The 121,896-nt window shown below is 58.7% G+C and overlaps 1 protein-coding gene across 7 annotated transcripts; it reads right to left on the minus strand.

Moving 5' to 3' along the window:
• Positions 1 to 15,459: 15,459 nt before the first annotated feature.
• Positions 15,460 to 116,431, minus strand: NFATC1 (nuclear factor of activated T cells 1). 7 transcript variants are annotated; one of them, XR_014234460.1, is made up of 11 exons: positions 115,906 to 116,431; positions 101,726 to 102,803; positions 86,049 to 86,208; positions 73,535 to 73,737; positions 71,454 to 71,626; positions 69,668 to 69,808; positions 61,759 to 61,814; positions 57,169 to 57,301; positions 44,484 to 45,149; positions 16,754 to 17,281; positions 15,460 to 15,711 (listed from the first exon to the last, which is right to left on the minus strand). XR_014234460.1 is itself a non-coding variant. In XM_082355637.1 (10 exons), the coding sequence occupies exons 1-10, from the start codon at positions 116,030 to 116,032 to the stop codon at positions 17,232 to 17,234; spliced, it is 2,787 nt and encodes a 928-aa protein (XP_082211763.1). In that variant the 5' UTR covers positions 116,033 to 116,431; the 3' UTR covers positions 15,460 to 17,231. The 7 variants fall into 7 exon arrangements, 6 of the variants coding, with proteins under 6 accessions (XP_082211763.1, XP_082211765.1, XP_082211766.1 ...); XM_082355637.1 differs by having other exon boundaries at positions 15,460 to 17,281; XM_082355639.1 differs by having other exon boundaries at positions 15,460 to 17,281; positions 44,575 to 45,149; positions 115,906 to 116,430.
• Positions 116,432 to 121,896: the final 5,465 nt, after the last annotated feature.

Here is a 121,896-nt window from a genome sequence, read left to right on the forward strand (position 1 = left end):
GCATGCTGCTTCCAGAAGCTCTCGCTGAGCCTCGGCACCTGGGGCCCAAACACCAGTGACCACGGCCAGCAAACAAGGGGCACCTGGCCCCGCTCACCCCCGTCAGGGCGGGCAGCCCCTCCCCGTCAGGACCCCCGTGGCCTCAGGCGGGAGGGCCCCTCCTGGGGAGAACGGCCTGCCCCAAGCTAGCCCTAACCCTCACCCTGACCCCTGCAGACCCTCGGAGCCCCTCCCCAAATCGTCCCCCTGACAGACCACACAGCCAGGGCGGCGTCGGCTGGACAGGTGGACCGGGGTCAAGTCGGCGGGGAGGAGATTGAGGAAAGCAGACGGGGACCTGAGCTGGTCTCTCCCCTCCACCACTTTGCCTAGAAAAGCCAAGAAGTCTAAGTTCAAAGCTGGGCTCTCAGGTGGTTATGAAGGCAGAGTTTATACAATTTGCAAGCTTGATTTAACACTTTTCAATATTTAGGCAGCCCTGCACCCAGGCAGCAGGGGACCTGTGGCCTCCAGTGCGGAGGAAAAGCGGGTCTGGTTCTCAGAGTCACCGGCCCCAACGCCCGGCGGTCTCAGCCATCTCCGAGGGTCCCACTCAGCTCCCCTCCAGACGCAGCCTCTGGGCCGTCCTCTTGGCTTCTAGGACCAGCCGACACCCTTTTTGTGGTTAGCTGCTGGCTGTCACCACCATGGGCCCCCAGATCCCCAAGAATGATCCTCCTGGACCACCTCTCCCCAGGGCCTGCAGGGGGCGGCCAGTCTTCCCGCAAGCTGGCCACAGTGTCTCCCGGACACGCGTCTTCCAGCAGGTGCAGCGCTGTCTCGCGGTGAGGGGGCTTCACCCTAGAAACCACGGAGCTGCCCTGGCCTGGGAGACCCCGAGCCAGGCCCTGCTGCTCGGGACGGCCGGCTCTGCCTGCAGACCTGTCTCCGTGACTTCCCGAAACCACTCTGAACCAGGAGTGGAGACTCTCCAAGGAGACGCAGCCCCCTGACCACACTCCGTGACCTACTGGGCGAGTATCTCAAGCCAACTAGGGGCCTTCCCAGCCCTGGGCGGGGCCTGTGCCCCAGCCTCGCCCTCCAGCCATGGGGCCTCCCAAGCCACCATCAAGTGGAAACAATGCAGCTTTTTAGGCTGCAAAAAAAAAAAAAGGAGGGGAGGAGGGAGGGGGGAGGAGAAGAAGTCACTTGCCTCCCGGTGGCAGGGCTCCAGCGTGGAAGCCACTGTGTGACCCCCCCCGACTTGCGGCAACCTCTAAAGGACTGTTGATTCAAGAGCTGGGAATAAATCAAGAAACGTCTCCGTGTTTGCAGGAACACCAAGTGTTCTGAAATGTGCTTTCCATCTACCACTTAGCATTTAGGAAGATAAACAAGGTGTGGTTTAAACAGCAGTTCAAAACTCCTGGGTATCTCACAGAATTTTGCCAAGGATTGAGGGAGAGGCCGTCGGGCAGAAACTTTTCGGTGGGGCGTGGGCGGGGTGTCTTGGTCCAGGGACCGCCGGCCAGCCTTCTGAGGTTCACCCAACACCTACCGAAGGGCCAGGAAGGTGCAACACCCTCCTGACCGGCCAGGGATTCACAGTTACACGTGGCCGTGCGCTGCGTTTGGACCCGGGCTAACTCCTTACTTCGTTTTTCAAGCCAAACTGCACAAACACACGAAACTGATGAACAGCCCCGGGGAAGAGATAGCCTGGCTGTTTTCAATCAGCCTCTGACAATGGCGGGCGGCTCCTAAGCTAGAGGCAGCTGTGCCACACGTTCGAATAAGGAGATGCATTTCCACCTGGAGAGTCATCTGCGTGAATCAGCAGATCAGAGCGATGTTGGAATTTCTAAGGGTCCTCGGTGGCAAGGCGAGCTCTCTCGGATGACGTGGTTCGAGGCGGCCAGGCGGACAGCCCTCCAGCAGAGGCTTGAAACCCCATCAGCTTCCTCAAGCCGTTCGCTTAAGGCGGGAAGGCGGAGGCCTCCTCTCGGTGTCTGAACGCGATTGCTGAGCAGTGGTTGCTGGAGCGCCAGGCTCAGGGCTGTCTGGGCTCAGTGGGAAAGGATGCTGGGATCACCCAGTGATGCCTTCCGTGGGCGCGGAGAACGGGGTGGGAGCACACATGCCGTGGAGACCCGGCGGTTCTTTGAGGTTGTCAGCCGCTGTACCTCGGCGCGGTCTGAGAGGGTTCAGAGCCGGAGGGGGGACAGTGCGTGGAGCCAGGAGGCGCCTGAAGGGACGGGAGGGGACGCGAGGCGGCTCGGGGAAGTGAGCCTGAACTCAGGGCCTTGTGTAGGGCCTAGACCTGCCACTGGGTCCAGGGTGTCACCCTGACGGTGGTGAGTTACGGGAATGAAACTTCACTGCCGGTTAACACGGAGCACGTGGGCACGAGGCACAGGCCCACGGCTCCACGCAGGGGAGCTGCTGCTGGAGCAGGGCCTCTCCCCTGAGCCCCTGTTCCCAGCTCTCCCAGCTCCCAGCGCAGCGTCTCATACACGTGCATTCCCTCGTTGCTTTACTCGTCTACGCGTTCGCTCAGAGATCAGTAGCCTGGGATTGCTGTTTGCCGCGGAAGGCAGCTTCCACGAGCTTCCGTCTCTGCGGGAAGACAGGGTCAGGCCGGGTCCGCCTCGGGAGAAGCCGGTTTCCCGCAGCGGGGCAGGCGTGGGGCTCCGACTCGGTGACTCAGCGGGTGGCGCCCGGCCACATAGTCACGGAGACGCCGTCCCATGCTGAAGGTGTCTCCCTAGGTGTGACCGTCGGAACCGAATGTCGGAGGTAGATTTAGTGCTTCACTAACCTAATTTTAAAGTCACAGGACAGAAGCCTAAGTGGCCTTTGGCAAAATCACCCTGAATTTCCATTTCTCTTGCTTCCTCAGCTTCCCAGGTGCTGCTGTTAATCCTATAAAAGCAGCTCCTCTGCCAGCCCTGGAGAAGCAGGTCCCAGGGCCGGGCCATGTGGGCCCCCAGGGCCTCTGAAGCCTCCCCGCCCTGGGGGAGGTGACAGACGCAGAGCCGTCCGGCCTGGACTCCCACGTGTTCAGAGGCGGTGCCAACTCCAGCTCCTCGCAGCAAATGCCAAAGAATACATTCCTCCCCGGCTGAGTCACGGCCCGCTCCTAGAGCCTCCTGCTCTGTGCCGTGGGGCTCGGGGAGCTCTGGGGGCAGGACAGCCGGCCGCACAGAGGGGGTGACCGTGGAAAGTCCCGGGAGGTCCGCGCGGGGTCCTCGAGGCCTCAGCCGCGGGGCTCTGCAGGCCTCGCCTTCACACGCTCAGTGCCCCGTCAGGGGCGGAGGGCCCCCCAGGAGGCGGGGCGGGCAGGCTCCTGGTCCCCCTGGAGCTGGCACACCCCTGGACGCGGGTGGGCAGATCTGCGAGGGGCCCGGCAGGGTGCGGACCGCGTCTTCAGGGCGCACGCAGCACACGAGAGGATTCAAAGCAAAAGCGACAGGACACTGTCCAGCCGCAGCAGTCGGGAACGGCCGGCTGCCAACCCTGGAGCCAGAGAGCAGGGCCGAGGGACGAGAACTTCGGAGAAGATCCCTGCGCCTCCGGCCCAGAGCCAGCCAGTACGTGAACATGGGGCGTCCAGCCCCGCCGTGGCTCCGCCTGCAGTACCTCTGCCCCTGGCGTGGGCGCGGACGGGCTCAGGCCCCCAGAGTCAGGGTGCGGACCGTGCCTGGGCGGTCCACGGGGGCCAGCTTTCATTTCTGTAATTTTCTAGAGAAATCCTGCCCAGCTGTTCACTTTTCTTAGGTTAAATGAGGGTTTTAAAGAAAGATCACGCAGTAGAATACACTCATGTTATCTTCTGTGTAAACTGGGCTAGTTTCAGTCTGCACTGTGGTGAATTAAGTCCTGTTACCAAGGGAAGTGTAAATACATTTTGTCTCAGTGACCAAAAGGAGAGAAAGGAGGGACAGTCGGTAGGAGAACAGTCCCTGGGGAAGCGGAGGCTGAACCCTGGAGAGACTGGACCGGGCCTGGGCGGAGGCGAGGCGACGGGATGGGGGGGAGGGGGGAGGGAAGGAGCGGCGCAGGAAGCCCCGCTGGGGACCGGACGGCAAGTAGGAGCGAGCCCGGCAGCTGCCTTCGGACCTCCGCCAGGGGCCGAGTGTGTCTCCCCAGATGCACACGCTGGAGTCCGACCCCGGGGCCCCTGAAGGTGCCCCTCTTTGCGCGTGACTGGTTAGGATGAGCTCGGGCTGGAGCAGGGTGGCCCTCGCCCAACATGAGTGGTGTCCTCGTGAAAAGGGGACATTTGGACACACACACACCTAGGGAGAGGCCACATGACCACACAGACAGAGATCGGGAACCCCAGCGATTTCGGGCGGCCACCAGAAGCAGGGGAGAGGCTGGGATGAGAGGCCCCTCACGGCTCGGAAGGCACCAGCCTGCCCACAGCTTGGTCTTGGCGTCCGGCCCCCAGTCCCGTGAGGCGCTTAGGCCGCCGGCTGTGGGACTTGGTGCAGGCAGCCCAGGGAAGTGACAGCCTCCAGTGACTCCCTCCTTGTTTTCCTGCCACGTTCCTGCTTTTTCTCCCGCCCAACCAGGCACCTGGGTGTGAGGCCCTGTGTGCCCACCGGGTTTACAGTCATGCTAATTGGAACCAATTTGCCAGACTCACTGGGCAGGTCCCAACAGGAGGTGCTGAAAGGATTGGCAGGAAATTCAGGTGACAAGGAACAGGCAAGGCAGAACCAAAAGCAGATAAAATAAACAATGCCTTCTTGAAAAAACAAATCCAGGTGGGTGGTTGGCTGGCACCAGGGGGCTCCCGTCAGAAGGCAGGGAGGGCCGGCCAGGCCCAGTTGGAGGGAGGACCAGGCGGAGACAGGCGTCTGACCAGGGCATCTGGGCAAGGGGACCAGGTGGGTCCCCCGGTGCGGGGCCCATGGGTGGTTCCAGGCTCAGGGTGGAGGAACGGGAGGCCCGAGCTGCGGCGTTAGGACCTGAGGGGCCCTGGAGGCCCTGGTCGGATGTGGCCACAGCCGCAGCTCTTGTAGCAGGTCTTGGCCCGGGTCTGAGCTGGACCACGTGCTGTAAGGACCCCCGACCTCTCCTTCCTTTGTTCCCCACCGGCCCTGGGCACCTGTGACCCCGCCCCCGCCCCTTCGCCTCTAAAACGACCTCTGCAGGTGGCTTCCCTGCCGTCATGCCCTCCTCAGGGCCTGACCTTCCCTTTCCCCGGGTTGTCAGGAAAATCCCTTCCTCACACTCGGGCCCCACGGCCAGCAGCCCCGCAGGCCTCAGCCGGCTGCGCAGTTCCCGCTACGGCCGCGCCAGAGTCCCATGGGGGGTCCTGCTGACGGAGGACAGGCCACTGACTGCCCGGGGGAGGGCATGACGGTGTGAGCGGCAGCCCCGGAGCTTTGGCTTTTTCTCTCAAACAAAGAGGAAGACAGGACACGGTGGCCTCGGGCACTTCCTGTCACAGGGTCACCTGCCCGCTGGCCTTTCCGCCCACGGGGCACAAACCACAGCACAGAGCCCAGCAGATGTGGTGTCAGCTCCACTGTCAGCCACGTGAGAGGGGGCCCTGAGACTCTGTCACCCCCCAGGCCACTGTAAGCTTTGCTTCATGGCGACAGAGCATGGTCTGTGTGGCCCTTGAGGCCAGCACCTGTTTTCTCAGATGCAGAGAAGGAGGTGTAGACGTCTAACTGAGTCAGCACGGATCTGCGTCTTATCAAGTTCAGGGGCAGGTGCTAAGCTGCCGCCTCTCGGACACCGGGCCTCGTCTGTCCCCCGTCTCCTCTCCCGTCAGCTGGCCTCGGCTGACGGTGTGCAGAACGCCAGGCTCCCGGCGCCTCGCTCCCGGGCAGCGGACTCTGCGGAGGCCACATGCCCCAGGCTTCACGCCGCAGTGACCCATGACCGAGGACAGGGCCTCGTCACGGAAGCTTCCGGAACAGAGCAGGGCCCCACCACGGAGACACCCACGCCACCCAGCGCAGCCTTTCCCCGCCAGGCGGCCCTGCCAGTTGCTGGCTCTGCGGGGCCAAGTTCCCGCCGCTGTAAAGAGGGTGGACGGGTCCCTTTGCATCTGTGGGGATGGGGCGTCACTGCCCGTCTTGGCCGCGCGCCCTTGCCGGCGAGGGGATGAGCCACACTCATGGCCATCGTGTGCATCTCGTGAGGAGGGGCTGCGGTCGGGGGTTGGGGGGACGACAGCCAGACAGGGTCCAGGAGGGCAGCGTCTTCTTCTTCCAACTCTTTCCGTCCTGTCGCCACGTCCAGGCTCACGGGCCTCCTGGAGGCTTGTGTAGAGCTTACAGTTTAAACAGGGCCTCACAGGACCTCAATGTCCTAAACCCACACTTGAAGCAAAGCTGAGATTTGGCCTCAGAAGCTGGTGACACAGAACACACCTCAGCCGAAGCCCTGCTAAAAGCGACGGCAAATTTGCTTTGCAAACCACCACTTTAGTACCAAAAGTAATGCTCCTCACCCACCAAGACCAAAGACAGGAGACAACGCACCCAGATTTCGGGAGCAAAGGCACTGACGGGTCTGGTCCGGGAGAGGCCGCCACTGCCCGGTCAACACCGGGCCGTCAGCAGTGAGCAGGCACGCGCCGTCGACGTGTTTCCCCGGAGCCCCCAGCCCCCAGGAATCGGCGCGGCGGGGTCCCCCCACACTCGCCTCCCGCGGTTCAGCCCAAAGCACCCTAAGCCCAGGTCCCCCCTTTCTCCCCACGGCTTCTGGTACGTCTGGGTCCCCCCTGCCCGGCTGGGCTCACCACCCGCACGGGTCCAGGGGTGTCCCTGGCACAGGCCTCGTGCACACGGAGAACAAGGTGGGGTCCGGCAGCCAGGAGAGTGTGATTCTGGGGCCACGGGAGGGCGTCGAGTTTGGGTGACAGGGAAACGGCACTTGGACAAACTTGAGGCACCTGGAAGGAGCACGAGCTCAGCTTTAGGCCCTTGGGGGGGCTGAGGCTGGTGTGGCCCCACAGAGTGCCCGGCCAGCGAGGGAAAGGGCTACGGAGAGGGTAGGTCTTCTACGTACGGACAGAAATAAAACCGTTAGGTCGCAGCAACCTGTGAGAACTGCAGTCCCAAATATCCGTGCTTCTTCGCAGCATCGGGGGTGTGGGCCAAGAGAGCAAAAGGGTGCGAGCACGGAGCCCCCATCCCTCGGGCGCGGCTGGTGACCCCCCGCGCATGTGCGCAGGCCCAGCTGTCAGGTTGTGGTCAGGAGCGAGGGTCCACCGTTCCCTCGGGCGCCCGGCTCTCCTCCCCTTCTCGGGGGCTCCTGGAGGCCAGGGCCTGGGTACATTTTCTTTTGTAATAATGCCTTCCCAGCCCGGCCCTCGTTGGGCGCTCGGACACACCCACCCCCGGGATGCAACCTGTCGAGCTGGGACAGCAGGTATGATGACTGTCTGCTGAGCTCAGGCCTTGGGGTCCCTTCCAGTCCCCGTGTGCAGTCGCCAAGGGCCAGCCCCCCAGTTGTGGGCGATGACTTCTTTACTGAGAGCAGGGACAAGACGTCCCACGGGTTGAACAAAACCAGACTACTCTCCCAGAGCCCAGAGGGGTCCTGGCACGAACACAAATGCTTCCAATGAGGACGCGGCCTGCGATGAAACGCCCTGTGACCCGGGAGTGTCCGAGGCCTGTGCTGACTTCTGTCCACAACCCGGGCACCTCCTGCTTTGGGATCCAGACCCCGTCTCGCATCTCGCCCCTCTGCTGAGCGGCTTCCCGTCCTCCACACGTCCGTCTCCACTCACCCTCTGGAGCCAAACGTTCTGCCCCGGGTCCCCCTAATTAGCTCTGTGCTCGAGCATCTTTCTGTATCTCCTCGCTGCCCCGGCTGGGGCCTTGGCTAACCTCCCAGCTGAGCCAGTGAGGCAGGCAGCTCCACCGTTTAGGGGGAGCGGCCCCCAACGCCTCCTCATTAAAGAAACACTGCCTGGGATTTCATCACAAGCCCATCACAACATAATCCAGAAATTTTTGCTTAATGGAATAATCAGGAAGTAAATGATCGGGTTAATGGGCTTCCTGGTTAATGGGGTTTAAAACCTCTTTTGTCGGAGGTTTTCCTCAGATGCATCACTAGACCACCACCTCCAGTGCCTGCTGCCACATGACTCGGTCTTAACCCCTTAACTCCCATGGAACCCTAAGGAGAAAGGCAGGCCTTTCACAGCTCTGCGACCAGACGTGGCCATTTTTGTTCCCCAGAGCAGCCTGACGCTCCCATCTCCGTGGGCTGGAGGACGGCAGCTCAGCTCAGTCCCAGGAGAAGGTTCCGTGGAGGGGGCAGCTGCACCCCCGGCACCCACACAGCCGGCGCGCGCAGGAACCTGGGCTGCGCGGATCCCGGGCCGCAGGACGAAGCGCAGGTCCGGATCCGCTCACCTGCAGAACCCGTGTCGATACAGCAGCTGCTTACCCGCCGCCCCTTGGCTGGCCTGGCCACCCACCCCCACCCCAGCCCTGGGGACGACGGGCCTAGAGCAGAGCTGACCTGGGAGACCTCGGGTAGGGCCGGGGGCTGAGAGGGGGAAGCAACCAGCGCACGGCAGAGCGGATGGCAGAGCGCTGAGCGCGTGCGGACCTGTCCTGGCCGCACCAGGGTCTCTCCAGGACCATCTCCGAACATGCCTCACCGCTGCATATCAGGTTTGGGATGCCTGCAGACAGCTCCCAGGTCATTGTGAATGTCAAGTACGACAACACAGAAAACTTAGAAAGCTGTTAAAGTGCCATCGCTGGTAACTCAGGCTAAAAGCCCCAAAGTGTTACAAATATGGGGCCTTGAGTTACTCAGTCCCCTCCCTTCTCAACCCCCAACACCACAGTCCCCTCAGCCTGGCAGCCACGGCCCCATCACAACAGCACACGGGTCCCACATGTGCAGCTTGATGGATACAAGCACACCCCTCCCCCGAGGCCTCTCCCCTGAAGGCCCCACCTTCCAGATTTCTGGTCACAAGGAAGTTCCAGGCAGGGGTGGCTAGGCCAGCGGGGGCCACAGGCGTTGCCTCCATCTTCCGCTTGGATCTGGCTCCAAGAATAATTAGGAAATCCATGTGAGGGGAATACCAGGCCATCTGTCACCAACATCCAGGATGGAGGAGATGGCCTGGCCAAGGGGGTCTGACGACAGGAGCATGGCTGAAGGACACAGGGGCAGAAGGAAACCTACCTGCTGGGCCAGCTGCCCCAGCCAGGATGCATATCTGTCAGGAAACTGCAACCAACAGACACAAAGAAACCCAAATCTAAGCACAACGGTGGGGGGCAGCAGGAGGGGTCCATGACCCCCAGCAGAGAAGGGTCACCAAACATGGGGGGCGGTGGGGCACAGGGGATGAATGGGTGGATGGATGGATGGGTGGATGGATGGATGGGTGGATGGATAGTGGATGGTTGGATGGATGGATGGATGGATGGGTGGATGGAGGGATGGATGGATGGATGAATGGAAAGGTGGCTGAATGGGTGGATGGATGGAAAGGTGGCTGAATGGGTGGATGGATGGATGGAAAGGTGGATGGATGGAAAGGTGGATGGATGGGTGGATGATGGATGGATGGGTGGATGGATGGATGGGTGGGTGGATGGGTGGATGGATGGATGGGTGGGTGGATGGGTGGATGGATGGTTGGGTGGGTGGATGGATGGGTGGATGGGTGGATGGATGGGTGGATGGATGGATGGGTGGATGGGTGGATAGGTGGATGGATGGATGGGTGGATGGGTAGATGGATGGGTGGGTGGATGGATGGATGGGTAGATGGATGGATGGATGGGTGGGTGGATGGATGGATGGATGGATGGATGGATGGATGGGTGGATGGGTGGATGGATGGGTGGGTGGATGGATGGAAGGATAGGTGGATGGGCAGGTGGATGGATGGCTGGATGGGTGGGTGGATGTGTGGATGGATGTCAGTTCTCTCTCCTCAAAGCACGAGCACAGGGAGAAAGCCCTGTTGCCCCACAAGTTAAGAGACAATTTCCTCCCCCCGAGGCCTCAGTAACTTCACCTGTCGACTGGGGGTTTGATTTGTCTCACCTCCCTCACAGGATGGCTTTGAGTAGCAAATGACGTAGAGCGCATTTGAAAATAACTTTGGAAAGTGTCATTGAATCACATACATGGGCCATGTACCGTTTCTTTTTATTTTTAATTTAAAATTTTAAGTATTTATTTGTTTATTTATTTAGGCTGCGCCATGTGGCTTGTGGGATCTTAATTCCCCGACCTGGGATCGAACCCGTGCCCCCTGAAGTGGAAGCCCAGAGTCCTAACCACTGGACCACCAGGGAATTCACCATGTACTGTTATTATCTAGATTAAGTGGAGTGAGTAGAAATTAGTGAGAGGTTTGGATTAGAGGGTATACTTTTTTAAAAATTTACTTTATTCCTTTCAAGTATATGTAGTTACAGGAACTAATTGCTAATGGTATATTTTCAAGTCAAAGTCCTGCTGGGTCTACTACAATGAATAGGAAAAAAATCATAATTAGCAGCCTTATCTGTATGCAAACAACGAATGTTCCCAAAGACCTTAACACCACTTACATTCTTATTTTAAGTGATTAAATTGCTCGCAAACCTCTTTCTCACTAGAAAGTCTAAAAGTGAACTTGAACCAGCCAAATATCATTAACGCCTAATTGTTCCAAATTCCAAATTAAGGTAGTCTCAGCTAATACGTTTTCCAGGCACAGTACATGAAAACACAAAAGGTAGCTGCGCCCATGAACTTCAGCCCCTCATTTCTGGGTGTGAAGCTAGATTCACCGACAGCCCACTGTGTTAGTCTTGGTCCGTGTCGTCTGGGATGAGCCTGATAGCGGCTTTGACCTGGGAGAGGCCGCGGCTGCGAGCTTCCTGTCTTCCTGTCACAGGGACAGCAGGACACCAGGGCCGTGTGAGAAGGGTCTCACGCCACCTGAACACAGATACGTTTTTTTCTTCTCTGTTGCATTTTGAAAAGCCATGAAACCTCTGTCTCTTCCCCACGATTCTTTTGTTCTTCCTCCAAGTAAAAAGCATATTTGGCAGCAAAGGCCGTTTTTCAGCCTCTGTTTGACGCTTTCCCTTCCGGTTAAAATTATATGAGGCCCCAAGGCATGTCTGGTGATCATGAGCCACTCTCTTGGCTAGACATGTAGTTTTTATGTGAATAGCATTATTGTTATATGATATAAAACGCAGGGAAAATGGAAGATTGACTACTTCTCTGACTAAAATTTGGCCTACCAAAGAAGCTTTGAAAAATCAAGCGTCAGAACTTCTGCTTTCAGCCAAGATGGACTAACAGGGCCCAGATTTACCCTCCCACCCAAAAAAGTGAAAAATGGAAAAAATATATGAAACATGTGTTAGATGTTAGCCGTCAGGCAACAAAGAACAGTGATCCCTGAGAGGGGGACCCAGCGACGGCCCAGCCTGCGGCCTGCAGAGGGTTTTCCAGCCCCCGGTGTGGGGAGATGGACCCCAGCAGAGCTTCCCAGAGTTGAGGAGATGAGAGGGCGGGGTCGGGCTGCCAAGGCTGCTGAAAGCTGAGGGGCGTTGCCGCAGAGGAGCGCGTTGCCCAGAAGGGGGCTTGGAGAGCTGCGGAGGGTTCGTCTTCGGGCTGTGGACGAGTCCTGACCCACACAGGCATGGGGGGGAGTCCCCTCAAGTTCTAGTACAGAGTGGTGGTCCTAAAGGATCAAAGGGAGAGATGCTTGGTCCCCACACAAGCCTGACACACGGTGGAGCATACTTCACAGGGCATCGGGGAATGTCCTCAGAAGGGTTTTGCCCTGAGAGTGGGAAAAATTAGCCTCAGGCTAAGTGTTCTTCTGGTCCCATCAAACAAAGTTTAAAAGCTAAAAAGACCCAAAAGGATCAAAACTTTCCAAGTGACTTAAACTGCATCCCAGAGCAAGCATTCATTAAGAACACAGAACATATCCAGCCCTCAGTGAGGTAAAACTCACAATGTCTGACCTCTGATCATGCAAAGAGGCAGGAAAATACAATCCAAATGAGGCGAAAAATCAGTCAATGAAAATCAACTAAATATCACACCAATCATGGAGTTAGCAAACAAGGATATTAAAACAGGTATTATAATTATCTCCTACATGTTCAAGAAGTCAGAGGAATGAGTTAACATGTTAACAAACCCAGCTTCTCGCATTAAAGGCTGCAGCGTCGGGCCTGAAACACTCTAGAGCCACAGGGGATGGGAGGCTGCGGAAGAGGACGCAGCACGAGAAACTAAGGAAAGTAAAACAGAAGAAGTCTGCGGCACTGAGCACTGGTGGACTGTGGACCGACTTCCCGCAGCCTCGTGTGTGTGACTACAGCTGCGGAAGGAGGGGCAGGAACACTGGACGAGAGAGTGGCTGCCATGTTCCACTTTTGATGAAAACCATAAAGCCACAGATCCTTGAAGCTCAACGAACCCCGAGCACAAACGACACGCACGTGAGGGCAGAGGCGGCTGAGGATGGGGGCCCCCACGCCCCACGTGACTTACCCTTCCCCCCACACACACGTGAGGGCAGAGGCGGCTGAGGATGGGGGCCCCCACGCCCCAGCTCCCACGCCCCACGCGACTTCCCCTCCCCCCCCCACCGACAGATGCCCATTAGTGTTCTCCCTCCTCCTTTTTGCGAAGAGCGAGGAGTGGCTGCCGAGGACAAATGTGCCCTGGTAAATAAGGTCATGACCGCGAGCTGCAGCCCTGCAGCCGGGCGGGGGCCGCGATGCTTGAAGACCTGTGGTCACAGCCTCCAAAAAACAGCAGCTGCTGGAGGATGGAAGATTCTACGGGGTGTGTGTGTGTGTGTGTGTGTGTGTGTGTGTCTGCAGCTCTGTTTGCAGAAGGGCCCTGTGGCAGATCCCACCGTAAGCAGGGAGGTCGCGTGAAACGCCTGCAGCAGCTCCGTTCTTTAAGAAACAGAGTGCGGCGCCGGTGGCCCCCGTGAGGCGCTTTTCTCTGCTCTTGGAATTTGGACGTGTGAAGTAAAAGACACACGTGTAATCTGGGGCCTGGTTGGCACCACCTGAACAACTCAGACTCACAAGCAGAGGCCTCAGTTTCCTGGCAGGAACCAGGGCAGGTTGATTCCACCCAAGAGGCTGTGGTGGGCACGGGTGAGAGCTGCCTTCTGCTTCGGCATCAACAAACACTTAGTCATCTTATAGTTAGCGTAATTTTTTTGGCACAAAGAATTATAAATACAATGTGCTTCACATATGTGATTCCAAATCAGGTTAGTGATCCAGAGTCTGTCTCAGGGACGGATAATCTAAAAATTGAACAAGGGAAAGCAGTTCTTCAAAAAGTAAAACACACAATTACAATATTACCAGGAATTCCACTCCTAGGTGTGTACCCCGGAGAACTAAAAACAGGGGCTGGAACAAAAACTCATACTCGAATGTTCAGAGCAGCGTTACTCACAGTAGCCAAAGGGTGGAAACGGCCCAGATGTTCATCGGCTGATGATGGACACACAAAGCGTGGTCCATCCACCCAGTGGGTAGTATTTGGCCATAAGGAATGAAGTTCTGATAAATGCCGTGATGTGGATGAAACTTGAAATCACTCTGCCCCGTGAAAGAGGCCATGAAGCATCCAGCACGTACAAATCCACGCACAGAATTAACGTGGTTCCCAGGGGCTTGGAGAGGGGGTGGGGAGTGACGGCTCACAGGCACAGGGTTTCCTTCCGGGGGACAGAGGTGGTGGTCACACAACACTGTGAATGTACCAAATGCCCCGAGTTGTGCACTTTAAATCGGCTCATTTCATCTTCTGTGAATTTTACCTTAATTAAAAAAAAAAACAGTGGAGCAAGGACTTCTCCCACATCTGGCCCTTTTCTCTCTGCTTCAGTCACTCCGGTCTTTCTTCTTTCAATTTCTTCTCCCCAAACACATCAGCTCAAATGCAGTTTAGTTATTGCAACGCGGAACATATTTCTGAAGGCAGAGGTAATGAGGGTGGCGCAGAGAGCCCCTCGTCGCAGTGTCGTTGGCCGGGGGGTCACGGGGCCAGCAGAAGCAGCTGGGCCCGCGGGTCCCTCCTTGAAGCCAGGGCGGGACACACGCATCCCGGGTGGTGGGGAGGGAGCGGCCTGTCTGGGTGACAGGGTCAGGGGGCCGCAGGAAGTCTTCCAACCAGCCGGGGACCCGCCTCCTCAGGTCAGGGGCCCCCTTGGACAGAGAGGGGTACTCCCACGGCCAGTTCTGCTCGGGCTGCACTTGGTCTGACGTTTAGCAGATTTTCTTCCCACGGCCCCGTCTTGGGCTGGGGCCGAGCTGGAACCGCAGGCAGCGCGGGACGGGGAGAGGGGGGAGGTCAGCAGGGCAGCCCCTCGAGGCTGCCCCGCTTGTCCCGCGTCAGCGGCTCTGGGGCCGCACCTGCCCGGGTTCCCGCAGGGCCGAGGTCACCCCGGATGTCGCGGGCGGGAGGTGACCCGACGCTCCGGGTCTACACACCTGAGCAAAACACAGTAGCTGCCTGCCGGAAACAAGCTGGTGGATATGCTTTCCTTATTATTCAGGAGCAACATAAAACAAACAAAAACTAAGTAACTGGTATTCGCAGGAGCCCAGCCTCCTCTGCAGAAACCATCATTTTATAAATGTATATTTTTATTTCTGGAATATAAAATGCTGTTGTTGGGAATGGGGGTGGGCTTATAAAACCTCACTTTGAAACTAACAGCCTCCAGCACATTCTTCAGTGAGGCGGACGGGAGTTCTGCCCTCCTTGCGCCCCATAGGCTCCGGGATTCCCTCTGGGGCCCAGCTCTCCAGCCGGATCTGGGGGCTCGAGGGCACCTTGTCCACAATCCCCACCAGGCCCTCTGCGTGTGTGCCCCCGATTCCCCAAGCTCCCGTGGACATTATCATCGGGTTCCCTTCAAGTACGTCGGCACAGAAACGAGCTGGGACAGTCGGTTGCTAGCTGCGCTGATGAGATTCTTCTAGGATTTTACCCTCAATCTGTAAACCTTCTGGCCAGAGAAACAGGAATTCTTGCCTGATGAAAGTCCTGAATGCAAAATATTGTTTCCACAACTCTGGGCACTCATCCCTGGAGAAGCTCCAGGTGTCACCCTGGCTTTATCAACAACTAGATGCTATTCTCCCACCCAAGCCTGAGGCAGGGGGTGGGGGTAGGGGCAGGGAGGGTCCTGCAAGGAGCAGAAGGAGACGGCAAAGCCAGGTGGCCACTTGCGCGTCCTGTACGGCGATGGCAGGTCTCCTGTGAGCGTGGGAGGCCTCGCCAGCCTCCGCCATCTCTGGGCAGAGAGGTTGACGGCCTCCCCGACGTGTAAGGAGGAAAGAGACGCCCCTCACACTGCTCAGCGGGAAGCCCCTCTTACAGACACAGAAGTACACGGACCTACAGCGGAGAACGCGCTTAAGAACAGAGAAGGATTTTCCACGCGCAGAATGAATCACTCTCAAACTAAGATTGTCCAGCAAAAAAATACTGCTTTATTGGATCGATTTTCTAACTACAAAGAGAGCTAACACAGTCTCAAACACTTCCTTTCCATAGGACAGTCTCCCGAGAAATGTCTCATGCAACTCCTAGGAGGCTAAATGCAGGGCAGGGCTTCAGGCGGGAAGGCAGGGTCGTATGTACACGAAGCCATATATCTTCAGCTCTTCACAGTAATGTGCAAATGTTACAAATATGGCTTTCAGATTTTCGGTTCTGTGACTTAAAAAAAAAGTAAGACATGATCGTACAGAAGAATATTTTTAAAATAATTCTTTCTGTGGGAGAGCGCTTTCCCCACCAAAACGCCGAGTCTGGTGACAGGACCTGTCACCTCCCCCGAGGGCGCGATTCGGCTGAGTTCCAGGAGGGGGGCGTGAGTTCCTAAGGCACAGTTATCAGGTTAAACATGTTTTCGTTAAACCATGCTTTTTGGTTACATGAAACGACAGGTCACTGCTAGCAATAACGCGTAATAAGCTGTTAAGGGTACAAAATGCAGTAGTAAAGCTCACACTAACCTATCTGGTAACAGTAACTAGTCTGGAAACACACTACAGTCACCACATATTAAACGCTGTTTTTGGTTATCGTTTCCTTAGATGAAGCAGAGTTATAAGGCTTCTGTGAAATAATAATCTTACAGCTGAACAAATATATTACACTCCTTCTGTAACGTTATTTATAGTTTCTTTCCAATTTTGCCGTTTGGTAACAGACGGTATTGTGGACGCACCTCTCCCGGCTTCTAAAGTGCTTGGTTAACTGCAGGAGATGACAACACACAGACCTCCTGGGGGTTGGGTGACGCCCCCTCGGAAATGGCTGGGAAGCTGGGTTTGGAGCCTCAGGTGAATTTTCCAGAATGGATACTGGTTATTGCTGACATGGACGCCCTTGCTGGGCGAAGAGTGAGTATCACCACCTCCGTTATGTTCATACATAAATATATGGCTATATATGTACACACATGCAAATGCAAGATCTATCCCGAGACAGATAGATTTCTTTTTTTGTCCAGTAACCTACCTTGTGCTATTCAACTTACCTGTGCTATGTTCGAAGCCAGATTAAAAACAAAATCCTAACATGCTATAATGAACAGCCCTAAGGCTTGAGTAACACAGGGGAGGGAAGGCAGTCATGAAAGAGCTGAGATGACACCTTGGAAGAGTTCTGAAATGCACCAAGTAAGGCAACAGAATTGTATATTACAGCCCAGGAAGAGGTGAAGAAAGTAGGAAACGTGTTAGGTTTTCCTCACCATGCCCGGCTCGCCGGTATTCTCTTAATTTATACATAGGATAAAGCCTCATGACGAAATGTCTTTACAGCTTTTGCTCCTACAAATACTCTCCTGGTAGCCAGTTCAATGCTCAATTCCATGATGCCCTGCTGCTGCGGTCTGCTTAAATAAGGCACTTCCAGTATGAAATGCAGGGGTGCCTGAAGGGTATGCGTGGGGTCAGGCTGCCACGTCGGGGTGCGGTCACGGGGGAGCATCACACGGTCTGTCTTCTGTGCTCCCCCTACCCACCCACCTTCGCTTCCTTCTTGAGATGACTTTCCTTCAGAAGATGGAGTGGTCCTTCCTTCCTTCCTTGAGCTACTTCTTTGTACGAATGATCTAAGCCTTCACTAAGGTGGAAGTTCCGAGTGGTACCAGGTGTGAGTTCAGTCTGTTGACTCAGTTGTCACCGTCGAATCAACACCACGCAGCTTCTCAGAGTCCAAATTGCCGACTACGAGTGGATGTTGGTACTGGAGAGGTCGTTTCGTATTATCTCATTTACTGCAAGAGAACAAAAATAGAGAGCATTAGAGAGACAGGACTCTGCACACGAGCTTACATACATCACCAGAAATTCCATCAGTCAGTATGTTCAGCCTGTGAAAAGGTGTCCCCAGAGGATGAGGTGCCCTGAGCCGGCAGGACACAGCTGCCCGGGACCCGGCGCTGTGATTCCAGAGCCGCCGCTCAGGCCCAGAGACCAGTCAGGCCTCGGCCTCGGGTGCTGACGACTGACCCAGGCGCCGGTGCGCAGCCTGTGCTCCCACAGGTTTGCAAAACCAAAAGATAAACTCCGCAGTGGAAGCACCCCGGTGAAGTCCACGCCCCACGGGCCCCTCTCCGTGGCCTCGTGGTCAGGCAGGCCAGGGCAGCTCGGGGAGGAGGGCTGGTCGCCTGGGCCCGGGCCTCCCTTTGTTCGGGGCTCTTCCTTCACGTCTGTCCCGCTGTTCGTGTCCACGATCGGCCTGTGATTTTTGGCAGCCGGAGGGGAAGTGAGAGGAGCTGGCAAAGGCCACGGGAGTGGCCTGCACAACATCTGCCCCCCATCACGGCACCAGATGGGGAAATGCGGCCCAGAGGCTGTCACCACCGCTCGCAGGGCTCAGAGGTGGGGACGTGCTTGCGTCACGGAACCGCCTGGGCTCCCTCTGCTGCCAGATAAACCGTGTGTTTCTGCAGGGGCCCCCGCCCAGCCGAGGGCGGCTTCCTGGAGCAATCAGTGGAGTGCGTTTCCCGAGCCCACTCCCTTCCCTAAACTGCCTTTCAACACCCCCCCAACTATTTTTAAGAATAACAATAATAAGGCCCAGCGGGGGAACCAGGAATTGTGTCACGGGAACTGATAACAGAACGCGCTGGCCCTGGTTCACAGTCAGGAGCCCGCCCTGCGGACCCCAGACCCGGGCTCCTCCCGCGGGGCCGCCAGCACGCGGGCAGGGGGGCGCCGGGCAGCGGCCTGCAGGGGACACGCCTGCACCGACACGGCCGCCCGACGTGCACCACACGCCCTCTGCGGCCGGCCCCGGCCTCGCACGGTAAACACCGGAGAGACTGTGCTCACCCGCCCAGGAGGCTCCCCGTCCACCAAGGAGGCCAGGACGGGGCCCGGGGCGCGGGGCGGCGGGACTCGGGCCACCAGGACAGAGCTCCTCTCCGTTTCCTCCACATCACGGGTCCAGCCTCTGCGTCCCTAAGAGGCACAGGCCCCGTCCACACCTCGCAGAACGCCGCCATGAAAGAGCATTCGGACAAAGAACACTCACACGTCCCAGTCCCTTGGGGGATTGGCCTGGGTCGGGACAGTCCGCACCTGCACGCAGGGTGTCTCTGTCTCAGGCCAAGTGTGTGGAACGTACTAGAAAGATACAGGGCGTGTGTGCGGGGAATCCACACACGAGGTGTGATGGCACGGGCACCACAGAGCCCTTCGCCCTGTATTCATTCACTCAGCAATCGACGGTTTACAAGGTGCTTTCGCGGCCACCATCTCATTTGTCCTAAAGCAGCCTAGGCCGTGGGCCCAGTGGGGCTTCCTAACCTGTTCTGAGAAAAGCGAAAGGTTTGGGGCCACACATGGGCCAGAGTCCCTCCCACCGGGTGGCAGGTGCTGCTGGGAGGGGGAAGGGAGGCGGCGGGGCCACCTCCACCCAGGAAGAGAAATTAGCAGTCAAAACCTCAAAGCAGGGACTTCACGGTGGGAACAGCGGTAAACAAGGTCCCACATGAAGAGCAGGGGTGAAAGTTCAATCATACCACACAGAACTGGGGCTTGTCCTCCCACTCAGGTTTTAGGACAATGAAGTCCCAGAGCAGAAACCTGATTCTAGTGAGACCAGCAAGGGGTGGTAGAAAAATGTCTAATGTTGGGGATTGAGAGGGAAACCTGAGAAGTAATAATGAAGGGGATTGGGAAGGAGGCCTGAGGGGTAATAATGACAGGAATTGGGAGGAAGGCCTGAGGGGTAATAATGACAGGAATTGGGAGAGAGTCCTGAGGGGTAATAATGAAGGGGATTGGGAGGGAGGCCTGAGGGGTAATAATGACAGGAATTGGGAGGAAGGCCTGAGGGGTAATAATGAAGGGGATTGGGAAGGAGGCCTGAGGGGTAATAATGACAGGGATTGGGAGAGAGTCCTGAGGGGTAATAATGAAGGGGATTGGGAGGGAGGCCTGAGGGGTAATAATGACAGGAATTGGGAAGGAGGCCTGAGGGGTAATAATGAAGGGGATTGGGAAGGAGGCCTGAGGGGTAATAATGACAGGGATTGGGAGAGAGTCCTGAGGGGTAATAATGAAGGGGATTGGGAGGGAGGCCTGAGGGGTAATAATGACAGGAATTGGGAGGAAGGCCTGAGGGGTAATAATGAAGGGGATTGGGAAGGAGGCCTGAGGGGTAATAATGACAGGGATTGGGACAGAGTCCTGAGGGGTAATAATGACAGGGATTGGGAGGGAGGCCTGAGGGGTAATAATGAAGGGGATTGGGAGGAAGGCCTGAGGGGTAATAATGACAGGGATTGGGAGGGAGGCCTGAGGGGTAATAATGAAGGGGATTGGGAGGAAGGCCTGAGGGGTAATAATGACAGGCATTGGGAGAGAGTCCTGAGGGGTAATAATGAAGGGGATTGGGAGGGAGGCCTGAGGGGTAATTATGAAGGGGATTGGGAGAGAGTCCTGAGGGGTAATAATGACAGGAATTGGGAGGGAGGCCTGAGGGGTAATAATGAAGAGGGTGGGAGGGAGGCCTGAGGGGTAATAATGAAGGGGATTGGGAGCGTGTCCTGAGGGTAAATTATTATGGGGGTAGAGAGGGAGTCCTGAAAGTAATAATGATGGGGATTGGGAGTGCTCAGGGGTAATAAGGCAGTAGCAGAGTAGCTGAGACTCTTTTAGTTACTCAGGGTTATGCAGACCACAGGAAAATTAACATCTGTTTGACAAGATAAAAGGGGAAGGAGCCTCAGAAGTGGGCTTCCCCCTACTACCCACTGGGGCACCTGAACCTCGGAGGGGGCGCCCGGGGTGGTAGGAGGCGGCGCAATCACTCGGTGTGTCCTGGACAGTCTGGGCCCAGACGAAGGCCGTGGCATGGCTACTCTCTGAGTGAGGCCTGGCCCTGTCGGGAGCCCTCAGGAGAGCGGCACGGGCCGCACCAGGGGAGCCGAAGCTCCTGCCCATCACGGGGGGCCAGTGGTGTCTGACGAGCCTCCCTGAGGACAGCCTGTCAGCTGGACCCACTGCGGTCCACACCTGGCAAGGTCAGGCTGGAGTCACAGCGTTTCGTCCCTTTAAGGAACAGACTCAAGAACCACCCCACACGCACAAACACCCTCCAGCATCTTCCCTGAGCGCCGTGGGGCCTGAGCCGGGCCGCTGCCCAACGTGAAGCTGGACGGCCAGGAACCCCACGGCAGATGATGCTTCACACAAGCGTCCACACGGCTGAGGGTGGACGCCCAGACCTCACTCTCTTCCACAGACACAATCTGGGCAGGAACCCTGTAGGGAAGCCATGACGGTCCCATTTCACAGATGGATAAAAAAAGACCACATCAGGGAAGGGCTGCTGAGGTGGAGGGGCCTTTGACGGCGGGCGAGGGAGCGCAGCACAGGGTCCTGGGGCCCCGCCGCCTCCCAGCCACATCCTATCTTCCCTCCGTGAGGTCATGGGTCCGAGCCCGTATCAGTCCCGGGCGCGGGGCTCTGTGTGGGTTATTTTGGGGGTGGCTTTCTCTCTTTGATATGGTTGTGCCGATGACACCTACGATTTCCCACAATGTCTTCTCTCTACTGATAATTTCCACCTTCTTATTCAGCTTTTCCACCGACACAGAGGTTTGTTCTCTTTACAGAAGTATTTTGAACTGCAGGTAACATGTGACCCTCGCGGATCGTCAGGAACCTGAAAGAGGAACCTTTGCTCTGCTTCACGTCAGATGTCCTTGCAACAGGATGCGGTGAGCTGTAATACCGCAATTTAATAAGAAGGGTTTTTTCCCTTATATTTAATTTTTCTCTAAAATGCTCCTAAGGTGGAAACTCTTGTTTTTTTTCTAAAACTCATGTGGCAGTTTGAATTGTTGTTTTAATCTGGGGTATGTACACAGGGTGTATGTGTATATCTGATACACACACACAAATCCACCTCTATATATAAAGCTGGAATTGAGAGAAAAGGAAGTTAGCATTTTTTAAAATACCAAAACTAACATGTACAAAGTACAGACATAGCTTTTCACCTGTACTTGCATGACATTTGTAAATATCCTTCCTGACACTATAGAAAGATGTCTCTGCTATTCATAAATGAGCATGTAAATGAACTAATACGGTGAAATGTCCTTTTTAAAGTGAAATATTTGTCCTTTCATATCTGAGTTTCTTCTCTTGACCCCCACTTTGAGAACAGCTGACGTCAGAGCTTCGTGTTGTAGTGAAACATGCACGGTCCACCTCTTAGGTTTCACGCACGGGTTTTGTGTGACTATCTTGAGAGCCGTGCAAACCTAAAAGGAGCTGTGAGTCCAAACAGTTTTTATGTATTTCTCCCTCTCAACGCCTAACCTTTAAGCAAAGTGCTCCCACGTTTCTGAATGCTTGGTTTCTGAATGCAACTAAGGATCTCAAGACAAATGTTAAGGAACGAACAAACCATGTATTCACCCAACACCTACGCAGACTTCAGGGTTACTTTCTAAGCCCTCTGCATGTACATCTGCGACAACCCCTCGAGAAAGTCAAGGCAGGCAGTGTGACCATGGAGGCTTGGCCAGTGGGAACGGGGCCACTGCCCTTGAGCGACGGGGGAGCAGCTGAGACCAGGACTTGGGGCCGGCCTCCTCCCCACCTGCACACGCCGCGGGTCTGGGAGCTTCCGGGCTGCTCCCTCCCGGCTCCACGGGCAGATCCACAGGGCCGGCGTGAACTGCTCTTTCTCAGCGCTTACTGCGAAAGTCGGAAAGGCGGACGGGCACAGGGCCTCGATGATCCCGACAGCCCAGCCCTCGGGACCCGTGCCTGCCCGTCCCCTCCTCCCGGCTCTGCCCCCGACCCCCGGGTCCCTTCCGTCCCTGGTCCTCACGTTCTCCGCTGTGAGGCCACTCAGGACACAGACGCGTGGGGCGGCGAGGGCACAGTCGCTGCTTTCCTTTTCTGTGCACGTTTCTCTTTCAACGAAACAAAATACCAACACGCCCACCAACCACCACACACACAGTGTTCTGTTCGAGCTAAAAAGACCTTTTCTTTCAGTCATTTTTCCTGTATAGCTTTTATGTGCTTCAGAAACTTTTTTTGGAAAAGGAGGACACGTTGCAGGTGACCGAGGACGATCTCCCCCGCCCTGGAGGAGCCACACGCCAGCAGCACGGCCCCGGCTCTAAAGCTGACAGCAGGTGAGCTGGTCGGTACCAGCCTGCTGGCACAGGTACCGGCGCCAGGAGGGGGCACGCTGGCCGCTGTCTCAGGAACATCACCGCAACCCCGCAGCAGCGCCTGCTTGTCACATGAGCAGCCTGGGGAGGCTCTGGCGGACCTGGCGAGCTTCTCACTCTTCTATTCCCACTCTTCTACCCGACTTGACTTGTTTCTAAGGTTTGACATCCAATCAGCAGCTGCCCGCCCGCCGTCAAAGCGCTGCCCGGGCTTGTGGGGACCTCTCACCCTCCCAGCCCCGAGGCGGCTCCTCACAGCCAGGGTCACGGCCTTATCAGTCCCAAGACTTTATCACCAACCGTCCCGCTTCCCCTGCTCTAAGGGAAGAAGCGATACATATGCTTCTGTGTTTGACTCTAAATAATCAGGACTTTGAACACAGTGATAATAATATCACTTTGCTCTGCGAGAGGAAAGAATGACTACGATGGAAAACCCAGGGTCCTGACACCCAGCAGGTCCCTGACACCCCAGGAAATATAGGACAGCACGTGGTCAGAGTCAAAATATAAAGCAATCCCTACGGAGTGACAGAAGCCACAGGAGGGCTTCAAGGTGCAGCTGTTTTTAAAGACGGCCTGGCCCGGTTTCCCTGGGCAGCGCCTGGGCCCCGGCTCCTCCGATGCCGGTGGGCAACCTCGAAGCCAAGCATCCTTTACTTTTTCACCTTCTCTCAGACCTAAGTTCTTGCCATGTCCACGCTGTATCATTCAAACCATCACTCAGAGACGTGTGAGCAGCCTGTGACCTTCCTTTAGAAAACCTGATACAAGGCCTTCGCCCTGAACACGCTGTGGGGAAAGTGCTGGACAAAGGCCACCCGGGCCCTGTCCTCATCTGCCTCCGAAGCCCCCGTGAGACTGTCCTGCCCCTGGGGGGCCTGGAGCTGTTCTCTGTGGAAACAGGAGGCTTGACTGAGGCCCCTTTCTGCCCCAGGAATCAGGGAACTCCTCAGTCATGTCAGTGGGAGAAACAGAATCCTCCTGGCTTAGAGCTCTGTGTGCTGCGGAAGGCATGGCCCCCGCATCTGCCCAGCTCTGGGCGGCAGCTACTACGCTGATTCTTATTTTGGATGGGACCAGAGAGGGCAGGAGACGCACCAGTGCTCACACAGCGGGGACGGCAGGGGCCTCCCTGGGGGGCAGCCCGGGTCTGTCTCCATGTGGCAGGATGGCTGCTGAGAAGGCCCCAGCAGCGGGCTCGCCGTCCTGCCTCGGTAAAGGGAAGAGAAGTGCTCCAGCACCTTCTGGTGAGCTTTGTTTACCGACTGTCGGAAAAAGAGAAGACGACGGGGCGTGTGAGTGGCGGCCGCCCTGGTCTGAAGTTAATGCAAAGTCTGGGTTCAACCAGAAGACACAAAGCGGGATGAGGGACAGGGCCACCTCAACTCTTTTAGTTTCCTTATTTCTGACAACGTGTGTGTGGATCCCTTTATTATCAGAACCAGTATCTGCGTAGGTTTTTCAGGTTAATGAGAACATCAGCCGTGTCCCTTCGTTGGTCACAGAGAACCGGCAGTGTCGCTAGTCTCTCATCGGACGCAGCTGTGAGTGACGACCGGGAAAAACAACGGGAAAGCCGCCTGTGCCTGACCCCAGGCTGGGAGCGGGCGGTGGGCTCTGTCCCCTTCCCTTGTCGGGACCCCAGCGGAGACGTGGCCCTGCCTGCCCGGCTTGGGGAAGGAGGGGCCAGGAGAAGCAGGTGCTAGAATGTTCCAGCGGGCCTTCACACAGACATCATCCTAGTTTCTCAGGCCTGGGCTTGGGATTAGAGAATAAGAAATCTAGTTCAGCAGTGTTAACCTAGCCACACTGTTTAATCCTCGCTTTAAAAAAAAGCTGAATTAACTCCGGTAAGGACCATACTTTACAAATAATACCTTTGTGTGAATTCAAAAAAAACCATATTTGTTGATACAGCTTATCACATTAGCCAAACTCCATGATTACATACTTAACTACATACAACACAGTTTAAAGCATCTTTCTCTTTTTCAATAGTTATGTTAGTTCCAATAAGGAAATGAATTGTACTATGAATTTTTAAAAACTAACAGTATTTATCTACTGCTACTTAGTAAACTAGCCAGCCCAGCAGGAATACTGTCATTTTTTCCATCTCTGGCTTTACAACGTTCTGCGATGCTGCATTTTTATGGAGAGAACTATTTCTTTAAAGCATCAATGTCCTTTAAACAAGAGCAATACAGGGAACAAAGAAGGTCTTGGCGATTCCACTGCGGGCCCCGTACAGCTCTGTCCCCATCTCCATTCCAACACACCACCACATGCTGCATGAGGTACCACGATTCTTTCCATCAAAGCTCACCATCAAATTAAACACTGCACATAAATAAACGCATGGCACAAAAGCAACTGTTACTTGCCCACTCCATTTTCCTCCGAGGGACAGAAAAATGCGTATTCTTCCAGAGGACAAGTCATCAAAAACATTTTTATTTTTAAGGGAAAGCCAAAATAGCTTTTTGAAGAGCAAAACAAAACAGGAAGGACATTCTTTCCCCTTCCTATAACTAAAAGATAATTTAAAAAAGTATTTGCTAACTTTCCCAGAAAATATACCTTTGGCTAAAGTTAGTAGTGTAACCTAAGAGGATGATAATTTAGGTAGACAGAAGTAAAGCTGTCTCAGGCCAAATCTCTTCTTAAAGAACTAACTTCTAGGAAGTCTCCAGATCCCATTTGCTGTGCTAAGCCTGCAAATCTAACGATTCTTGGATAAGGAAGCCCGTTGATGGTGGCTGAGAATCCTAATGGATGTAATGATTGTCACTGCTGTGACTTTGTCACCGCTGGGACACATGTGCCCCCAGGTGATGGACACACACCGTCCCCGTTTGCACTGGACACGTGCATTTACACTCAGTTCTCACTTAGGGCAGCAAAGTGGACGTGAGCTAAGCCGAGATTCAACAGGATTAAAGCCGCAATTCAGAGATCAGGGCACAGCCAGGGAAGCATGTGCTCCGGTGCCACTGGCGCGGGGGGGGGGCGTCAGCTCAGGTGCAGGAAACATGAGGCGGTGGTTCCCGTGTGGGTGTTTAGTTTCTTGAGACGGGGCGGCCTCCTGGCAAGTCCGCCTCCCCACAGGTGGGCCCGGGTCAGTTGTCTCCCAGGTCCGGTGGCCTCTGTGTCCACGGCGTGGCCGCATCTGCTCCACCAGCAGCCCCTGCCCACCCCCCTCGGGAGGCGCCGCCTCCATGAGACTCTGGGCTGAAAACGGTGATTTTGCCACGAGCGCATCACAACTGCTGTAATTCTGAAAATGCAGAGTTGCAACATCACTAAAATCCTTTTCTGCTTTTTTTTTTTTTTTTTTTTCCAGAGATGCTCTGTGAAGCAGTGGAAAATAAAACAGTTTCTCAAGTTTCATTAAAAAGTAAGTTCTCGTGTTACCTCGGGTGTCCTGGACCTATTTCAGCCTTCACTTATTTTTATCTTTTTAATCATAATAAGCCACCGCCACGGGGCCTGCTATTTTTGGAAGGAGAGAATGGGACAGCGGAGGGACGATGACAACAAGTCACGGTTTTAATAAAATATGACCCTCCCAGCTGGATGCGGGCTTGGCTCGGATGGACACCATTGTTATGTGGAGCTGCCAGCCATTAAAACAGAATAATTGTCCTACCTCCGTGGCTGCTCCCTTATTTAGCCTGAATACGCCAAATAATGCAAACGCCCTGCGTGGAAACTCCAGGGCCGGTGGGGAGGGGGCGGCCACCTGACGGGGAGGGTCCCCTGGCTCGTCCCCGGGCCTCCCACTGGTGTGTGCCAGTGAATGCTTTCCATGTGACCGGGGCCATTATTTTATCTGTGCCAAACTCACTCTGCTTTACTCGCTGGGGTCATTAAATCACCAACAAGCATTTTTCCAGGGCCTGCTATATGCCGCTAGAAAACACACTGCCCCAGTGATGAAATTCCTATTCCAACAATTAACAGAGTTGGATAAATAAAAAATTTAAAAGCCCTCTTTAATTAGAAAATAAAATAGAATAAACGGACGCGAACAAGGAGCCACTGTGGGTTGGCAGGTTTGCCCCCTGTCACCCGGCTATGGGAACACAGGTCCTGCTCTGGCGGCGGGCATATGACGTTAGGGCACCCTAAGGCCCAAGACACACACCGTGTGGCTGGTCTTACTTTGTGGGGCGTCAGAAGGGACAGTGAGGTCAAACACGCCCACTCCGAGGCTGGGGCACTTGGGCCCACCTGGGACCCGACCCCCAACCTGGCGCCAGTTTTGGTCAGAAGATGCTGCTCGTGAAGGAAGCACAGGAAGACCCTGGGTTTGCAGGAAGAGAAACCACACCTCAAAGATAAATGTGACCTTGAACTAAACCCTCACCTCACCCGAGCATCTTCAGTAGTTCTGTTAGGTGTGACTGTGTAAAAAAATGGCCGTTTAAAAGGACGCCTGTAGGACTTCCCTGGTGGCGCAGTGGTTAGGAATCCGCCTGCCAATGCAGCGGACACGGGTTCGAGCCCTGGTCTGGGAAGATCCCACATGCCGCGGAGCAACTAAGCCCGTGCAACACAACTACTGAGCCTGTACGCCACAACTACTGAGCCCGCGTGCCACAACTACTGAAGCCCTCACGCCTAGAGCCCGTGCTCTGCAACAAGAGAAGCCACCGCAATGAGAAGCCCGTGCACTGCAACGAAAAGTAGCCCCCGCTCGCCACAACTAGAGAAAGCCCGTGTGCAGCAACGAAGACCCAATGCAGCCAAAACAAATGAAAAAAAAAAAAGGATGCCTGTGTCTGAGGGACACAGGGTGAAAGATGTGAGTCCGGGACTGAGTTTTAAACATCTGGGCACGAGGTGGCAGATGCAGTGACAGTGCCATACTACCCCCCCGCCCCTGGCCTTGAATTGGGGTGAGGGGCTGGGGGACCCTTTATGCTATCTATTCTGCCCCAGTGGACATTTGGAATTTTCATAATTCAGCAACAGCACCACGATCAGAGAGAAGCTCGGCATGGGCTGGCCCAGCACCCACGGTCCCGCGGCGACGGGGGACCCGAGGGCCCAGCGCTCAGCCTGGCCATCCCCCCCCCCCGCCCCCCCGCCAGGCCCCGCTGCCCAGGCCGGGTCCTCGTGCCGCCCGGGTCCTCGTGCCGCCTGAGCTGGGAGGATGCGAACGCTTAGGCCCACCCAGACCCACTGAACATTCTAACTAGATCCTCAGCGACTGGATTCGAGCCCACAAGAGTCTGGGGGGCCCTGGGCTAGTTGGGGGATGGACAGGGGGCAGAAAGGAACCCTTCGGCACCACAGAAGAAATTTCCCTTAAAGAGAATTCTCCAGAGCTGCTGCCCTAAAGGCCACGCCTACACCCCTGCGGACAGGGAAGCACACTTTTCTCACCTTCAGAATATTCTAAACTATCGTTCCAATCGTTGAGAAGAGATGCTGCACCACAGGCCCTGCGCAGCCCAGGGAGGGCGCAGCCACGCTCGGCCACTGCGAGCAGCCCGGCTCCTCCGGGGCGTTGAGAAAGGAATGAAAGTAACACGCAGAGATTTTCACTTTTATCGGTATAGTTTGCAAGCGACACTGCTTTTAAAGTAGTATTTTAAATTATTATCGGTGCAACTCCCCGTTTCCTAGACTGCATTCCTGCGAGACCACCTCCACGTAGGGTGCACAGGCCGCGGGGGGAGGGGAGAGGGCCGCGATCCGACGACCGCGCCGCACTGTTTCCTGCGGGGTCGCGCGAGCGCACCGCCCTCCGCCGTCCTCCCCGCGTGCGCGGGGCCTCAGGCCCTCCAGGGCCGCGCGTCCGGCACGGCTCCGGCTCTGCGAGCGCTGGGACCGCAAGGCCTCGGCTGTGGGGAGCAGACGCCGCTCTGGCCCCCGTCCCCCGTCCCTGCCCAGGGCAGCGCTCGCCCTCCGGGGCTGCAGAGGACAGTCCGGGCGTGGGTGCCGTCCGGGCCCGGCATCGTCGGGGCGGCACCGGAAGGACAACTAAGAACTTCGGGACCCGGTGGCTCGGGGCGAGGCCGGCAGCGGGGGCGCGGCGTGGACACCGCGGCTGTTCACAGGGCGGCGCCTCCAGTTCAACTTCAGCAAAAGGTCCAAGCCATGGCCTCGGGAGCCCCGCGCCGTCGGGGGGTGCGGGTGCACGCTCCCGGCTCCCACGCCGTCCCCGCGGACTCAGGCACGGCCGCCACGCGGCAGCAGGGCCCCGGCCTTCTCCTGGGCTCCACCGTCCGGCCCGAATCTTGCCGAGCCCCGCGCGGGGTCCTGAACACAGTGGCCGCCCCGTCCGCCCGCTCGCACGGGTTGCCTGCGCACCAAGCACCGCTGCCGGCCAAGCGCCCAGCGCCCCACCCGCGGCCGGCGCGAGTGGGCCCAGGATGGACGTCACGGAGGGCGCGCAGGGCCCGTGCCTGCAGCCCACCTGCCCCCCCGGGCAGCGCCCTCCTCGGCCGCGCCCCTGCCCCAGGCCCCAGCCCGTGCCGACCGCTCCCCCATACCAGACGCCAGCCCACTCCCGCCGCCGCCTCCGTGCGGCCAGTCTGCCCCTCCCTATGGCCCCGGGCCGCCTTGAGGGTTACACTGTACCTCTGAGTGCTGACAAAAGCAACCGACAGCAGAACCTGTTTGCTCACTCCTTAAAGATCTGAACAGAAAAACCACAGACGGCGTGAAGAAAAAGTGTGCAATACCAAGCTGGCAAGGGACTCAAAACTCCTAATTTGGAAAACAGGTCGATAGAGAGGGAGGCAAGGAATCAGAAAATTTGGGCAAATGAGACAGGTCCCATCATCTTCAGGACATACTGACTTTGGAGTAGGAGAAAGGGAAAAACCAAGACTGCATTTTTGTATTGATTATCCAATTATTAATCTTTATAGAAGCTATTCCAACACTGCACATAATGAGTAATTCATCAAAGTATATTAGGTGCCATGGAAGTTGCCTTCAGTATAAAGGGCCATTAAGTTTCTTGTAATTGCACATTACTGGAGCTTTCGTTAGCTCTAAATCAAATCAACAGGACCGGCATGCACGCACTCTAATCGACTTTATGTAATGACGCCGTGCCCCTGGTGGTTACCAAAATGAGCAGCCCTGCAGAGTTACCCTGCCCCAAGTCCACTTCTCAGCCTGAGGAATGGCACAGCCGTTTCTAACAATACTTGCAAGAACAAGCAGGAGAGTCACCTGTGTCTCTCTCCTGAACCTGGAAAGGACGCACAGGCCTGTGGACCGGGGACCACCGGGGGGTGCGGGGCACCAGGGGCACATCCCCATGGGAAGGGTCTTACAGGCTGGTTTCTGGAGGAAGTTCTATCAATCGACCGCTCCCGAACTCGACAGATGTGGAACCCAGGGCTGGAAATGTGTCCTTCAGAGGCCTCACGCCTGATGACACTGCATTTCCCACGTGAAACAGAGATGCCAGTTGAGGTAGAGAAGACAGCCTCTGAGGCTTAGCTCCCATCTCTACTCCTCTGAAAAGTCCTTCCTGAAATGATCTCTAAGTCCCTCAAACCTAAAAGCAAGAGCGCTGGAATCACTGGCCTCCGTAATTTACTTGGCAGCTAATCGGGTACTGTCTGGGGCCCTGCTTTGTCATCTTGAATTGTTTATATTTTAAATACTGTTTAGCTGTTTAAGCTGCTCTCCCTGACCCCACTCTAACTTCCCAGGGGTCAGGAGTCTGATCCAATCACGCGTCTCGACAGCCCTGCGATGCCACAGCAGATCAAGCACTTGTTGCCCAGCTGGGAAGCTACAACCACAGTACCCTGCACATCATCTTCCTTTCCCTGGGGCGGAGCTGTATGTTTGGAAATTTAGCGTTAATTCCTTCTCTGTTTATCTAAATTTGATTTCTGAAGAAGCCTTGAAATATGTCCTTAAAAAAAAAAAGAAAGAAAGAAAACAGTACGTAGAGAACAAACTATGTAGAACATTAGTTCACAGTAAATGTTAACTCAGACTGAAGATCAGTGAGGCCTTATGGTGGCACCTTGAGGGGTCATCTCTACGCCTGAGCTGCGCTGGACTTTCACGTGGGATTCAGAGTGAGCTTAAGGATAAATCAGGGGCCCATTTCCGTCACAGGGCATGAAGAGATCCGAGATGAAGTGACAGGAGTCTCAGGGCAGGAGCTGGGGCTCTGAGCTCCGCACCTTCCCTGCTGGCCACTGTCCCCTGCTCCATGAGCTGTCGGACAAGCTTCCTATGCAAGGGCACAGGCAAGACGTTTTATCAAAACACGCTGCGTATTTAGCAAGCCCTGGTCCAGCGGAGATCACTGATGCAAGCAAAGTGATGAAAACTGCTTAAAAAATCCCAAAAGTGTCTGTAAAAATCCCCATGGTGAGCAGGACATGTTTCTAAATCCAGGGGGTCCTCTAACCAGCCAGTGACAGTGAAGGGCTCCGTGAAGGAATGCCATCCTGCATTTTTAAGTCTCCTCCTCATCTTCCTACCACTTAGTAAGTGCTGGACGGCGCCTGCGGAGCGAGGCTCACGCCCCATGGCCCAGCTCCTGCCCGCTGTGTCGCCGTGTCCCGGCGGGGCAGGTAGGAGCCAGGGGGTCTGGGTGACCCCAATGCCGGCTCTGAAGACTTAGCGACGGCGGCGATCGGACAGCTCCAGCCGACTGTGGTGGCCGGTGGATGTCGGCCTGTTTATGAGTCAGAGGTCGTGAGCCGACCTGGCCTTGAAAGCAGAGAGAAACAGGACGCCGTGCAGAAGAGGGCACGGCAGGTGAGGGCAGGGGTGCGATGCTGGGGCGAGGCTGCCTGCGAGCCCAGGTCAAAGCCCCTCCGCAGGGAGCCCACCCAGCTCGCCACATTCATCCACCGCGGAGTTTCCATCCGCATGTCTCCCTGCAGCTCTGTGATCCCGCAGCATCACGGCAGGAAACTGCTCGCAGGATGGAAAGCTGGCGTGTGATCCAGTGGAAACCACCGTTTCCAGCGAGGGGAGGACGCGGTCACGAGAACATCGCAGGTTACAGCTGGGGGCGGCGGCTGCTCTGCGTTTCGCGGCCTGGACGGTGCACGAGCTCTGAAGCACGACGACCTGTGCTCCCAGCGCTGCTTCTGTCCAGCACAAGGCCGAGTTAACAGACAGACTCTGACAACAGGATTTGAGCTCTTTTCTCAAACTAAAACGCATTAAAACCGCCTGCACAGCACCCCACCTCCAACGCGGACCAGCCGCCCGGCCGCGGCTTTTCCAGGGCGGTTGCAAGCACCCCTGCTGACGCCAGAGCAGACACCCAGGTGACGCCCTGCGTGGCCACCTCGCTCCAGCCACGTCCACCGCCTCTTCTCCTCCGACCGTCTGCCAAGAGGAAATCACTCCACTGCACTGGGAGCCTGCGAATCCCAGAAAACAACCTTAAATCCACAAAAATAACTGAACTTCGCTTCTCCTGAGCCGCCCGGTTCCATTCTGATTTTTATTACAATGTCAACAAGAGTTTAATTTGTTTTAAAGTTTAGGTTCTTAAATCTGAGTGATATAGGGTAGTTTACAGCTTGCTGGCAACAGCTACTGTGGAAAAAGAAGGAAAGTGCATATAAAGGCGATTCTCAGTTTGACGCCGTGAAAGCAAGGAGCCGTGCCAACAGCAGCAGACGGCAGGCCTTCCCCTCCGGACAGCGGCCCCGACACGTGGCCACGGTCCGTGTCCCTCCCTGACCAATCTCGCCCAGGGACAGTAATTAAGAGGAAATGCCCTAAAGTCTCATTTCTCTCCCTAAACACTCGAGGATGCCAGCTGTCTTACCTGGGCTCCTCCCTAAAAACCGATTCCAGAGAAAACCCTTGAGGGGGAAGGAGGGTGATCCCCCCGCCCCTCACCGGGTGACTTTCTCATTCCCTAGACTTTGGTCCCCGAGCTGAGGAGACGCCGCGCGTGTCTGCACAGGACGCTCCGACCTCAAATGCAGTCAGAGGCGAGACGTCAGCTCCTAAGGCCTCTGCTGGGGCCCAGCTCCCATCTCTGCTGAAACTGTCTGCAGAGACTCGAGACTAGCCGGCCAGCCAACCCGCCTTATGGAGAAAGGACGGGGCAGGCCTTAAAACGGGGCTGTCCCCGGAGCCCCTACCCTCGGCAGGGCAGCAGAGGGAGCCGTCGGGCCAGCGGACCCCGCGTCTGCTGCCGACGCGCCCCGGCGGCATCTCCCCCTCTTCCCTCCCGCCAGGGCTCTGACGAGCCTGGGGGAATCACAGACGTTTCTAGCTGTCGCCCGGGGCTCTTCCAGGCACCCTTCCTGTGTATCTGAAATAACAGCAGCTGTGGGGCCTGATACGGCCGAGCTGGGGCAGCCTTCACCTTGCGGGGAGGGAGGGCAGGCGGGGCCGATAAAGCCCCCCAGGCCCCGGCTGAGGGCCGCCTCCAGCACTGTCTACCCCTGCTTCGGAACAAAAGAAAACTGGCCACCGGGTTCTGGGAGCGATAAGCATCCGCGTCCTTGGGGAAGGGGGGGTGGGCCTGGCCCGCCAGCTTGGCTTATTGTCCCAGGACCAGGCCGTGATTAGTCGGGTCCCCCGGGCCTGATAAGGGCGGATGTTTTAAAAGGGGGAATAGACTTTCTTTGTTCTTTACTGTGTGGAAGAGTCCACATTATAATCTGGAAGGAAGGAAGAACGCTGTGTCAGAATTCAAACTGAAAAAGGTAAAGGGACTCAAGATTTTGTGTGCCCAGCCTACGTGAAGAACCCACGTCACCCGTGGTTGGCAAACGTCTGGGGTTGGTCCTGCATGCGGCCCACGTTTTGATAAAGAGAATCCTTAATTTAACTAAACAGTTAAGTAACGGAGAAGCACACGCATTTTTATTCCCTGAGAGAAGCTCTGCCGTCAGCATTATGTTCGTGTCATATAAAAACAGAATTAGAATTTTCTCCCAACACTCCTGAAAGAGGGCTGCACGTGTTCCACATACAGAGGGAAACATGCACGACACACACAAGCCTTCGCTTCAAAAGCACTTTTCTCCTTCTGTGTTTTAACAAAACTGTACTTAATGAACCTGCATAAGAGATCAGACCTAGAAACATCCCCAAGCCAGGCTGCTTGCTGCTTCTGGAGAGTTGCCTTTCTGGACATCTTCACACAAATGGAACCATAATACATGGTCTTTTGTGTCTGGCTTTTTGACTCAGTGTAATGTCTTCAAGGTTCATCCATGTCCTAGCATGACTCAGTACTTCATTCCTCCTTCTGGCTGAATAATACTCCATTGTATGGATATATCACACTTTTTCTATTCCCTAGTTGCTGGACGTTTAGGTTGTTTCAAATGTTTGGATATTATACATAATGCTGCTAAGAACGTCTGGGCGCAAGTCTCTGTGTGCACATACGTATGTGTTCATTTCTCTAGGGTAGACGCCTAAGCACAGACTTGTTGGGTCTTAGGGCAAACGTATGTTCAACTTTTAAGACACTGCCAAAGTGGCTGCACTGTTTTGTATCCCCACCAGTAATGTGTGAGGGTTCCAATTTCTCCACATCCTCTCCAAAATTCGCTATTGTCTCTGTTATTTTTTACAGCCACTCTAATAGGTATGAAATGGTATCTCATTGGCATTCCCTATGACTAATGATGTTGAGTATATTTTCATGTATTTATTAGCCATTCATATACCTTCTTTGGAGAAATGTCTATTTAAATCTTTTACCCAGTTTTTGACTAGGCTTTTTGTCTTATTACTGAGATATGTGTTCTTTGCATTTTCTAAATGTAAGCTCTTTATCATACATTCATCTCATATGTTGCTTGTCTTTTTTTGGGCATGCTGCATGGCTTGTGGGATCTTAGTTCCCTGACCAGGGGTAGAACCCAGGCCCGGGCAGTGAAAGCGCTGAATCCTAACTACTGGACTGCCAGAGAATTCCCTTGTCTTTCTTTTTCTTAATGGTATCTCTTGAAGCACAAAAATTTTGAATTTTGATGAGGTCTAATTTATCAATTTTTAAATGTTATGGACTGTGTTCTTGGTGTCATATCTAAAAAAATCTTCGCCTAATCCAAATTCTCAAAGATTTTCTCATATGTTATCTCCTAAAAGTTTTATTGTTTTAGCTCTTACATTTAAGTCCATGATCAATTTTGAGTTAACTTTTTTGTGTAAGGTGAGAGGTAAGGGTCTAAGTTTACTTCTTCCAGTTTATCATTTAAATGCTTTTTTTGGTCTTGTTTTGTTTACTACATATATTCTTAACATTTTCTTAGTGGTTCCTCTAGAGATTACAATATACTTAATATCTATTTCCGATTAATACTTATTTCTAATAATATATAGAAACTCTGTTCCAATGTAGCTTCCTTCCCTACTCCTTCCTTTCTACTATTATTGTCACACAAATGACATTTTTATATAAGCTCATCAGCACAGTTTTGTAATTACTGTCTTATGTATTTTCTTTTAAATAAGTTAGGAGAAGAAAAGTTTTCTTAGAATGCTTATGTTGTTCTTTTAATGATGTAATTATTTTTACCAGTGCTTTTTACTTCTTCATGTGGATGTGAGTTACTGTCAACCTGAAGGACTCCCTTTGGTACTTTCTGTAGGCCAGGTCTGACGGCAATACATTCTCTTATGGCATCTTTGCTTATTTCTCCTCTGTTTTTAAGGCTAGTTTTGCTAGATAGAAACTTCTTGGTCACCAGTCTTTTTCTTTGAGCACTTTCGAGGATGCTGTCCCACTGCTTTCCAGCTTGCATGATTGCTAATGAGAAGTCAGCTGTTGATCTTTTTGAAGAGTCCACGTACTGTACCTGATGACTTGGTTTTTTCTTGTGGCTTTTAGAACTGTCTCTTTTTTCTCTGACTTTTGACAGTTTGGCTATGATGTGAATCTCTGAATTTATCCTACTTGGAATTTGTTGACCTTTTGGGATGTCTACAATGTTTTTCTTCCAACCTGGGAAGATTTTGACCATCATTTCTTCAAATACTTTTTCTACCCCTTTCTTCTCTCTTTCTGGGTTCTCATTATGCACACATTTGTATGCTTGATGGTGTTTCGCTTCTTCAATTTTCTTTAATCTTTTTACTTTCTGTCCCTCAGACTGGAGAACCTATTGCCTTTTCTTCAAGTCTGTTGATTCTTTTATTCTGTCAGCTCCAAAATGTTGTTCAGCCCTTCTAATGATTTTTCAATTTAGTTATTGTACGTTTCAGGTCTAGAATTTCTACTTGGCTCTTTTAGAAGATGTATCATCTCCATTTGGTCAGACATAGTTGTCCCACTTTCCTTTAATTCTCTAAACACAGTTCCCTTTAGATCCCTGAGCATCTCTATGGTGGCTGATTTACTTTGCTACTAAGTCCAATACCTGAGCCCTCTCAGGGACATTGCCCACTGCATGCGGGTTGCTTCTTCCCCTGTGTATGGGACATATTTTCATGTTTCTTTGCACGTCTCATAACTTTTTGGTTGAAACCTGGACATTAGAGATAGTACACTGTAGCAACTCTGGAATCAGCTCCCTCCCCCACCTCCCCCATCCAGGATTTGCTGTTATTGCTGGATTCTTTTTTTCCCTTAGTTGTTGCTTATTTGATTAGTGACTTTCCTGGACTAATTCCATAGATTCTGTATCTCTGCAGTGCGTAGCTGCTAAGTTCTCTGTTCCACTTTTTTTAAAAGAGTCTTGCTTTTATTTTTAAGCCTGGCTTCCTAGGGGTCACCCTCGGGTTAGCATTCTTCAAGGATCAGTCAGGTTTCTCTGAATGCCTTGAACCCTTAGGCCTCCCCGTTTTGTCGAGGAGATATGTGTGCAAAGGCCGCCTCTGACATGCCCTCAGTTCACAGTCAGCCTGGGCTTCACTCCTGCTCGTACAGTCGCGAGGTGAAGGAGCCACAGGTGAACGGCTGGGCCCTCTCCTTGCCCAGGTCTTCCTGAGTGTGCACACACCCACACGCATGTGTGCGGTCTTCCTGAGCGTGCACACACCCACACGCATGTGTGCGGTCTTCCTGAGTGTGCACATATCCATGTGCACGTGTGCAGTCTTCCAGACCCCCAGGAGCATGTCGGGGCTTTTCAGAATCCCCTGTGGTCACCTAGTTTGGCCAGGCTCCTTTGCCCTAATTGAGATCGCAGCCTTGGGCAGCTCCAATGAGTGTGATCCCAGCCATCTGCTATTTTTTATGCTGCCCTGGGAACGAGGCTTTTCCAGGGAGCTTCACGACCAGTCAAAGGACTGACTGTGCTGTGGGGATGGGGTTTTTTAACAGAGCCCCAAAGAGGCCAATCTCCTTCACTGTCAGTGAAGCTGCTGGCTTTTCACGGCTACGCTCCATGGAGCTGGGGAGGGGGGGACGGGAGTAGCCCCAAATTACACCACCACAGATCCCACGTTCGTTACCAAGGTCCAGTTTCCCTTGAATCAATGCTTTTCAGTTTTTTCTGCCTCTGGTTAATGTTCAGACTCTGGGATAATTGATCTGAAAGTTTCGTCAGTGTTTCTACTGCCTTTAGGGGGTGCTCTCTCACTGAGGTCCCCTCTCCACCAGTTTGGAAGGCCTGCCTCTCTTCCAGTCCTTCTTGGGTCATCAAAAGTGCCTCAGTTAATAACCAGAGATTCTCTGCTGAAGAAAAAAATATACCACACTTCTCTTTGGCTTGCAAGGCCAATTCATACTTGAAAGCTAGACTTCTGAGCAGGAGTCTTTGCTCACTACATCTCTAGTGGGTTAAAAAAAAAAAAAGCTCAATAACACAGCTCAACCTTGAGAGTAGAGAGACAGTGTTGAAATCAGGGCTGGCGGATCAAGGTGGTGTCCCTGGTCCCGTCACTCACCAGCTGTGTCCTGAGCAGGTCGAGTGACATTTCTCTCTAAGCTCCAACCTCCGTCTTTGTCAGCTGGGGCTGAATCGGCAGTTTTGCCCACTCACAGGATTGTTGTGAGGCTGAATAGGTCAACAGAGACTACACGTAAAAGTCACTCTGGAAAGAGCCGAAGGCCACACACAGGTGCTATTTTCGCCATGCGAGTTTTCTGTGTGCTGGCGATGATGTGTCAGGTTGGACTGGGAACGACGGTTACTCCAATACCAATTATCCACCTTCTTCTCTGCCTGGACGTGATGGACGGCTGTGCCAGGCGCTCTCTGTCCCTCAGGAATCCACATGAAGAGGGCACTCTTGTATCAGGGGCCACTTAGAAGTGCCACGCCACTGATCCTGTGCGTGGCACTCCAGGGCAGGGCCGCCACGTGCCTGGCTGCCCTCGTGAAAACACGGGCGTCCAGCAGAGGGAGTCGGAGCCCCCTGTGGCCCTGGTCACCGCTCTCCCCAAAGAGACGCCAAGCCCTGCTGGTCCATCGTCACCTGGGCTTTTGAATGTGGCTACTGTGCTTCTGGACACCTTTCCTTCTGGCTTCACGCTCTGGTGAACACAATACAGCCGCGTGCTCTGCGCTGGCTCGCGGATCTGAGAGGATCTGTCAGGTGTGCTCTTTCTTCAGCGAGAAAGCGCTTTGAAATGTATGGCATCAGAGAGAGAAAACGCAGAGACCAGGCCAAGGTTGTGCAACCTGGTCTGAAACGGAGACGGAGCTGATTAAATCCCCCTGGAAAGATGCTCGCCTCTGCAGAAGTATTGCCACGCCGGAAAACTGTGTCACAGTCTTGACGTGCTCACTTGCCAACACCCTCCCACCCTCAGAGCCTGCCCGAGACCGGAGACAACGCACCACGAGGCGCCCGAGTGGCCTGCACGCAGCCAGGTCCGACCACCAGCTTCCGTCGCCGGTGTTTCCGGCACCAAGTAGACCTAAATGGTTCTAGTTCCACAAGACCTTTCTAGCTCTTCCCTCCGCTTTCTCCCCTCTTTCTTTCCCTCAAATTAATAACGTCAAACAGCTCTCCCATCTACAGAAGGAAATCAGCTAAGACCTAGGATTAAGGGAGAAGGTGAATATTAGCTGAAAGCAAACCACCAAATTCCGATCCAAGCGCACAGAAAATAATTGGGCTGGAGAAGACTTGATGAGAAAGTCAAAGCAGTCCACGCTTCTAGCCAGCGTCTACATCCTGCAACTGAGAGGCGCCCCGAACCTCGGACACCTAAGCTGCAGTGTCATACGAGCTGCAGGAGACTCTCAAACGTCCTAGCCTAGCCAGCTGTGTCCCCGGGGCCAAATGCAGCGCCCTATTTATAGAGGCCCTTACTCAGCGGGCACCTCAGCGCAGCCCCTGCCTTCCCCTCCTCCTCCGCGGGGGGCAGGTCCTAGCGGCTGCGGCCCTGCAGCACGGCCGCAGCGGCAAGCACACACCTCCCGGGGCGCGGCAGCCGCTCAGGGCTCGAGCGCTGCCCGTGGCGGGTGCGCAGTGGTCGCCCGCTCCCGCCACTCACTGGTTGTCGCTCGGGCCCACCTGGTCAGGGTCGAGGAGGAGACTTGCGCCCAAGCCTGCACACCGGTCTGACCCTCTTGGAGGCACGGCACCCCTGGAGCCGCAGCCCCGAGTCCCCGTGCACACGGCCTCTGGCGCCCGGGAGGCACGCACCGCCGGGTGGGCAAAGCGGAAGTCAGCGGGCGGGGGCTCCGCCCCTCCGGGTGGCGGCTTCAGCCCGGGCCCCGGTGGACTCCACCTCGGGAGATCCAGCCTGCAGATCACCACGCCACCGGCATCCGCCGCCTCCGGTGGCACCCCAGGGGCCCGGGCCTTAAGGACTGACCCTCAGGAACCGCGTGCACGGCTGAGTGCGTCCTCCCGCCCACCGGGTAGCAGCCCACGTCTGCAATGTTAACAAGCCCGTGCGTTTGACCTGCAAGGCAGGCTCTTTCCATCATCACTAGGAGCTGGGAAGGCCTCAGAGCCGGGCCCTGGGCCAGGTTAGTAAAACTTTCCATGAGGAAAGCTCCGTGTTCTCCCCCAGAGCAGCCCAGGCGCAGGAAAGAAGGGGGGACGCGGGGGGCGCGCAGCCAGACGCGGGGCAGACACGGCCCCGGCCGCCTGCTCCACCTGCTTGCTGTTCTAATGACATCTAGACTCGTGGAAACCCGAGAGCCCCTGCAGGGGACCGAGAGGGCCGACGGTGGCCGAGGCCGCGGGGCGGGCGGGGGGGCGACGCGGAGGGGCTGCTGCGGTGGCAGGCAAGCCGACACCCCGGGAGCCGTCGCTTGGGTCGCAAAGGGGGATCCTCACGTCAGCAAAACAGGGCCCCTTCACATTAACGCTGGCTGGATGAACTCTGCGAGCTTCAGGGACGCTCACGATGACTTCCCAGCAGATGTACGCAAACGGCACACAGACTACCGTGCGCGTGTGTGTGAGCCGCCCACATCTACACGTGTGTCAGTCAAGGACAACGCATCAGCCGGAGAGGCGTGCTGCTGTGTGGTCGTGTAGCTCAGCTCTGCGAGGGGCAGGTCCCAGAAATCACACCAGGGAAACGGCTCACGTGTGGCTTCTGTGACACACTTAACCTACATTCAAAATAAGTGAGGCCCATGAAGCTAATTTTTAAAAGAAAAGGTACCCCGCGGCACTGCCATGATTGAGAAGTCCGAACGGAGAGCCTAAATTTCACGAATATTGTCGAACCAAAGAATAAATTATAATTGGAACTATTTATGGGCCAGACACTTTTGAAACAAAACCGAAGAGTAGAAACAACTAAAAAAAAAAGAAACCCTATTAACAAGCTGGGGTTCGAGGCGAGTCCTCGCGCACTTGAATTGTTCCTCGAGGTGAACGGAGACTTGGGACGTGCGTTAACCCTCCACATCTGGGGAGTCTCTCCGCAGACAGAGCAGGTGGCTTGCCGCGTAAGGCACGGCTGCCTTCGCGATCCCTAAGTGATTCACTTACGTGCCCCAAATGCCCCAGGCTCTCTGGAGCTGGACATGATATCCTATTATTGCCTTTTTCATTCTACGTTCCTGGAAAGCAAAAAACCCAAATAAAAAACCAGAACACATGTGAAATAAGCTCTCACTCCTCACAGACGCCATTAGCATCACAAACAAGCCTGAGGAACCTCAGTCGCCCCCTCACTCAGAGTGGTTGCACCCACGAAGCAAGTAAGGGCCAGAGTCACTGCAGCCTCGGCTCCTATCAGCCTCTGAGAGCCCTGAGGGCGGAAGTGGTGAGGGGCGAGGCCAGGCGGGATGTTACCTAACCTGTCACCTTGGGGTCGGGACGCGCAATGGCTCTGCGTGCCTGGAAGTGAGATAGATTGAGTTCGCTGTGTGAGCCGTGGTGCACGGCTAGTCCCTCCTGCCCTGGCGGAACGGCACCATGGCTCTCTGGGCAAAGCCCAGGCGAGAGCAGGTCGTACCCGCCAGCGCCCCCCCCCGGGACCAGCAACCGCGTCCTGCTGAGAAAAAGCCTGGGGAGGGGCCGCCATGAACAGCCTGAACCGCTCCCCTTCCTCCGCCCCCTGCGCCCCCCTCCTGGTCCTTGTTCCCTGGTCCCTGTCGTCAGCCACCCCAACTACTTGCCTCTCCCTGGGTGTAAATGACAACGATGAAGTCTTTGCCTTTTAACGTCAAGGTCACTTAAAATCAGCATCTAGTTTTCTGATTTAGTTTTTCGCCCTCGTCTCCATCTTCTCTTCTCTGCACCTTCCTGGGCTGGGCTGCCAGTTAAAACCCAGACATACAAGGGAAGTCGCGCGTGCCTTAGAGTGAGGCCGATGACCCCCTCTCCCCAGGCCCCCTTCCAAACCTTTCACAGGGGCCTGTTTTCTACATCAGGGATCGGCCCCGGCCGACCGGCTCCCTCTCCCACCCAGGCCTCGGGGGCCGCGCTCTGTACACACCCTCTCGAGGCACGCCATCCTCCGCCCCAGAACAAGCGGGAGTGCGGACATCGTCCCTCTTAACAAACTCACTTTCAAACCCCTCAACCACAAACGTTTACCGGTGGGATCGGCCAAGGATCAGGTCACTGGTGCCAACTCAAGGCGTCCAAGCTGTACAGGAACCTCGCGAGGCCCACACCCACCCCACGACACCGGCGTGCCCCTCCCACCATCCTCATCAGGAGGGACCACTAAGAACCCGCCCCAGAGCCCGTCAGCATCTGGGTCGGGGAGGCTGGGGATTCAGGTCTCCACGCCCACGACGTGGGCCTTTATTCTGCACTAGGCGGTCTTTCGAGGACTCACGAGGGACTGACCTGTGTCTATATCACAGCTCCTGTGAGCGAGCAAGCGAGCGGGTTCCGGGTGGAGGAACCAAGGTGAACACGGAGATGTGGCCTCAAGGTCCCTCCAAGAGCCCCCGACACGCAGCTGACAGCTCCGGCCACCCTCTCACGAGGACAGACGTGCTTTCTGCTGCTTCCACTACAAGACTTCCAGCAAGAGCTGGGCCCCTTCTCTATGCTAAACGCCCGTGGATGCGGGGAGTCTTCAGCCGCTCAGACAGAGCAACAAACACTTGAGCTGCTTTCCTGAGTGGGGACGGATGTCTGACCGGAAGGTGTGTGGTTCCAACTCCAGGAGAGAAGCCCCACAGCCTTAGTTTTCGGTGGCCACTTCCAGGGCGGTTCCTCCAGCCTGTGTGCTCAGACCGACCCCGCGGGCCCGAGAGCCCCGCCGCAGGGAAGCCGGGCTCGTGCGAGGCCGCCCCCCAGCCACACGGCGTGTGCACCCGAGGCCCCCCTCCACCTCGGGGGTCTCCCTCTGGGAAAGACCGCTCGGGGGGGACGCTGGGTGCAGCGTCCACGCAGAGGATGTCCACCCACAGGGACGTGTCGGGGCCACTCTGCACGGGGCCAGGGCAGTGTTTACTCTTTGCCGCTCAGGGCTCCACCCTGGCGTGGCTTTAACTGGGGACAAGCAGGGTGGCACCGAAACACCACGCATGGGGGCGGTGTGAAGATACACGCACATTCGCGGACACGCGTTCACCGCTTTCTGGGGAAGCCTCACACCATGACCCCAATCCTGACCAAGGAAACCGACGTCACTTTGCTCTCGTGGCCAAAACCGAAAGGCTGCGTTGACAGCTGGCCCGGGGGATGGACACGGAGTAGAAACCAGGGCCCACAAGGATCCTTTTGGGACAGAGTCCCTGGAGCTGCTGTCCCAGGAGTGGCCACAGGTGCCCCCGGGCCCCCCCCCCCCCGCTCGCCGCCCCACCTGACGCTCATGTGCAGGCGGGCCTGGAGCACGGGGGCCTTCCTGCTGGTGAAACCCCGGCTGCAGCCCCCAGCCCAGCAACAGGGCTGGACCCCATCAGCTTGGCCACCCCAGGCCTCAGGGTCTCCCAGGTCCCTGTCTGCTCGGGGGGCAGTGGGGCCCCTCCCAGTGCCTCCCCTGCTCTTTCCTGACGCAAGGCCACGTGCTTTCAAGCATTCTTCTTCTTCTGTAAGTGCCCACCCTCAAAGCAGGCGACCCCTTTGCAGGGTGTGCTGGTGGGATCCTAGAGAGGCCGGGGTCCCGGGTCCCTCCCTCCCACCCTCAGAAGTGCTTTCAGAGGCAACGCCCGGAGTTCAGGGGCTCTTCCCTTGACGACCACGTTCTGGGCCCTCGCCAACTTTAGGGGGTTGATCACGGCCCAGGAGGTGCCGGGTTCACCTAACCAGACCCCTGCGCTCACGATGGGACCAGGACGGCGGTCAGGACGGAAGGAGGCCCTGCTCCCCACCCCGCTCACCCCGGTGCCTGCAGCGTGAGCAGACGCTGCCTTTGACCCCAGGGTCCGGCCGAGGCAGGCCCCTGCGTCTGAGGCTGGATGCTGGCCCTCACGTCTGCTTTGCGTCAGCAAGTTCCGCCGTGGTCCTGCTGGAGTCCGGGCGGGGGTCGCAGAAGGCGCCCGCCTCCCTCCTCCAGGCCCTGCCCAGCCTCACAGCTTTTGGGTGAAAGCCTTGGGCCCCCATCCCCCGTGGGCTCTCCCGGCCCTCCACCCGCCGACGGCACTTGTCTGCCCGCTGTTTTCAGGGCACATGTGTGGTCCCGGGGCCCCTCAGGCAGAGGTTCTGAGACCAGCCCAGTGCGGCTTCCTCTGGGGGACGCGTTCTCTCTGCCTTGTTCCAGGCTGGCTTTGGGCGCCCACACAGACGGACAATCCACGCGGGGCCCAGGAGAGCACTGGGTGACCTCTCACCCACCAGATCACAGGGCCCCTGGCACCTTTTCCCAAAGGAAAGAGAAAAACATCTTCTGACGAGGTGCCTTCTGTTCTCATTTTATAGGAAGACCTTGGGGCTCAGATTTTCACACGAATTAGCCTGACCGTGGGTGTCTCGAGGACGCTTCGTTTCCAAATCACCCTGAACGCATCTCCGTGGAGTCCGGGTGCCGTGCGGGGGCCTAAGTCCCGGTCCAGGGAGCCACCGGCTCCTCATCGTGTGATCACCGAGCTTCCAACAAGCCTGTCACGCGCTTAACGTGTTCTCACGAGCTGAACAGGGTGCAAGTCGCTCACTTTTAGCTGCGCGAATACGTAGAAGCAGTTCGGACACTAGGAGCCACGAAGCTGGAGCCGGGGCCGAGCCCAGGGCGGCCTCCCCTCCTCACAGGACACGTCAGCTCCCGGGCGCCCCGAGCTCTCCCCGTGCCGCCCCGCGGACAGTGGACCCGAGGGTCGACAGCCACGGGCCCCCACCGGGCAGAGCGGCGCGACCCGCTGGCTGGCGGCAACACTGCCGGCCGCCAGGGGCCACCGAGGGCGGCAGGAGCGTCCCGCAGGACACACACCAGGCGCGCCCCAGCTGGGCGGCGGCGCACGCGCCCCTCCTGCCGCAGCGGACCCACGGCGCCGGGCTGGCCGCGCGTCCGCCCGCGAGCACTTACCGTCGTCCAGGTCCAGCGGGTCCAGGTCCTGAGGCTCTCGCTTGACCGTTACGGGAAGGGGGGCCAGACTATGATTACTGTCCTCACGCACCTCGGGCGCTGGCAGGGGCCGGGCGGCTGCAGGCTCGCTGCTCGGAACCTCGGACGGCTGGCGCTGCTGGTGGCCCGTCCCGGGGGGGCGCGCGGGGCCGCAGGGCTGCAGGCGGGTCGGCTCTTGGGTCCCCGGCGGCAGCGGAGAGGAGGGACTGTGGGGACAGAGCGCTGGCCGGCACCCCGGGGAGCAGCTACCACTTGACGGCGGACTCACCTGTGGCTGCAGCGGGGCGGGGGGCGGCGGCTGGGGGGGCCCGGGAGGCACGCCCGCGGGTCTCGGCGCCTCCTGGCCGGCGAGGACCCCGCCGACTGGCCGCGGAAGTCCGAGGGGGCCGTGGCCCGGGCCGGCCGCGGCCGGGCCGTAGGGGGCGCAGGAGAGGTCGTGGAGCTCGGGGCTGGCGCTGCTCTGTGGACGGGGCGGGAAGCCGGGCACGAGGCAGGAGCCCGGGTCAGGCGGCAGGGCGAGCGGCTGGCCGTAGCAGGGCTTGGGGAGCGGGCTCAGGCCCTGGCTCATTGGTCCACAGGTGAGGGCAGGCTCGTAATCATCGCTGGGCTCCGTTTTTATGATTGGAACTGTGAGGAGGAAAAAAAAGTTAAGTAAACACGAGCTGCAGATGGGAGCCGCGGGGCGGGCCTGTGGCTAGGATACCCTCGGAAAACAAACAGCGCTTTGACTGAGTCCCTGTGTGTCTCCTGCCTGGCTCTCCCACCCAATTAAAAAGCGGGTGTGAGTCATCGGCTCCAGAAAGCTGCAGCTGGTTCTCATACCGAGAGCGCTGTTTTCCTTGGAATCTCCCCCAGCACTAATGTGCTATAAAAATCCATTCGCAAACTGCAGGAGAAGCCTTGGACCCAAGGGCCCGTGGATTTGTAGTAATCAAAGGGAAATTTTTAACTTGGACGTACTACTGCATTTCTGCTGCTACTGACGCCCTATCTGATAAATGTCTGACACTTGGTGAACTTGAACAGTAAGATGGCGTTTGGAAGTCAGTAAAAATCTGACAGAAAAGATAAGTGTCCATTCGCTGTAGGAGAGAAGCCTTCAGCCACTCGACAAGGAAAACAGTTCCACACGAGCAAATACGCCATCCCTCCCTCCTGCTGCTTCGTTTCCACTGGAAACAACACACAACCAGCGATCACGCAGCTCCTGGGGCAGAGCCGGAAGCCCCCAGACTGCTTCCAGACCACTCCCCTGGCCACCCCTCGCTAGGAAGCCGGTGGTGCAGAGAACCAGGCTGGGAGGAGGGCATGATGGGGACGGGAGGGTCCCTTTCACTCCCCTCCAGGCCGTGGGCCAGACCAGGCGCCGAGAGGGTCGGGGAGAAGGCGAGCAGATGTGCCGCGGGGTCTGCACAGGGGCTTGGGCTCCACCTCGACCACAGCCCCACTCCCGCCCTTGCTTACTTCCTGCGACCCGTTTTCTCGTTGGTTCCTGCCTCTTACACCAGTTTACAGGAGACATCCCGGTGGTCAAATTATCCTGAGAGTGAGTGGTAAGAGCGCACTTAAATTCGTAACAGATGCCCAGCGCTGCCGCAGCAAACGCAGGATGGATAATGAGCTGTCATCAGAGCCCTCCTAATCGTGTTTTCACCTCTCCGTGTGTGCGCTGCTGGATTCCTGGCGGCAGGGGCAGCCACACGGAGGGAACGCCCCTCGCCAGCCCAGCCTCCTCCTTAAGTAAAGGAAGATTCTCTCCCGAACGTAGCTTTGCTTTAACAGAGGTCTCAAGCCAGCAAGGACGCACGCATCTCTTCTGTAACAGCCAGGCCCCTGCGAATCCACAGCAGCCGTGACGAGGAAGACGGCCTCTTGCGAAGCCCGTCCGCAGGGGCACCTGGGCAGCACGGAGCCACGTGGCGGGGACCCAGGTGACACTCCAGACCCACGGACGCAGGAGCACGTAACTCCGCTCAGCATCTCCAGGCCCTGGGCTTTCAACTCAGGATTCCCAGAGACGCTGTTTCCTTTAGTTTTGCCCTCACCGTGCCAACCTCCCAGTCCCTGCTCCCGTTCTTCCCGCCTCTGGCGTGTCTGCACACTGGGCAGGGAGGCGCCTGGTCCCCGGGCGGTGCTGACAGCCGGAAGGCGGGGAGGAAACACGTGGGTGATGGTCATCGCGGGGCCGCTGCGGGAAGTATCCCCGCCACCCGCAGCCCGGGCCACGGTCGGCCCCTCGTTGTCCCTGAAGTCACGTCGGGCCGAGAGCTGCGAGGCCCTGGGCCTGCGCCGTAGGACGTGGCGCCTCGGACGCCCAGAGCCCCGTGTGCCCAGCATTCTTGGACAGGACGCAGCCGGCACGGCGGGGGTGGGCAGCGCAGGCGGGGGCAGGCGAGCCTGCGGATGGCGCACGGCGCGTCCTCGCCCCGGGTGCTCCGTCGGGGGTGTGGGTTGGTTTTCATCAGCCAGGCCGACCACCCACAGGGCCTGGCCTGCCCCGGTGCCCACACTCACGGTCCTTTGCTGGGGAAGGGACCTCTCTGCCTCTCTCTGTCACAGCCAGCTAGGGCTCTGCATGAGGGGCTCCAGTCCCCGCAGGACTGGATTCCAGGGAAAGTGTCACTGGCTGCCGGCAGGACACCGAGAAGGGCCGCTGTCCGCCGTCCTCGGGTGGCACCGATCTCCGTGTGGCTCACACGCTGGGGAAACGCCCGCCGGTCCCGGCAGCAGCCGCGTGCGCCTCCCGTGGCTCCGAGGGCTTCCTCCGCGGCGAGGGGGTGAAGACGCCCCACGCGAACGCGCCTGATGCAGGGGCCGCAGGCCCCAGGGGAGGCGTCGGCACTTGGTACAGGGGCTGCTCACAGTCTAGGCCGGGCCCCCAGATTCGATGTGCCTGTGGCCCCGTGTCCCAGCGCAAGTGCAGAAGCACCTGTGGCTTCGTCAGGGGGCCCCTCAGGACCTAAGGGTCTCTCCCCTCCCAATCCGCATGCCCGTGGCAGCAGCTTCTGTAGCCTGGGGTTTCTTTTTTTAAAATTAATTAATTAATTAATTTATTTATTTATTGCTGCGTTGGGTCTTCGTTGCTGCGTGCGGGCTTTTCTCTAGTTGCGGCGAGCGGGGGCTACGCTCCCTTGCAGCATGTGGGCTTCTCACTGCGGTGGCTTCTCTTGTTGCGGAGCACAGGCTCTAGGCGCGCGGGCTTCAGTAGTTGTGGCACGTGGGCTCAGTAGTTGTGGCTCACGGGCTCTGGAGCACAGGCTCAGTAGTTGTGGCACACGGGCTTAGTTGCTCCGCGGCATGTGGGATCTTCCAGGACCAGGAACCCGTGTCCCCTGCATTGGCAGGCAGATGCTTAACCACTGCACCACCAGGGAAGTCCCAGCCCGGGGTTTCTGCCGCGAGCACCTACCGGCTGGGGTCCCCGTGTGGAAGCCCACCTCAAGGAGGGGCCTCTGCTGGGTCCAAGCTCCGTGTGCAGCCCGACACGGGCTCCTGCCCCGAGCTGGGCATCCCAGGGAGGCGGGCGGGGGTAGGGGAGCGGCCTGGGGCAGCCTTGACACAGATGCACGTCCTCGCATGCAAGAAAACATGTGATGTGCCGCGCCTGCTTCCCGCTACAGTGCCCAGGGTGTGAAGGTGGCCGTCAGCTCCAGCACAGGCAAGACGGCCTCTCCCAGGAGCAAGCGGCCCTGCCTCTGGTCCTACAGCCTCAGGCTCCAGGATGGGCTCTGCAGACGGCACTGCGGGGCTGGGGGCAGCCTCCAACCAGAATCATCCAGAAACGGCCAGTGGGCACAGCTGTCACTAAAAACAGCCCCGACAAACCCATATGACCCCGGGGGGGGGGGAGGGGGTGGATTCGAAAGCTGCTCGTGTGGCCTGTGGCGTCCAGAACGGCAAGGGTTAAATTCTGCGTCAGCGCGCTGAGGCTCAGAGTTCTCGACCTTAAGGAAATACGTGTCTAGCAGGTTAAGTTAAAGCCCTGCTGGGCGCCTCTCTCCTGCACTGGATTTTCAGCTAGGCACGAGGGCCAGCTCGCCCCTTTCGTCCAGGGTCCCCCGAGCTCTTTAAAAACCCTCACCCTGTCTGCTCTGCCGGCTTTGGAGGTGCAGCCGGGAAGAGGCCGCGGGCCTGATTTACATGCCACGCGGCCAGCCCAGGCCCTGCGATGATCCCGGGGGCTGACGGAGGGCAGGAGCGATCTGGCGTCTGTGCCGCTGGCCGCTTCAATGTCTGTGGGTTACGACCTGTTTAAAGCTGCCCGGTGGCACCCGCGTTAACTCCCTCTTCACCCTGGGGGTCTTTCTGGGAAAGTCTCAGCAAGACGATCTTGAGGGGCCTCTGTGGGCCCGACCCGGCCGAGCGCGCGAGGTGAGGGTTTAGGAAATGCATCACCTTCCCATGGCGTCGGGACCCACCGGATTCTTCCCACGGTAGGGTGGAGACGTGACCCAGGCGGGACCCCTCCCCACCCCAGCCTCCGGGCCTTCGCGGGCGCACGAGTCCTTGGTGACCTGGCCGAGCTGGGCCTCCTTGCTCAGCTCAGAAGCCCTCCCCTGCATTTGCAGCCTCTCCGCACCCGGGCGGTGGGCCGATCCCACCTCTGGAGGCCCCAGCACGAGGTCACCACTACGGGCTCCCTTTGGGCACAGACTCCTGTGCACTTAACGGAGACAATCCCCACCCTGCCTGCCCTGGGGGCTCCGCACAGCCCAGAGACGGTGACCAGGACAGAGACCCCAGGGCCTCAGCGCCAGGTGGGGGCAGCTCCAGGCAGACGTGGAGCAGACGCGGGGCCCGGGGCACGCGTGCCCGCTACCCCCAGAGCACCTACGGAGTCTAAACGCACCGAAAGCAGACGGTGACTCCCGCCTCCTCTGGGGAAGAAGGGGACCTGCCCGGCCGTGGGCCGCCTGCTGGCCACCCAGTGGGATCGGGGAGGCCCAGGCAGGTCCGGCCGCCTTTCCGGATCCCCCGCCAGACCCGTGCCTCCTCGGGGTGGACGCTCGCCAGGTCCTCGGGGTTCACAGAGGCGGCCGCACTGCCGTGTCACTCACGTGGCCAAGCAGCAAGTGTGAGCCTTGCTCTGTCCGCAGCACGCGGGGTGGACGCACGGCTCCCCAGGCACAGCTGCCCCACCCCATCCGCACGCCCTCCCGACGCCTCTCAGCTCGCATCCATCCGTGGAAATCGGTGCCCACGTCCATACCCTGCCCTTCACCCGGGGGTTCAGTGGATTTTGCAAATGGCTACCTGTGACTGATTCACTGGAAGATCAGACAAAGGCAGCAGAGGCCCTCGGCTCACGGCCACTCGGCCCTGGGCCAGCACCAGGACCTGGGGCAGAACCGAGGCCTGGGGTCCTCGACTCGGCCTCACCCCCAGGATCCCAGGTGGATGGAGAAGCCAGTGGGCAGTGTGACACGACCCCTGCCGGGGAGCGGGGCTCACACCCTGGCCTGCCGGCCGTTACACAGAACGACGCTGTCTCTCTTGAATCGCGTGACCACCTTCCCACCGTCCCCGGGCAGACAGGTGGAGCACGGCAGCCGTCTCGGGCCCCCCTCACACCCGTGCGCCTGGGGCTCATGCCCAGACCAGGACCCTCACGCAACGAAGGAGGGGCTGGGTGTCCCCCACCACCTGAAGAGCAAGGCCCCGTGGTCCGACCACGGGACGCCCGTGCTCTGGCCCAGGGGAGGCCGAGGCCGGCTGCTTGGCGGCTGCTGGGGAGACATTTGGGCCTCGGCCCTCTGGAGTACCAGCACCACGGGAACCCAGCTGTCTTATTCGGAGAACTTTACGCGCCTGTGACAGACCGCGCTCCTCTGTGAGTCCCCGGAGCTCAGGGTTTTACACACAGTCGCATCCCCGGCGCTTCGCACGGCGTCCAGACGCAGGCGAATGAAGAATAAAGGCAAAACGGACGCAGAAAAGCAGGCCAACCCGACGCTGCACCAAGAGAAAAGCAGGCACTCCTACACGCACAGCCAGTCTCCCGCACGCACGGACGGACACACAGACGTGGCCACAGCTGGGACGAGGGCGAACGTCTGCACTGCTCCCAGGTGGATGGACTCAGAGCCCCGGCAGGCACCTGCCGGCTGCGCGGCCCTGGGGCTGATCCCTTGACCCCCAGGCCTCGGTTTTCCAGCCGTAACACAGACGTGACGGCCACCTAAGAGGCGGTGAGGGACCCGACGTGGCATGAGCCGTAAGGGCAGCGGCACCGAGCCTCCCCCGCACGGGGACAGCGGTGCAGGGCCCTCCCTCTTCCCAACCCGTTGGCACAGGGAGCAGCGGGGCCAGGGATCAGGCCTGGGGCCACAGCCCAGCTCTTTGGCCTCGGACAGGCCAGGGATGCTGCCGCCGAGTGAACTGTCCCCCAGACGCGGGGGCTGAAGCCCTGACTCCAGGGTGACTGTGCTTGGAAATGGGCCATTAGGAAAGGAGTCGGGTTCAGCGAGGTTGGAGGGGCCCTGATGCCGTAGGGCTGTGGTCTTAAGAGGGAGAGAGGGTCTTGCTGTACGTGGGGGACATGGTGAGAAGGGGGTGTCTGTGAGCCAGGAAGGGGCCCCCGGACCCGGCGCTGCTTCCAGCAGCCTCCAGATTGTGAGTGCGCATCTCTGATTGGAGGCGCCCCGGACCTGCAGAGACGTCTGGTGACATCACGGGCGCCGCGCACCCCCCGCAGGCGAGGACTCCTCCTGTGACCGCCCCCCGCCCCTCCCACCAAGGCCGCAGCGGTTCGGCTCCGGCCACCGCCCTGTGCAGAAGAGGTTGTTCTGAGCCCCGGAGAACGAAGCTCAGACTGTCTTCCGTTTGTACACGGCATTCGAGTAACAGATTTGTTACTCGAACTGTTTGTTTGTGTTTGACACAAACGCCAGCAGGGTAGCTTCAGGGCACGACTTTTCTGAGGCAGGAAACGTGGTGACAGGAGCCACCTGCACCGCCGGCCCCCAGCAAGCGGGCCCCTACGTGCGCGTCCAGGGCCGAGAGGGGACTGGGGGGCGGACGGCCCAGTGGGCGAGGGGACTCGCAGACCCCACCGCTGCATGGCGGCAGGGACCGCGTTTCTCCCTCTGGGGACAAGCCGCGTCCCCCCTGCACGGCACAGCCAGCACCGCGCCAGGCCCTCGGGACAAGGCTCCGGGCTCATGGCGGGGACCTCCCAACCCAGACACCGCAGCCTCTGCCGAGACGCCAGCTCCGCGGCGGCGGCAGCGCCCGCCAAGCCCGACGGGGTGGCCTGTCCCCCTCGGGTCCTCCCGGCCTCGCCTGGGCACCGAGAGACAGTGACCGAGGGCGCCCGGACGGCGAGCGATGGGCCGGCTTCACGGCCCTATCGCGGGCAGTCGGGGTGTGAGCGGGTGAGGTGGCCTCGCCGTCTGTGGCGCCAGCCCCGTGGCTCCAGGGCCCTTACCCAGGGCTCCGACTCCCCGCAGTTAGGCCGACAGCGGCCTTCGGGCAAAACAGAGCACACGAGCCAGCAAACGCGTCGCTCGGGCTTCACCCACTGTTGCCAGCACTGCGTCTGAAGGGAACGGGATTCACCCTCCTGTGGTCTGACCCAAGCAGCTGCGCACCGAGGGCTGTGATTTGGTGGGGGGCCGTGCTGGGGTAACCCCCGCGCCGAGCGCTGTCGTGGGCAAGCCCCGGTCCCCGGGGGAAGGGGTCACCAGGTCTTCCCCTCGCAAGGCTGTGCTCAGACATCTTGGGGGTCCGGCCTCACTCCCGACTCACGTTGCCTTTGCAGTCGGTGGCCCGTGGCCCTCAGGTATCTGAACAAAACCACCCTCCCCCTCGCCGTTCCGCCGCGTGTGACGGTTTCAGTGGGGGAGCCTTGGGTGTGGCCGCACTGGCCTCCTGGCCCCGGACCCCCCGCGGAAAGGGCACCCGTCTTCTTTCCCAGCAGTTCAGGCCCCACGATTCACCCCCCTCATCCTCCTCTGTTCCAAGCTCAACCCCCTCCCTGCGGATTCAAGGCTGGGTCGGGGGCCTCAGACCGGTGTCAGCCAAGACGGTCGACAGCATTGACCCCATGGCGGCCTTTAGAGGGGAAGCCCCCTCCCCTTCACACGCCGGGGCTCTCCTGCCACCGGGTCTGGACAGCTCACGGCGAGGCCAGCAGCGTGCAGACCAGACGCACTGTGAGGAGCTCAGGCCCGCGGAGAGCGCTGCGGGGAAGGGCAGCTTCCAAACCCTCCCCACGGGCCACGGCCCGGCCCTGACTCGTCCCTCCCGGGGGGCCCGGTGGGGGGCAGCCACTTCCCTGCCTCTCTGTGGCGGCAGGTTTAACGTGGAAAGAAATGAAAACATCGGTCCCTCGTTCTCCTGCTGGAACAGCGGGAGCGCCCATAAAACTGGGAATTTACTAACAGCAGCCTCCGGGACGTGGGAGTTCCCAGGAGAAGGCGCGTCACAGCGCCTGCACGAGCCCGACGTGCACAGCCGTGCACCGTCCCCCGCCAACGCACGCTCACCACCACGCGGCCGTCACGCCACTGAGCCGACTCGGGAAGGTTCCAGAAGGCCCACGGGCAGCGGTCATGCCACCAGCCACAGCGGGTGCCCCGTCCCGGCTCCCGCCGGCCTGCACTGGGCCCCACCCGGCTCCCCTCAGCCTTCAGGCCCAGGCTTGACACCCCCGGGCCACCTGGAACGTTCCAGCCCTCCACACGCATGGGTGGAAACATCAGCACAGCCTGCTCTGCGGGGAGGCTGGCAGGTCCTCTGAGACGAGGTCAGGCTCAGCCCGGGGCCCAGGTGCGGGCAGCGGCTGGTCTGCACCTTCACCTGAGCCTCCCCCGTTCCTGCCAGGAGAAGGAGATGAGAAAACTCGGCCGCACAGGGCCCTTTAGGGAGCAGGACAGGGACCGCGTGGGGGACGCTATCCTCAAAAGCCTGGCCTCAGCGGGCTCTGAACGCAGCTGCTCCGAGCAGGCGCCACGTGCCGTACACACACGCAAACACACACGCGTGTGTGTCTGAGGATCAGAGGCACGGCTCCCTGTGGTCAAAGCCACAGAGATGCAGCTGTGGCACGTGGCGAGATGGGGACGTGGCCCATTTCCTTCCGAAGCGCAGGACGGGGCGGGAACCTGGGGGCCTGGGCCCTGGGGAGGAGCTGCCTGGGTGCGCTCGCGGCCGCTCCGCTCGTGGCGGCTGCTCCCGGCTTCGCTGCTCCGCCTTCCAGACCCCCTCGGCCGCGGAGGCTCGGGAAGGAGCTGGGGCGCCTTCCACAGTCACTGCCGGGCGCGCACACTGACGCCGGGAAGGTCAGTACTTCGGGACGCGATGTCAATTCCACGAGCTTGGGAAGAAAGAGCCAGACGCTCAGTGGAAAAGGTCAACCCAGAGCTCGCAGTGAGGCCGTGGCCGCAGGGCTGACCAGCTGAGCTGAGTGGCCGCCTGTCCGTGAGTCCGGCCGCCAGGCCCGGCCGCCCTGCCGAGCTGGACCCGGCACGCGGGGGGCCCTCGGGGCCAGCCCCTCCGCCGTTGGCAGAGGCCACGCGGGCGCCTGCGTGTCCCCAGGGCCTCCTTGGCTGACCCTGGTGAAGCTCCAGGACCCTCACCCTGAGCAACAGGTGGGCAGGGGCCCCGGTGCCACCGCAGGCACTCCTGGGAACCAGCTAGAAACATCTCAGGGGAAGAGACAGACCCTCCAGACCCAAGGATCTGTCATGACTGACTTCCTCCTTTTAGGAACAGGCTGACTTTGGCCCATGACTCGGAAGTCATTAGCTGGGTTCCCCCCAGTGCGTGAGCTGCCGGCCCTGCCTGCTCGTCCCGGGGTCACCCGGGGTCACTGGGCAGCGTCGGAAACGGGAGCCCTGGGGACACGGCCGAGGTGGACGCCGCCTTCCCCCCGAACCCAGGGGCCGCTCCCCGCAGAGCGGGCTGCTTTCCGTCTTTAACTGGGGCTGTTTCCCCGGGGTCTCGGCCTCGTGACAGGTACCAGGGCCCCTCAGCTCACAGTCAGAGCTGGAGAGAGCGGACGCTTTCTTTCAGGAGACTGCGGTTAAACCCAGACAGCGACACACAAGAAACTGAGGAAAGCCTCCCTGGCTGCACGTGGGTGGGGCCGTGGCCTCTCCTGCAACTGCCCGGGTGTCTGCTCTGCTCTGCCCTTGACCTTCCTGCCAGGAACCCCCGCTCTACACACTCTGCTCGCTCAGGGCGTCCTACACGCACCGGGAGGCTCTCCCCCAAACACGGCCCCCAGAGACGGGAGGGGCCCAAGCAGCCCAGGCCCCGCGCAGACCCGCAGCCGGGCTTCCTTCCAGTTTGAACAACGGACACTGGCTTGATGTGTCGGATGGCGGGCGACGGGGTGGTAGGCTTCGCAGGGTAAGGACAGGCTGAGACCTGACGTGGGAAGGAGGTGACAGAGGTGGCCCGGCCCACCTGGCCCCTAACCGACACCACCTGCTCAGCCATGTGAAGACTCAGCCCGAAGCTGCAGGGGGCAGAAGCGACCGCGAGAAAAAACACCAAACCTAAAACTGGAAGCTCGACTTCTGGTCTTTCACTGGTCCATTTATTTTTTAAAAAAGAAAAGCACAAAAGGACGGTCCCCACGATCCGGGCACGGAGTCAGGGCCGGCTGGGGTCCCTGCTCCCAGGGAGCTCACAGCCCCACGCGGCACGGCCACCCAGGAAGGCAGGGCAGGGCTGGGGCTCTCGGGTGTGGGTTCCACGGACCCCTCGACCCCCTGGGGATGGGGCAAATTTCCAGGAGAGAAGTGAAGGGAGACCAGGGCCTGACGAAAGCAGCACAGGCCACAGAGAGCCAGCCAGCCATGGTCCGGATGGATGGGTGGACGGACGGACTGGTCTGTGGGTGGGGCTGGGTCACCAGCTCGAGGGACCGGGGGGTCCGGCTGACGGTCCACGGAGCACGAGTGATGGGTGTGCTGGGCCGACATGGGGGTGACGGGGTGCGGAGCAGGGGGCAGGTCAGCCCCTGGTGGGAGGGAGCCTGCAGGGCTGAACGGCAGCTGTACGGTTAGGGGGAGACGGTGGCCCCTCGGCAGCCCTGGCCCAGCATCTCAGTGACGTGTCTTTGGCGGCCTCGCTACCCCACCTGAGAGGGGGGCCCGGTTTGCATGCAGACCCCCTCCCTCTGACTGGGGGCGTCTGTGTTAAGTGGGAGGTGAACTTGGAGCAGGAACTGCAGGAAACGACGTTCGAGCTGATTTCTAAACTGCTTTAGAAAGTAATTTTTCTTTATAAGCCCAGGTTTTCTTTAACGCATTCAATTTTTAGTCAACCATGCTTGAATTTTAATTAGGACACGATCATTACATTTTCAAACAAAGACTGAGGATTTTCTGCTGTAAGGAATGTAGCGCCATATCCAAGAACAGGCAGGATTAGTGAGGAGTGCGCAGGGCCCATCACAGAAGCCCCAGAGGGGCCCCAGAGCAGGAGGGCAAAGACGCTCCCCACAAACGGCCCAACGGCAACACGCACTCCTGCAGGCCTGTTCACGTACACGCTCGTGACGTGATGACCGCAAGACCACGTTATTCAACACGGGAGAGGCGTGGCTAGTGTTTGCCCGAAAAGCAGGTGATGCTGTTTGCTATCCCCCGGGTTTTCCAGGGCTTTCTATCACCTCGCCTATCGTACGTGACGTTTCACACTAGGAAAAGAGCGAAGCCTTCAAAAACATCTTGATTTTACTGAGAAGATGACACGGCTGCTTTTGCAACTAGTCCTAGTGCATGGTTTCCCGCCTAGATTATACGGATCTCAAGTTTTTGAAACAGAAGTCACAGGATAACAAGACTGTTGGCACAGCTGTGCTTACATGACACAACCGAATCAGGAGCGGCCCTCTCTGGACACACACCCTGCCGGCCTGGAGGAGGGTGGCGTGGGCCCCGGGCGCCAGGCCTCGGGTCTGAGCAGCGCCGGGAAACAACTTTCTACTAGTTCAGGGGCGAAACAACACACGATGCTGTTCTCCTTCAGAAAACAGCCTGAAAGGTGGAGAAGGTAAACAGGTCTTTTTCAGGCCAAGACACCATCCTCAAAGTGTGTGAGCAGACAATCTGAACGAGGTGCTTTTTGGTCGAGTAAAGGGTGTTTGGGAGTGAAAGCCTCCTGGTCACCGGAGATGCAATTATCTAACCAAGAGTTTTCTGTGGGACGTTAGCTCGAGGACAGAAATCATTACTGTTAGTTAATGATCACACCAACCACCAGCCTTCAGGCTTCATACAAGGGTTTATTTCTAAAGGCACCTGTAAAATCATTGTAACTATTTGCTTCTCCACCTTAAACATCTCTAGAATTTAAACTCCCACCAAGGCCACCTCAGCTTCTGCGTACAGAAGAGCTGCACCTTCTCTCCCCCTTGGCGGTTGTATATCTGCAAGCAGCCAGCAAAATGATTGGTAATTATCCCCAAAAGCAGCCCCCAGCCCCAAGAGTAATAAAGAAAAGTACACTGAAAGCTTCACGTTTCTCCGGAAGGAACCGATGCCGCGATCTTGCTAACAGGATGGTAACAGCTCGGGCGTGCAGCGCGACCACACCGTTTGCAACCACCACATGTCAGGGTTCCTGATTTTCTTTTAGGAAAAGCACCCCATGGGTTCGTTCGCAGCGCTTAAGGTTAGAAAGAGAGCGTTACCATTGGCGGGCAGGTAGGTGAAGTGCTGGTACTGGCTCCTCTTTCTCTTCCCGTTGCAGACGTAGAAGTTGACCTGGACGGGGCTGGTGATCCTCTGGTTGCGAAAAGGCGGGATCTCGACCACCAGCGAATTCTAGTGAGAAAGCGGCAGAAGGAGGGGCGCTGAGCATCTCGCAAACGCAGAGCCACACCCAGACCCTCCCGGAGTGTGACACACACAGCAGGTTCCCCCTTCAGAGAGGCCCCCCTGAGTGCCTGCAGGGACCTTGATTCCTCCCACCGGAGCCGAAAGGTGGGCTGAGGGGGTGTGTGAGGTGGGCAGGTGGGGGGCTTCCCCTAAGATGCCACCGACTTGGCCCAGGAGAGAAGCCGCGAGCGCAGATGCTAAGAGGGGACCAGCTATCCGGCAGGAAAGTCTCCACAAGACCCCACGCCCCTCTGCCCCCAAACCAAGGCATGACCTTCAGAAAACTAAGCCCACATTCGCCGACTTGGTGCTCCTGGTGAAGCCGGGAGCACCAGTTCAGGTAACTGGCAACGAAGACCCAGGGGAAGTGCTCGCCGGAGACGTTCTGTGCCAACAGCCCAAAGCCCAAGCCATGACCCTCTCAGACTGAAGGGGACGGGAGAGTCGAACTCAGCGAACTTGGGAGGGGCGGACAGTCAGGCACGGATGCATCAGGGTGGCTTGTGGAAGCTGCTGTTACCTCTCCATGTTTTAAATGAAAAGTCAGCGACATGCTTACAAAACTGTGCCCTTTCAAGTACAGATATAAACACAGGTCGCCGTGGGGCAGCATGCGTGTGGAAGAAGGAAGCAGGCTGGGGTCCGTGTGCTGAGATGCCCGGGCGTCCACATGAGGGCCCGTCCTTGGCGCCAAAGAGGTGCCCTTGACTTAGGCAGGGGGAGGGAGGGTTCACATCCAAAAGGTTTCTTCAAGGTTTCTTGTCATATGATTTCGGTCAACAAGTAGGAAAATGTATAAGAAAAATCCATGGTATCACTTTTTTTTTTTCTTAGAGTAACTGTAGCCTGTTACCCAATTTAACAGCAAAATTGATTGGATCCTGTTAATAATGAAATCTGAAGAATATTTAACCAAAACTGAGGAGAACTTTGGGGCAACCTCTTCCCTTTCCAGGTGAAGAAATGGGGCTCAGAAGACTGCTGCTGAGGGCACACGAGTGGCAGGGCCGGAGGGGCCGGGACCCGGACTGCAGCCCCCTCTGGGCTCCGTCCCCTGGGACCACACTTGGGTCAGGCAACGTGTCCCTGTTGTTCTAACAGCTTCATTCCATTTGGAAGAAGCCACAAGCACGCGGGTCTCCTGCCTGAGCAAAGTAACCCCAAGGAGACGGAGCCAGTGAAGCCGAGGGTGTGCGCTCGGCCAGAACCCCACTGAGGGTCTGCACCCAGCTACGCAGCCCGTGTTCGGGAGCCTGGCTGGGGCCCGACGGGTCTGGGTTTCTGCCCTGGCTCTGCCATCTCTGAGTCTCAGCTCCACCACCTGCACAGGGAACCGGAAGAGAAAGACACTCCTCGGGGGCTGTTTTCTGAGGATTCAATAATATGAGCAGACCCTGCAGGTGAGGCTGGCGCCCGGCACACAGCTGGTGCTCCACGACGGCAGACACGGTGGTCCACGGTGACCGGAGCCCGATCTCTACAGAAGGAACCGGGACAAGAGACAGAAAGGAAGAGGGTTTGCCTAAGCCGAGGCCAGAAGCAAAGCTGGGAGGCGTCAACAGGAGCGGCTGCCGGAAGTACCGGGACGTCCGGCACGGCAAGGAGCCTCGAGCAGGTTCCACGCTGCGCGGTCGGCTTCCGTTAGTTCTAAGAGGCTGGAGGCGTGTGTTTTGATGTGGGCGCAGACTGATGTGCTAGACAGACTATGAAATTTTGTGACAAAGTTCTGTCCTCGTGGGAGCACTAAGGCTAAATACACAGTAAGGTAGAGGTGGGAAGGAAAATGCAGTGACGGGAAAACCTGTCACGACAGGAACAGAGTAAGGGTTACAAACGGCACTCAGTACGTCCATGTCACCTGCTTTAAGAACACCCATTGTCTGGGGGCTTCCCTGGTGGCGCAGTGGTTAAGAATCCACCTGCCAGTGCAGGGGACATGGGTTCGATCCCTGGTCTGGGAAGATCCCACAGGCCGCAGAGCAACTAAGCCTGCGAGCCACAGCTACTGAAGCCCACGCGCCTAGAGCCCGGGAGCCACAACAAGAGAAGCCACCGCAATGAGAAGCCCGCGCACCGCAACCAAGAGTACCCCCGCTCGCCGCAACTAGAGAAAAGACCGCGCACAGCAACAAAGACCCAATGCAGCCAAAAATAAATAAATAAAATAAATTAATATAAAAAAAAGAAAACCCATTGTCTAAATTGCTCACGATAGTACATAAACCATATATACAGCACAATCCGACCTTGTTTTAAACATGCACACAACATAAGGTATATGCATGTGCACGTGTAGATACACACCCACGACGGGAAAAGGATGGAAGGAAATTCGCCCAAATGTTAATGGGGGCTACATCCAAGTGGTGAAATTGCACTAGGCGCTTTCTTTTTTTATACTTTGTTGTATCTTCCAATTTTCCACAGTGAATATGACACTCTTTTATAATTAGAAAAAAATATATGAAAGTAAACTTCATTTAAGAGATAAGAAAGATGAAATGGTAAACGTAAAGTACATCATTATTCACATGTCCTACGGTTCTTTTAGAACACGTGACTGACAACGGTTACGCTTTCTTTAATATATGCACTGTTCACAGTGGAAAAGGAAACTCAACAACGGAAAATCTGAACATGCAAACTTGGCGGAATTATTTCGATGCCAAAAGATGCATAGCTTCTGCAGGCCTCTCCTTCCTGCCCAGGGAGAAGCGGTGGGCGGCACTGCGGCCTGGGGGCAGAGGACTCGGGCCTGCGGTGGGGCTGGAACTGGGAGCCGAGGGCCCCCGTTTCGGGGTGACGGCCGTTGGCCAGTGTCTGTCACAGCAAACCTGAGGGCCGGCTCTGCAGCTGCTGGGCCTGCGGGACCCAGAGTCCCCGTCGGAAAGTGGAGCTGCCTGAGACGGAGCACTTCCTCGGGGGGACCAGGAGGAGCCCAAGAGGGCGTGTGAGGTTAGAGGCCTGGACGCCCTGTGGGGAGCGAGGTGGTGGACACAGGTGTCGCCCCTGGGCCAGGGAGGACGCATCTCCCTCTGATTCCATTTGAAAAGCCTTCTGGTAAAAGGGTCGGTGCTTGGAAAAGAAAGCTTAAGTCGCAGGTGAAAGATGCTTCTTCCTGATGGCGCCACCCGTGCGGAGGGAAGCGCAGGCCCCAGGCCCTCCTTCCCAACACGTGTCCTCCCGGCCATAGCGCAGAGGGCACCTAGATCGCTTCGGCAAACCCCACAGCCCGAGGTCCCCTGTTCACACGGGGAAGCCTGAGGAAACAATTCAGTCCCTGACCTGGACGGGATTCTGAACAATGACCCCCATTCCCTGCGCTTTCAGGAGGACCATCCACACACCTGCATCAGGAGTGGCTGGTGGGACGAGGCAGAGAGCCTGGAAGAACTGTGAATGTCTCCAGAAAGTCACCTGCTAGCCTGCACATTATGTTGCCTGAAGGTTCCTACTGCTCTTCTGGGACTAAGCAGGGCACACACGCGCTCGGCGGCGCACAGTCACCCAACGCCGTCAATAATCACTCCACACACAGTGGTCTCGACACCCCAACGAGAAGACAGAGACTGTCAGGGCAGGTAAGAACACAAGGGCCAGCTCTTCGTTGTCTGCAAGGGCCCACTTAGAATACACAGACACAGACTGAAAGGCGTGCCGTATGAACACTCATCCAGAGAAAGCTGGAGCAGCTACGTAACTTCAGACAGAAAACATCCTCCAACGTCAACTCAAGAAACAATCGTTCTTCCTTAGGGCCCTCTGTGCGTGGACAACCACGAAGGCCATGGGAGGCCGAGCGTGAGCACGGGCTCAGGCGGGCCCTGGGCCAGCGCAGCAACTCCTCAGAGGTCAGGCGTGTGCGGCGGGCGTCCGTCCCCGCAGGGGCCCCGGCTGCCAGCCAATGCACAAGGCAGTGCAGCAGCGCGGAGGTCTGACCTCGCGTCTGTGACCTGGCGCTTCCTGGGAGGACAGCAGTGAGGAGTCACTGTCAAGGGTGCTGGCGGAACCCCGAGGCCCACCTGCCTGGGGGGTGGGGGGCAGCTGCGCGCAGGCTCCGGACAGCAGGTCCTCCCGGGGGGCAGCGGGCCCCCCGGGGCCCTGGTGATAATGGCAGCCAGAGGGGACAGCACGCCCCGGGGGTGTGAGTGCACCCTGGTCTTCCTGGTGGGGGGCCTGCAGCCCACGAGGCGCCCTGTCCTCCTTGGTCCCCGTGCTGAGAGTCCCGAGGGCGCTTATGTCGGGAGGAGTTTCCCAACCGTTTCTATTCCCCGCTCTCTCTGTTATGTTCATCGGTGGTCCGCTTTAACAAAGCAGAAGCCATGTGCCTCGGGCCCGGCGCCCCCGCCGGTAAAAAGCCCTGCCCAGAGAGCGCCGCCCCACGGCCGCCCCGCCGCACTCACCGGCTTGCACAGGGCTCCGTCAATTTTCGCCTCCATCTCCCAGATGTGGTGGCCGTCTGCAAGAAAGGGCGCAAGAAGTCCGTTACTCTGTCCTGACCGGGCACCGCCCCGAAATCACACCTGGATGCAGGCAGACGGGACTCGGGGCGGGAACGCTCTGACGAGAGGGTCCACCCTGGCCCGGCCGGCCCACCAGCAGCCGGTGCGCGTGGGGTGCCCCACGTGACTGACCGGCTGGAGAGAGGCCACGAGGCCCTGGGGAGAAGCTCAAACCCAAACCCGAGTGCGGGGACCTGGCGGGGCCTGGAGACCCCCGCTCTGCAGGAAGGGGCCACGTGCCAGTGGGCATCCCCAGAGCCAGCCCTGGGAGGGGTCCACGCGCGGGTCCCCGAGGGGAGCGAGCCCGGGGGGAGCGCGGATGGCCCCGGTAAGAAGGGCGCCCCCTGGGGACTCGGACCCGGTTTGAGTCTGGCCTGCGGTGCACAGGGTGGGAGCGGGGCCTCGCTACAGGGGCCACAGAGCCCTCGCGTGTCTCAGGAGCAGAGTTATTCTAATGAGCAGGGGCCCGGGAGCCTCGGGTCCTGCCCCTGCTCAGGGGAACTGCCGGGTGAACAAGAAAATCCTCTCTGTGACTGTGCTTTGCCGCATCAGGATACAGAAATGCAAAACACAAGGTATTTTTAACCTTACCCTGTGGCGTTTGCATGTTTGAAAAAACTGAAAAGGCTCCAGTGCCGTGAAAGAAAGGGTTCATTGTCCCCGGACCAGGCCCTCGGGGGAGCCGAAGCCTGGAAGCCCGCCCTCTGGGGTGACGGAGCCGAGCCATGCTCTGGGAGCTGGGAAGCCCTTCTGGCAGGCATGCTGTTTGTGGACTACGTCTGGCCGTTATTTTGAATTAATAGATGTCAATCTTCTTCTACAGGGGCCTCCTTCCTCTGCATCTTGTATAACGTCCGCTCCCCAAACAAACCATTACAGCTGGATGGTCTGAGCTGTTGCTTATTCTCTGTTTTCCAAGAAGAAATGTGTGTGTGTTCCAAATCCTAAAGTATAAATAAATTAGACAGAATCTCCTTCTTCTCCCTGGCAGTGCTGGCCGGGCAGGGGCGGAGGGTGGAGCAGAGAGGAAATGTGAGTCACAGAGAGGCTGGGACGTGCCAGGACCACACCAGCCCCTCGGGACGCGGAGGTGCCCGTACTGAGTCTCCACCAGATGGACCCACTCGGCGATAAGACTCGGGCCGGAGGCCCGAGGGACCCGCATCCATCTCTCCTCTAGGAAAAAATAGCAGGAAACGGGAAGAACACCCACCGCCCTTAAAGGCATCAGGAGTGCTGCAAAGCAGCAAACGCTCCAGAGTCCTGCGAGCGCAGGACTCGGTGAACGACGTGCCCTGACTCCGGGCCGACAAACGAGGGAGGATCCCAGTGCCTTGCAAAGCGCTCCGGGACGCGGGCTCCCGCGTGGCGCAGCCCAGACCTGCCGCAGACGCGGACGCACCGTCGGGCCCCCCAACCGCTTTGAGGAAATCGAAGTTACTCTTCCTGTAACCAAGCCTCCCACGTCCTTGGTGCCTTTTGAGATCAACAAGTTTTCTCATGACAAAGCCCATCTTTGTCCCTCTCCCCCAAAACAGCTTTAAGCGCTAAAACCTGAACAGTCGGCAGCTGCTCAGTCTTTTGTCGACAGAGGCTGACGGGCCTCCCGACAGAAGGAGAGGGGAGGCTGAGGCCGCTGGGGGCCAGGGACGCCAGCATTACCCGGCGTTCGCCTTACCACCACCCACCCTGCAGGAGGGGCCCGGCCTCCCGGGAACGCTGTTGCACGTTCACCCGTGGAACAAAAATTAAGGGAAATACAGGCGTGGGGTGGAGCGGGCGGTGGGGTGTGCACGCTGAGGACACGCAGGGCGGGAGGGGTCTCTTCCCTCCAGGGCCTCCCGGGCCTTTGGGACACCGTCCTTGTCACAGCGCCCGCCTGGGGGCCGGCAGTCCCACTGTGCGCACCAGGTCTGCGAGCCAGCTGGGCCTGGCCACCCGCACGGTTTCTGAAAGTGCAGACCCTTCGAACCACACCACTAAAGCCCTACTCACAGGCCCAGGGCTCCTTGTGTCCCCGTCACCCTGGCTCCGGGGGGCTCTGGCCCCGAGGTCCCTATTCTGTGTCTGAGTCACAGCCCAGGGGCCGGCCTTGGGATCCCAAGCGCAGCGTGAGCTCTTGGAGGCCAGTGTCCCCTTGGTCAGAAGTGCACACGCAGCCCTGCTCAGGGACAAGACGGGAGGAGCCGCCAAGGGCTGGTAATGGCCTGCTCTGCCGTCTCACGGGGACCCTCCCCACCGGCACCCACGGCCCCGCTGGCTGCTGACTCCCCAGAGCTGCCCCGGCCTCCCTCAGATGGGAGGCCCTGCGGCCTCTGGGCGGCCTCTTCTGCACAGGCCCGGCTGGGCGTCGTGCACAAGTTCAGCCTCTACCGGGAAGGGAAGCGATCGGCCCTGAATGGCCCTTTGTGTTCCAGCCTTATCAGGAGCTCGCTGGCTTTCTCAGTAGGAAACTGCGCGCAAGCCCAGAAGTAAAAATATTCCGAATCATGAGGGAATTCCCTGCGGCGTGAGTCACCAGAAAGGCTTCCCCACTCCACCCACGGCCGGGAGGCTTCCACAGCCGCCCGGGAGGAGCTGCCTCGGGGCCGGCGCACACACTCCGTGGGACAGGGCTGAACAGGGGCTGCCGACGGAGGCCCGAGGGTCTCCAGCAGCCTCGCTCGTTTCCGGCCCTCCGCAGGGCCGGGCGGAGGTGCGGCCTCCGACCCACACGTGGTGAAACACTCGGGCCGCCGGGGCCCCGCGGACCAGCAGATGCGCCTCCAGAGTGAGGGAAGGTCCAGCCGCTGCGGCACCTCTGAGGCCCGACACCCCGGCCAGGAGCGCCCAGGGGAGCGACACGCGTGTGCTCTCGGGGGCCCGCGCACGGGCCACTGTGGCGTCACACGTGACACCGACGGCCGTCCACGGTGACCGATGACCAGGACGCTCTCCCTCCGGCCCTCAGAGGGTGACGTCCTGACGCTCCCGCGGGATGGACCTCGAGGACCCCGCTGGGCCCACAGGACGCCCTGAGCGGGCAAATCCGTGGAGACAGAAAGCGGTCCTTGGCTGCCAGGCTGGGGGACGACACGGGTGACGGCTAACGGGCGAGGCTTCTTTTGGGGTGACGAGAATGTCCTGGGACACATGTGCTGGGCTCTGAATAAACCCAAGCCCTTGAACTTTAAACGGGTGAGTCGTGCGACCTGTGAGTTACATCTCAACGTGGCTGACACGGAAAATGAATCCTCCCACACGGCCGCACGCGGCATCGCCACACGAGGTCCTGAAACACGCGGAAGAGGCCAGAGCGGCGCCTTCGCCGGGCCTGGGCCTGGAGCCGCTCCTCCTGCCGTGCCCGCTCCCACCCTGCTGCTTGCTGCCCCTCCCCGGGAGGGACCCGGGCCCACTCTCTGCAGCCCTCCTGGGGAGGCGCCCGGAGGAAGAGACAAGTGAGCCGGGCCAAGCCGAGGGGGCACTCTGGTGACACCCCACCCGTGCACAGGACGCCTCCACTCCGGCTACTGCAGCCCCTGCAAGGCTCACAACCGGCCTGCACAGCCCCGCACCCTCCACTGCAGGCGGCCGTGCCCTGGAGGGAGAGGTGCAGCCGGGGCCCGTGAAGGCCAGGGAGGGCAGGGGTCACGCTGAGCCCGCCGCCCGGCCCAGCAGCTGCAGCCCGCTCCCCTCCCCAGCCTCTCGCATGCGGACCCACGAGGAGAGCCCTGCAGGTAGGGGAGGTCCCCGGGGACAGGGGCGAGGGCGCGTCCTGGGACACCGATAAAGGGGAGAGCTTGGAATCGGGAGAAGGGCCCGAGGGCCCCTAACGCCAACAGAGCCTGCGCACCTGACAGGGCCCTGCCCGTCTGCCCATCTCCGCAGAGGGGTGCCGGGGTAGCGTGATCCCTCCCAAGCCTGTTCAAGATGTTGTGTAGTTCAGAAGCGTGGGAGGATCACTCAATTCCGAGGCCAAAAAGTGAGAAAGAGCCTCCTTAGGACAAGAGGGGCCCAGCCGCTGCTCTCGTCCACTCACTGGGGGTCAGTCCCGGGCAGGTCGCAGGCTGGGGCTACCAGGGGGCAGCAGCTCCCACGCCCCCGCCGCCCCACGAGCCCACACCCGGAGGCGTCTCGGCCCAGGGCTACCCTAAGACCGCCCCCCGCAGAGGTCAGCTGCCCATGACCACAGCCATCCTCGTGGACGCGCGGCACCTTCTCCGCCTGCCTTCCCCGGGTCAGCGCCAGGAACGTCTGAACACAGCGTCTCCCCCGCACCAAGTCTTGGCTTCTGGGCGCACCAGCCAGCGGGGTCCGTTCTGTGCAAGTTCCAGAACCCCTGGGACCAACACCCGGGGCAGCGGGGCTGCAGCCTGAGTGCCAGCTGGACGACCGGTGAGTGACACCCGACCGCAAGGCCCTACCCGAGACCCCCCCCAACGGCAAAGGCCGACCACAGAGGCCAGACCCCAAAAGCCAAAGGGCCGCCGGGCACCACCCAGCCGGGGTGGCCCCGTGACGACCCGACTCTGATCCTCTTCCGTAAAACGGGCAAGGTCTGCGTCTGGTTCAGTGTGGGCTCCGGCTCCAGACGCTTCCCCGCAGGAAGCAAGTCCTGCTTCCGTTTTAAGGTCTTAGGAAACCCTGGTCGCGATCTTTTCTTCTGGGGTCTGTCTCTGTTGGGTTTGGGGCTGGGGTCTGGCCGTGTTGGCTTTGGGGCCTTAGTAGGAGGCTTGACAAGGAGGTGGTCTAGTCGCGTGGCAGGCGGTCACACCTGTGCCTGATGACCCTCCACGTCTACACCCTGGGGGTCCTACCCCCGAGTCTGGGCAGGCTGGGAGCTGGTGAGCCCCAGTGCGGTGCGGCCCCTCTGAGTCTGGGCCTTGAGGAGGCCCGGCTCCTTGCGGAGGAGACCCGGGGGCCACGGCTGCGTCCAGCCACACGCGAGGGCCGGCAAACAGTGTTGTTCGTTGAAGCCGCCAAGTTCTGGTGAGGTCTGTTGTGCAGCAGAAGAAGCCAAAACAGGCTTCACACAGTTTCCAGGAATTGCAGAGGACAGGCCGGGGCTGCACACAGCGGGGACTTTCAGCGTCGGCATCAAGAACCTGGTAACATTCACGGCAACGAAACCTCTGAAGCCTTCCTCTCTCCTGTCTCCAGAAGAGGCAGCTCACCTCCACGTGGGCGCTCTCTCTGTGTTCTCATATATTTGTCAGGCTGCTTCAAATATTCACGCACGTGTATAGATGTGTCCCCCGTGCACAGGTCTGAAGAGAGACCCCCAGATCTTCAGTGGGAGACGGGGCACAGCATCTCACTTCCTGCAAGTGGCCCTGCCATGGCGTCCTGCACCTGCCGCACCCCCTATGTGAGCCTGTGCCGGTGTCCACGCACACACGTGGCCACCGTGGGAGATGTCATCTGACGCGGAGGCCACAGCTGTCAACCTTGAAGGCCAGGCCCTGCAGCCTCCTGCTGGACACAAAGACCTCAGAAGACTCACAGGACGTTCTGGAAGGTCCTGTCACTTATGCAGCCAGAGCGTGGCTGGTCCACGGCTCTTTGTGACAGGCCCCTCGTCCACAGAAGGGGCTTTGCTTCTACATCCCGAGGGCCGTCCTCCTTCGGGGACCCTGCTCGGTCACCACGATGAGGACACAGGTGACGGTGGGGCTTCAGCCAGGAGGAACCCTGAAACACTGTGGACGCTCCGAGCGCGGCCCGGTGCAGCCGAGGGGACGTGGCGACGCAGAGCTCGGCTCCCCCGGCGCCGGACGTGGCGGCGTTCACGGCAGCTACATTCCTGCTCCTGCAGCGGCTGCCACGGGGCCCGCTGCCCACGTCCAGCAGCGCCAGAGACCAGGCTCACTGTGCGCGCCGGCCTCGCTGCCACCAACCAGGGCGTGAAAGAACCTTCAAGCAGACCAGGCGGCCTCCTCGCAAGCCTAGAGGACGATTAGCCTTTGAATCCAAATGGACTTCAGTGGTTTCTCCCCCCGCAAATCAACCAAGAGAAGCCCAGGGACAGCTCAGCCGGCCAGGCAGCACCGGTGTGCACTCTACTGAGGATGACGGCGGAGGTGGAAAGCGTGTGGACACCTGCCCCCTCCTGCAAACTCAGAACGGGCACGAGTATGCGCGCCAACGTGCCAACAGCCCTGTTCGGACACGAGCACGACGTGACAGGACGCACAGCCGCCTCTTTACGTCTCCCTTGTCACACCGTGTTCACGGGATGTCTGGTCTCCACCCACTTGCTGCTTTCTCGCCTTCTGCCTGCCAGACGCAGAGCCGCTGCAGGAGCGCGCGGGCTGGGGACGGGCCCCGACGTGACAGCGAGCGATGGCGGCGCTCAGCCAGCACAGGGGCCGGGGTGGCCCGGGAGGCCACGTGAGGACGATGGCCGGACATCCGAGGACTCGGCTCCCGCCTGCAGGCGGGTGGCCGCTGTGAAGGCCCCGTGACCGGGCCGCGGCAAGCCACGCCAACCTAGGCACCCCACGGGCACCCACGACAAGCCGAGGGGGTCAGGAGACGTCTCACAGTCCCATCCTGGCACCAAGGTCAAAGTCGGGGCTGACGGGCCGAGGGAACAGCGAGGGGCGCTGGCTGGTTCCCACCAGACGTCTCTGTGCGCGCTGAGCATGTGGTGAAGGCGCAGCACCGGGCCTGGGCGCCCCCCCCCCCCACGCACTGCACATGTGCACACATCTAAAGCACAGAAGCTTAAATTATTTCAGAATTCACCTCCTGCAAAGAGGGGCTTTTGGGGAACACAAATTCCTCCCCTACCATTGTACTTGGTCGGGTTTGCTCCATCCTCTAAAACAGTTTCCAATCACATGTGTGATCGTACAGGCAGAACAAGTTAAACGTGAGAGACTTTTAAGCCCATTTTGACTGAAGTACTTAAGTTTCCGGCAAACTGTACAAAATCAACCCCATTACGGAGGCTGAGTGCCTCCGCGGTTTGCGGTAATCAGCATGAGCCCTGCTCCGGCGCTCGGCGGGGGGATCGTGGCTGGGAAAGAGAAGGAGAGGAACAAGGCAGCAGGCCCGGACCCCACAGGAGCCCCCTCCCCAGCCTGGGGGCCAGCCCCCTGCAAGGAACCCGCCCCAAAAACAAACTCCGAAGTCTGAGAGAGACAGAAGGTCCACACGCTCCCCTTATTGCCACGTGGCCACGTGGTTGGGCCGGCGTCCCGGGGCAGGAGCCGTGCCGCCCCTGCGTCTCCCCTGCAGCACAGCGAGAGACTCGTTGCCTGGTTCCCCAGACACCAGAGGGAGGAGACCCTCTCCTTCAAACCTGCAGCCCCCGTTCCCGAGCACACGTGCAGAGGCCCACACAGGCGCGCGCACACGCACGGAGTGGCCCAGAGGCCACCGTCACTAAAAGAACAGCATCTGCCTTTGCACCCTGGGGTTCTGTGCTGACAAGGGCGAGGGCCTGAAGGGTGCCACGGGGGTGCAGCAAGGTCTCCGGGCCCCAGTGGGGTTCCGCTCGGCTACCGTGGCCGCTCCGTGCCCGGGCGCCTGCCTCGGACGGTCTGTGGTTCTGAGAAACGAGAAGACGCGTCCGCACGGGCAGGCCCGGCAGCAGGAGCTGGTCGGAGCCCACGAGGGAGGCGCCCGCTAGCCAGGCGGACGCGGGGCCGCCCCTCAGCAGAGCACAGCCTCCTGGAGGCCCCGCACCTACAGCCCCTCTACGGCCGGCACCGCGTGCAGTGGCCCAGGACTGTGCACCCGTGGCCGCCCGCGCCCACCTCCTGCCAGCCAACCTCCGCCGGCGCCCTAACAGCAAGGGCTCGATGTCGGTTTTAAAAGAAGATACCTGGTGCTTTCTCCACGAAAATGACCTTGGAGTCCTGCAGAAAGTTGTGGCCGGACAGGACCATCCTCTTCCCGCCGAGGACAGGGCCGCTGGCCGCGCTCTGCTTCTCCACGAGGGGCAGCTCCTGGGCCGAGCGCTGGGCTGTGTGGGGCAGGAGAGCAACGGGAGTGAGACGCCCAGGCCCCTCTGCTTGGCCCTCCCGGGGGCGGCCCTGCTTTCAAAGGGTTTCTGGGTGAGCAGTGCGACCCGTCCCTGGTTCACAGAACAGAGTGGCCACTCGTGGTCCGTGTCTTCACAGCCTTACTCCGGGGTGGAGTGACACGGAAGGCAGCCACGCCTCTGACTTGTCCACGTGGAGAAGGCTCACCTCTCAGTGGAGAGCGTGCACACGCGCGTGTGCGAGCCAGTGAACGCGCTCTGCTAGGGTGACTGACTGCCCGTGGGAGGGGCCTGGGGAAGCCGCGGGGAGTCCTGCTGCTGATGGGGAGGACACGGCCCGCCCGCCGGGAGCAGCAGGGAGACCCCGGGGCAGGCGCCCCCAGCTAGGGGCTGGGATGTGGGGACCCGTGCGAAGCGGGCTCTGGCCTAGGGGCTGGCGGGCCACAGGCGGCCGAGCTCAGGCTGTCGGGGAGGGCGGGACGGGCAGAGGCCAGACGCGGGAGGCGGCAGAAGTCTGGCAGGAGCAGGGGTGAGGCCGAGCCAGGCGTCCTGACACGGTCACCCAGCAACCAGGGGACCCGAGAGGGAGGGTCCCGCTCCATCTCACGGGGAGGGGACCACAGGGCAGGAAGGCACAGCCATCTGTGGCAGACGCCACGGCCTGGGGATGGACTTCTAGAGCCTGGACGTGAGGGTCCACAGGAGCGGGGGGCAGGGGTGGGAAGGAGGCGAAGACCACGCGGCGGAGAAGGGGCTGCGGCGGGAGGGTGCCCCGTCGCCGAGGTCTGGCCGACGCTCGGGTCAGAGGCCAAGGAACCAAGCCAGGACGTTCCCACCGAGACGGGTGGGTGGCTGAGCCGCGAGGTCGGGGGTGTCCTGAGACAGCCCACACCGGTGGGGGGGGCGGTGCTTCAGAGATGAGAGGAGGAGGAGGGCGGGTGGAAAGGCTCTCGCTGGGGCAGTGGCCAGTGGAGGGTCTGGTCCCCCCCGCGTCCGGATGCCGGGTCGGGGGCGGGCACTGGGGGGTTTCCGTACGGAGCTGAACCGGTCACCCGACTTGCTAACAAAAACGAGCAGAGTCACTGCAAGGGGACGCTGACCCCAGGCCTCGGCTGTCCCAGCCCCCGGAGGAGCTGAGTGGTCAGGAGCGTCCAAGCCTGAAGCATCTCACCACCTATGCCTGTCCCCGCACACCGAAGGCAGCGAACCCAGCGCCACCGGGCACAGAGGCCTGAGTTACGGGCAGGCTTGCAAACTTAGGTCCCTTCAATCCAACAGATTTCAAGGCCAAAATGCCACTTTCTCAAGTTCCCTGAAATGTGCGGGTATTAAGTCAAATTCGGTCACCGCAAACATCTCGGTACCTCGGGACAAACTTCCTTTCCCTCTCACGGCCTCCTGCAGGTGCCGGCAGTCGGCGGCAGCCCTCACACCACGCGCGCACAGGAGCTGCGGGCGCCCTGGCCAGGGTGCAGGCGTGTCCGTGACTGCGCGGGAAGGCGCGGGTGCTGGGTGGGAGGAGCATGGCTCGGAGGCTGTGCGCACGAGAGCCAAGGCGCTACTGGCAAGGAAGCCTGCGGCAGGGGCTGGCGCCGCTCGGCCTGGAGGCAGGGAGGGCGGCACTCACAGCACTCGATGGGGTTGGAGGCGACCTGCAGCGACAGCGTCCGGCCGTGGGGCTGCGGGACGTGGACGCGGAAGACCAGCCTCACCCGCGTGTTCTTCCTCCCGATGTCCGTCTCCCCCTTGCGGAGCTCGATGTCGGAGTTTCTGAGCTTCAGGATCCCGGCGCAGTCGATGCTGCCGGAAACAAGAGTCTACGCTCGGCCCCGGACCCCTGCCCCATCCCGGGCGACCGTGCACCGCAAGGTCTTTGCGGCCCTGCCCAGGGGCCGGGGCGGCCAGACACCCACCCGTCAAGTGGGCTGGGGCCGAGGCAGCGGGAGACGAGCCAGCCCCGGCCTCAGGCGCCCGGGGCCCAAGCAGGCAGAGCTGCCACACGCTCAGGGCTCCAGAAGCCCCAGCCCCACTGCCCTGGGCTTGCGTGGACGCCCCGGAGCAGGACGCGGCGTCCAAAGAAGGCTCCCCCGGCGGCTCCGAAAACCTCCTTCCACTTAAGATTCTGGCAGCGTCCCCCTTAATTCAGGATCCTGAGTCTTCTAGGGCCTCATATGATTTCACTTAATTTCATTTAACTTAACAGTTCCATTCAACACCAGACTCCAGCAGAACAATCCAGGCGTCATTCATCAGATGGAAACCAGCCCTTTCCCTCTGTCAGAAGCTAAGGAAATGAGGCCGCATGATGCCTCTAGGTCAGGACCACAGCCCAGCCCGGAGCAGCAGCAGGGAAGCCCTGGCCCTGGAGCCCAGGCCAGTCCCGGTCCCATGGTGTCTACACCGTCTCTGGGTTGGATGGTATTTTGGTAAATGCAGCCACGGAAGGAACAGCTGCCGCTGAAGGAACCAGCAGTTCTCTCAAACCATCTGCCCTGGTCCGAGGGAACTGTGATTACAGCTCTTGAAGCAAACCCAAGGATTTAGAATGAATTCCCCCAAATCCATGAAAAGCCAACATGGACAGAAGGCCTTCCCTTTCTTATTTTTTTTTTTTTTTTTTTTTTTTGTTGTTGCGAGCACGGGCTCTAGGCTCGTGGGCTTCAGTAGTTGCAGTGCGTGGGCTCAGTAGTTGTGGCTCACGGGCTCAGTAGTTGTGGCTCACGGGCTTAGTTGCTCCGCGGCATGGGGGATCTTCCCGGACCAGGGCTTGAACCCGTGTCCCCTGCATTGGCAGGCGGATTCTTAACCGCTGCGCCACCAGGGAAGTCCCTCCCTTTGTTTTTGACTTAGAGGGTTTATGAGTTACAAATAACTTATCAAAATCCCACACAAAGCTCTACACGATGTGGCTTCCGCACTCTCTCCCTCACCCGCCACAGCCCTGGGCTCCTCGCTACCCCACGGACGCCCCAAACTCACTCCTGCCTTGGGGCCTTTGCACTTGCTGCCTTCCTGCAGGGTCAGCTCTCGGCTTCCGTGCCGCCCCCCACAGACACTCGCCCCCAAACTCTCCAACAGGCCCCCCGTGCTAATGAATTCCTGCCTTACATCCCCCGCCCCAGAGGCCCCCAGGAGAAGGTAAGTCTTGTGGGACAACCGTGTCCCCTCTCTCTGCTGCATTCACAGCTCAGGAGTGAAATGCACACAGCAGTCACTCAGTTCAGGAAGCCACAGGCTGTACTTGGACAAGAGAAGATTACCCTGCAGCTTGTTAACCAATTCACCTCTAAACTACTGAGTCAGATCTGACCTGCACATTCCAGCTGGCCACATCGGAGATGCAGAAACCCTCAGTGAAAATACGGCCCAGACATACTGGTCTCTTTAACGTTTCAATGTTTGCCTTTTAACCATTGCTCTAACTTCCACAGAGCATTCGCAGAAATAAATGGGTGCCACGTTCACACATGGAGGAAGTACTGACAGCTGTGAACTGAGATACTTAGTTTAAGTGGCAACATGCACAGGGGCTGAAACCCTAGGAAGAAACAAATCCGCTGTCATAAATATTTGTAAAGTTTACCGAGGTGTTAAGCCCAGGGCACCCAGGGCCCCTGAGCTGAGGAAATGTGGGGAGAGATGCAGGCGTGCAAGCGCCCCCCCCGAGCCCCCGCCCCCGCCCACCGAGCCCCCGAGGCCGCGGCTTACATCGCACGCATGTTGTTCTCCGGCAGCAGCGGGATTTCCAGGACCTTGGTGTTGGAGAGGATGGCCTCGTGGCTGGTGGTGGAGACGGTCTTGCCGGTGATCCGGTGCACCTGGTAGAAGGCGTGGGGCCTCAGCAGCCGGTCGTCCGCTGTCCCGATGAACAGCTGCAGGGTGAGCGGCTCGCTCTCCATGTACCCGTGCAGCTGGGGAGAGAGGGGGGGCAGGCCTGTGAGCGCCGCGCCGACGCCCGGACCCACCGTGCTGCCCGCGCAGAGGCTGGCGCAGAGGGGCGCGTGCGCGGGCCGAGGCTGGTCCCCCCGCCCCTCCTGCGCCTCGTGCCCCGAAGTCTGGGGCCTCTGCTCCGCAGTCGGTTCTGAACACTTGGCTGCCCACGCTGGGACACACGCACACAGACGTGCAGTGCACACCTGCACGCGTGTACCTGCATCCCAGGAGCACACGTGCCCCGTGCCCGGGGCAGCGACAGGGACCCGCAGGAGGGGCAGATGGGAAGCAGAGCCGGTCCCTCCGGGCCACTGCCTCCTCCTCAGGCCACCCCTCTGCCCACGCGCGGGCGACACAGCAGCTCGTGGGGCCCCACCCGAAGCTGGGCCCGTGCCAAGCCCTCCGCACAAGCCTCCCCTGATGAACTCAGACACTCGCCCAAGAGGACGCCATCCACTTTCCCCTGCTCAGTCCAGTCCGAAGCAGCAAGCAGGATGCTTGCAAACAAGAAACCAACAGCATCGGCCCTTTTTCGCCTGGCTTGGCAGGCGGTGGCTGCGTGCTGCCCTGGTGCCCGTTGCAGGCGCCCCTGGCCCGGCTGCGGGGAGCCCCAGGTCGTGGCCCGTCTGCCACCAGCATCAGACCCACCACGGGGGGTGGCGGGGGCCGCGCGTGGCCGTTCCGATCGTGTGGGCCGGCCGGCTGGGCGCACGGTCTTGAAGACACTGTGTGTGGGCACGAAACCCAGTGAGACTCGGGCCCCAGAACCGGAACAAGCCCATCGTGCACGAGGAGCCCACGGGAGAGCGCTGGTCCCGCATTTCAGGAGCTACACCGGCCGCCGCCGGGCCGACCACCATGGGCGCAGGCCAGAGCCCTCCTCGTGCCCCTGCACCTCCAGCCGCTGCCTCCCTCAGGGTGAGTCCTCTTCAGAACTGAACTTGACTCGCCTTTTCCGTCCAGGTCACAGCTGACTGTGCTCAAGAGGCAAATCCTGAAGCAAGCAGGCAGCTTCCACAGGACCCCTGGGGCTCAGCCCCTCCTCCTGCAGAGGCAGGCGACCTGCGTCCAGCCAGAGCCCCCAAGGGTCCCGACGCAGGACCCCCGCGGGAGGGGCAGCCCCACGAGCGGAAAGGCTCAGTCAGCACAGCTGGGCGGCTTCTCGCGTTGTGGTCACGTTCTCCCTGGACTAATTTTAGCCGCTCTGACAACAGGTAGCAACTGTAACGCAGTCTGCTGGGCCAAACTAGTGCCGTCCCCGAGAGCGCTGTCACTACTTCCACAGCAGCAGAGGCCCTGGAACGGCAGTGCCAACGAGGCCACCTGCAGGCCCCGGACCCGCCTGCTCCCCCGCGGGATTCTCAGGGGGTCGGGAGCCCCTCCCAGCCCTGCGGCCGCGCGGAAGCCACGGAAGACCCAGCCCCGCAGTGGGGTTGTGGTCGGGTCCATGCGCCCCGTGAGCCCCGTCCGGGCTCCGTCTCTGCCCTGTGGGAAGGCGCCCTGACGGTCACCTCACAGCCCACAGGGAAGAAGCTCAGACTGGATGACCAAGACCTTCCAAGCCGCACTGGCTCAGGACACGGAGGGGGCCGGGGCACAGCGCAAAGGGCCAGGCTGCCAGGTGACCGAGGGAGCACAGGAGGGGCATGCGTCAGTGACCCGAAGAAACGGGAAACCTCCGGTCCGGCTGCAGCTGACCGCGGTGACCGAGATCCTGCTTCCGTCTCTACGGGTCATTTTTCCAAGTTGGGATGTTAGAATGGAAGCTGAAGCTCCGTCCAGACGAATAAGTCGGCATTTTGCTGGAAGGTCCAGTGCTGGGCGCTGAGCGCTTTCTCTGGCCTGGGTGTCCCGCCCTCTGTCTTCCTTGCGGAGAACTCACTGTATGCTGCCCTGGCTGGTTCTCCATTTCTTTCTACGACATCCAGATAGCAGCGTCCGCCCCGTCCCCCCCACTGCGGCCTCCCCAAGCTCTCCTCCGTCCCTGCGTTTGGGAACAAATGTCTCCTCAACCCAGAGAAGCGAGCGCCTGCTGTTTCCAGTGTGGCTCAAGTCAGCAGCCAACCGTTCATCGAGGCCGCGCTGACCAAGACCCAGCACTGCGCCGACTTCACTTAAGAACGAGATGAAGCCATGTGTAAATTTTCAGAGCTCAGAAGACAGTCCCAAACAATGACAGCCCGTTCACGGGAGACTCACAGGCACTCAGCAAGCAGGGTGCCAGGGCCCGCGCGCCACCCACTTGGGGCCCCCGGGAAGGATGTGCCTGGGCGCCAGGCCACTGGTGGCGCCTTATTAGGGCGGGGCCCCCGCAGGGTCAGCGGCTCCTTCCACCCCGCCCCGTCTCCCGGCCAACGGGGTCTGCGTGGTGTCGCAGCTGTGGGCAGGAGACAGCAGGCCATGAGCCAGGACTGGCCACTGCTGGACCGCAGCCCCCGATGAATGAATTTACAGCTACAGGTGAACGTCCAGCAGCGCTGAGGCCCCCACACGAGCTCACCACGGGTGTCCGGTGTCTGTGGGCATCTCCAGAGCATTCTGTAGCACCCGATTAATATTGAACAGCCCACGTTTGTCGCAGGCTGTGGAGTGGCTCCCAGGGGTTCTGAATGTCACCCTTGAGATTTTCTGGAGACGAGGAGGAGCTCCATGTAGGACAGGTGTGCACGGACGCACACGCAGCACACACCGACACACATGCACATTCACACTCAGACACACGCGCGCACACACACACACACACGCACACGCTCTCCAGACTTGCTCTGGAGTTCTGTAGCTGGTCGGGAAGATCTTATTTCCTGGCTGGCAGCAGGAGTTTCATGCGTCAGGCTCCCTATTTTTATCGTTTTCATCTGTGACGTGGTTCCAAGCACCCATGGATGTGCTCATATTCAAAGTGGTTCTTTCCTATTAAAATAATCGAGCTTTCATCATCCTGACCCACAGGTGTCTGGCCCATATGGACCAGATGAGTGTCTGATGGGCATGTGCACAGAGGAGGGGAGTCGGTCTCAGGCCTGCGGCTGAACCCGAGTGGCCGTGGCAAGCAGAGAACTGGCGGAAGCATCAAGTTTACCGAGAGACCCACCCGTCCACTCGCTGTCGTCCTGGCCTGCTGTGCCTCCCTCAAGGCCAGTGCAGAGCCGTTCCTGCTCTAAGGCCGTCACACAGAGAACCCGCCAGGAGCCACCCAGCTCCCGATGCTCATTTCAAGGTGGGTCCTGCTAACATGGCTTAATTCTGCAGAAACAAGACGCCGCTCCTGTTTGAACTGAAGAGCTTGTTTCCTGTGTGGACACATGAGCATCTCTACACACACAGAGTTCAGTTGGGGGGGAACCAGGACCAGCTTGCCGGGTCCACCCAACTTCTCCCTGCTGGGGAGCGTGAGTCCAGTCTTTTGACAATTTAACGAACCTCCTAAGAAACCTGTACTCTGTGCTGGACTTGACCTACATTTTTAAAACAGGAAATGTAAAAATAAAATCAGAGACTGATGAAGAAACAAATTTTGCCTCTTAGTATTCCATTTTGTGACATTTAATACAAGAATATGTAAATGAGTCTTTGGCTAAGACTGTCTCTTGTGTGGCCAAGGCGTATATTCCTCCCAGCCCCCAGGCCGGCACATGGCCTGGCCGGGGTCAGACGATTTGAAAATGACAACTTCAAATCCCACGGGACTCACACTGGGGCCCTGCTCTGACGGCACGTAGGCTGCAGCGGACTGTGGGAATAACTTTGCCTTTTTAAAAACATGCCATTTCAGTGAAAATGGGAATATTTAAGGTTTAACCCAGAAGGTAAACATCTATTATTTAAAACATGAAGTTCACTTTAAGAGAAGTAATTTAAATACTTCACATGTTCCACTGCATGGGTTTTCTGCCCCTGGCACGTTCTACTATCTGTCAAAATAATATTTATAAAATTACCTGTCATAACAATGACCTCTCTTTGCTTCAACCTAAACTAAACAAAATGTGCTATTCCATTTTCAAGGTGTAAGGCCTGCTGAGTTTCCTACACATAAAAATGTTTGCTTTTAGCTGCTATGCTCACCTCGCTCTTGCACGGCAGGATGACGGGCGGAGGGAATGACTGAGGCCAAATTTACTCGGTGCTGAAATTCCCACAGCGCAAGCCCACAGTGGCAGGAGTGTCGTACAAAGGACCAGTTAATTGAGGGAAATTACTTTCCACTAAGTTTCGAGATGGTACAAACATACACCGAGCAAGAGATCCTTGTGCACAGCGCAGCAGGCAATTTAAAGGGAAATCATGCATTTAACCCAGATGTAAAATTTGCATCTTTACACAATACCCAAAGGAACTCTGCAGGAAGGAAAAAATCCAGCTCACAAGCTGGTTCCACTTTTTTCAACCCCAATTTTCCCAGTACTGGATTAACTTAAGAGACTGTGTCGTGTGAGCTTTCGGTCTCCAAAACCACAGGAGAGCTTTCCCCACAGGGCGCCCGCTGCCCCCCACGGCCCGGGAGGGAGGACAGGCCCAGGGCATGCGGTCAGCTCACAGCAGACCAGACCTCAGGCGGGCAGGGCCAAGGCTGTGCTCCCGAGCCCTCCTTCCCCGGGACGGCCTCTCTGAACTCACTGGAAACACTGCACGATGGACGGGGGCAGTGGCCACCCCCAAGGCCTACGGGGCGGGCAGAGGGCCTGGCCCTTGGTGTTTATCACCAGCGCCCAAAGGGTGGCCTCGGGCAGGGCCCAGACGAGGGCTGACGGAGGCGCTGTGCGGGCCGAGGGCACTGTCTGTCAGACACCCACACGTCCACGCGACGGTCACTGGCCTGCTGTCGGGCCAGCCCTGCCCGGGCACCTGCTGCTGCTGAGGGGACGGCCACCACGGCACCATCATGAGTCCCGCTGGGCAGGGCCCGGCCCACAGCAGGGCCGAGCTGGCCACCTGGGCTGACCAGAGCCCAGCGTCCCGCGGACCCGTGGAAGAGAAGGAGACTGGAAGCCTGGCTCGGCGAGACGGCGCCGCCGCACCCTCGAGTGTGCAGGCGGGGTGCTCGCGGCTCCCCAGCTGCGTGCTGGGCGGGGCCCGCGCTCAGGGAGCCAGCAGCCCCCCAACCCAGAGCGCCCCCCAGAGACAGCGCCGTCTGCAACGCACAGCAGGAGAAGGGGTGGCCAGGGGGACCTGGACACGCGGTCGCTGCTCGAAGCCATCCGCCTGCCAACCGGGCGCAGACACTGGGCCCCAGAGCTCGGGCCGGCGCGGCCTCCGTGGCCCTCGTCCTCTTCCTGCCCAGGGAGGGCAGGCTGCGCAGTGGGCGCACCTCCCGACGTCCCTGTGCTGGGTGGCGCCCCAGGAGGACGACGCCCGGCAGGCCCTCCCCGCGGACAGCTTGGCCCGAAGACGAAGGACAGGGCTCTGCACGCAGCAGCAGGCTGGGGGCTGCCAGCGGGAGGGAGACCCGGCCCCGAGGCAAACGGAGCGGGGATCTCCCACCGGGCCACCCCCCAGCCGAGGGTACTGGACTCAGCCGCCCGTGGTGTGGCCCCCAGGAGACCATGGAGCCCCGGTCAGAGGGGAGGGCCGGCCAGGGCCACAGATTTCCCTATTTTGTCATTTTTATCAAAGACGGTGGTTTCTCACCATTATCTCCGTTACACCGTCTGGCACCCACCCCCCTCCCACCTGCACCGCGTGTGAGTGTTCTGACAGCTGCGATGGGGCCGGGGTGCAGACGCATAGCTCTGAACTGAAACGGTCCGGCACACGGCTCTGTCCTCAAAAGACACCAGGAAAACCTCCTGGGATAATGCAGAAACCATAGCAGAATTATGGACAATCATCAGAGGTTCTGTGCCCGAAGCGACTTTTATTCTAAAATTTCCGCAGCCTGGAACACAGAAGCCAAAGCTTTTGAATTAGAAGACTTTTGGAGGCTGACGATGTTGTTTATTGCTCTGAAAAGGTTTCCACTGCTGAGCTACTCGCAGACTTTATCCCCCAGTGACTGTATCGGCTGCAGGAAAACTTGAACTGCGCTGTCCTCAGTTCTGCTGGCCAATGAAACTCTAAAACAGGTGTTTAAAAACCAATGTGCCGTACCTGAGACCGAGTGTCTGTGCCGTGTGTCAGCAGACAGCAACAAAATCCCAGCTATCTTTCCTATTATTGTTATTACTGGCACCTTCACTGCATTCTCGTGCTGACACGGTGCGACTCCACTGAACACCCTTACCAAGACCACGCAGGCACAGGCACCTCTTTGCTTTGGGAGGAACACAAATGGCAACCCCCCCCCCACCCCCCGCTCGGTGCCCTGAGCTTCCGCAGAGCCCACTGTGTCGCGGGAACAATGGCAGCAGCTCCCGCGACACAGGTGTGTCTACAAAGAGTGAGACTGTCCAGGCCTGTGTGCGCGGCCGGCCCAGAAGGAAACGGCCACCTGCCCAGATGCTGCTGGAAGAGCAGAGGGCAGCTGCCGCATAAAAGATTAATCTGCCCCACGGGCAGGTCAGCGGCGTTTGGCTGCCAGACGACCGGGGTCCGGGCTAGGGCCAGACCTGCGTCCGAGCGCTGTCTCAGCTCCCGGGGTGGTGGGTGGGGTCTGGGCTGGAGCAGGGCTGCTGCTATCGGGCAGTTCTGGCCCTCAGCTCCTCCCTGGGCCCAAGGAATTTCTTCCACTAGCACCGGTTTCTCTGGCTTTTGTGAAAACCTTGGCTTCCAGGTTAACGATCCCGTCTCAATCCGGTTTCCATAACAAAAAATGGAGCGAAGCTTTGGGTAAAACAGAGCATGCTGTGGACACCAGATAAAAGAAAGCACTGCTGTTTGTCCGCAGTATTCAGACACTCCCAGGAAGCCTGTTTCTTGAAATGCTGATGCTTCTGGACCCAGGGGTGCGGGGTGCTACAGGAAATGAAAAGTGATAACAGCCGACTGGCTGATTGTAACGATCTGGAAAGAATGACTGGTTCCTGGTGTGTTCCTTCCTCGGTGTCAGCTCAAACGTCGTACATAATAGAAAAATACCTGTCCTGGTCTATGGGGGCAAACCTGAGCCTCAAAGCCGACCACCCTAAAGAGAGGCCCCTGCACCACGCAGGGCACGAGGCCGGGGCCGGGACCCTGCCTTGGGCCAGCCCGGCCTCCCGGTCCCCACTGCCTGGGCCAGGGTGGTCCCCGCATCCCCCCGCCAGCCACCCGGCCGGACAGGGGTTACACTGGTCACTCATAACTGACAGGAACACAAATTACAAACCTAAAGTGCTGTTTAGGAATTGACAGGCCTCCACCGAGTCTCACGTTTCTGCAACCTATTAATTATTCACACAGGCCTGGCCTCCTGTGTGACGGGCTAGATGCTATCGAGCAGGTTATTTTGGTAACTGGGTAAACAGAGCTTCATCCTTTGACCCCTGGGTCAGAGGTCGTGACGACCCCCAGCTCACTCCCCCAGCCCCCACGGGGCGGCAGGAACCGGGGACCTTCCCGGAAGGGACCTCTGCCCTCGGGACGGGGACCAGGCATCAGGGATGCAGCACAGCGGGCAGGGAGGAGGGACGGCCAGGCCTGGACAACAGCCCAGGACACACACAGCCCGACGACGCCCTCCGCTCTCCCTCCCCAGGGAGAAGGTGGGGGAATCTCCCCCCTCAGCCCAGGAGGGCAGGAGGGAGACGGGGACGCGGCAGGGAAGAACAGCGAAGCGGACAGTATCGGCCTCCTGGAGCTGCAGCTTTCTCTTCGGACGGAGAGGGAACACGGGGACCCAGGGACCCCTCTGGGGACGCGTACCCTGAGTTATCAGCAAGGACACTGGAAAGGCAAACTCCACACAGCCCGACGACGCCCTCCGCTCTCCCTCCCCAGGGAGAAGGTGGGGGAATCTCCCCCCTCAGCCCAGACCCACTGACGGCAACGGCAGGGAACCAGCTGCGGCTGCCGTCCGGGCGCTGAGCGCAGACGCGGGGCGGGGTGTGAGCAGGACGGGCTGGGAGGCTGGACGGAAGGGAGGGCCCCCAGACGCACCCAGAACACCTGGCCCCCGGGGTGGAGGGGCCGCCGCACCCAGAGACCCTCGCCCACGAGCAGACTAACGGGCCGAGGAGGCCGGGAGGGGCCCAGCAGTCATCCCGCCGGACAGTCGGTGTGAGCCCTGCAGCTCAGGAGACACAGAACAACGGTGTGAAGCACCAGCTCTGATTGCTCCGGGTCGCTCTGTCCTGCTGGCACCACCGGAAAAGGCCTTTGCATCTCCGTCGGAAGCTCCCGGGGCTCCTGCATCTTAAATCCCGGGGCTCCTGCATCTTAAACCAGTGGCCCATGGATTTACACACACACCCGGGGCGCTGGTGGCAGAAGGTCTGGACCGAGGACACGAGGGGCCCTGGGCACTGGGAGCCAGGACACCCCACCCTGCCCCCAGCTGGACGCCTCCCACCCAGGAGGATTCTACGTGTGTCTGAATCCTTTGGCAGTAGGGGAAAAGGCACGATTTTAAAGTTCAGGGAAACCCACACTCCCTTCCTCCCTGGTCCCATCATTACAAAGTCAGCAAAGGCCAGCGCAGAGCCCGGGGCCCCTGGCGCTCGCTGTGGCCGCATCACACGCACACCCGCCGCTGGAGCCGGGGGCCTCATGGAGGACGGCCGCACCCACCCAGCTCCAGCCCGCGGGGGAGGGGAGCCAGCACCTGACAGGGCCGTCACAGCAGCCTCGGGGGCCCAGACGCACCCGCCGGGCACACCCGCCAGGGCCGTCAAGGACTCTGGAAAGTCTGGGTGGTGGACAGTCTGGAACGCTCACTCCCGGCACCAGCCCCCGGAGGATGCTGGGCGAGCCCCCTACGCATCTGTGTCCCCAAATGAAAACGGGGGACAAGACCACGTGAATGCAAAGTCCTCTCCTATTCTGAAATTTCAGTCTGATTCTGCCTGGAGAGAAGGCTCTGCATTTCGTCGCGTCTCCTAGACTCAGAGGAGGGGGCGGCGGGGTGGAGGCGGCTCCCGCTGCGTCTGGGATGCTCGGGAAATGCAGGAGTCCTCCCTGGGCCTGGCAGGGCCTCTGCGCTACACAAGGCTGCCGCCCCCGACTTCACGACAAGCCTGGGGATGCAGAAGCAAGCCGATGAGCTGGCTGTCCTAGGAGGGCAGCAACAGCCCCTGGTGCGGTCCCCACGACCGCTGGCCTCCTCTGAGCTCCACGTGACAGCGGCTCCGAGGGACGGCCTGGGTGCCCCGGAACCGACACCTGGCTTCCCTCCGACCAGCGACCGCAGAACGGCCAGTGGGGGCGGCTGTCTCCCCAACACGTGGATCGGCCTGCGGCCGAGGCTCCGAGAAGCCGCTGGTGTCGGAGGATGAGCTAAAATAGCTCACGGCGCAGAATAAAACTCTGTGGTTACTGGGCTTTCACAGCAACTGAGAGAGTTTTCTGTTTTCATCTGTTTTATAATTATGTGCAAATTCTATTTTTATCCAGCCTGTGCTCCACTAACTGAAAAAGAAAACAAACCCCAAAGCCCCTGTTTTTACCTGCCTACCTCACCTTGCACACAGACTCCCTCTACTGCAGAGAGATCAGAGAACTCTCCAGTACTAACCTTCTTGCAGGAGGAATGCTGACAGAGGCTGACATTTCTGTTGGGCCTGGTTTCCTCTCGCGGTTCAGCTGTGTGGCAGGGGGAGGGGCCCTCATTCTGCTTAAACCCAGAAGCAGCCTCTCCCATCCTGCCATCACTGAACTCGAAATAATTTTGGCGGATTCACTCTTAAGATATTTTCAATGCGGTTTCAAGTTTCAGAATTCTTCCACAAGTCTCAATCCTCTCCATCTCGTCTACACTGAGAGACTACCACCACCCTGTGCCCAAGCCACCTGCCCGGTGGGCACAGGAGCGCGGTGCTGTGACCCTGCAGGGTGTGGGCTCCTTGTGCTCCCAGAAGAGGCGGGGCAAGCCCTCGTCCCCAGGACCACAGCCACCAGGCCAAGGACAGGGACGGCCCTCGCTCAGGGCCTCAGTCCTGCGCTTTGCGTCTCACGACAGAAGTGTCCACGTGGCACGAGGCTCCCTGCCCTCCAGGACCAGCACCCCTCGCCAATATAATTTACAAGAAACGGGGGCTTTTGGCCATTATTTCTCTGCTGCTTTATTTTCATTTCTCCTTATTGAACAGCCTATTTCCTCACCTTTGTAACGTCTTTTCCATTCAGCAGCAACGCACTTTCTTCCAGTGGAAACCGCAGCAGGAAGGGACTTAAACACCGTTCATGGACTTGGCTAAGTGCAGGCATTATCCGACCTGCCTCCGCCCGGGAGGGACCTGAAAGGGCTGCCGGCTGCTGGGCGCTGCTGAGCCCGCTCTGTGTTTCCCAAGTCAAGCTGCCAACCAAGTGGGTGTTAATGGGCGTCGAGCGCACAGCCTCCGATGTCGCCCTAACGTCACCCCGCAAACTCCAGGCCCTGACTGCCGCGTTGGCCGACCAGCACTTGTCTCTGCGCCCTCCTGCCCTCGCAAGCTTTATTTTTATTTATCTAAATGTAATCAAATACAAACACGGGGTGCCCTGCTGCTTCCCCTTCCGGCTTGCACCATTCCCTAAATGACAGGGATGGGGAGCGGGTTGGACAGGCGGGGGTGTAGATAGACAGGGGAGAACCGTCTCCATCAACGCCGTACGGCTGCAGTTCCAGGACAAGAGGGCAAACTCACGTCCAAGGGGACGGTCACAGGTCACATCAGAGGGGTTTGCTGGGAGACGTTGGGCTGACGAGGTGACACGTACGACCAAATGCTAACGCCTGCAGGACAGCCTGTCTGCGAGTTCACGTGTATCTCCCAGGCTGGAGGAGGGCGACAGGTTTGGGATGGCGGGCGCGGCCTGGACACCAGCTCTGAACACGCTGACTCTGACGCCAAGTACACCCATCTCCCCCGGGGTGTGTGAGGCTGGGGCGCGGCGCCCGGAGCCACCCCGACAGAGCCCCGCCAGCTCCCCGCGAGGCCGGAGCAGCCCCTCCCCGATGCCGCCCCGGCCCCGACCCCCACGGCAGGTCCCCGCTCCTCGCGTTCCCAGCTGAGGAGCAGAGTGGCGGGTCCCAGCCGGCACCCCAGTGCCGGGGCTGGTGAGCAGACCCGGGGCCCCGTGGGGCACGTGGGCCAGAGAATCGCATCTCTAAGGGACCCTGGGGAGGCTTACTTTGGGAACCACCGCCTCAAAGGGTCCAAGGCTTCAGAGAGGAAAGGATGGAGTCTTTAAAAGTAGCCTCTGAAAACCCCAAACCAGAGGCAGCCGCCGTGCAGATGGACTTCACTTTGGACAAATCTTAACGTGGCCCAAGGAGACCTTGGTCGAGGCTCTGTTGACAGCCGCGGGGAGACGTGCCACAAGGATGGTGGCCACGTGTGGGGAAGCAGCCCCAGGAGGTGGGCGGCCACGGCCAACGCAGGAGGGGAACAGCGGCCGCGGGCAGAGCAGGGCTGCACGCTCTTCCCGTCTGCCCCCATCTGTGAGCTGGGGGATGGGGTTAATTCTGAGCGGAGGGCCGGGAGGAGGTGGGCCCCATCCCCCGCAGCCCCCAGCCCACGCCGCCCACTGGCCACCATCCAGGCAGCGAGACGGGCCCTCAAGGTGGCCCAGGGCATCTTCTTGGACACACTGTCTCCCCTTGGCTTCTCTTTTCTCTCTTTCCCATCTTTTCTGAGTCAAACATGACTGCTCAGGGACACATGGGGATAAAGGGGATTGTTCACTGGGACAAACCAATAGCCAGGCTGTACCGAGGTCACCTCAGTTACCCACCAGGAAACACAAGCAAAAGCTACAGCCGTTCTGCCTCCTAGTTGAACAAAGACCTGCTGGCAACCCCATCCAGGGGAGTCCTCCCAACCCCGCCAGGCCCAGGCTGTCACCCCGTCAACCCCATCCAGGGGAGTCCTCCCAACCCCGCCGGGCTGGTCACGCCCCCCACAATCTTCAGGGTATCGCCTGCTCCCCCAAAGCAGTTCCACCGAAAAGGAACCTCAGGTGTAACGATTACAGCTGATCTATGTGCTCCAGAAGCAAGCACGGTAGAGCAGGTACTCTCACTGTACCATTATATGTATTGAGGAGAACACTGGGACTTGACTGTGTATAAAATATTTAGCTAAACTGGTTGGGAGATGAGAATTTAAAAAAAAAAAAAAGACAGAAAATGAAAGGCGCTGTTAGCTGTTACCGCAAAGTGGCCTTTGGATGAAACCAGCCCCAGCTGCTGCCCCTGCAGCAGGGACAGGACTTGGGGTCAGAGCAGAGTGGATACCTGCACACTGGGGTGTCCTCCGGCCAACGCTTTCACGGCCCCCCGGCTCCCCTCCGTCTCGTAATGAGCTCTGTGGTGGGACTTGGGCTGCACCTCGATCCTCAGCTCGTACGGTCCTGAGTGTGATGGCAGCTGCCAGTCGAGGGCAGGGAGAGACGGGCTGAAATGGAACACAGAGCATTAAACATTCATGCCACGGCCTCCCGCAGACCACAGACCCACCTAAGGCTCTGGGGCCCTGAGGGGCAACACAGCCTGCCAGGCTTGCATCCGAAATCCCCATCAATAAGGATAATGGCCTGACGCAGCCAATGGCAACCCGGTTGTGATGGACGCCCAGAGCCTTGTCAGGTCTTCATGACAAGGTTCTTGAATAAGATGGAAACATTTTCCCACACGACCTTAAAATATTCTCCTTCCTTCACGATAGGCCTATAAATTATTTAACCTCCCTAATAAGACAGGTTCCAGAATTAAAGACCTTTTTAGAGTCACGGTTCTATCAGCCTGGCCTGAGAACTGGGCCGCCTGGTCCCGACGCCCTCTGCCCCACGCGCTGGCTGCGGGCAGCAGTGCGCCGTCGGGGATGCCGCCGGGCCCCTGATAAGAGGGCGGGTTTGCGGCAACCTCGCCAGCCCCTGCATCCCGTGACCCGTGCACAAAACCCGGGCAGCTGCCCACCCAGGGCACGAGTGAGCTGCAGCCAAAGAGCCACAGAACCAAGGGAGCGGCCCTGGGGCCCAAGGCGGATTTGCAAGCCGGGTTTGTCACTTGGAGGCTGAAGAGGGGAGAGGGGAGTGAGCCGGGCCCTGCCTGAGGGGTCCACGAGGCCCACGGCAACCTCAGATCTCTGGGGCACTGACAGCCTCACTGTACAGACGGGAGACGGAGGCCATGTGCCCCCTGAAACCAGGTCCACGTGAGGCCAAAGGTCCTGCTCTCCCTATAGAACGTGCTTCAGGGTCCTGCCCTGTAAAAAGACAAAAGGCCGACCCCAAAAAGCCACAGTCCGCAAGCAGAGGCCGCCAAGTCCTCACAGGAGCTGAGGCCCGGTCCACCCACTGCCTTCCTACAACGAGAGCCCAGTGGGGGGCGGTGGCTCTTGGTCCCCACAGTCTTGCATGCAGAACCTGACCCAACAGAGACGCTGCTCGTCAGACCTCAGAGGTGTCTGGAAGCCAACCCCGGGCCGGCCAGGAGGGGTGCAGGGTGGGAGCAGTGTGGGGACACCCTGCCCCCGCAGAGGTGGACGGGAGGCGCCCAGGTCTCGCCCTCCACACACAGCCCCGAAGGTGCCTTCGCTCCCGGAGTCTCCACCGTCCGGGCACCACTGTCCCCTCGCCCCGCTCCGCCTGGCGCTGGTGTGTCCGTTTCCACGCACGCAGCAGAGACACCGTGCGTGCTGGGGGCTCGTTTGGGACAGGTGGCTGGGAAGGGTGTGTTTTGTTTAGAGGCCCAGACACACGGACGCGGCGCTCGTGGCGTCTCAGCCTGGAAGGAGTCGGTCCACTGCTTCCCCGAGACGTCCCCCAGCTGCTCCGCCTCATCTCAGACTACGAATCGGGGTGAGTTTTAAAACACAAAACAATAGATAGAATAAAGGTACTTTCTGAAAGGAGAAAAGGCCCAGAAATCAGCTTGAATTGGAATCAAACATGTAATTTCTAAAAAACGTGCAAAATACTCCTGGAAAGGACAGTATATTTCGGGGCATTCGTGGTTTTCTAGTGACGGTAGAAACGGAATCATCTCGCCACGCACGTGAAGTTCCTGGTGAGTCAGCTTGGCGGGCGCCCTGTCTACCCTCGGGTTCTGCAGCCCCGCCCGCTGGGCTCCTCTGAGAGCACGCGTTGGTGCCGAGAGCCTGGCGGGACACAGGCCGCGCACACCACATCCCACTATAAGTCTTCACTGGGTCCCAGGGACACCGCCAGCCCCGATGCCACCCGGGCGGATGGGCCTCCCAGTGGGCCTGAGCTCGACCTTCGAGCAGCAATCAAAGGCTCTAACGTGAGAAGAGGCTGCATCTGAGTCAATGCGGCGAGAAATTTAAAATCCTAACTAGAATCCACCGCAGATACAGTGAAGTGGGCCTGTCCAACAGTCAGACGCCGGCGGAGGTGGGGCAGACCAGTGCCCCCCAGGGGCCAGGACCTCCATGCAGGCACAGAGGCCGCTTTGGAGTGTGTCCCTCAGCCCGTGTCCACCCTGCTGGGCCCTAAAATCACCGTCTGCATGGGAGGCCTTCCAACCCTGGGAAGCCCCTCCTCCAGACTACGTGTCAGATTCCAGGACGAACTTGCACTTGAAAACCCTCTATTCAACGGCCAACCTAAACCCAGGTTTCTTCAGGAAGCGAGACTGCAGGCGGTGGGACTGCTCATTGCCCACACCCCAGGCCCCTGTCTGCTGTCTACATTTTGATTCCACGTCAACAAGATGCCCCCCGGCCCCCGGTTCTCACTAAGTACAGCCTCGGAAAACTCAAGACGATGTGACCACGAAGAATGGGACGGACGCATGTGTGCGCGGAGACTCCGAGATGCCCAGACAAGAGAAACGCCCAAGTCACGGGCTGAGTGCAGGAGCCACCCCCCCCCCCAAAATGCCAGGTGGCTTCTGAGAAACACTAAACAGCGATCGAATGGGAGCTTTCCTGGCGGGCGAAGCTCTGTGATGCGTTTGGCAGTCTCCCGGGCTGTGCCGCTCAGAAGCACTTTCTTGACGTGGTTATCAGCGACACATGCGGCCACACCGCCAGGACGAAGGACCAGCGAGCCACGGGCTTCGAGCGCGAGGTCGGCCCTCGGTAACTGGCATCTTACGGGAGCTGCTCCCCGACCCCCAGACAAACTGCCCAGCTCAGCACACCCCGCCCGGAGGGGACCACGTCTCCGTTTAGAATATCCAACGTACTAATCTGTTCTGTTATCTTATACATACTGTTGATCTAAGTGAAAAGACTGTCCTTTGCTGTAAATAGAAAAGAAACAAATGAAAAACAAAATAAAAGTTAGGTTCATCTGACTCCCAGGAAATTAAAAAACGAGAGTGTGCGACGGAGAGAGAAGCAAAGGAAGGACGGAAAGTGCAAGCCCTCGCCGTCCGCGCGGGGCAAGCATCTTCTGAGCTGTTCTGCACTTGAACACGATAGAATAGATCTGGGGAAATAATTGGCTCCTGAATCACGGACAAAGCCAGCAACACAGTGTGCGCACAGTTTCAAGTTAGAATGGTCCACAAAATAAATATTGTAATATAGACAATGAAGATTATTGTTTTGGGTTGGAAATTTTCAGCATGAATTTGGCAGCTCCACAAAAAATGTAAATGTATCTCTGATTCAGAGAAAAGGCCTAAGACTGGAAGGAATGTTCCAAGATGCAGCGGCCCCGGCTGCGAGGACGGTGATTCACGGCTGCGCTGTCCCAACCCAACCCCCTCACGGGCCCTGCAGCTGGAGCGTCATTCCTGGGGGTCACCAACGACCCGGAGAGGAGCCGCCACGGGGACCACATCGGGAGAATTCTCTCATGGCCTCAGCCCAGGGCTGCTGAATAACCTCAAACTCACGTCCATCTTACTTTGATTTTTTAAAAAGTCACACTCAACGCAGCCAAGACAACACACGGTTAAATTCGAATCTAAGATCCAGCTGATCTGTACAAACAGAAGCTATTTTACATTCTCTACACACACACACGTATGTATCTCATAATCAGCCAGAGAAATTACCTCCACAGCTGGGCATATATCTGTAAGTATTTTTACACAAAAGGGATGGATGTTAACAAAATAAAATATATAGTGTGACACCCTGGCTTTTTTAATGTAAAGATCACACGTTGAGCATTTTAGCATACTGATCAAAAATGGTTTGATCTCAGCACCACATCTTGTCCTGTAGATGACTGACGCTCTGTGGATGGACTTGTGGGTTGCTCCCAATCTGTTGCTCTTATCAATACCAGAGATGCGAACATCCAGCGTGAGATCCTGGTGGCCTTTCTGGTCATTTCCTCAGCACAGATCCACAGCCTCCGTCAAAGAGCGTGAACACCTGGGGCTCCTGACACCTCCCGGGGCTCAGGTCCCCTGCACGGCCTCGCCAACATAGGGGCCCGATGGCTTTAATCTCTGCCAAACCACACAGGGAAGGGCACTCTGAGGCTGCATCTTCCTGTAACACTGCAACACGTGCCCATCACGTGGTAACAATAAACTGAAACACTCTGAACCCCCAGTGGTAACATCTCTGAAAGTCTCCAGGCCTCTCAAGTGTCCCCTGACCTCTTACACGCATTTGACTAACGGCAACGTGGGACTCCAGGCCCCCCACACCCCAACTCCTGCTCCTTTGGGGTCTCCAAAGGCCGCTCCGGGATGACGGTCGCTGTCCTTGATATCAGCTTGGCATTGCTGGGGACACTGGCTGAAGGGGACACAGATCTCTCTGCAACTCTCTGCGAGTCTGGAATTCTTGCAAATAGAAGGTTTTTCTAAATGGCTGTTTTGCACTCGGTATATAAGGACCTGAATCACGTTCCTTTTGCTCCCATTTAAAGAAGAGGCTGGAGGCCGTGTCTCACGCCCCCCCACCCCGAGGAGCGACACTGGTGCCCCGGCGGCGCTGAGTGCCTGCGGTTTCCACCCGTTACCACTGGCACCATCACCCTGCCCCCCGGGCCGAGGAGTGGACCAGGCCCACGGCCTCCCCGAGCCACCAGGAGCCCCGCTGTGAGTGGGTGTTACGCAGCCTGGCTTGGCCTGGCCGGCCCTGGCCTCCAGGCTGGGGACGCCGGCTCGTGTGACACAAGGAAGGGAGTCACACGGCCTCCATCGGGGAGCTCCCCCGGGGCCCCCGTCTGAATTCCCTGCTCTTGGAGCTGCTGCCACCATCCACTTCCCACCGGAAAGCCTTTCGTGTCCTATCGAATCTCTGTGCTTCCTTCAGGCAGGAAAAGGGTGAAGGATCTTTTCTGACGCTTAGTTCACGGCCTGGAGCCTGGAGCCCACCTCCACACGGGCATGCAGAGCCCCAGACGAACCTGAACTTCTCTCAGCCCGTGTCTCCCACCCCCATCCAGGCCCTGCCCCAGCTGCCCGGGGCACCCCCCCCGCCCGGCCACTGTGGTCGCCCGCTCGGGGCTTCCCTGGGCACCCGCGAGGCCAGGCCAGTCTTTCCAGCACACAAAGGATTTCACAGCCAGCCTCCCGCACTTCAGCAAAAGCTGTGCCGCCCCGGAGCACGTGTTTATGAGACTGCAGCTCTGACCTCGGCACCACCGACCGCCTGCACCCGTCTCGATACCAACCAAACCCACCCCTGAGCAGGACCCAGGGACACCAGCTGACCCGCCAGTCTCCGCGGGTGCAGCCTGACAGGGACACGTTTCTCCAGCACAGGAGACCCAGCTCGGAGCGCGGCTGACCGCGGGGACACAGACGGACGGAGGCCATTCGCAGTGATTCAAAACCAAGGTCATCGCAGGGCCCAGGGCTCCAGACAGCCTCACTCAGTCCCCACCGCGCCTCTGTGCTCCCGATGGCCAGCGGGGCGGGGCTCGGGCCAGACCTGCTCACCCCAGGCCTCTCCATTTAAACCACTTCATCGGCCACCGCTACCACCACGGAGATGCCAGAGCCCGCCTCTGAGGGCACGGCACGCACCACTTCGCCAGAACTCGGAGCCAGATCCCAGCAAGGCCCCGATTCTGCACCAGTTCGAGGAAAAACCGCGAACACCAGGGACAGAGGAGTGTGCCAGGTGACCCGGACTGGGACCCGCCGAGCACCCTACAGCCGCGTGCGGGGAAAACAGAGATTTCCGCACCTGAGCCGACCGCGAGGCCTGGAGCTGGAATCCGACCACCTCGGAGAAAGTAGGTCAGGGGGTCTGGACACTTGCTCGGTGATACCAAGGGATTCTCTTAAATCACGTATCAGTGTCGGGTACGGTATCTACAGGTGTCATGATTTGTTTCTAAAACTGAGCCCCCATCTCTGAAAGACACGCTGAATATCGATGGGTAAGACTTCATGAGGTCTGGGATTTACCGCAAAATAATGGGTGTGGGTGAGGAGGTGAGGCAAGCGGACCACAAGTCATCAGTCAGTCAGGTGTGGGCGCGGGGAGCCATGGCTGGTCTCTGACTCGTGTACAAGTTTGGTTTTCTGTGATACAGAGTGAAAGAGCGAAGCTGAGAAACAGGCACTCAGATTACCACTGTGATATTCCAGGGCCAGGAACTGTCAGGGATTCACTTTCCTTTTTGTTTATCGGCATTAAAAAGTATCCCACAGTGAAGGATATGAATTGTAAACCCCCCAAATCGTCTACTTTCTCACCCTCCTGTTCTTGCCCTGGAGAGCTTGGTGACTGTTCTGAGTCAGAGGCAGTGACTTCCCTAAACTGGCTGCACCCGAGCCTGGAGCCCTTCTGGAACCTTCTCCCTGAAAAAAGGCCTTGTCCACTCAACGTCAGAGAACCAACGTGCACCGGACGTCCCACCGCCAGGTGCCACGTACGAGAGTCTCAGCAAAGCCCCTGTGCTGAGAAGTTCTTCTTCCATGTAGACACCCGGGGAGGGTGGCTCCTCTTTTGTTCAGATGGTTTGGGTAGAATCCCTTCAATTCTGAATTTTCTGAGATCTAAGGCTCATATGGACTTATCACTTAGAAGAAAACTGTAAAGGCTTTCAGGACTCTTCTGTTTCTAAAAGAGCTGAAGCTACAAACTCTGAACTTGGCAGGACTGAAGTCCGCCCGAATGAGAGAGAGAACCAGAGCAGAAGGGGAAGGACGTCACCCCAACTTTAAAGTAACACGTTTTCCCAGGGTCGGGAGCCCACGGCCGCCTAACTTACTTGCTTTGTTTTGTCTTTCTCCCCCTAATTTTAAAAAAGGTTATCAGCTCAGTTCTCGGCTATTTAATCAAGCAGGGTCTCCGGGCCCCCAAAGGCTCCCGTGGGCCAAGGCTTGGCCGGGACCACACACCTCGCCCCAAGGTCCACCCAGCTCCCCCTGGGGCCCCCGCCAGGCATGGGTGAGAAAGCTCCTCCCATGCCAGAAAGGTCGGCCTTCCTGGAGGGCGCCCTGGCGCAGCCGGCCTCTCCACTGATGACCCCCCAGAGGTTCGCGGGCCGTGGGTGGCATCCTCACCCACCCGCCCACCCTCCCAGGGAACAGCCCTCGGGTAGGGGCTGGCTGTGATCCACGAAAGGCCAAAGTCCTTCGGGGCTGGCCTTGCATGTCTGATGGGTCTGGGAGGGATGGGAGCGGGGGGCGGGCCTCAGACAGAAACTCATGCCCGGGGGTCTCGGGTGGTCACCCCCAGCTGTTGGGACCGGCTTCCTCTGCACTGTCACTCAGATGGCGCTGAGGGGACTCGGGGACAGGGCTGGCCACGAGGAGGACGGTGGCCTGGAGGAGGTGCCCTGACCACTCCCGGAGGCTGGAAAAGTGCTTTTACGGAGACGCTGGTGGGTGAACAGGGGGCCAAGGGACGGAGCCGGGCAGTAAAATGCAAGGCGGCCAGTGAGGTGAGAGGAGAGAGCCCCATATCGGCCTGCCCACGCTCGGGGTGCTGTAGGCAGGGCACCCGCACCCCGAGATTCTGCGGCCAGTGACCTGCCGTGAGGCCCAGGATCCCCCCCCAAGAGGCCCTGTCTGGGTCACACCAGTGCCAGACCCCTCCTTGCTGCCACCTTGGCCCCGAATTGTCCCCGACTGGTCCCCAACTTGTCCCCGTACCCTGGGGACTTGGGGGGGGACACGGATGGGGTCTAGTGCCTGGTGCGTGTTCGGGAGGTGGGCAGCCCAGGAAGGGCCACTGCTCGTTCTCCACACTCTCGGAGGCTCTGCCAGGCCCAGGTCTGCTCAGGAATCCAATTCAAACTCAGTCATGGACCTGGAACTTTCAGAACAAGAACAGCAAGGCCACCGTGGAGAGATTCTTTTTTTTTCTTAATGATCGATTCAGGAATTTCATAAGAATTCTTTGCTTTTAGTGGCTCCACCGAACAGGGTGTGGAGAACTCCAAGGAGCTAAGACTTCCTTCCAGCTTTCTGGAAGATTGCCGTCATCCTTACTCTGCACCACTCATCACCCCCACCCTGTCCCCCCCAAAAACAGGCCAGTTTCACGTAAGCCTCTCAGGCCCTGCCGTCCAGACTTGCATCCCGACCGTTCCCACCGCCCTGCACCTGCACGGGGGGGGGCCAGGCAGCCTCCAGGACCCCCAGGCAGACTGGACCCAGCGCCTCCCCAGGGCGGACAGCTACGTGGGGTCTCCTCCTCGGCTCGCAAGAGGGCAGCATCGCTGCAGGGCCCTCTGTTCTCCAGGAAAACAAGCCCTCCAACTCCTAAACCCTCTCCTGAGAGAAGACACGTCTAAGGACACCAGGTGCTCCTACAGCTCAATGTGGGGGCAGCCCAGTGGGACAGAAAGAGCTCTTGTCCAGAAATCCAGCTGAGGTGGAAAATAAGCTACTTTGGAGGAATTTCTCAAACTACTGGGGCTTCTCCTCCTGACCCAAGACTAGACGACTGCATTTGCACCCAGTTCCTCCGTCCCCGGGGACCAGAACTGTCTAGACAAGGGAGGACGCTGCCTTTCCCTCACGTCCACTCTTGGAGTGGAACAAAGGGCACAGGGAGGGCCCATGCCTTGGATGGGTGGATGGATGTCTGGGTGGATGGGTGGATGGATGTCTGGATGTCTGGGCAGGTGGATGGATGGCCGGGTGGATGGATAGAAGGGTGGGTGGGTGGGTGGATGGGTGGGTGGATGGGTGGATGGATGGGTGGATGGATGGGTGGGTGGATGGGTGGAAGGAAGGATGTCTGGGTGGATGGAAGGAAGGATGTCTGGGTGGATGGAAGGAAGGATGGGTGGGTGGGTGGGTGGATGGGTGGAGGAGTGTTTACTTGGTGAGGACCCCCGTGGGAAGTTGAGCTCTGGATGGTCCCTCTGTGCTCCACTGACCCTCACGTTTGTTACAGGGGGCAGATGCCAGCGTGTTTGTGACTGTTACTAGGCCCCAAATGCCTTTTCAGACGCCGCCAGAGCCTGCTGCTAACCAGTCATTACGGAGCCTGAGAAAGCTCAGCTGACACCTGCCACACTGCTTACAAAACCAAGAAACAGAACCGCCGAGCTAACGCAGGATGGGGCATACATAAGCCATGACACTGACACTCGGATTTGATTTCTCCCCAGAGATGCCAGGACAGTCAGGGGTCAACTCCCAGAGTTCACCCTTAATCTGTTTTAATAGGGGACCCACAGAAAAACCTGGACAGTCATGAAATAGTAACCATTCCATTTCCAAACTCTAAGTTTAAAACAGACTTCAGTGGCTCAGGACGTAATAGATAAGCTGTTCTCAGATCACCTACAGGAATGTACCTGCATCAGGCGCGTTGCTCCCTGAGGACTAGAGAAGCTCACAGCCCCAGCGAGGGTCTCGCTGACGCAGAGCTCAGCCTGTGGTCAGGCCGGAGGAGACCCCGTGCCCGACAGGCACAGCCCGCTGGGCGCTGCCCCCGTTGCCGTGGTCTCTGGACACCAAGAGCGAGTGACCGCAGCACCCCCGGACTCCGCCTCCCCCCACCTCCCGTAACATCTGACTTGAAATAAAACAGTGGGACGCCAGTACCGCCTACAGGTGCGCGTCCAGCCCCGAGACGCGCCCCCGCAGTGGGGGGCCCACGGCCATCACTGGATCCTCCCAGCCTCGAGTCCTGCAGTGACCACACTCGCCCCCCCACCCCCAGACTGGGCCACTGGAGCCTTACGGCCTTTTTGTCTTCCGTCTTGTGTCTAGCAATTTCCAAGCGCCTCAGTTTCCCCATCTGTAAAGTGAGACTCATCCACGCCTCCCGCGAGCTCGCTGGCTCCGAGCCCAGGTCCCCGGGGAGGGATGCTGAGGCCATGGTGCACGCACGTCCCGACAGCCCTGCAGCGCTCTGGGCTCAGGGGAAACAGGCATCATCACGGTGTGACCGCCCTGCAGGTGGCCACACTCACCTGTGGGAAGCGACTCTCGGGAGAGAATCAGGCGTTCCCAGGGGCCCCGGGGCTTCCACGGCACGACCAGTGCTTGAGCGGAATGGTCAGATCCCGGAAACAGCCCGCTTAAATCTACATGAAGCCTGAGCAGGGAGAGGACAGAACCGCCCACCTCAGCAAGCCTTTAAAACAACGTGGCCGGAGTGACAAAGGCACCGTCGCTGAGAACAGTGGAACGCAGCGCGTCATTAATGCACCGCTTCCGTGTCCCAGTCGCGTGGGCTGGCGCAGCCGCTGCCGGCTGGGCGCTCAGAGCACAGACCAACCTGGACGGGAAACCTCAGGGGGGAAAACAACATGCGGGTCGCTTTCTTTACCGAAAACCAGCTCAATGCTGTGGGTCAAGCCCCAGCTTCCAGAAGGTATTTTAGAAGCATTTATTTAAAAGGCGAAGCCCATCATGACATATAAATACAATTTTGCTCGTTAATTTTCACGGAAGGCCGAGTTTTAAAGGTGGACAATCGCTGCCTCACGATTACATTTCGGTCTCCGGCAGGACCGTTCCCTTGTTTCCCCGGAGGCCCAGCCCAGGTGTGCTGCAGGTGCGCGGGGTCCCCGACAAGCACCCCACTCTCTCCTCGGAGGAGAACATCTGAGCAGAAAGCAATTCTGTTGTGTCTGTGGTCACTCGTGCGTGTCGTCACTGGACACTTGCTCCTGGTCGGGTCTCCTCACGGTTTGGGGAATCTCAAGATTGGAGACCCGGGAAGGGGCCCCGGGATGGGAGACCCCTGAGCGCAGCAGCCCCGCCTTCACAAGCACACGGATGGACGGCCCGGCGGGGCAGGACCAGGCCAGGAGCTGACCGGTTTCGTAGCCGAAACTCTGTGGGCATTTGGATTATCTACAGAATCAGCCAACATGGCAGATCTCAATGGCTAGACTTAAACATCTGTGTGTAAAGCCACGAAGATTCAGATGATTTTATCCTCTCCAGGAACGCAAAAGTACTTGAGATCCTCTTTCTCCTTTTCGTGGCTAAAAACAGACATTCATAGAACAACATCAAAAAGAGAAATCGGGGCCTACATCCTCCACGTACACCTTGGGGAAAGGGCCATAAAGGTGGGGCAGAAGCCTCTCCCTCCGCCACAAATCCACAGATCACAGCTGAATCTGCAAGGCTGATTTTTCCAGCTGGAAGTCAGTACACAGAGCACCTTTTCTGGCGTCAGCTGTGAACTCTGGGAAACCAGAAAGAGCCTGCCCCGCGGGGATGAGGGTTTGGGCCTGCGAGACCACATACTCCTGCAGCAAGAAAGCACAACTGCAGAAACACACAGCCCGGGTCCTGCACTCAGACTCCGAATTCACCTGCAGGAGCCTCTGCAGGCCTGTGGCCAAGGTCAGCCTCTGGCCTCGTGAGGACCTCTGTCTGCTGGGCTCCCACCCTCCCCGAGCAGCCACCAGCATCCTGGGAGCAGGATGCGGATGTCAGAGAAAGGTCCCAGGCTCCCCGATGCCCCCCGATTAGAGCGAAAACTCGTCAGGGCTCCGGGGAGCAGGGGCCCAGCCAGGGGGCGCCTCCGGGGTGAGCTAATCACGGCGTGAGTCCAGCTCTACCTCTTATTAGTGGGGCCTGAACATGTGACCCTGGCACTGGGTCTTGTAAGCAAGTGCTCAGGGGGACTGTGCAGAGACCTCCCCCCAAACTGTCTTCTTTTTAAAGCTCACTATCAGTGAGCTTCCTTTGTTTTTTTGGTACTCTTTTAAAATTTTTTTTAACTTTTCGGCCGTGCCACATGTGGGATCTTAGTTCCCCAACCAGGAATTGAACCTGAGCCCCCTGCAGTGGAAGCGCAGAGTCTTAACCGCTGGACCGCCAGGGGAGTCCCCAGTGAGCTTCCTTTTGTGATCTTCAGATGACGTGGCTGAAGATCCTTTGCCAGGTCAGAAAAGGGAAAATAACCCAGAAGTGACTGACTGGTCCAAAAGCCCGAATGGGCTGGCCCGATGGAGACCACCCGAGTGCAGACGGGCCGGGGCCAGGGGTGCCCCAGTGGAATGACGTGTAGTTGGATTTGTTACCAGCCTCCAGCTTCATTTAATCTTATTCCAAATTAGGATAAACTCTGAAATATTCAAACAACTTATAAAATGCAATCAGAGTTAGCAGTAGTTTCATCAGACTTTTAGAAACTAACACTTAGACACAGCATAAAGGTTATGGATACTATTAAAATCATCGATCGGACCGAAAAACCTAAAAGAAACCACATCTGAAATACTGATTTGGACATGCAGCCCCTCGGGTCACTGAACCCGGTAGCTCCAAGTAACCCTGTTCATTATGTGCCCTCGCCCCTTAAGAAAGTCTACTCTTTGACTACTCAAATCACAAAAGCAAAGTTTGTCTATAGGAATTTAATTCCACACGTGTGCTGTTGCTGTTACAAAAGACTCACCTTAAAATGATCCACATTCCCAAAACTAGTTTCCTTTTAAGTATTATACATTCCTCGTGTAACTTTGCCCCTTTAAAGGCAAATTCAGAGATTGTGCCGGGCACAGACAGAGACATTAAGACCTCAAAAGTTGGGACTTTCCCCGAGCCTATTCTAAAGGAAACACAAGTTCACTGGACACACACAGCGAGGACACTGGATAAGCACCCTCGCCCAGGGCAGACGCTCAAGTACGTTTGCTTGAACCAACGGACATTTAAACTTTAGCTCCTTTGGGACAATATGACGTCCTCTGAAAACCACCACCGAGAAACAATCCACCGGGAGCGGGAATCGGCCTGTCATCTCCACCCTCACCGCCACGGCCGATCGTGGGCGCCGCTTGGCACCAACCTTGGCGGAATTGCTGTCTCATCCGCAGAAGGAAGCGAGGTGGGAAGACCCTCTCCTTTCAGAAGAGGCTCGTGGCCTTTCGGGCGTGAGGACAGGGAGCACTTGAAACGAGTCACCTGCGTTTCCCAGGCTTTAGGAGCAGAAGCGTCATTCTCCGAGGCTCTAAGATAAGTCTAAGCTCTTATTTAAAACCTATGAACTTCTTCTACCCAGCACTGCTGTTGGTTTCACACACCTTCTGTGGCAAGAATTTAGCATCATTCTGTGACCCCGTGGGCCTATCGGAAGGCTCCGCACACAGGGGCGAGCCACGCATGCTGCACAGACAGAAAGACCCCAAAAGGGCAGTGATCCCACGGCCCCCAAATTCCTTGGGAAGAGAATAATGCTGCACACTTCTCATTAGAAAGTTCCTTTTACTGGCAAGACAGAAGTAGGAGTGCCCAGAGGTGCTGCACCGCAGGCTGGGAAGTGGATCTGTCCCGATAAGCCCTCCGCCCCAGACTTCGGAGCCTGTCAGCACCGGGCACCCCAGCTGGGCAGCCCGAGACCCCGCGGGCAGGAAGTCTGGCCACCTTCCCCGCGGGTGAGTGCCCCGACCTCTCTCTTCTCCCGTGGCCTCCAGCTGCCCACCCCACCCCCCCTGCACCAGCTGGTGGGATCACACGGAAACACATCGCCAGGGACCAGGAAACATATTTTGATGTGGAACCAAAACAGTGGGAAAAGCTGACTTCAGACCCTCGGGGGGAAGTGCGGTGCCTTCACAGGGTTTGTTGGCGTGAACTCACAGGAACGCCGGGAGCACCACACCTCACCCGGAGCTCTGGGACCAAGAGATAAATGCAGCAGGTCACTCAACCAGGGAATCACCACCGAGACCCCGGAGCAGACAGCAGGCAGCAGCTCTGCATCCTGACGCAGGACGACCCACCAGAAACACCCGCGTTCCCGCAGGCTCCCCGCTGCTGAGGTCCTGAGGAAGCCACCCCATCTGCCACCGGGGGTCACAGGCTGAGCTGGGCCCTCCAAAAGTCCCAGGTTGGAGTCCTAACCCCAGGACGTCAGAAGGCCACCGCGCTTGGATGTGGGGTCTTTACAGGGGCCGTCAAGGTAGGGCGAGGCCCCTGGGTGGTCCTGGCCCAAGGACTTCAACGCCGGTGCCTGGATCGCAGACTCCAAAGCCCCAGAACCCTGAGGGATAAAGGCCTGCTGTTTAAGCCACCTCGTCTGTGGGGTTTGGTCACAGCAGCTCCTGGAGACACGGTAGCTACCTTTGCACCTGCCGTGATGATGTGGGTTCACTGATGCCTTATCATGGTCCATGAAAATGAGAAGGTCCTAAACTGTGTGTGGGCCTGTGTGCTTGAGCAGGTTAGCTGCAAAACATCCTTCTTCTTAAGGAAGAATTATAAAGAGAGGACAGCTTGCATTAACAGTTTTTATATTTTAAAATGCCTCCAAATGGATTTTTAAAATTCCCACATTTAGGAATTAAATCCAGGTTCTGATTACCAGACCATGGTAATCCTTGCTCCTCTACCTCTCGACTCCTAAATGTGCCAGCAGAAAGGAAGTATTCACCGTCCGATGCTTTAGAAACTGTCATCTCTCATACTGTTTCTTTGCCACAAACTTCCAAAAAGGTTTAGCCGTGTTCATTCGGCGCCTAGAACTACATTATCCGCTGGCAGCTCTAACTACCTCATGTGTGCTTTAGTTGTGGAAAAAAAGAGGGTCTGAGCACAACAGAGAAAATTCCGAAACAAATAAAACCCTACCGGTTCGCTCTCCTCATCTCGTGGGCACGACGGCTGGAAGGCACTAGGCCCTACCGTGCAATCTTGCCGCCAGAACAAAGAAGGGAGCAGGAACAAGAAAACGCTAAGCCTCGAGTACCCGAATCTACAGGCAGAAAGAAGCCTGCATGCCTGTCACACACGCCTCTTCCTGGAGAGGCCCCCGCAGCCCCACGGCAAAGGCCGTGCACCTCCTGGGGGGGCCCCGTGTGCACGGTCTACGCCTGATAAAAATCCTCGAGCAGAAAGCACTCTGCCAGGGGTCATTAGTGGCCCACCTGTTGGGAAAGCTGTTTAGTTAAAAATAAAAGCCCCGGGCTGAGTAAGTGGACCCCACAGAGCACCAGCAGCCCCGACGACGACGGTAAAGAGAAACGCGGGGCTTGGAGGAGCTGAGGCCGCCCGCCAGGCAGCCGTCTCCTGGGAGAAGGAGGCTGCGTGGTTTCCAAACGCCGGCGGGGCTGGTGCAGGAGCCGGCACGCTCCTCCGGGGAACTGCCGAGCCGAGGCCCCATCTGCACCGACAGTGCAGTGACGGCAATTAGGTGCGAGCAGGGAAGCCAAAAACACAGACACGAGCGTCACTTGCTTTTATAGGAAACAGAACAAAAACTGAGCCCACGTGTCAGTGAACCCTTGTGATGGGCTGACTCCTGTCCCCGAAGGTCTGTCCCCGCGCCCCCCCAGCACCTCAGATATGACCTCCCCTAGAGACAAGCCTTTAAAAAGGAGAGAATTCGTGAAGGTGAGGTCTTTGGGGTGGGCCCTCGGCCAACACGACTGGGTCCTGACAGAGGGAGATTCAGACACAGACACAGGCCGGGAGAAGGCCGAGGGGTGTGAAGGCAGAGGGACGCCAGGATGGCAGCAGACCTGGAGCTGGAGAGCGGGAGATCCTCCCTGAGCCTCGGAAGGAACCAGCCCTGCTGGCACCCGGGCCTTGGCTCCCGCTTCCGGGCCTCGGGAACCCGCTGCCGCGGCCCACGCCCGCCTGGACCCGCTTACCTGGTGTAGGACGTCGGGGACCGTGGCCGGGCCCACGGGTACAGGTGCTGAGGCACCGACAGGTACTGGTCGCAGAAGGCGCCCTTGCGGATGTGCTGGAAGGACGGGAACTCCTCAGGTGGGAAATCAGACGTGGGCGGCGTGGCCCCCAGGTCCTCCCCCGCCGGCTCCACCTTGAGCGCCACTGAGGGCGAGTGGTCCAGGGCGGTCTTGCGGGCCTTGACGGGGACGCCGTCGCCCAGGTCCAGGCTGCCGTCGGTGCTCAGGGCGTTGATGGCGGCCACGATGGCCGAGCTGGTGTACTGCGTGGTGTTGCCCAGCCAGGTGTCGTCGGTGACGCTGACCCGTGGCGATCCTTGCGGGGACGGCGTGGGCGAGGGGTGGGGGGAGCAGGACAGCTGCCGGCCGTTGAGGCCGTACTTCCGCTTGTTGCAGGGGGACGAGGGCCTGGACGTGCGGGCCCCCAGCCAGCTCTCCTCGGTGACACTGGCGCGCGGCGAGGTGGAGGGCGAGTGCCTCGGGGACCCGAGCAGGCCGCAGGCCCCCAGGCCACGGGGGAAGCCCTCCTCGGGGTCTGTGGTCTTGGGGGACACGCAGGGGGACTGCCACGGGGACGTCTGCGGGGACGCGTACGGGTACGAGAAGCTGGACTCGTAGGACGAGGCCTCGGAGTTGCAGCTGCGGGACGACAGGCTGCTGGCCGGGCTCAGGCACGAGGGGTCGCGGTAGGCCTCCAGGTTGGGCAGGTTCAGGGTGGCCGTGGACGGCGACCGCTTGGAGCTGGGAAGGACGTCTTCCACGTCCACGTCATGGAAGAACTGGCCGTTGCCGTGGTGCAGCCCCAGGTAGGAGGTGATCTCGATGCGGGGGCTCTCCAGGGCCGGGGCCCCGTTGGGCCTGACTCCGCCGGAGGAGAGGAAGTAGCTCGAGGGCCCGCCGTCCAGGGCAGCCCCGTAGCCTGCGGCGGAGATGCCCGGGGCCGAGGTCTGCAGGTCGTGGCACGGGGCCGGCAGCGAGGGGTGGGCGGAGGAGAGGGGCAGGCCAGAGCCGATGCCGGAGGTGACGTAACTGTAGTGCTCTGGAAGGGAGGGGGAGACGGGTGAGGCGCTGGCCAGGAACCGCAACCCACGAGCTCAGGGACCCCGCGAGCCGGGACCGGCCTCACCCCTCCACCCCGTGGGCCTGGCCTCCGAGATGGGCTCCGCTCCCTTGGAGCAGCAGCCCGAGCCCCGGCCTGGCCAGCAGGGTCCCTGCGCCCCTCCCGGGCCCCTCCTCTCTCCACTCCAGCCACCGCCCTCTCACTTGGACACGCGCCCACCGGGGCTTCCCTCTGCGCAAACATCCTTCCCGCAGAGCCGCACCGCTGGTCCCCTTGCATCTTTCTGCTTTTTCTCAAAAACTGCGTCCCCCACCTGCCCTACCCGAGTCGCAGCCCCCAGCCCAGCAGGCGTGTCACCCTCCCCCACTTTCTTTCTTCTCCTAACGTTCACCACCTCAGCCATCACATCCTGCACCAGCAGAACCCACGCCTCTGAGGGCAGCGTCGGGCCCGCCCAGGTCTACCCTGGTTCACTCCTGCCTCCAGGGCCCAGGCCTGTGCCTGGTCCAAAACGGTGCTCGATCTGTCCAACCAACAGACGGGCGGGCGGGTTTCAGACATGGGGGCCTGGACGTTTAAAGACACTGTGATAGACTGATCGCCAGCGACAGAGAAAACACCCCAAGGGTTGGACGAACACATAGGTTCCGGGATCTCTCATGTAACTTCGGATGGTGGCTCATGGCCTAAGAATCCTTCTTTTACAGGAAAAACGAAGCAGAGGATGTTGAAGTTCAGCCATATATTAAATCATTATATATTGATTACAGCCTCAGTAAAATGTTTTAAAAAAATCACTACTAGTGTAATTAGTCATTTTTAGCAGCAAAGCCACACGTCTGGATTTCCAGTTTGAACAGACCCTTTATAACATGTGGGTACCTCATTATCGTGTGCCTAGAGCTGAGGCTCCCAAGGTCTCTGAATAATGGAGCTGCTCGTGGAAACCCTACACCACCTCCCGGGCCAAGCGCACCAGCCTGGAGACGCTTCATCCAATGACAGTGCCGCCCTTCTGCTGGGCTTCAGAAACCCACCTGGGCAGACCCCAGAGAATCAAGGGCCTCAAAGTACAGGTTCACATCCCATCAGATTTATTAACAGAAATGGGTCCAGCTCCCCAAATAGGGGGAAATCTATTTCCATTATGGCTTATTTCAGAAGGAGCATACAACCTCCCTCTGGTAACCCAGATCCTTATACCCTTGCTATCGAGAAGCTCTGGCTTTTACACTCTGAATCCCCTGCCCCATAAAACACTGTTCTCTGCTGCTCCCCAGAAGAGCGGCCCAGAGAGAGCACACCGGCCCTGCCCACCCCGCCCCCCGCCCCGGGGGTCAAGGGCAGGCTGTCTTTTGGGGAGAAAGCATCAGTGTCCAGATGCTCAGAATCGGTGCCGGATTGTAAACGGCCCCAGGGAGAGACTGAGCCGTGAGGAGGAGAGAAGTGAAACTGCAGCGGAGGGAACCAGAAGCTCCGAGTGGGAGGCGGCGCCTGGGCAGAGGGGGGATAGGCGGGTCCGCGGATACGCCCCCCCGCAAGCCTCGTCACCCCCTCATCCCGAGAGGGAAGGACGGGCAGCGCGACCAGGGGCCGGACCCATCAGGGGCGGCAGTGGTGTCAACACGGAATCAGTCTTCTCTCAGTTACCGTGGGAGCCTAAACGTTGCTCTGTGTTTCTTCCCAGACGCATCTGGCCGATGCGCCGGGCAGAACCAAGGTCCCCTTCCGGCCACGGCGCAGTGGTACATTACACGGACATTATAGCCACATCCACAGACCTCCCGCTAAGAGGGTCTCCCTTCACCGCTGGCCCAACACTTTCCAAACCATTCTAACCAGAACTGCCAGTTTAAGAAACAAAAAGCTGTTCCCAGTACCTGTGTGGCTTCAGGTAAGAAGTCAGATGTCAACCAAAAGCAGGCTGGACGGGGCGGTGTGTCCAGCAGCACCTGCTGTTGCGTGATTACGATGAGAACCGCGTGATCGGTAAGGAGGACATTAATAAATCGTGTTACACACGTCCAGGGCGGGGATTTTAGTAATGACGCTTCAGCAAGTAGCTGTATTATGTTTGACGTGTTCCCAGGTCAAGTTTGAGTTACAGAGACCCTGGCTCCCCGCCCCGCCCTCCCCCCCGACCATCCAGGCGCCACGTGAGCTAAAGCGTCGGAACCGGCATTTCTCAGGCGGCTTCTCATAACCGTTGGTGCCGGCTCTCCAGCCCCACCTCAGTGAGTGCGGTCTTCACCCCGCCCACCCTGGCTCCCCCCCAGGCCCGCAGCACGACACATGGGCCCTGCCTCTGCCTGCGCCCTGACACCAGAGGGTACTCACCGGCCTGAACCAGCCTGGACGCGTGCCTTCCCCGGCCCACGGAGGAGGCCCGTCCCAGCTCCTGCGGACGAAGAGCCCGGGGCGGCAGGCTCCGGGGGCCCCGACTTCTGGCAGGCACCCCTCCACCCGCACCCCGGGGCAGCAGCTATGATGCGGCAGGAGCTCCACGCCTCCTTGACGTTCTGTCCGCAAGGGGGCAACGTCCAGATGGCAGGGACACTGTGCCAGCCCCCCCAGCTGAAAGACGGCCCCAGACCCGGGCGCTCCTGGGAGGAGTGAAGGTGCCCCAGACCTGCACCGTCGCTTCTGTGGCCACCCTGCGCTTTGAGCCCTTTCCTCCACATGAAGTGCACAGACCATCCAGCATTCGACGAAGAACGGACTTCATTTTAAAGACAAGTCATCGACTCCAGGAGGGAAGCCCAGGCAGGACACTGATGGGAAACATACGAACTGTGCACAAAGCCCAGGCCCGGGGAGTCCGTAGGCGCCCTCAACGGGCCTGCCAGGCCTCTCCCCCGGCACCCAGAGGCCTTGGGGGGCCTTGAAGGGGGTTTAGTGGACACCCACACTTCCTGCCCAGCTAAAGAATACTATGCAAACCTGTCATTTATTTTAAGAGATACAGCTGATCCCACCGCTGAACTACCACTTGTTGGCAGGAAGGTAATTCCAAGAATTAAAACAAATCCTAGCAATCAGCTTGGGGCCTCCCCACCACCTGCCCACAGGACACAGCCACATTCGTGGTCCCGAGCCCGAGTCGTGGAGGGTATCTGAGAGCGTGCCCACCCCTGCCCCCGGCCCCCAGAGGGAGATGGAGAGCAGGGGGCCCGCTGACTCCCAGGGCATTCCAAGGGGGGGCCTTTATTTCACCAAAGTCTGTCAATAATCGTGATGCAACGAGGAAGAGAAAAACATAAGCCTTTATAAGCCTTTATTAAAACACAAAAAAGACCCCCTAAGCATGAGTTTTCCTTAATTAAATAAACTACAAAGGAAAAGCCTTAAGTGCCTGAACTTGATTCTGAGCTCAGCCAGAGTCCGGTGATGGAAGTTCTCCCTTTTCGGACAAAACGCGTACAGGTAGGTCCCAGCCTGCCCAGGGCCTGCCTTCCTGCCGGCGGGGGGCATCTCTCCCCTCCCCTCATCCCTCCCAGCTTCCACTCAATTTCCTACCTAAACCGTATTCAAATCTGAATTCTTTAACTATTCAAAGGGATTACATTTACCTGGGATGAAAACATTTCCAGTAACTGTCCTGACAGCCCTGAGACGCTCAGGCTGATGCGTGTCACATCGGCGGCCCCTGGAGAGCTCCGCACCCATTACCCCCAGTTTCTGCTGCTGCCTCCAGAGCCTGGCTGCCTGCCCAGGAGATTCATCAACTTACGGCGCAGGAGTCTAAGCAAATATTGGGGAGAGCTTATTCAAAATGGCTTAATGTAGTGGACATTCATGAAAGCGTGGCTCATCTCTGAAGCCATGCCTCCTCCAGGCCCCCGGCGGGGGCGGGCGCAGAGATGGACGCCAGCGTGGGGAGTAGGGGTGCCTGGAGCCCGCGGACCGCGCATCAGCTCCCAGTGGGTCCAGCGCCCACCGCGAGCTCCATCCTCAGCTCGTTCAACAAGCCAGAGCTGGCAGAAGTATTTCCTCTCATTCTGAAAACTCATTTATTTCAGAACCACACAATCGTATCATCTCTGCACAACCACCAAGGAAGTCGATCCGTGTCCTTCCACCATGGCCGGCTGCATCTCCGCAGGCTCCCGACCGCTCAGACCCCTGCCCAGCGACGTGGGGACCCTCTGCCCGTCCTGGGCAGCAACGGGGACGCGGAGCACACTGCTGGCTGCGCTGTCACCCCGCACACGGCGGCCGCCTCACCAGAGACAGTGGGAGCCACCTCGCCCCTGCCCGCGTCCCCGTCGTCTGTCACAGACCCTGAGAGGGAGCCCGCCACGGCGACTTTTGTTTTTCATTGTACGGAACATCCCCTTCAGCATTTGCTGGGGTTGAACCGCAGGACACGAAGCTAGAAATAGAACTGGAAGCAGCCTGGCAGCCAGGCCTCCAAACGCCCCGCCAGGCCTCCTCTCCCCAGCCGTGCGCGCTGCCCCCGCGGCAAGATTATACTACGCAGGTAGTGGAAACAAAACAAAACAAAACAAAACAAAACAAAACAAAAATGACGCTCCACGCCAGGACCTTCCTGTCGGGAGCTGTTTACTGGGCAGGGCAGGAGGGCACCACCGAGGGTGGCCAGGCCCGTGGGTGACAGACAGACGCAGCTCTGAGGGCACCGGTCACCCCACTGCCTGCCAGGGAGATGATTTCCAAAGGCAACAAGCAGCCGTCCTCACAGGGGCCCCCTGCGCCCCGACGGGGACGGGCTCCGACGCCCCAGCCTCACTGCCTTAGGTCTTCACCTTCCAGGCCCCGCGTTTAAGGAATTAGAAACACCCCGTGGCCATGAGTCGCTGTGGCCTTCCTCTGACAAACATCACAGAGAATGAAAACGTCCTCTGGGACGAAGCCCCCCGCTGGTGGAAACATCTCTGGAACTTTGGGGCTGCTGAGCTGAAGGTGCGAGGGCAGTCACCTTGCTAAGAGGCCAAGGGGCCGCCTGCGCTCCGGGTGCTGGGCCCGGGCCCTCCCCGCCTGCGCCCGGGCCCCGCGCCCTCCTGTGCAGACACGCGGGCCTCTGGGGCCCCCTCGCCATCACCATCACCACCGCTGGGGAAGGAACTGAGAATAAAAACGCCCCCAAATCTTCACGTCATCAGAAGATGCCCCCTTTCACACGTGAGCCCTGAAACGCCATCCTGCACTGTGAAGGCGGCGGCGAGGGACCTGCCCTCGAGGCCGCCGGGAGGCCGAGGCCCGGCCCATTTCCTCCTGAGTTGCCAGGGCGACAGTCCCCAGCCGGGCGGCCAAAATAACTTAGAAAACAGGAGCCCCGGGCGGGCGGGAAGCAGGGCCACGCCCGCCGCCCGGCTGACAGCAGAGCAGCTATTTCCTGAGACCCAGAGAGAAGCCGGAGGCCCTCTGCCTGCTCCCCAGAGAGGGAAGCCCACCGCCCAGCCTCCTCCCTAGAGGGGCCGGGAGTGGCCCCGGGAGGGCAAACAACGCCCAGCCCAGCCCAGGGCAGATTATTTTTAAAATTCTCTTTTCTTTCTCCCAACAAATGACGGCTGTCTATCCGCACCTGCCGAGTGCTCTGGAAATAAAGAACCCCAGGACCCATGGCCCCTCGAACACCTGGGTGCCGCGTCCCAGCGCAAGAGGTGGCGGGAGGGACAGGGTGACAGGTGAGCAGATGCCGCTCTCAACTCAGAGAAAACCGTGACAGGGACGAGGGACCCCAAGGTCAGGGCTGGCCATGTCCTTTTGAGAAAGTGCCCACTTGTGGTTCAGTATCATCTCTAAGGCTCTGCGTCAGCTCGCTTCACAATTGATCTCAGAATTAGTCATTCATTCATTTATTTCTATGCAGGTTCATTCCAGAAATAATGTGAAGTCACTCCTGTCACCCATTAAGAGCTGAAGAATTTAATAAAACAACGTAATCATGAACTTAATAATTAATAGTTACAATGTAATGTTAGTAACTAATAAGAACAAGAAGAAAGTACTTTGTTCATAATTGCCAAAACTTAGAAGCAACCAAGATGTCCTTTGGTAAGTTGAATGGATAAATAAACTGGGGTCCATCCAGACAAGGGAATATTATTTAGCACTAGAGCCATCAAGTCATGAAAAGACATGGAGGAGACGTAAACGCATGTTGCTAAGTGAAAGAAGCCCATCTGAAAAGGCTGAACACGGTGTGTCCAACTACAGGATATTCTGGAAAAGACAAAACTGTGGACCCGGTGAGCAGATCAGTGGTGCCAGGGGCTGGGGGAGGAAGGGAGGAACGGGGGGAGCACAGAGGATGTTTAGGGCAGTGAAAACACTCTGTATGACCCCATGATGGTGGGTACGTGTCATTACACATCTGTCCAAACCCACAGAATGTACAACACCCAGAGTGAACCCTATGTAAACTACAAACTTTAGGTGATGATGTGTCAGTGTAGGTTCATCGACTGTAACAAAGGTACCATCTGGTGGGGATGCTGATAGTGGGGGAGACCGTCCCTGTGTGGGGAGGGGGAAATCTCTATACCTTCTACCCAATTCTGCCATGAAGCTAACACTGTTCTCAAAAAGTCTTAATAAAAAAGAAAAAAGTATGTGTGTTTCTCACGTAAATAGATAAGAAGGAATGTTTTCTATCAACTTCTTCCTAACACCATGACAAGGAGAAGGAGCCCTTTCCATCTCTGCCCAGAGCTCTCTCCAGCTGCCCTTCCCCCAAAGCCTGGTGAATGCTGGGCCCCAGCTGCCAGCACCCCAGAGGCCTTCCTGCAGGAGGCTTTAATGGGACTGTGGTCCCTGGAGGTTGGGGTGGGGGCTGTATCTTGGCAGTGAGGCTGAAAACGCACCTTGAGAGTGTTACTCAGCTTGCTGTCGGGGGAGCAGACGTGCAAAGAGACAGAGGGAGGCCGTCCCCAACCCTGAGAGCTTCCCAAGCACCAACGGGGCAGCAGAGCCCCTGAGGACACAGGACGTGCGTGGCAGTCCCTGTCCTGGACTGGCTTTCACACCCTGAAGAGGTCAGGAGTGCGGTCCACACGTCACCAAGCCTCTCATCAAAGATATTTGCTAAATAGACTGAAAAGGGGGTTGGATACCAAGGAAGAAAGTCTTCCGGTGGAAACAACCCAGGAAGCCCAGCCAGGACCTGCGCACAGACAGCCGAACCCCAGCAAGTGCAGAAGGCCTTCAGGGCCTGTTTCTCCACTTCCGGCCCCAGATCTGTTCAGACAACTGCCTCGCTCTCCCACCCTTGCCTGCCTTGGCTCCCCCGACCCAAAGGCCTGGAGGCGGCACAGCCGAGAAAGAGGAAAAGAGAAGACGTTTAGGGAGGACAGATCCAAGCAGCCTTGGCCTGGTTGGAACATTTATTTTTAAAAAAAAACGAGCAGGACGTTGCCCTTTTAAAAGAGGGGCAGTGAATGATACGGAAAATATTAGACAGTCATTGCAGAGATGGGCGCCCGCCGGTGCCAAGTGCGCTGGGCTCAGCTTCACCACTTCACCGCCACGTGGGCAGGGACAGAGAGAACATCTTGAAGACAGACACAGAAAGGGGGCCGACAGGGGGCAGAAAGACAGGTCGGGGAGAGCCAGGCTGCAAGGAGGGGGCTCTTGGTTCCCTCCACGCAAGGCGGCCCCAGGCACAGGCTGGGTCTTCCAGTAAAAGGGGGCGTGATCACTCAGGGGCTTACTCTTATCCAAGAGCACACACCCTGGGGGGCTGGAGGGTTCCTTTACCTTCTGTTTAAGTAGAACCTTTATTTTTGACCGAGAAAAGAAAACGAAAGAAAGGAAAGGCCCGGGGAACTTGGTGGTCCGAGGTACCGGAGGCTAGTTCCATTGGAACTTTTCCGGGGGGGGGGGCGGGGGGAGGAGGGAGGCTTCAGCGCTGAGGGCACAGGGAGCGGGCGGGCAGGCTTGGGGGACTCGTGGCCCCCGCTCCGCCGGGACGTCCAAGTCCAGGGCCTGGCACACTGTCCCCTGGCGGGAGCGGCGCCCCGCCCTAAAGAGGAGGCCCCTCCAGCGGGAATGCGCTCAGGGCTCAGCTGGAGTGCGGCCCCGAGCCTAGCACACTTGGCCGGGGGATCTACCGACTCCAAAGGGGCCTCCCTCGCTACCCCCGCTCGCCCCTCAACTTGACCCGCTGGGGAGGCTATGGGCGCTGCCCCCGCCCCTGGCGCCGCGGGGGGTCGGGGACGGGAGACTGGGGGGCGCCCCGGGGCAGAGGGGCGGGAGCCGCGGCGCGCCTCCGGGCCCGCCCCTCCCGCCGCGGATCCGGCCCGCCCGGGCCCGCGCCCCCGCCCTGCGCCCCGGGCCCGCGCGGACCCACCTGCGGTGGCCGCGGCGGCGCCCTCGTCGCTCTGGTTAAACTCGAAGAGGAAATCAAAGTCGAACTCCTGGTCCTCCTCCAGCCCCGTCATGTTGGGTCGGGGGTCAGAGATCAGAGGGTCAGGGTCGGGGTCCGAGGTCAGGGGTCCGGGGTCGGGGTCGGGGTCGGGGTCCGAGGTCAGGGGCGGGATCGGATTCGGGGTTCGGGGTCTGGTCGGGGGTCGGGGACCTGGGTGGGGTCCCGGGTCGGGGTCCGGGGTCGGGATCTGGGCTGGAGTCGGGCGGAGTCCGGTGTCAGGAGTCAAGGACTGGGTCGGGGTCCTGGACTGGAGTCAGGCTGGGGTCCTGGGTCGGGGTCGGGATGCCAGGTTGGGGTCGGGGTCGGGGTTAGGGGCCTGGAGGGGGTCCGGTCGGCGTCCGGGGTCGGGGCCCCGGCCGCGGGCACCTGTGGTCGAGGCGCCCGGGGCTCGGCTGCGCCCTGCGCTCGGCCGCGCGTCCTCGGGTAACGTGACTCCCGCTCGCGCCCCTCCCCCCGGCCCTCCCCCGCCGCGCCCCTCCCCCCGCTGTTTCCGGGTTTACATAAACAAGCAGCTTGCCGGCCGCCGGCTTCCGAGTTTTAAATAAACTCTCCCCGCGAGCTCGAGCGCACGCCTTTCACTGGTGTCCCGGCTCCCGGCGCCCACACCCACGCCCGGGGCCCCCAGGAGGCTCTCGGGGTCCGGCCCCCCGCGCGAGCGAGACCCCCAAGTGCCCCACGGGTCCGCACTCCGGGGGATACGCGTGCGCCGGGGACTGGGGGGAGGGGACACGGAGTCCAGCCACCTCCGTCCGCCCCGCCGCCCGAGCTCCCCTGCGGCCGGAGCCGGGTGGGCAGGGGCTGGGGGCGGGCGAGGACGGGAGCCGGCGGTGGACCCCCGCCCGCCTGCAGCCTCACTCCGGGGAGGCGGGCACAGCGAGCGGTGCCGGCTGGCTGCACCCGTAGACAGAGGGGCGCGAAGATCAATATCTGCGTCCCGAATTGCTGCTGACGCCGCACCAACCTACTGAACGTGCCTAGAGGGGCCTCCCAGCTGCCGGGCCCCTCGTAGGACGAGGATCAGCCCGTCTCGGTTGCTGCCGAGTCTACAACGCGCACGTCCAGCCGAAGCCCCGCAGCCTGGGCCCGGAGCAGAATTCCCTGGACCGCAGGGCTCGCTTTCAAAGGAGCAGCTTCTTCCCCAACCCGCTGCGGAAGAGCAACGAACACAGGGAACACCGTTTTCCAGCCCCCCGAGCCCGAAAGAGGAAGGTGGGAGGTTGCTCGGGCTGGGAGCGCGCTCTCCTTCGCACCTTGAGGCCGGGCTGCTGCTCACGCCTGCCGCCTTCCACTCGCAGGCTGATGCCCAACGGGCAGCCCTTCCTCTTTGGGACCCCGTGCACTTTAGCCCCTCAGAGTCCTGAAACACGCGTGCAAATGCCTGTGCGCGCACAAGTAGCCTGCCAGCCACCCGTGAGTGACTCCAAAGCTTTCCCAGGTTGAGGGAGAGCTCGCGGGGGGGGGGGGTGTGTGAAACCCAAGGCCTGGACACAGAGCAGCTCGTCCGCACAACATCAGTATAAAAAGCTAGGCCCGCCTGAGCACCAACTCTCCCCAGGACTTTCTCCCAGGTGTTTGTTCTAACTTCCCCGAGAATCTTGGCACCCTGTGACACCAGCATCTGGAAGAGCAAGAGAATGGTGGCCAAGACGGCGGTGTGAGAGCATCAGCCACGTGGGGGGGAGTCGAGTGGGAAAGGAGGGGGGTGCACAAGTGTCCGTTTCTGCAACTCCGCTGCCAATCAAACGAGTCCTGCTCTCTGCCCTGCAGGCCCTCTGGCCCCGTGGGGATTGCTTCTTCCGGAAGCAGATAACCTGGGAATCACGTGACCCCTCCCCCAAACCTTTTCCCTCTCATGACCCTTTCCAAATCGCTGGTTTTCTCCAGTGATAAACTATAGTTCACTTTGGCCTGATTTAGTTTCTAATAATAGTTCTATCTTTGAGATGTATGTTGGAGGGCTGTTTTGTTTTAGTTTGCTTTTTTTGCTGACCTTCAGGCAAATGGAAGTACTGTTTTCCGTTCAGAAGCCACAACATTTCATTTTCTCTCTTTTTGGGGATTTTTTTAAGTTCAGCCACCTTCTCACCCCCCACCAAAAATTTACACACAAACAACAGCCTCTACCGTCTGTTTAGACTAAAACTTCTCGCTCAACTGTTCTGTCCAGGAGAAAGTGGGTTTACCCTTCTGGGTGCAGCCGAGCCCCCCAGGGTCAGGACTTGGGTCTGCTTTATCCTAAGGCCGAGCTGATCCCCACCTAGTTTCAGATCCCCAGCCAAGGTAACCGGAGAGGGTGGCCGTTTTTTACCTGCTCCTCTTACCAGCACCCCCTGTTGTGCCTTTCGTCTTGTAAATGGTTTGCAGCTATTTGCCAATTCAGCAGACACTCCCGTCTTGATGGAAATGTTTAGCTGGCGCTTCCTGTCAGAGGCTGCCGGTGTGCACCGGGCCCAGAACTCCAGCCCTGGGTGTGATAGAGCAGCAGGGCCTTTTCTAATCTGGATTAGGAAACAACGCCACGAAGTTAAGTGGCAGGAGAACAGCGCAGGCTTTGTTCTGTTCTGGAGAGACCCGGGCATTCTGTGTGGAACAACCTCTGGATGGGTGGGTGGGTGTACCTACAAGGCCTGCATTTCTCTGCATTCCCCACGCAGAAGAACAAGCACAGGGCCTTCCCAAACAGCAGTGCCTAATGAGCTTTTACCAGATGCTCATTAAACTGGAGGAAAGCGCTGGGGAGGGAATCCCTGAGATTCTCAGATGGGCAACTACAGCCCAGTCGGGCCTGCGGGGGAAGGCCAGATCCATTCCGCCAGCCCTCGGCAAGGCAGGCGTGGACCTGCAGGCCCGGCTCTGCCTCTCATACCCTGTGCCTGGCTATATGAAGGATTAGATCATACTTTCTGTTTAGCCTAATTCTGTAGTCCTTATAAATACACCAATATTTGTTTAGTCAAAGGGCATCATCACGTCTGGCGTGCTGCCTCTTAGCAGGGACACCTTCAAATGTATTTTCTTAAGCTGGAAACATGACAAATAACCTCCACCCCCATAGATGCCTTTTCCTCTTGTAAGAGAAAAAAGATTCTTTATTGCAGACAGACCACCGACTGTTGAAGTAAAGAAACCTAAACTTTGAAAGACCCACATTTTTAAAAAGCAGTGATAAGAAACTTTGAAATAAGTGTCAAGGATGTAAAATCAAAATCTCGACAACTTTTAAAACTTTTCTAACAGTAAGAGCTTGTCCTGTAAACGTTACCTGCTGTTTACGTTTTAACATTTTCTAAATCGGGATGAAATGGTGAGAAACAAGATACATATTCCTCCCTTGATAAAAATACTTAGAAATAACATAAGACACCAAGACACTGACCCCATACTGATGTTCTTATATTGAATGTATGGTCTTGAGCTCACGTTTGCTAAAGATAAGGAAGTTCTCCCGAGCTGGCAGTCTTTGAAAACTGCAGTTGTAATGCAAGAGGGGCCGTCATATTTATTAGAATCGTGCAGGAGACAGTAGCATTTACTTCCTAGCGCTCCCCATAAGGGTGTCTGCCCTACAGAATATGAGTACTCATCATGCATTGGCAGGCTAGGCAGTTTCCTTAAAATAATTTAGACAAAGTACTTCAGGGTTGATACGGCATTTGGAAAGGTGTCTCCCAGTTTCCATCGTGGTCCCGAACTAGGGTGCTAGTCACCCCTTTCGGAGGCTATCTTCAGACACCTTCAGGAACGCCGTAGGAACTCCGGGCTGCTTTGGTCAGGGGTGGGAGGGGTGCTGAGAGGGTGCGGGTGAGGGAACTGTGGACCTAAGACCGCACGCGGGAGGGTCGCAAGCGCACCGTCAGTAGTGGCGGCCTCGCCATCACCAGCCTTCAGGGCAGGGCAGACACTTATGCCATCTTCGTGACTATGAACAAGTACCTTGAAACTCTTTTCAAACTGTCCCGGAACATCTACGGTTGGAACTCTCAAGTCTCTAAGATTGCAAACTGTCTTGAATCAGGGGCTGTGCCCGACCGCTCCTTTGGTGGCTTTTAGTCCTGCGAGTCGAGCCACCGGCGGGGCAGCGCCACACGGAGCGGTTCGCGGGGCCCAGCGCCTGGAAAGAATCTGCCACCGATTCAGCTCGTGGAGGGGCGCAGAACACCGCCCCCCCCCCCGCAACCTCACTGTACGGCTGGTCTTCCTGGGGCCTTGCCCCACGGGGGAAGAAACCGGCCATCCCTCTTTCCCAGAGAAACCTCGCTGCTTTCCAAAGTGTCCTTCCTTCGTGGTTCTGACGGCCCTAACCTCGCCCCGTCCCCCAGCCGCCTGCATTTGAACTGAGTTTCTACAGCCGGAGCAGCCGCGAGGCTGCACCAGCGAAGGCCAAGTGCGCGCACTCAGCGCTAGAGAAGAGGAGACACCTATTGGCAAGAAGGCGCGCTCGAAATCAGGGCTGTTCTGGGGAAACACCAGGGGGACACCGCTTCCCAATCTGTGCAGCGCGCCCGCCGCGCGCCCGGCCGCCCGCGCCCCTCCCTGCGCGCGGACCCTGGACCGGCCTGCTCGCCCCTCCGCGGGCCGGGACCCCGCCGGGCGCGGGTCGGACGGGCGCGGGCCGCACGGGCGCCGGGCTCAGGGCGCGGGGCCGGGGGCCCCCGGGGGCCGCGGCGGGGGGCTGCGGCCGCTCCGGCTTACCTTCCTCTGCCGACTTCATGGTGCCGCCGGCGGGCGCAGAGGGCCCCAAAGTTTCTCCGCTCCCGCAGACTGCAGCCGGAGGGCCGAGTGGAAACTTGGAAGGGACTGGAAAACTGGTACTTGGCATCCACGCGGCGGCGGCGGCGGCGGCGGGAGGAGCAGGAGGGGGAGCGGGGGGCGCGGGCGTCTTGCGCCGCCGCGCGGGGTCGGGTCTCCCGAGGAAGGACGCCTCTCCCCCGGCGGACGCGCGCCGGCCCGGGCTCAGCGCCGCGCGCCCCGGAGAAACGTCGTGAGGGGCGTGTGCTCGCGTGGCGGGGCCGGGCTGCGGCGGCCCCGGGACCCCGGCAGGGTGACGGGCGGCGGGGGCTCGGAGGTGTGCGCCCGCGCCCGCTCCCCGCGCCCGGCCGCCCTCCCCGGCGCGGTGACTGACTGTGCCGGCGAGTTCGGAGCCTCTGAGTCTCGCTCTGACGCAGGGCCGCGCTCTGCCTCCTGCCTTTTTAAAGCTGGAAAACACCTCCCCCGCCTCCCCGCCGGCCCGGCCGCTCCCGCGCCCCCTCCCTGCCGTGACATCACGCCCCCGCCCGCCCGAGCCGGCGCTGGGCCCGGGGGACCAGCGGCCGAGCGCCCGCCCCTCCCCGCGCCAGGCCGCCGCTCGCCCGGCCCGCGGGGCGCAAGGGGGGCGGGCAGGGGCGCACTCGGCGCACGGCCCGGCCCGGACGCCTGGGTCCACGCGGGTGTCCTGAGAGAGCCACACTCCGCTTTAATGAGGGGGCGGGGAGGGGGGCCGGAGACGAGGGGGGTGCCAAGAGAGCCCTGCATGCTGAAGTCATTATGTAAAATCGCAGGCTTTCCCTGCTGTGGAAATTTGGAAAAGCGCTTCCACTGGCAGGCCCGAGAAAGGAACTTCCCATCCCGCTAAATTACTAACAGATTGCACGGCAGTCCCGGGACGTGGAGTTATTGTCATTTTTCTTCTGTAAATATCTGAGCGACCCAGATTGCCTGTTGCACGGCTGGCGGGGGGGAGGGGGGGTCTGGGAGAACCGCGAGCCCCTCCCCGGGCTCCCAGCCGCCGGCCCCCGGCCCGCCCCGCCCCAGAAGGCCAGGAGCGGTTTACGGGCGCGACTTCGGGGTTTCTAACCGACGGGGGCTGGTCTGAGAACCGAGAGCTGGCGCTCGGGGAAACCTCTCCAACCGGCCCGTTTCACTTTACACTTTCCTCTTTCAGACCCTGTTGCTTCTCCTCGGCGCGGCTCAGCGGCCAAAACGGGACCGTAGTTTCGTGTTGGCCTTGGAGGGAAGGGACTGGAGTGTTTGTTCGGGCGGTTAAAATGTCTGGTGTATAAAAATCATAAATCTATTGCACGACACCCTATGTGGTTTAAAATAAACCCAGAGCAAAAGACTTGTCTGCCGCGGGGACCAGGAGGCCTGCAGGTCGCGCGGGTGGGCACCCTAAACGACTCCACGCCCGGGACCTGGGGAAACTGGGGTGCGACATTTGACCCCATCTGTGTGTTTCGCTGCCCCTCGGGCGCGATATTAAACAGTAAGAAGGTGCCCGGCGGGGGCGATACCCGCGTCACCGCCGCCGGTTATCGGTTCATCCCAGCGGCGTCGACCGGACAGGACTGAAATCCCTTCTTCCGGCGCAGGTCTCCCCTCGGGTGTCTGGTGGGTGTCAGGACACTTTTCGGGTGCCACTACCTGTGGGTCTGCTCCCACCGCGACAGTAGGGCCTGGCACGCGCCTTGTGCCCCAGGCAAAGGGAGGGGGGACCCCGCGTGGACACCGGGGCTGGGGGTGGGAGACCCCACGAGGAGGCTGGAGGCCTAAGAGGGGGACCTCGCGAGGATGCTGAGGCTCGGGGGAGTCGCCAGGACACCGAGGCTGGGGGGACCCCGCGAGGACGACGAGGCTGGGGGAGGGGACCCCGCAAGGATGCTGGACGCGGGGCGGGGGCGGAGGCGGGGCGGGGGGCCCGGGGCGTGCAACAGAGCCGGAAGCCGCCAGGGGGCGCTAGGGTCGGGCCGCCCACGCCCCTCCCTCGCCCCGCCCTTTAAAATGATCTGGCCGCGGTACGTTCTGGTGTCCCCAGACCTGGGTGCCAGGGTTCTGCCAGGAGAGTTTGCGTGGAGAGGTCCCGCCCCACTACCAGGACGGGCCAGGAGGAGGGGGCCGAGTCCTTGCGGGGGGCGAAGGGGGGTGTGGAAAGTTGTATTAAAATAAAGACTGACTCTCACCCCTTCCCGTCCGCCCCTCTCGCGCTTTCACAGGCGCGCGGGACCGTCTCCCGGTCCTGGAGCCCGCGAGACCCCCTGGGGCCGGGGGCGCCCCTGGGCTGCAGAGGGGCCGAGCTGGGGGCTGGGGGCTGGGGGCCGCCACTGCTCCTCCTCCTCCTCTTCCTCCAATAAATAATTTTCACTCCATCCAGAAAAGCTCTTTTCCTGTCTGCTCTCAACGCGCCCCTTATTCCCCCGCCCGGGTGACGGAATCCCCGTCTGTTTCCCTCTGTTTAATTCCGTTGCCGGGACCACGGTGGCCGCGCGCCAGGGCGCAGGGAGTTCCGGGGGCGGCGGCGCAGCTCTGTGGCCAGCGCGCCCCCGTGTCCGCCTCGGGCCGGTCCTGCGGCCACCGCGGGACCACGGGCCTCCGTCCCCGCGGCCGCGGCCCCCCGCGCTCCCCTTCCGCCTCTCCGGGTCCTCCGGCCTCCTCTCGAAGTGTGTTTATAGCTGCTACTAGGAGAGACGTTACACGGATTTTATTTTAAGGATGGGTGATGACTAACGAAGTTAAAAGGAGCTTAGGACAGAAAACAAGACTATTTTTAGATTACTGTTGTTTCTGTGGATTATTGGGGCAAATACACCCAAAGAAGCTTACCATTTTCAAAGTCCCTTTGGATGCCAAATCCTTTCTCTTGGAGCACACTTGGGTAATTCATCCACCCTGCCCAGTATTTTCTATAGACTCCGCAGTCGCCGTTGCTCGGCTTTTTGTGTTTAAGCACAACTGCTGTGGAGACGCCACCCTCAGGGACGTGGGCGGTCCGGGACCTGGTCAGGAGGACCTGGGAAGCCCTGGCCTGGCTGGAGCTGCCCTCAAGGGGAGGCTCTGTCCCCCGCCCTGGGAGCCCCGCTGGGGACCGTATGGCCCACCTGGCCTGGGGCTTTCCAGCCTCCGGGGCGGCAGCTTCCGGGCACACACTTCACTGGCAGGGGCTCCGGGGCAGGTGCTGGGCCACGGCCCACCCTTTCTTCCTGTTCCTCAGTCGCACACCCAGGTGCCACTTCTTGCTGGTGAAAATCACCTCAAACGTCTGCGGGTTGAGCGTGAATGCTTTGTGCTGGCCAGGTCCACACGGTGAGCCCGGTGGTGGCCAGCTTAACGTCCTCCCGTTTGGAAACACTTTGGGCACCTGAATCCTCTATAAGGGGCAGGTGTGCGTTCTTCCTGCAGCAGCTTCTGGGCAACCAGCAAGAAGCACATGGACTGAACAGAGGTGCTGGCAGGTATGCTTGGGTACAGGGGCAGCTAGCCAGAGGGTGGAGACTGGCATGAAGTCGAAAATCACAATTATGAAGAGGGTATTTACTTCTAAGTCAACTTAGCTGAGGTTGTTTTTAAAAAGCCAATGGCAGTACATCTCCAGGTCGTGGCTGAAGTTGAGAAAGATGGGGCTGCACACCTGTGTCAGCCCCTCCAGACGTCCCTCTTCCGTCTGAGGTGTCCTTAGAGGTCCATGGATTTAGGGTTTGGAGGTGTACACTGTGCTTTCACTTGTGAAATCGCTCTTTAATCCACCCCTCCTCCCTGGAACAGGGCAGGGCCCTTCTTCGCCTCCCGAGCACGCACCCCAAGCACCACCGCCAGGGCTAAAGCCTCAGTCGTCCGTCAGTCAGCTCCCCTAAGCACAGCTCTCAGCGCGGCCCCTGATGTCCTGCACCCTCCCCCGGCCGGAGCAGTCCCTCCCCCACCTCACTGCCCCCCACCCTGCGTCTCAGCATCACCCCCACCGACGCCCAGAGCCCTCCTCCAGGCCACCTGCCCCCCCCCCGGGTCCTTATCACCCGTCTGATACATCTTTGCCCACCGCCATAGCCCCTCACACTGCCGTCCGGTGTGCTGGCCTTGGACAGCCCGAGTCTGCTTTATAGCCTGGAACATCCTACCTGGAGGATGTCCCAGGTGACCTTGAGAGGAACGTGTGTTCCGCTGTGGCGGGGTGGCACGTCCTAAGCACGTTTGGTAGGCCGTGTTGGTTTACGGTGTGGCTCAAGCCTTCTGTTTCCTGGTTGGTCTTCCGTCTGGTTGTTACATCCATTATCGAAAGTGGGGTATTGACGTCTCCACCTATTGCTGTAGGAACAACTATTTCTCCCTTCCTTCCATCAGCTTTTGCTTCATATATTTTGGAGCTCGGTTGTTAGATGCACATATGTTTCTAATTGTTATGTCTTCCTGATGGATTGGCCCTGTTATCATTACGAAACATCCCTCTTTATTTGTAATAACACTTGTTGTGTTAAAACCTATTTTGTCTGACATCGGTGCAGCCATTCCAGCTTTCCCGTACTTGTTCTTTGCATAGTATATTTTTCCACCCCTTTAGTCCATTCGTGCCTTTGAATCTAAAGTGTGCCTCTTAGAGCCAGCTGCAAGTTGGATCACCTTTTTTTTGTCCAGTTTGACCATCTCTGCCTTTTTATCAGCTTGTTAAATTCATCCACACTTAATGTTATCATTGATACCATTGGATTTATATCTGCCATTTCATTTTTCCTGTTTCCTATTTTTCTCATGTCTGTTTTGTTCCTCTATTCTTCCTTTACTGCTTTCTTTATGTTAAGTGAATGTTGTCTAATGTAGCATTATGAATTCTTTAATGATTTTTACCCTTTTTAAAGTTATTTCCTTAGTGGTTGTTCTAGGGTTTACCACTTACATTTTAACATCACGATCAGGTTTAGATTTATACTAGCTTAATTCCAGTGATATACATAAACATTAATCTTACGTGGGTTTATTCCTTTTTCCCCTTTTTATGGCATTATGTTACTTAAATGACAAATAGTAATGCTGCAAACTCAGCGGTACTCTGGAATCGTGCTTCCTTTACCACCTGTAGTCAATCCCTCCATCCCGGCTCTGCTCCACCCACTTCCTTGGTACTGTTATTGATGAAAATATTACACATGTATTACATTTCCACTAATACTAGGCCTGACATTACATTATATCTATATTCTTTTATACAATTGCTTTTTAAATCAGTTATTAGAGCAAAGGAGGAAAATATACATTTGTACTGCTTCATAAAATTACCTCCTTACCTTTAACAGCACTCTGTTTTCTTCGTGTGGATTCAGTTTCCGTCTGGGGTCATGTGCTTTCAGCCTGAAGAACTTCCTTTACTTCTCGTAAGGTGGATCTGCCAGCAGCCACTTCTCAGTTTTTGTGTATCTGGGAAGATCTTCATTTCACCCTCAGTTTTGAAAGATAGGTTTGCTGAGTATGGGATTCTTGGTTGACAGTTTCTTTTTTTCCTTTGAGCACTTCGGATGTGTTACCCACTGCCTCCTGGCCTGCGGTGTCTCTGCGGAAGGCCAGTCTCATTTGGGGTCAGTCCTACTGGGGGCCCCTTGAAAGGGACATCATTCTCCTCTTGCTGCTTTCAGGATGTTCTCCTTGCCTTTGATTCTCAGCATCTTCACTGTGATGCAGGCCTCTCCTGGCGTGGAACCACCCTCACAAGCTGGGGCGAGGGCTCTGGGGGTCCCGGCGTTCTCAGGGCACAGCCTCCATTCCACTGCAGGAGTGGGGGCTGCGTGGGAGCAGGTGCCCCTCTTCCCAGCCGCACTCCCCGGGGACTCAGCCCACGGGCACAGGGAGCCCCGCGTTGGTGGCTGCAGCCTCGGGAGCGCAGCCCCCTCCTCGCTGAGCTGGGACGCTGCGGGAGTCTTGGTTCAAATACCAAAGACTCTCCTTTTT

Source organism: Balaenoptera borealis (assembly GCF_965194805.1).
Source record: "Balaenoptera borealis genome assembly, chromosome: 14".
NCBI classification, from domain to species: domain Eukaryota; kingdom Metazoa; phylum Chordata; class Mammalia; order Artiodactyla; family Balaenopteridae; genus Balaenoptera; species Balaenoptera borealis.

Bases quoted from the DNA above. Each gene is read 5' to 3' on its own strand.
- NFATC1 (XM_082355637.1), bottom strand. From the start codon at position 116,032: ATGCCAAGTACCAGTTTTCCAGTCCCTTCCAAGTTTCCACTCGGCCCT. The intron at 73,738-86,048 runs GTATCCACTCTG...CTCTCTCCCCAG, and splicing joins GAGGACACCCCAGTGTGCAG to CTGCACGGGTACATGGAGAG. The intron at 69,809-71,453 runs GTGAGTGCCGCC...TGCCCCACACAG, and splicing joins CTCCAACCCCATCGAGTGCT to CCCAGCGCTCGGCCCAGGAG.